This window comes from Nilaparvata lugens, chromosome 10 (genome assembly GCF_014356525.2).
Source record: "Nilaparvata lugens isolate BPH chromosome 10, ASM1435652v1, whole genome shotgun sequence".
Taxonomy (NCBI): domain Eukaryota; kingdom Metazoa; phylum Arthropoda; class Insecta; order Hemiptera; family Delphacidae; genus Nilaparvata; species Nilaparvata lugens.
The window spans coordinates 29,822,841-29,967,019 of NC_052513.1; the positions used below are offsets into that span (position 1 = coordinate 29,822,841).

At 33.1% G+C, this 144,179-nt stretch overlaps 2 protein-coding genes and 1 non-coding gene across 7 annotated transcripts in view; all 3 read left to right on the plus strand.

The window, feature by feature from the left end:
* Positions 1–14,188: 14,188 nt before the first annotated feature.
* Positions 14,189–118,721, plus strand: LOC111056323 (ras-related protein Rab-37). 5 transcript variants are annotated; one of them, XM_039437169.1, is made up of 8 exons: positions 14,210–14,336; positions 15,729–15,892; positions 21,324–21,509; positions 23,383–23,493; positions 100,213–100,321; positions 101,010–101,120; positions 108,756–108,900; positions 110,443–118,721. In XM_039437169.1, exons 2-8 carry the CDS (start codon positions 15,857–15,859, stop codon positions 110,549–110,551), a joined length of 807 nt encoding a protein of 268 aa, XP_039293103.1. In that variant the 5' UTR covers positions 14,210–14,336; positions 15,729–15,856; the 3' UTR covers positions 110,552–118,721. The 5 variants fall into 5 exon arrangements, with proteins under 5 accessions (XP_022199390.1, XP_039293103.1, XP_022199382.1 ...); XM_022343698.2 differs by lacking the exon at positions 15,729–15,892 and having other exon boundaries at positions 14,189–14,336; XM_022343690.2 differs by lacking the exons at positions 14,210–14,336; positions 15,729–15,892; positions 21,324–21,509; positions 23,383–23,493 and adding exons at positions 33,321–34,526; positions 94,643–94,935; positions 97,639–97,749.
* Positions 107,389–107,603, plus strand: LOC120353447. Its single transcript, XR_005572406.1, has one exon. It is a non-coding gene; the product is annotated as a small nucleolar RNA U3 (small nucleolar RNA).
* Positions 118,722–122,311: 3,590 nt separating the features above from the next.
* Positions 122,312–144,179, plus strand: part of LOC111056316 — a 24,429-nt gene continuing 2,561 nt past the window's right edge. The window contains exons 1-3 of the mRNA XM_022343672.2: positions 122,312–122,680; positions 142,836–142,991; positions 144,081–144,179. The exon at positions 144,081–144,179 is cut by the window's right edge and continues 840 nt beyond it. Of these exons, the coding sequence (XP_022199364.2) occupies positions 122,528–122,680; positions 142,836–142,991; positions 144,081–144,179 (408 nt within the window). The 5' untranslated portion in view covers positions 122,312–122,527. The remainder of the gene's footprint in view (positions 122,681–142,835; positions 142,992–144,080) is intronic.

A 144,179-nucleotide genomic window follows, 5' to 3' on the forward strand; every position in this document is an offset into this window, starting at 1 on the left:
TAGGCCTACTTCTCGACCGTTTGGTTCACTTAACTCTTCCAAAATGTACTGCATAAAGTAATTCTCAGTTCTACATTTAGAGAAACAAGTTTAATGAAACAAATGGAAATAATCAATAAATTAATTGCTTAATCTGAAATTATGATTATCTACAACATTATAAGTAGAACTAAGTGATTTGAAAATGAATACCAAACTGTAAATACATAAATCTCTCTCAAAAAAATGCAGGTATTTCATCCATGAATTCATTTCATCATAAATTTTAAAAGGTGGAATCACTGTCATTAAAAGCTATTATTCAGAGTTTTCCAGCAGCACTTGCTGGGTTAATTTTTGAAGTCATCTATTCATAGTTCTAATGTATGGTTATGTATAAAGTCAACATCCACTCAAGATCAAGATGGACAGTTGAGAAGAGTGTTTTAAAAACAAAATTAACATCAAATTATTGATGTAATGTTATCACATTATTAGATAATGTTACATAAATTATTTATTTATGGAAGGAATCCCAAATATTATAAATAACTCTATTCCCTGAATGATAAGTGAATACATTGTTTTTTAAGCACTCTTCTCAACTGTCCATCTTGATCTCATGTGGTTTCACGAAGTTTCGAAATATTAAGATTTCCTGTAAGCTATTAATGATTTCAAAATTCAATCAGTTTTTCTATCATTTTAGTCACATAGCCTACCATAGTTAAGTCTTCCTATTTGAATATCTACCATCAAATCGATAATAAAACATTGAAGTGGATAAACTTTTTGAAAAAATGTAAAACTGTATAAAATGACATCACCTAGCCTATATAAAGTTTAAAAAATGAGTGGAATTTTATCTTACCTAACTAGTTTATTCTAACTATGGATTCCAAAGAATTGTTCCATCCTGGTCAACAAAAAAGAATTCATATGCATTTCCTTTCGGCACATTATCTTCAATATTTTATTTGTAAATGGTACCTGAAAAAAGAAAAATAATCTTTCAACATATTCATTTTGGAGATAAAGTGAAGTTAATCATCAATGATAAGACATAGTTTGGATTTTGAATAAACTAGAAGTGAACTGGGCCTCAATAAACTATTTACATTAGATATACATACTATAAGTATACACTTACATTCGTAGCACTTAACAGAAAACACTTTTAAGTTTTATAATATAAATTAAAACAGGAGACACACGACATAGATAGATTAAAAACACTGAAAAACTTACATTACACTCTCTGCTCGGTTAAGAAAGGGGACACAGTTCCTCGAAAATTTCCGATTATAATGTAAGTTTTTCAGTGTTTTTAATCTAGCCTATCTATGTCGTGTGTCTCCTGTTTTAATTTATACTATTCACATTGATATACCTGGCATCACGCAATATATCGATCGATAGAGCATGAATAAGTTTTTCGAATACATTACTATTGTAGTTTTAAATGAGTTTGGTAGCAATGGTCAACCAGAAAAGTAGTACCTATTTTATATTTTTTCAATGGCAGTCTTTCAATATTCAATTACACTGACTCTGATCAAGTTATTACTATAACAATATATTTAATATTGTTTCCAAGTGATTTTAAATTATAAATTAAAAGAAGATAAATTCATAGATAGTTACCAAAGACAAAGTAAATGTTCTAATAGTCAGGTTAGTTTTGTTATTACATTGATAAACTATGGGTTTACAATATTTTGAGGTGCAACAAGGATAATGGAAGTTTAGGACTTGAAATGTAATGAAATACTTCTAAGTCAAATTATGATGTTATTTTCAATAAATCTGTTTGTGAAAACTACTAGGGGATGCATTATAAAAAATGTATTTTGTGATTAGGCCAACTCAATGAAAGTGTAAAAGATTGTTAGCATGAAATGCTATCTTATCATGAAATGCTAAATGTTATCTAGGTTGAATAATGTTTTGAACCTGATTATTTAATGTTAATCTAATCAATAAATCTTGAATGAGTTTAAATCTAATCAGTTGATTAGGCCTAGATTTCTCTCTTTCTTGTGATAATTCTCTACCATACACAAACTAGCTAGTCTAGGATTTACATTATTATTAAATACTAGAAATTAAACTTTAAATAAATAAACTTTTGTCAACTTCTAACTTCCTGAAAAATGAAAAAGATAGCAGTTTAGACCTAGAGACTAGGTTATTAAAGGCCTGCTAGTAGGCTACTTATAAAATTTATATCAAATAATTGTGTACGGTAGATCTAGCCTACTTTATTATGAGAAATTTAAGTGTACTTACTTGAATCCTCTATTACATCAGCAATTTTTAACCATATTCTATTTTTCAAATAGGTAATTCGTTGTGCAGGTCTGGAAAGTACAAAACTTTGAACTTTGAAAATTTCACGCCTTTCTGTTGTAAATCCATTTTCAATTCCTCTTGTAAAAATAATAAGAATAAAGAAACCAATAGAAATATTTTATACCTCAATTTTCCACTACAAATTAATTTCACAGTATAATAGTAGCAATCCGAAATCTGACAACCAATAGCAAAATAATAAATCAAAACAAACCAACCAACAAATAAAGATTGAGGTTAAAAAGAACATGGCGTCTGATCCAGAGAAAGATTTTTCTGCCGGTGTCACGTGATCAGAGCAGAAAAGTAATTCGAAGCTGTCTGTTCTCGTCGACAGAATCCCGAAATTAGTTCTTTTTCGACAAAACGGTTCAAGAGCAGTGATCGGTCGAAGAAAAATAGCATTGTGTTGATAGGCCTTATAAAGAACGGCAAAATGAACGACAGTTCGTCTCTGATTTGAACAGTTCTTTTTTTCTGCTCAACTTTCTGCCGATGGGTGAATACTCCCATAAGAACCAATGTTAATTTAAAGTGAATTCTGTCGTCTGCCCGTTACGAAAACACACCTTAACCGCGGGACCGATGGCTCAAAAGACACTATTTCTATAGTGAGGTCCACGTTATAATGGCAGTGTAGGAAGATAGGAGAAAAAGGTTGCCAGATCTCAGCCTTGCCACCCAAACAGCTGATCTGATCAAACAGTATATCTGATTAATTTAACTGTTCATTATTGTTGAAAATAGTTAATCATATTTTATTTGTGAAGAAAATATATTTTTTAAAGATGTACTAATAAATTTTCATAATTGAGATAAAATATTTTGTCAATTAGTTGAATTTATACATTGTTGATAAACAATGTGGCAACATTGCAATGCGTGATAAAGATAGCGCCATCTGCTTTGTTGAACGATAGACAAGGATAGCAGCACCATTCCAAATCACACACTGCCATTATAACGTGGACCTCACTATATCAACCTCGCCCCCTCCAACCTTTTATTGAACCCCCACACTGTGTATAATTTTATGGAATACAAAATTAGAATAAAGTTATTAATGTTTTGCAAAGGTTGGTCACTTTTCATAACTACTCAATGAATTTTTCATAAGAATTAAAATTATTATATAATTATTTTTATTAGAATACCGTAAATAATAAAGCCTAGTTCCCCCAGACGAGGCCTTGTCATTGTACCACTGCAACTTAGTTGCCCTTGCGAACACATCAAATGAGGGCATTTCGGGCCCACAATTTTTGGTAGTTTACAATCTTTGTGGTGATTTACTATCACTTAAACATAACAATATTTTTCATACATTCAGATTATCAATTTCATTTGCAATTATTTCTATTATCATTGATGCGATACGGAAACAGTATCAAAGTTATACAACAGTATCACCTATACCACCTGAATAGCGGGACCCAATAATAACGAAAATGATCTAACAAGTAACAAGATATCCTATAAGTTCCGGGCCAAGTAGTCCTAATACCGATTCTAAAACATTCACAAAAAATAATTGTTCAAACTGTTTGGCCTGGTTTTTGAGAGGGACCTCTTGTTTCGGCCGAGAAGCAGCAGCCAGCAGGTGTTGAGGACAGATGATCAGCTGCTGAAGTAGAAAAAGGGACAGAATTATTATGGATTATTGTTGAAGAGGTTGATGCTGCGCTGAAGAACGCGTGTATGTTGATGAGGAGGGGTGGTGAGAGGAGAGACTTTGGCAGCTGTTACCTTTTTGGGCTAGTCGGTATATAGAAATAGAACTGGGTATGTGAATGTATCTGGAATATACAGTAACATACACGAAAATATAAATAATATTAATCGTTGTTGATACAGTACTACATTCTATTCTGTGTAGTACAGGAATACTTTCCATTCTAATTGAAAATATTTCAAGAGTGTATTATGCATATTATAACAGTTTTTTAGCATAACTGGACTGACAGTTTTTTAGCATAATGCCCTCTGTTACGTAAATTATTTTTACAGGTCTAGTTGAGAATGGATATCACAAATACTAATCTTACCGTACTACTTCTTTTTAAATTCCTTATCTCAATATCTTGTTTTTACGGAATGAATATAATAATATATAATAATATATTATTTATAAATACATTATATTATTTTCTGGACAAAATGTAATAAATTTACAACAATAATAATAATGAAAATACAATAGACTTGTGAGAACGCGTATTACTCAAAAATATGTATTACACATGAATACTTAATATACAATATACAGTACGATTTTTCACTTTTTGTGTAGTTGAGAAGTTGATATTGTGGTAATTATTCATATTGAATGAAAAAGACTAAGAAATTGTCAAAAAACCACTGATTTATTTATAATTAGAATTATCACGGTTTCTAATTATCAGTACGATTTTTATTTCAGACAGATGACAAAATCACAGAAGGGAATATTCGAATAGATTTCAGAAAAAAACAAAGTCAAATACATTATGATAATTTACATAAATGTAAATCATACTAATGATGAAAAAAAACTAATTTAAATTCGACCTAATAGATGAAGTAATGTTACAAATTGATAAATATGTATAGAAATTATTGATCTAGCAGAGTGATTCAATCACTGAATAAATTATTGGATAAGAGACGCACTCATTGCTACTCCGTTTGGAAGGGTAACTGTTTGAGGCTAGCTGTACTGATTTCGAAATTATTACTCCACAGTAGTTCAAACCCCACCTGACTCCATTCATCTCCTATCAACACCCCTCTTTTTGTTTTGTTTCCAGTATCACCATGGAGAAATAGAGAGGGTAGTGTCTTCTTTCTTGAAATGAAACGAGAACATTCTTTATTAGGCTGAGTTAGGATATTTAAGTCCTCTTTACCTCAACCTCGAAATAATATATAAATGAACACCTAACAACCGCAAATAAGCTCTTGCTAGGAAAGGCAAAATTTCTGAAGAGGGGGGGCAAATTAAAGTTTGTATGGGTCAAGGATGGGAAAATTCTCGTACGTCAAACACAAGATTCACCAGCTAAGAGAATAGTCAAGGATGAAGATCTCGAACCTTTTGAGTAGTGCAAAAATCAAAATATTACGAACTTTACGATGGAAATCTAAATATTTTGTCTCTGTACTTTCTATTTTCTTTTATACCTATACTTAGATTTTTTGTATTCCAAGAGTGCGTACTGTCACATTATATAATCTGTAATACTTTTCTTTTTATATTACACTATTATTCTGAAACTAAGTTTTATTTATTTATTTATTTTTTTTTTAATAGTCAATTGAAGATTATTGATTCAGGGTGTAGTGGTTCTCATACGGTGGTATTATTTTTCTTTGTTTATGTTTCTTTTTTCATTCGGAATATGTTTGTTTAATTTAGACTTGGAATAATTTAAATTGTTTGAATTGAGGTTTTGGACATCATTTAATACTTATTGAGAAGTGAACTTATTTAGTTGTTTTCTGGGGTTTGCAGGCTCAAACTCGACTTTTTCAGCTAGTTTTTTTTTCTTTATTTATCTTCCTTTTTTCTTAATTTCTATTCATAAAAAAAATGCCATTTAACTTTGAAGATACAATCGATTTTGGCATCTATGATACATTTGAAGTACACGATATTGCTACTTTCAGACCTAATTATTATTTAAACAATAGTTCAGAGAATCTAGTCAACTTATTACATATGAATATAAGAAGCATTAATAAAAACTTTGATCAATTTTTATGTTATTTGAATCAATGTGAAACAAGATTTAATGTAATAGTTTTATCCGAAACATGGATAACTGAAGACTGTCAGTGTCATTTTCTAATAGAGGGATACCGAACTATTTATAAAAAGAATAAGTATACTAAGAGTGATGGTATATGTATATTCATCCACAATGACATAGATTTCGATAGAATAGAACTGGAAATAGATAATGCCAACTCTCTCTCAATCGCATTCACAATTGAAGATAAGAAATATACTCTGATATCTGTTTACCGCTCACCTTCTCTGAACATTACTCACTTTATTAACAGTTTTGACTTGCTTCTGCAAAATACCAATAATGGAAGTACATTTTTGATTGTAGGCGATATGAACTTGAATCTATTAGAAAACAGTCATCTCACTAACGAATACTTAAGCGCTGTTCATCTGAATGGATTCAAATCTTATATTAATAAACCAACAAGAGTTCAATATAATACAAAAACATGTATAGACCATATTTTTCTCAAAAATAATAATATAAATCCTGATAATATATTAGCAACTATAATCGAATCAAATATTACCGACCACTTTATCACAACCATGCATATAAATAATAGCAGAATAAAACCTGAAAGTAATGAATTGACTAATACTAGAATGAAAATCGACTATGAGAATCTTTATCGATGCTTAGAGAATGAAAGATGGGATAATATACTTGATAATAATTCAGAGAACATTGATAATTTGGTTAATAATTTTGTAAATACTCTGACGGACCACATAAGAAAAAATTCAAAAACTTTTAAAATACCACATAAAAGGAGACCCTTAAAACAATGGATTAGTCAAGGCATTATTAATTCTATTAGAAAAAGGGACAAGATGCATAGAGAGTTGAATAAGCAACCATTCAATAATGGATTAAAGGAGGAATATAAACGGTACAGAAACACTCTGAACAACGTGATAAAAAATGCAAAAATAGAATACTACAACGAAAAATTTCAATTTTATAAGGGTAATATGAAGAAGACATGGGAATGCATAAAGGAGATTACAAACAACAAAAATAGGGATTTTCAACCCAAAATTGAAGCTAATGTATTAAATAAGCACTTTGCAACAGTTGGCCAGTCTTATGCTAATAATTTGATACAGAATAATCGAATTGAGATCCCAGAGTCTACCTCCTTGAGACCTTTGAATAGCTTCTTCCTAAAACCAACCGATACTGCGGAAATAAATAAATTTATACATGAGCTGAAACCAAACTCGTCTCCGGGTGTGGATAACATTAGTGGAATATGTTTAAAAAAAATCACAAAATTCATTGTTTCCCCTCTGGAAATCATTTTTAATAGGTGTTTTTTATTAGGATATTTTCCAAAGAAATTCAAGATAGCTTTAATAAAACCAATACCTAAATCCAAGGACCTTGCCAATCCTCAAAACTATAGACCTATTAGCTTATTAACCAATTTATCAAAAATTATGGAAAAAATTATAAAAGTTAGATTGATGGACTTTCTTAGAAAAAACAATTTCATTTCGAGTAACCAGTATGGTTTTCAAGAAGGTAAATCCACCAAAGATGCTGTCTTACACTTGACAAATTTAATAAATAAAAGTTTTGATAGTAATAGAAAAACACTTGCTATATTTTTGGACTTGGCAAAGGCCTTTGATTCTATACCACATTCTATCCTTTTTCATAAGCTAGAGTGTTGTGGAATAAGAGGAACAACAAAAGATTTATTTGCAAGCTATTTGACAGATCGAATCCAAATTTTAACAATAAATGATAAAACTGACATTCAAAATATAAAAGAGTTTGGACTTCCACAAGGAACTGTTCTATCGCCGCTACTTTTTTTGATTTATGTCAATGACTTATTGAAAATTAATATTCCTAATGGTGTCACACTATCATTTGCCGATGACACTGCTCTAATCTTCTCAGGCTTAACATGGAATGAAACATTTGACTCTGCTAATCGTGGTCTTGAAATAGTTAAATCGTGGTTGAACAGCCATATTTTAACTCTAAATGCGAGTAAAACTAAATACATATCTTTTTCCCCTAACATAAGTGGTCAGCCTCCTGATGAGCTTGAGCTGATAATACACTGTCATAACAACATCACTGTTAACTGCACTTGTCCAACAATAGAAAGAGTTAAATCAATCAAATATTTAGGTGTTTCTGTGGATCAGCATATTAAATGGGACGTTCACATTCAGAACCTATGCTTCAAACTGAAATATTTAATAACAATTTTTTACAGAATTAACCAATTAAAAGACTTGAATATTTTGAGAACGATTTACTACGCTTATGCTCATTCACTTTTCCATTATAATATAGAAGTATGGGGAGCAGCGTATGACACTCATTTTAAAAAACTTTTTATAATACAAAAGCATATTATTAGAGCTGCGCTTGGAAGACCCAGACTCTATCCCAGCAGATTAATATTTGAAGAGATAGATCTACCAACGTTACGTCAAACTTATGTGACAAATTTAATTATTTTTATTAATAAAAATACACATCAATTTACCCGTCGCACAATCCCTTATAATATACGGCCAACTGTAGTAAATGCTTTCAATATTAACTTTACTTCATTAACATCTAGTAAACACCAATTTGAATATCAGAGTAATAAACTAATAAATAAAACTCGTGGCTGGAGCTCAAGGCTTCTTCTTCCAGTCACGCCAAAAACTATTGTAATTTAATGAATATTATGTTTGTAAAAATGTATTTTGTATTTGGTAATAAATTCATTTCATTTCATTTCATTTCAAATATCTTATCAAAATCACGATCATTTTTCCATTGAACTAATGAATAATTGTACTTCTCAATGAATTGACTTCTCATACAGTTAAAACATTTTATAGATTCATTATGCTGAACCTCATCTCCAATAAACAATGATTATTTGCTTCAGTTACATCATAGAGAAACGATAGCATAGATATCCCATGGTATAGGGCGTTTATGTCGCAAGTTTTACTGTTATCCCAAGCCTATAGTTCACATAGTTCTTTCCTATGCAGCTGTGTGACGCTGTTAGTCTCTCAAATTTTGCCGTTCATACACTATCACCCCAACAAAACAGTAAAAATTGACAATAATCGACAGTAATCGGCTTGAGATAACAGTAAAAGTTGCGACATAAATTCCCTATACCATGAGATATCTACTTTCGCTATTGTTTCTCCATGGTTACATGTTGGTAGTTTGATTAGCTTATCACTGTGTTTGTATCAGATACTTCTAGCAGTGAATACTTACTTATACTAAGATTGTTTTATTCTATGCTACTAGAGAGTCCTGAAAAACCAATCCAATCTCTAGGCCTCCCAAAACATTGATAATGGCCCAAAACTGGAACCACTGTTGCAAAGAGTTGGGTTGCCCAACAGGAGACCTAATTATAAGTTTTTGCTGGCGACTGCTAATAGGGATCATTTGGGGTGCCGACTGATGATCAAAGGTTGGCATTTTTTCTATCAGGATGCTGGATGGTGTTTCGAGAAAGTACAATACAGGCGAGAAGGAAGGTTGGCCAGCATAGGTATTCACCATATGCCTGCGCCGCGTATAATAATAAGGGATTGGCACGTGACTGACACATATATATGTGCATTTCACTTATTCACCGATGAATATAGGTATTTGTTATGTGCTTGTAACAAAGGTAGGCAGCTGCTAGTTGTTCTCATCTGAAGGGTTTTCGGCTATTGCATGATTCTGGCAGGAGCTAAAAAGGCAGCTGTGAACACCTGTCTTCTTCTTATTATTATTTTTCTCCTCCATTTTCTTCTTCTTCTTCTTCTTCTTCTTCCTCCTCTTCTTCTTCTTCTTCTCCTCCTCCTCCTCCTCCTCCTCCTCCTCCTCCTCTTCTTCTTCTTCTTCTTCTTCTTCTTCTTCTCTTCTTCTTCTTCTTCTTCTTCTTCTTCTTCTTCTTCTTCTTCTTCTTCTTCTTCTTCTTCTTCTTCTTCTTCTTCTTCTTCTTCTTCTTCTTCTTCTTCTTCTTCTTCTTCTTCTTCTTCTTCTTCTTCTTCTTCTTCTTCTTCTTCTTCTTCTCTCTTCACTCTTCTTATACTTCTACCTCTCAATTTTCTTATTAAAAATCGCTTATTCTAATCCTAGAATGGCAAATGATGAAGTCCATTTGAATTTCGTACCTCTGGGTTTTATGTTGATACAACACAATATGATACAATCATCATGAATTAGCATTACTCTATAAATTATTATACTGTTTTTGAGTTTCTACGGAAAAAATGAAGAATGGTTTGTTTGTTATAATGCTATTGGATTAATGAACCCGAAACCCCGAAAGTCAAACCAATTCAACTTTGTCATCAGAAAACTATAACAAAATTACAGAGAAAACGAGAATCTTGAGTTATAAAGAAAGTTGAACATTCAATAATCCAAATAAACTGTATGAGATCTGTATCCTCACAACCAAGATCGATTCACACATATAGGACTGGACTAGTGTTGGACTAAGTTCGGACTGTTCAAATTCAATTTTTCAAATTCAAATTTATTTACTTTCTTCTATAAGTGAACAAATATGTTTGAATAATGTAATAGTAATGAAAATACGGAGAAAGAATATTCTTCATATTGGCCAGTTCTAAGGAAACTCATGAGTGCAGTAGCCTACTTACTCATGTGTCTTATCTTATCTTATCTGTGTCTTGTCTTATAGTATCTGTGTTGGTTGGAATGTTAAGTGGACCTTACGTGAGGGTTGTTTGGTAGAGGGTTGGGAGGCTTGCCTCAACTGAAATGTGAAATGAAAAAGAGAGAGTGCTTGCCAACGTTCCCCATTCATCAATGCAATCTTCAATATTGACAAAATTATAATAAAAGTTTTATTTATCAATAATATAAGATGAGGTGAAGAATAAAATATTCGAAAATAAGAAAATAGGCTATTTTCAAAACTTTTTATATCTCTTAATTTTCTCTGAAATCGTCCAAATATTATACTTTTCAATTTCTGTATAAATTTGAAGTGGTATCTGGAGCTGAAGAAGAATAAAGAAGAAGAAGAAGAAGTAGAAGAAGAAGAAGAAGAAGAAGAAGAAGAAGAAGAAGAAGAAGAAGAAGAAGAAGAAGAAGAAGAAGAAGAAGAAGAAGAAGCGAGAAGAAGAAGATGAAGAAGAAAAAATGAGAAGAAGAAGATGAATGGTGGAGATGATGTAGAAGATGAAGAAAGGAAGAGGAAGTACTACTGTCAGTATTGTTTGAATAGTAAACATTTAAAAAATCTTATTTTGAAGTATTGCATTATTGAGCAAATCTCACTATAGTTCAATAGTAATAATTAGTGATAAACCGAGAAACTATGATTATAATACAAACATGGAGAAATGTCATAACACTCTTGATCCCACCCCAATTACGTCGAGGTAAACTACAACAAATTAATTTCAAACCACGGCAGTGATTACAGTACCCACTTCTTGACCCATTAGCCTAACAACCTCGTATTTTGTGGTTGCATAGCGCTGCTTCCAATCTAATTCCTGGAGCTATAAAGTGGGAGGTATTGTTATTAAACAAAGCCTCTAGTGTTTCTATTATACACTCTGCCTTTCTGGAGTGGTGCTCCACAAGAGAGAAAGAGAGGCAGTGAGAGTGAGAGTCCTTCATTTTAGTCTGGAGCCCTCTTCAAGTCATATCACATACTTCATCCGACTTTTTGAACATGAAAATTTTATTAAATTTCTCCTTACCTGTCTGATACATGTGTATCTGAGTGATTTATGTATTTTTCATGTATTCTCATCATCATTTGGAAAATTCATCGTCTGAGTGATAATGGACAAAATTAACCCTAGAATAGATTATCTATGAGAAGCATCTTACCAGTAATTTTTTGAAATCTTTTAAAAGACTGGAGGAAGAGTAATATGTATTGTATGATAAATAATGAATATTAATTCCAACAACGTTTTTTTTAAATACAATAACCTAGTTTCAGTGGTCACATCATAGCAATTATGATGCTCTCCAACTCTCACAATAGCCTATATAAACTGAGGATAAAATTGAACTTATTTTGAATAAAAATCTTTCGGCTCAAGATGAAACGTATTTTTACTTTCCTTGCCCTACTACCATAGGTGAGGAAAGTATTGCTTTCCAAAAAAATTTAAGGTACCCTAATTTCATGTTTTCTATACGTTTCAAGGTCCCCTGAGTCCAAAAACATGATTTTTGGGTGTGTGTGTGTGTGTGTGTGTGTGTGTGTGTGTGTGTGTGTGTCTGTGAACACGATAACTCCATTCCTAATTAACCGATTGACTTGAAATATTAAACTTAACGTTCTTATACCATGAGGATCCGACAATAAGAAATTCAATAAAATTCAATTGAAAACGGCGGATAATTGCTAAAAAACCATGTTTTTCACGGTTTTCTCGAAAACGGCTCTAACGATTTTCTTCAAATTTATACCATGGATAGCTATTTATAAGCCCTATCAACTGACATGAGTCTCATTTCTGGGAAAATTGCAGGAGCTCCGTAATATTCTTGAGAAGAATGGCGGATAATCACTAAAAAACCATGTTTTTCACGATTTTCTCAAAAATGACTTGACCGATTTTTTCCAAATTCATACCCTGTATAGTCATATATCAGGTCTATTAACTGGCATGAGTCTCCTCCCTGAGAAATTAACAGGGGTCCACCCCATCCTTGAGAAATTTACTTTGCAAACTCCTTCTCGTGCGTGAGGTATAGGTAGGAAGAGCAGTTTATTCAAAAGAACACATGTCGAAATTTTATTTGTAGAACAGCTGTTTTGACAAATTTTAAAAAATCCTCAAATTTCATAATTCAAACAAAGGAAAATGTACTCTGAGCATAATCACAATAGTATAATCGTAGTTTTAATAAAATTATTTAGCCGCCAATCGGCATAATGTTATTTCCCTAGATTATCCTCGTTTAAGAATGAGGCTTATAGATCAATGAGCAAGGAAAGTTGTGTGTGTACCACACCAGATTCTTATTGATTGCAAATCAGAGAATTTGAATAGGATGGTTTGTAGATGTTTTCACATCTCCTTATTTACTGAGTATAACTGAAACTACTTTCGCTTTTACACCATTGCAATCTTCATTAGTGTGGAATCTTAATCTTGATTTTTTAGCAATTTTATAACATTTTTTAAATTTCATTTTGTTATTAATATTTTTAGATGTTGACTACTCATTTCTTGATACTCCGCGCACAGGAGTATCAACATTCATATTTTAATTAGTGAGTTAGTAAGTTACAATACATTCTGGTTCATACACGAATCTACAATAAATTACAGTACAACAGCCAATTATGCAACAAATTTCACATATTATGAAAACTTATTAATTACAATGAAGATTGAATGCAACATTAGAATATTGATAATATAGTATTGTAATATAACTACATAAATCAGCGGTGTTTCAACAATGAATAAATGATAATTTCAATGAATAAATATACACCCCACTATATATTATATGTGTTGGGGTAATTATAATTCTTCTTTCTTTCAATTTTTATTTTGAATTAGTTTGTATTTCAAACTGTATTGTATGTGTTTTTGTGACAAATGAAGTTTCTATTCTATAGACGGCTTTGCCTGGAAAAGCAACCACTCCCCAAATACATAATATACATGAATCTGCTCCACATAACTTATATTGATATAAATCTGATCAGAAAATATTTGCAGTCCAGGAAAAATTCACTCGATAAATATTTGAAGCTTGAATCAACAGATTTGCCAGTTCATCGTGGGGAGTTTTGGGGACAGGTCTCTGGGGGAGTCATTCAGCAACACCCCCACTGGAAAGGGGCTGTTACACATGCGCAGAACCACTGTCAATCGTGTTCTCTCTCTGTCTCTTCTGCGCACCTTCTCTCGGACAGTTTTCTATCGCTTTCTCGTACCCTCTCACACTTTCTTCCACAATCTACATATGCTTCTCACCCACTCTTACTGACACTCTCTCTTACTGCCTCCTCAACCCACACTACCTCTCCTTGTTTCTCTCTCGCACACCACAATTGATCCTCTGACGTAGGCGTACTGAAACGAGATGGAGAGTGGTGTGAGTTTTTCCAATTTCCAGGCTGGTTTCCAGAGTGCTGTACGCACAGTATCAGTTTTAAGGTTATAAAAGGCGTTATCACTTATCAAAAACATCGATACGCGTTGGATCATGGATCGCTCTAGACTCTGCAACAACTGACAGGTTTTCATTGCACAACTTGATTGTTATCGTTTAAATGTTAGATTAATTTCAACATAAGAACTGGGTTGACTTATCAGCATAACATTCAGGAATAGTTGGAGAAAAAAGGGATGTGTGCAAATATGGTTCACTTCACTGATAAAAAGAGAACACTTTTCAGAAAGTGGGATAACATATTGAGCTTGTTTAATCCTTGTCACACTTCGGTTGTTTTAACATGTTAATGATGACATGTTTATAATCATGCATAACCAACACGTGAGAAACGATTTCATAAAAGCTCTCATTGAGCACTTGAATTTTGCTAAAGTAGAATACATTTTGCCAAATTAGAGTATGTAATATTATAGTCATACATCGATTTCGTTTTAAATTTATCATGATAACAAGTATATGACAAAAAAAGAACAGTTTCAGAAACGATGCTCCAAAATTATTATTGATAAGAGCACTTAATTTTTGCAAAATTATGGAGTACGTGCCATTTATTATAATTACATATCAATTTCGTTACAGCATTTTTACAAGCATACAAAAGGAACTATGGGATTAGATTTTTCAAAAGTCCTTATAATAGGGTACTCAGTTTTCCCAAATAGTGGAATTTTAAGTATTGAGTATCAATATGTAGGCAATTTTATTCTAACACATTGACTCCGTTATATGTTGATGATATAATATGCATGTAGGTCTAATTATTATCTTTTTTTGTTATGAGGACTGCTCTTGAATAGAAATAGAAATCTGAGTACCCTTATTTACGACATGTTTCGACCATGATGTAACTACATGTCGTAAATAAACAATAATTATTTATGTTTTCAATTACTTGATAATGGAATCATGGCCGAAACATATCGTAAATAAACAAATTTAAAAAGGGTACTTGGATTTTTATTTTTTGGTCTAATCATGTATAAACGAAAAATATAATCCCACTCATCACTGATCAAGAAATACCTTAAATTCGGTATAGGCTATTTAATTGTGTAACAAGTGATAATCCTAATCTGAACGTCTTAATATAGTAGATTGTTGACCATAATTGTAATGTAGGCTACTATTGAAATTCATTGAATTTGCAGATGCATTGAACACATTTGTTTAAAACTCAACATATATAGTGAACAATATGGAAATGTCTTCCAATAACCTTGTAACTCTGAAACCTATTCAAATTTTTTGAAGGGTTTTTATATTTCTGTAAAATTATTAACAAAATTTCTCCATTAACCACTTCAACTTTCAACACATAATAATTACCTGTACACTATACAACAATTCCAGTGTTATGCTGAATGAGTCACTCTTTTCTTTTCGCTTACTGTCACCAAAATACCAGTCAATGTTAGACTATTCGATGTTACCTTCTATGTGTGTCACATTTCGCAGCTCGGTGTGTTGATGTTTATGAATGGAGTAGTAAAACCTACTACTTAACTTACTGAATGAGCTAGTAAACTTTCTACGTGTGGTTGTATTGATCTCTTCGGTGTTTCAAATCCCCAGATTGTCAAAAAATGTTGGAGACCATTCCCAACTCTTCTTCTTTTAGTGTGAGTTGTTTTCTGTGTGTGTATGAAGCACTTCCAACCCATATGCATGATAAAATAAATGCTTGAAAATTCGATACTTGGATGGATACAGAGGTGTCCTATAGAGTGATTCACTTTCAACTGTTGGCATTCCTTGTAAATAGCTAAATACCAATGCTTCTAATTCAGCCACTGCTGCCAGTTTGAAGTGGATCACAAGTTCTATGAAGGTGTAACAAGATCGAGGAAAACAAAAAACTATTTTCCTCCTAGGAAAATAACAATCTCCCTTGTGCTCCGTCATTTTGTTTTAAAAAACCACCCAACTTGAAATTTTTGGTTGGAATTTGTTAAAATCTGTGAGGAAATTGACAGGAATGATTAAGTTGAACCCGATAATAAGTTTCTATCCGCAGTTGTAACTCAATCAAAATATTCCTACATGTTCTACATAAAATAAAGGAGTAAAACCTTTATTCAAGTAGTAATTTAGTATTTTCAAACAGGATGTACTGAGGTGATTTGAGTCCAAGGAAAAGCTTTAATCACCCAAAAGTCTATAGCCTAATATAATTAAATATTGTTTATAGGCTAATAGTACTGTACAAACTTATCTCCTTTACAAAATATATTGAAAACTATTTCGGCTTTATTAGCTGCATTCCTAATACTGAAATCACTGAGAATTTTTTTTTTTGAAAACGAAATTATCTCTACAATATACGATTTCATCTCAATTATTTATAATACAGATTCTCACCTCATATAATCAACTTTAGCCCTTCCAACTTGAAAAAAGAACATTTTGTAGAAAGTTTAGATCCAATGAAAGCTTCTTATTAAATTCATTATTGAATTATATTGCCAAATTTGACCAAACTCCAACCATTTCAACCTAAAATAATATGTTGCTCTTCTCAAAAGATACAGTGCATGTATGCATTATATTGAAAGAGTTATAACAAAATAACTTATGATTATGTATAAAAAAGTGAAAATAGTGTTTTTTTAAATTACGGTTTTTGTTTGTTTAGGCTTGTTAAACATGGGGGTGCGGAAACCACTATTTTGGGATACTCATTGGATTCAGATTTTCAAGTTCAATTTCCTTTCTCAAACAAATAGTTTGCATGATATTGTCTAGAGGGTATGGAGTCAATCAAAATGTAAATCTGTTAACCTTAGATTCTGTCAACTATGTTCCAAGAATATAATTCCACCTGCTTATCGCATGCTATATTGTGAATCGCATGCTACAATAAATAGAACACTGCAGCATTACAGACTTCATTATCTTGTTTTGCATGCTATATCTGCATCTTCCTATCAAATTCACCTTTTCATTTACCTCTGCTATCAGAATAATGGGATGAATATGTCTTTAATTGATATTTACACTTTACATCCTAGAGCTATAGACATGAGAGCTACAATACTACATATAACTTACTTATTTAAAAAAAATGTTTACTCTGTTGCATATCCATACTTTTTCACTGTTAAAATTCAACTTGAATTCAAAACCACTTTGGAGTGAAATGCACTTACTTTTGTCATCAGTCTGAGGATGACCAACAACAGGTCGAAACGATCGTCACTACAAAAGTAAGTGCATTTCACTCCAAAAGTGTTTTTTTTTTAATTCAAGTTTAAAAAAATGTTATTCAGTAAATAACATATTAATATTAATGTTATCTACCCAGTTTAGAAATTTGAATATATTTGTCATAACTAATGAATTAAAATGGATGAAAACTTGAATTGAACTATATTTGACTAAACGAATAATAAATTATATTTGACCATATAATTTTCAAATTCAACTATATAAATCAAATGAATGGAATAAAATTGATGAGAACATGAGAGTCTTGAATGATTTATAAGAGGACTCAGCCTTTAACTCAATTTCAGTAATAATTCAGGATAAAACTATTGAAAAAGATACCTTACATAATATCTAGCTTGATGCTAGATTGTGTTTTGAATCACAGTTAAAATGAATAATTAACTGATTTAACATTATAATTGAATTAAAGAAAAAATTATATAGTCTAATATTAAATGGGTAAGTAGGCTACCATACTGACCAAAATGGTCATCTATTCTGTAAGAGTATGTTATAGACGTTTAGTTTTATAACGAAATTTAACATTAATTTATATAGGTATTATGATTTTCAGTTTCTATAAGGAAGAACTGAGAATAACTAGAGATCTAGAGTATTTTATGAGAGTACGGTATTAGTCAAAAAGTGACTAATGTATTCACTATTTGAATTATTTTGAATAATTCAGTGCTTTTTGTAATGAATATAATATTGAAAAGCATAGTATAAGAAAACAATTTATTCAAAGGTGTTTAAAATGACTGGAAATGTTTTAGAAAATACTCTTTCCATGTAGATTTGTTCCATATAGAAAAACACAATAATTATGAAACTCTATTTCCCCAAACTTTATTGTAGAGTTCTTTATTGATGACTCACTGTTGATTGCTAGGAGTCTGTACATAACATCTTCTGCTATAAATTTACCACGAATGCATAATACTCCACTGTAGGAAAAATCAATTGAATCAACAACACCAAACAAACATAAGTTGTCTTTTCTAATAATGCAATTTTCAGGAATAATCGCAAGTCATGGGTTTTAAATTCTTCATTAAGTTTTTTTTCAATTTTTAAAATGTAGTTCTTATTTATAATCAACTTTTTTCTAACTATCTTATCTTCTTTTAAGCAACTTCTTTCTGTTTTCTCAATTAAGCTTATCTTAATTTTTAATATCAAGTTCTTATTTCTGAAACAGTTTTTTCTCTAAGCAACTATTTTCTGTTTTCTTTATCTAGTTTTGTTTTGCTTTTTAATTTTAAGTTCTTAATAATATTATTTCTAAATCATTTGTGTCATACTTTTTGTGTAAATGAGGTTTGTTTTGGCGTTTAGCTGTAAACCTCTTTGAGTTGTACTTTTTTCCTGTAATGTATTCTCAATGAATAAATATAAATAAATAAATATTAATTCCCCTACATATTTCTATCTCTACTATTCTATTCCTATTCTCCTATTTCCTATCTCAACCTCCAGATATTGCTATATTCATCTCTCACCATTCAGACTAGGTATTAGGTACTTTTAAAAGGTGGAATGGGTTTGAATTGAAAAATGTGATTTTTGTAGTTTCAAAAGCTTAGCAATGGCTTGATTGAATGTATCAGTGCAGAAGCGTGTTTCCATTTGTATAGAGCTTTGTTGTGTGCTTGATTGAGCTTATTCTTTCTGTCCGCTGTGTTTATAAAAAACGTAGCAAACCAGCATTAGCATGTTCAACTAATCAATATTCTCTTCACATATCAAGGCAGATCCATGTATCAGCATATAGATTATAGTGAGATCACCTCAAACTTTCAGCATTCCTTATCAAAAAATCAAAATTTTCCATTCAAACAATGCTGACAGCTAGGTTGAGCTGTTGGATGCCTTTGTTATATTGGAATGTAACATCATATCTAAACATTTTATCAGGTTTGTTTTTAAAGGATAAATTCTCTGCAATTCAATCAATTAATATTGAAGTAATAATGGCAATATCATGTTAATATTGATGTCATGTGGAGAAATCGAAATAAAATATAACATCATATCTAAACATTTTATCAGGTTTTTTTTAAAGGATAAATTCTCTGCAATTCAATTAATTAATATTGAAGTAATAATGGCAATATCATGTTAATATTGATATCATGTGGAGAAATAGAAATAAAATATAACATCATATCTAAACATTTTATCAGGTTTGTTTTTAAAGGATACATTCTCTGCAATTCAATTAATTATATTGAAGTAATAATGGCAATATCATGTTAATATTGATATCATGTGGAGAAATAGAAATAAAATATAACATCATATCTAAACATTTTATCAGGTTTGTTTTTAAAGGATACATTCTCTGCAATTCAATTAATTAATATTGAAGTAATAATGGCAATATCAGGTTAATATTGATATCATGTGGAGAAATCGAAATAAAATATAACATCATATCTAAACATTTTATCAGGTTTGTTTTTAAAGGATAAATTCTCTGCAACTCAATTAATTAATATTGAAGTAATAATGGCAATATCATGTTAATATTGATATCATGTGGAGAAATCGAAATAAAATTGTTATCTACTTATCATTTTTAATGAATAATAAGTCTGCAATTTGATATCTTCTGATGAGTGATGTTTAATTGTTTTGTGTCGGAACTTTTTCAATTAACGTTGTGTCATCTCATTATCTCTCGATTCAATCATGATATTAAGAAAAAGGAGTAGTAAACCATACTAAACTATATAAATTAAAGCGTCCATCACTAAATTATTCCAAGCAAACTAAATCTTCATTCAATACTATCCAATACATTACATGAAATGAAAATAACAATTGCACATTATGTATGAATACAATTTACTACATTCGATTGAGACTTTTCAATCCATTTGAAGAATAAAACAACATCAAGAAAACTTAAATGAAAAATGCTGAATGTTTCAAAAAATAAGAGTTTAATGAATACACTTTTCATGTGAATCGATTGTTGACTAATACTATTTCAAAATTCATCTTTTTTAGTAATGTGTGGAAATAATTGGCAATATGACTGGAAATAATAGAGAGAGAAAGATACAGAAACTATAATATTAGAGTACCTATGTAACTTATGATTCAAATCTAAATTATCAGTAACGATGCAGTGGAGAGTGAATAATGATTACCTATCACTCATTAAGACATTGATGAAAATTATAATTATAATAACTTGAATATTATTGCTGAAATAGTAGAGGATGAGAAGGTTGTAATTTGGAATATTATCATTTTATCAACCCAGATATTTATTTTAATCCATATATACAATACAGGCATAAAACATAAAATGGAACAAAGGATTGTTGACTAAACTCATTTTATATTATATGATTCATTGATTATTCATTTTTCAAATTTTGATTATTCTTTGACATTGGTGATAATTTTACCACCAATTTTCAATCATCATGATATGATTCAAAAACTAAACCCAAATAATTTAATAAAGTCTCCACTACACAAGACTATTTGTTTTATCTTACTAAAATAATATTTCCAGATAAAAAGAATATAATTTTTCAACAGAATAATCTTTCTAGCTGTAGGCTACCCTTTTCAAATAGATAACAAGAATAATTTATGACAGGAAACTTTTCTCAATCTTTTAAAATGAATAAAAGTATGGCTTTATTTATGGAATAATAATTTTTTTCAATTGAGCTTCTTGCAAATTGAAATGATAATAAAATGCATTTCCTTCATTCAATTCCTTCCATCTTCCCAATTATTTAGAAACGAGAAAAAATAATACAATTTCGTACACAACAGTTGAGCTTTTTGCGAATCAATAACAGAGTAATTGTTGCACAGGTTATGGCAACAGATGACAGCATGAGTGATGATGTATTCGAGTCACCGCAGGAAGTGAGTTCTCTACATGCTCCCAGCAACCAGACGACAGGCACCACCCCTTCGCCCACTGGCTACAGAGACTACAAGCCACCCATAGAGCTCTACAAGTCCATCGTTGAGCCTGAGGTCGAGATCGCTCATAAGGTACCGTATACTAAATTACAATCAAATACAAAACAATACAATTAGAGGTTTAAATAACACATCAGATTTGATTGCCTTACAAAAGCAATTTTTTTGTTTATATTACATTACAAACATTACTCGATTTATTATTTACACCAGCATTAAAGTAAATCTATTACAAATTAAATTTCTATCACCCTTTCTATTTTCTTTGAAACACGACTAGTTTAGGGGAAGAAATATAATTGTATTGTTTACATCACATTACAATACAAACATTAATCAATTATTTACACCAGCATTATAGGAAATCTATTACAAATTAAATTTTTATCACGTGGACTTACTAGTACCCTTTCCATTTTCTTTGAGACACGACTAGTTTAGGGGAAGAGATAATTGTATTTTTTACATTAAATTACAAACATCAATAAATTATTTACACCATTTATTTGAAGGAAATATCTATAACAAATTGAGTTCTCATAAAATAAAATTAATAGTCCCTTTTTATATTCTTTCAAACACGAATAGCTTAGAGGAATAAATATAATGAAAAGAGTACTAGTAATTCTATTAAAGACACGTTTTAAGTGGCCTTATTGAAATGAATGAAAATTAACATTATTTTACAAATCTTTATGAAAGAATTGTCACATTTCAGTGAAAAAATTGAAATAAATTGACAATTACTGTGATTTCACAAGGACTGAAGGTGAAGAAAGTAAAAAGTGAAAAAAATTACAAGAATTAATAAAATAGTAGTATAAAGAGAGTTGATAAGGAGTTCATTATTGGTTCACGAGGAGTACCTACAAATGTACGGTACAAAAGCTATTGTGAACAAGAAGAAAAAGAGTCAAGTTTAAGTTGAATAAATATACAAAACAAAAGGAGATGTGAGAAGAATTTGAAATAAAAATACTTTTGACATTAAGAGCAAACTGAGTTCAATAATTAATAAAAATTCCCACCATAGTCTATGCGGTTTATTAGTTAGGACTGAATAATTCTATGTTAGACATGTATTAAATAATCAAATAGAATGATAAAAAATAGTGTTGGCTGCATTCATGAGACTGAATAAGTTGAGATTTGAAAATAATTATCCGAAGAAACAAAATAGTATATAATACTTTATCATGAAACACTGGAATGCTGCCTAGAAATAACACGAATTTATTGAAAAATTACATAGGTACATGTTTCAATAGGTACATGTTTCAATACCTATGGTGTCATCTTCAGTATGACAATTGATAATTTACAACTTTCAATAAAATACAGTAGTCTCGATACCGTCTTTCGTTTAACCTGCAACCTGCAAGAAATTGTAGACGATATACTTCCATCACAGATAATGATGCTTGTAATGAATTTACGGGAAGAGAGATTGATTTGCTTTGATTCCATTAGGCAATTCAAAACATTTGTTACAAGTTCTTTCAAATGCAAGTTATATTGCTCAATTAGGCTATCAAAATAAAAAATATAATATATTTTGTTGAAAATAAAAATCTAGTTCCGTTTATAATAATACAAATAAATCGTTCCCGGTTGCCTAAAAACACTAGTTAGGTTATTTCAGAGGCCCTGACATTGACCTGGTGGGACCTGGAAACAACGATACCAGACCTGAACCAGTCAGGTCGTCACGCCATATATTATTATTATAAATAAGATGTTGCAACTTTTTTAATGAAAATACCGTACCAGCAACCGTAATGAAAATAATAATCACCATGGTTGAAATGAGCAGATAATGTAGTATAATATTCAATGTAATGAATTTATAATGCAGCGATCACATCCATAAATTGATTTACATCCTACCACATCTTTGAATCCGTAATACTTCTATCATCAAAAAATTTGAAATAAATTTTTGCAGACAATACTGCTTGGTGATAGTGGTGTTGGGAAAACATCTCTGTTGGTGCAGTTCAACACAGGAAAATTTCAATCAGGAAACTTTTCCGCTACCGTCGGTATCGGGTTTACGGTGAGTGGATCTACAGTTCGAATTTGCATATACATTTATTGTTTGTTTTGCTTTAGGTAGAAAAGCTGGAAATGATGAGAAGAGGAACCATAGAAAAATAAAACAATAATATAATTTGCTATGGAGTAGTTTTTGAACTAAAGTGAGATTCAGTCATTCACTTTATAATATGATGCATACCTGTCAAATTGTCTTTTTTCCGTTAGGGGTACTCTTGAATATGAATAAAAATAGAAATACTCAGCCTTTTATAAAAATAAAGGGTACTTAGCCTTTTTAAAATTAACTAAACAATTTTTATTCTATTTTATTTATTTAACCAATCCCTTGCTATGATAATGACATATAGCCAAAACAAGTTGTAAACCGTACTCAGATTTCTATTTTTATTTAGATGCATATCTAATACTGTATGAAGTGAATGAATTAATCTCACTCTAGTTCAAAAACTACACTGTTTTATTTAGTACACGATCAAGGTTTCGTGACCACACCGGTCACATTTTCAAGTTGACTGAAATGTGTAAAGTATAATGTCTTATCATAATCAATATCTATCTAAATGTAATTTCATATTACTGTATATTATTATCATTTAAATCATTATATTACTGTATATTATTGAAAAGGGTTTGTTCTACTGATGGTAGCCTAATATTACTACTACGGTACCTATTATTAGAAGTTGACATACCAGCTAAAGGAGGTACAGGGAAATAAAAATATTGTTCTATTTTGAAGCTATCGCGATAAAGATAAGATGACCACCATGACCTTATCTGTTTCAAATCAAGTATTACACATTATTTCGAATTGTATTCAATAATACCCTCTTATGATTTGAGCCATGGAGCATTCAGCAAATGCATAGGACAGTAAACGAAAAATTCTATCTTAATTAATTTGAGGGTTCAAATTCCACTCTAGAACCAGATATGCTGTGGAAATTCTGTATGTATAAAGGTAAATTAATAAGATTTGTAAGATGATATGAAATTTTCTTGAAGGTTGCTCTGAAAGAGATTTCTGGTAGTGATGGTCTCGCATTGTGGCCCAATTTATCTATAATGATCTTAATTAAGTGTCTTGGTATGTTAAAACATGCTTATGCTTGTATGAGAGCGAATAAAATGTACCGTATTTCGTTTTTTGATTGGTAAGTTCTGACAATTGCTTAATTTTTCATCGTCTCCATGAAATATCCCTGCATACATTTTTGATTCATGACGAGTGTCCTATGTATTAATGAGAATATTATAATTGGATAAATCTAATTCCTTATGAAATTAATCTGTTGATCTGCTCTAAGAATGTTATCATTCTAAAAATAAAATAAATCATTCCAGAAAATTGCAAGAAGTGGTTGATGACTCAACTTACTTTAGACCTGTATCAGATTCAATCATATACATAAGAAATACGATCCTAATAATTTCGATCAGATGTTGACAAAACTAATAAAAAAAACAGATTACAAGGTAAGTACCTAAACTTCTTAAAGAATACCAAATGTCAGAAGATTAAATTCCATCGATATAAAAATGCGAGTTTTCAAAAGAATATCTGGAGGAATATTGAGCCATTTTTCCATGTAAAACTTCAAAAAATTGAATCGCAGAAGATCAATGCTTCTGAGGCATCAATTATTGTAGAATGTGATTGAAAATGTAAGGCAAACATTTTTAATGTTACTCTGTGATTGAATTCAGAGTTCTCCTCTTTTAAACAATCACAATCACATTTTCTTCTTCAATTCATTTATTTGGAAGTAAAGGGCAGGACTTTTTTGATAAAAAATGCTCGTGTTCGTTACCCAGGAGCAAGTTTCTTGCAGTTAATTGGTGAAATGTTGTTATGTCACAAGTACCCACTTCCCAGCATAGACTAACAGTGGATGAAAAATAGAATTTCTTGTTTTGTTGTTATCTCTCATGTTACATGGACAAGAAAATAATTGGGAAAACAAACCTGATGTAACAAGCACTCTGTTTACAGTGAAGCTGGAATATTGCTTTTTGAAGGTTACCCGTTCATGGAAAATAATTAGTTTCTTATAAAGGATGTCATAGAAAGCTCTGATTTTGATTTCAAATCCTATGTTATGTTTTGGATAAATTCATTGTGTGATCTAACGCAAGTTTGCTAAAAAATGGACTTTCAGCTTTTGCTAAACTATGAGTACCTACGGTACTTATATTTGTTCACCATAAAGTTATGTTGAAGAACCGTATTAATTATTAGTATAGAACTGTAATATTAGTAGAGGCACAATAATAGGCTATTATTACCGAACTGAATATATTATGAATACTGTTCAGTTCATGTAGCTTTTAACCTAGTAAAGATCTTCAAATGATTAAGGTATCAATCAAGTTACTTTTCTGTCATGCTATGAATGAAGATAAACATTATGAGTTTTTTTGTTGGCTCAGTGATTCAGCTGATGGATTATTATTGGATATTTGGGGTGAATTTGAAGATCCTTTGTTTATTGTGGATTGTGAGAAACGTTGTTCTATTTTTCTTCTTCTTCTTCCTCTTTTCAGAATATATAAGTGATTGAATAAATAGTAGGAATTTGAAAGATTCAAAATCTATCACGAATTTGAAAAATAATTGACAATGCGTGCCAGTTGTCAAAATAGAAAGTGGTGAGCTCATTTGAACTTACAATAAGTGAGAGAATTATTAATAACGGTAATACTACTACTATACTCCTTATAATGGCATGTATTACTTTAATTGATCAATTGGCATTAGAAATGAGAGGTTTCTTTCAAGTTATTGAGATGAAATAATAGAGACAACTCTCATTTCAAGAAATTCATGAAGAATACTCCATTCCATGGGGTCAAATACATCGGTAATCTCAACAAACATTGGACAGAGCGTTGTTTCTAGAGTAGCCTAAGTACCGTGATCTAATTGTTGAGCTTTCTTAAAATTTGGTTGGAAGCAACTCATTGTAAGCTGTAAGAAACGTCATTAGTGTTTTGATTAAAATTCATTACATAACTAGTAGCTCTGTGAACAGTAGACCTCACGCAGTATTCTCATCCACAAGTACCAGATGTCAACTGTTTTAAATGTTAACAAACTCAGTTCACGTTTGAATTTGTATTTCATATGATATAATTCATCCAGTTCAGTGATGATCTTTCTATCTGATGAAAATTAATTTTTTAGAATCAAAAATATTATAATTTCTCCAGCATTATTTAGTTCATTTGTTTATTTTTATTCACCTATTAAATTAGTTTTTTCGAATGTGAGAATATTGATACTGATGGGCACGCATAATAATACCATGACTTCAAAACAAAATATTGAAACCAAAGACCTTAAAGCTGCGGTTAGACCAAATTTATTAATAAAATGTTAATAACTCAATCCTTTTAGATTATATTAGATTGAACATAACTTATCATACACATGATGAACATATGTGTTTGTCAACTCCCGTTCAATTTAATCGAATCTAAAAGGATTGAGCTATAACCATTTTGTTAATAACTTTGGTGTAAACCCAGCTTAAAGATGCATACCTCTTTAATGTCTTTGATTGAAACTATAGACCTTATACAAATACAGTAATAGACTGGCTTCTCCACACATCTGTGTAATCACTTGTCAGCTGATTTATGATGAATAATTCTATAGTCTGATTTTTACTCTAATATTGGCGTATGAAGGAGGCTCCTTTTTCCTTTTATATTATTCTTGAAATGCAAAATTTCCAAAAAACCTTGTATATACGTCGACGCGCAATTTAAAAAGGAATACCTGTCAAATTTCATGAAAATCTATTACCGCGTTTCGCCGTAAATGCGCAACATATAAATATATAAACTTATAAATATATAAACATATAAATATTTAAAAATTTAGAGAAATGCCAAACCGTCGACTTGAATCTTAGACCTCACTTCGTTCGGTCAATTATATTTATAATTTTAAATAAGTTACTTGAACTGTCTTTTAGTCTGTGATTATTATTGAATAAACCTTAGAAATTAGATTCTGATCCTGATAGGTCTCTACTGATAGTTTTTGTTCCTCTTTTTCTTCTCTTTGCAGACAAGGAGGAGAATGTTTAGCCTGTTCATTCCCACAATCAGCTTTAAATATTTTATGGTTGGGCAATGCAGTCAGTGGCTTAGCGAAGTTTTGATTCAAATAAAAATCAATGTGTAACTGCTATTTCAAATCATCCATACTTTATTGCTAACTCTGTATTTACATGTATACATTTGTATCATATAGCATCTGGCAGGGAGGAAGCGTGGCTTATCTACAACTGCAGACATGGAGGTCTGGCAGGGAAGAAGCACGTCTGTCCGAAACTGCAGAAGCATGGCTATCTGGCAGGGAGGAAGTGCGTCTGTCCAGAAGACGCAGAGGTTTGAGAAAACGTTGTCCTGAAGAGGATTGAGAAAACGTTGGGAACGCGATGGAGCCAACAAGGTTGAGAATCAAATGCTGCTATATCTGATTGTTCAAGTTTCATTGGAAATCTGAAGAATTCAAATTGTTTGTTTTATTTAGTGAAAGTGAATGTGTGACTTGAGGGAAACCCAACCAAAAGAATGGCCGAATGTAGGAGATAATTTATTTTGCAAGTTATTATCCAGTGCGGTTGAACTCTAATTCATGGTAAATACAATAACATGCGTGATTTCATTATCAGGTGTTTGAAATAGTATTCGTTGAAATCAATGTACCTAGAATTAGGTATAAGTATTCTAGGTACCTTAGTTGGAGCACAGAGGAAAGAAACACACTTTATGCTTATTCCGTGGTTGAAGTAACAAATCTGGCAAAAGTAATCATTAATTGGGCTCAAATAATAATGTTATCTTGAAGCTGCGTTTAGAACAAAGTTATTAACAAAATTTTAATAACTCAATCCTTATAGATTCTATTAGATTGAACATAACTTATCATACACATGGTGAACATGTGTGTTTGTCAACTTCTGTCCAATCTAATAGATTAACAGAATGTTGATAACTTTTAGATTCTATTCTATTATTAATATACTTACGGATTCTATTAGATTGAACATAACTTTTCATACATATGATGAACATAATTATGTGTTTGTCGTGCTCCGTTCAATCTAATAGAATCTATAAGGATTAAGTTATTAACATTTTGTAATAACCTTGGTGTAGACGCAGCTTAACGAGAATAAACAAAAGCTTATGAAGTGAATTAGGAAGTCTTATTTTGAAATATAAGATCCTACATAACCATCCTCGGTAAATTGAGAATCTAAAATTTCGGAAATATTCATGTTAATCAGTCCAGTAGTTCAGAAGTGATGATGCGTCATTCGTGAATCCCGTACCACAGAATACAGCAAATAATACTGCTGTGTTCTGTGCCCGTACTAATAAGCCAGTTCCTTCTTTTATTAAAATATAGATTATCGCCATTCCGTAAGTTGTCGGAAAAGCCTCTCTATCTTTAGTGCCATGGTGCAATGTGGTTAGCAAAAATGTTCTTCCCAAATATGTACTTTTCAGGTATGAAAAATTACCTCACATGATCTGTGAGTGATAATTTTGGTCAGTCATAATATAAATTCAACACCAGGTGCTGGAGAATCCAGGGATAATGTCCCTTCAGAATCGGAAGGAGAAGGATAAAATACATTTTCTCTGGGAGGAAAAAAGATGAAGCACTGTATGTGACTTTGTGGACAGAACGCCATTAATATGGCACATGAGTCGATGATCTGGCAAAAAGTTCAATTTATCACTTTTCCCTCCTGACAAAATACAAAAGAGGGAAAAGAGAGAATCCAGAAAAGGAGAGCTTTCGGCAACAGCTCTTCAGGAAGGAAAATTGGAACAGGGAAAATTTGACATTCTTTTTTTTCTACGGTAGAAGAGTAACAAGATTGATGCGTCTGAAATGTATTATAATCTCGATTTTAACGCCCTGAAGTGGTAGGTAACCTATATGGGATGCTTTTTCTTGGCTTTATATAGTAATATGTGCTGTTATACATAATCTTGGGCAGTGGATTCCAAGGAGGGAAACACGGGATATAGGGAACTATACAGAGTGAGTCATATGTATGGGAACCCTTCAATAAGTTGGAGACTGTAGTAGATATATAATACTGTAACTTCCAAGATATGTTATTGATCAAATACTCTACCTTTTGACGTACAACTGAATTTCAACCCCTCATAAGAGGGTGACTTAGGGGTTGTAACTCGAATATTTAAATGTAAACACCCATTGTGTGGTACATCTATTTAAAAGCCTTTTTTAGAACAAGAAAGACAACATCAATTAGAATGTTAAATGATACTTGTATCCAAGATGGCGGCTGATTGAAGTTTTAGTTTTTAGGGAAATGAGGGGTTGTAACTCAAATATTATAAAATTTATAATTTTATAGTAATGTTAACACCCATTGAGTGGTACATCACTCTCAAGGCCTTTCAGAAACAAGAAAGATGACATCAATAAAAATGCTCTATGATACTTGTTTCCAAAATGGCGGCTGATTGACGTTTTAGTTTATAAGTAAATAATTGATTAAGTTCAATCAGCCCCCATTTTGGATGAAAGTATCATAGAACATTTTCATTGATGTCATTTTTCTCGTTTTGAAAAGGCCTTTAAAAAGATGTATCACACAATGGGTGTTTACATTCAAAACATTTGAATTACATCCCCTCATTTCTTTAAAAACTAAAACTTCAATCGGCCGCCATCTTGGATACAAGTATCATTAAACATTCTAATTGATGTTGTCTTTCTTGTTCTAAAAAAGGCCTTTAAATTATTGTACCACACAATGGGTGTTTACATTTAAATATTCGAGTTACAACCCCTAAGTCACCCACTTATGAGGGGTTGAAATTCAGTTGTACGTCAAAAGGTGGAGCATTTGACCAATAACTTATCCTGGAAGTTACAGTATTATATCTACAACAGTCTCCAACTTATTCAAGGGTTCCCATACATATGTGTATAGGACTTCATGAATTTACTTGTGGTTGTGATCATTTGATGCAATAATGGCATTAGAATGAGTGCCGGTTGTATATAAAAAGTAGACTAAGGTTTATTGGCTCACACACGGCATTTGTGAATTCTACCTATTCGCTCTAGGGTTCGAACAGAACGGACAGGTCTATGTTTTACTTTCAGTTTAGGTCACGCTCGCGATCGACCTTCTATATATCTATTTATTTATTAATTTCTGGATACAATTACAGATAAACAGATTATTTGAATATAATTGGGATAGAACAAAATGCTTGGACCAAAACTATTCTACTCATAATTATTATGCTACATCTATATATATTAAGCATAATGACTTCAAAAGTTTTTATCATTGCCAGCTATCAAGTGGCATTGATCGAATCCGAAATCTACACCGCGATCCACTCGTTTTGTTCGCACCTCAAGATCAGTCCCAAATTTATTAGAAAGAGGTAGATTGATAGTTTTCAAGTTAGATTTGGAAACTATGGATTCTCTCCCAAGAAGATTGTATTGAACTACTCTGAACAGCTCGAAGAATATTTGAAACTTTCCACTTTTATTCCTCAGTCCATACAAATTGAGGTGCCCGAGAGTCCGACAATGGAAAAGAGGTATTCGATCATTTTCTTTAGTGGTTTCATTCTATTCTACAATGTTGTCAAAAAAGCTCTGTCGTCGAGGTGTTGGTCAATGGTCATCATGAGTCTTCAGACCAATATTACAACATACTAGATCATAAAATTATAGCCATTTAAAATTATTTCCCAATCAATATCCACACATTGAGCCACACTGTAGTGGGTAACTTATAAAATGAAAGACCAGAAGGAAAGACAAATCAACAAAAAAGTGTCAATATGACAATGCCTATAACAGTATTCTTCGTGAAAATAGAATAATCTTGATCTATTTTCTACTTACAACAGTTTGCTGCTATGAATATTATTCAGATTTAAATTTATTAGTCATAACATTACAAAACAAATTACTAAATTCAATGGAAATGTAGGTACACAAAATATAAATACAATAACTATCAATCAAAGGCCCGGTTGCACAACAGCCGGTTAAATTTTAACCATGATTAATTTCACGAGAGCCAATCAGAGAAGGCGTTTTTGAAAAGACGGCTTCTCTGATTGGTTTCAAGTTGGTTGATTGGTTTCTGATTGGTTTGATTGGTTACACTCTATGTACAACCGGCACATAGAGTTTCAAGTATTTCCCATGTAGAGTTTGCATGCTGCATTGATTGGAAAACTGATCATAGCTTCTACATAATAATAAATACTCGTGCAATATGAATACTATAACAACTAATATATGAATAACTCTAAATAGAAATTGATCCATTATTATGTCTCCAATTTCCCAAAATTTGTCAATTCATCCAGCTGATGTTATGAAAACCGTTGATGATGAATGATCTGTGGACAAATTTATTAACTCCTATATTATTTACTAGCCGTCAGGCTCGCCATATCTGTCTAACCAGAGGGCTCTGCCCCCTGGACCCCCGACTGCATCGTCCAAAAATGAGATCAGTGGGCTCGCTTCGCTCACCTGCATTTTTCATTTGAGCATGCTTCATTCTATCAGAAAGTCAAAGTATTGAGAAAACGCAGAAAAGCTGAGAATAACGCTAATTTTGGGCGTATCTTTGGCGTTATTTCAAACTCCTTCTAACACAACATTATTACACTCTAGCTTAGCTTCTGTACTAAATTTGAACAATTACTGTTCATTTGTTCTCGATAAATCTCAGAAAAAGCAAAAAACCGCTAATTTTGGGCGTATCTTTGGCGCTATTTCAAATTCCTTCTAACACAACATTGTTACACCCTAGCTTAGCTTCTGTACTAGATTTGAACAATTTCTGTTCATTTTTTCTCGATAAATCTCAGAAAAAGCAAAAAACCGCTAATTTTAGGCGTATCTTTGACGTTATTGCAAATTCCTTCTAACACAACATTATTACACCCTAGCTTAGCTTCTGTACTAAATTTGAACAATTTCTGTTCATTTTTTCTCGATAAATCTGAGAAAAGGAAAAAAAAAACGTTGGAAAAACGCTAATTTTGGGCGTATCTTTGACGTTATTGCAAATCCCTTCTAACACAACATTATTACACCCTACTGAGCTTCTGTACTAAATTTGAAAAATTTCTGTTCATTTGTTCTAGATAAATCTGAGAAAAAGCAAAAAAACGCTAATTTTGGGCGTATCTTTGATTTTATTGCGAATTCCTTCTAACACAACATCATTACACCCTAGCTCAGCTTTTGTATTAAATTTGAACATTTTCTGTTCATTTGTTCTCGATAAAGCTAAGAAAACGCTGGAAAATGTAGATTTTGGGCGTATCTTTGGAAATTTTTCCAAATCCGTTCTTAGTGCGCCTCTAAAGGGTCAACTGAACCAAATTCGAACGTTTTTGGTCCGGTAGATTTTTAGTTCTGCGAGTGAGTGAGTGAGGGAGTGAGTCAGTGAGTGCCATTTCGCATTTATATATAATATAGATAGCTCAGAATTGAATCATAGATGAACCATAGAGGAAATATGACATAATTTATCATCGCTATCTTATGCTATCTTTTCTCTATGATCAACGTAGATGATTCAATAATTCTAATTAAATAGCTTTGCTCTATTTTCCAAACTATCTATTCATTTTGAACCAAACTCCCCCCCCCCACCGTTAAAGAGACCCCACAGCCACCTGTTGCCAAGTGTCTTCCTTTCTACGCATGCGCACAAACACGTAATATTTGCAACGACGCGGACGCCCTTAGTTGGTTGTTGAAGCGTCGCGACGCTACATGCCTTCAAGCGTCTCTCCGACTTTCCCGAATATGATCACGCGTTTCTGGTGGATCTTTCACTGTACTTAATGTCTAAAATCGGTTGTAAAGTTGTACAACTTGTTTAATGTTTGGTTGTAAATGTCTAGTGAAATTCTTTACATCGACTTAAGTGTTAATTTTGCTAAGATGAACATTTGGAGAAAAAGTTCAACAAGGAACTAACAGTATATTCGGTCCAAACTCTATTAAAGATTGTATAGGGCAAGTAGTAATTGTTTAGGGAGATTCAGTGCATCATTTCACGTGTTTATCGTGGTTAATTTGCTAAAGTAAACATTGTTTACGGAAATTTATCACGGTGAAATCGAAGTTTTGATTATACTTTACAAAAACAAAATTTTCCACGAGAAGTGATTGTACCTTCACTAAACTTTATACTAGAAATTTGACAGGTTTCGACCCGTTTAAACTTTGTACTATCGGATTACTTTCTCGTGTGAGTTTTGTCAGTTTAAACATTTTTGGCAGGAATTTATATTTGTCATAGTGAAAGGGAAATCTTGAGTTTTGAGCTACACAATTTCATGATATTGTGGAAATATATGAAAGGACAATCTGTCAAGTAAGCTGTGTTTTGTGATCATTTTTCCAGAATGAACATTTAGTACGAAACTTATAGGAGTGAAATTGATAGTTTATCCCTTGACAATATTATAATGAAGTGAAAATGTTTGTGCTCTCTCCGTAGTGGAGGAAATATATCAAAATAGCCTAATTTAAAGAATCGTGGAAAATAATATATTTTATTACTTTTATCGAGTATATTATATTCTTCAATTTAGAATTGATATCATTGATCGTTTGGCATAAATCAATTGGAGAGTGAAAAGGCTATTACAAAATCTTTCTGGTGTGAAATCAAAAAGCTCTAGTGAGATCATTACTTGAATAGCAGTTTTTTAATAAAGTCAATTCAATAAAGTTGATTTAAAATAGTGTTGTTAAGTGAATGGGGCTTAAAAATTGATGTTCGAACAGAAATACTGAATCTGATTCAACAGTGCATCATCAATAAATTCGCTGACCAATCCACCTTGTTGTCTATCTCATTGAAGAGATTTTGGAGCAATTCTGAAAATTATCGAAGAGCATAATTTGAATAAATTTCCCCAATCATCGAATTTTGTGGCAGTAGAAATTCATCACTCATCAAGGTGAATATATCTCTTCAAATTTTTATTTCATTACAATTATTTTTCCTGTTTAATTTAGGATTGTTGATACTTCATTGATTATACATTGTGTTATTGCTGTTCAATTCCTTCAATGATCACTGAGTCGCGAGATATTGGTGCCGATTCTCGTGATATTATTGACAAAGATAAATTTTTTCTGAATCTCACATCAAATCTCAACTCAAACTGTCAGCCTTCAATGATAGTTTAGAAGGGGTCTTTGAGCAAAAAAAGCTCATAATTTTAGCAAGGGGTCTTTGAGCAAAAAAAGCTCATAATTTTAGCAAGGGATTCTCGTGATATTATTGACAAAGATGAATTGTTTCTGAATCTCACATCAAATCTCAACTCAAACTGTCAGCCTTTAATGATAGTTGAGAAGGGGTCTTTGAGCAAAAAAAGCTCATAATTTTAGCAATCTCTTTCTAGATTTAAATTGTCCTAGTAAGTTTCAATTAATAACAATTTCATATCACTGAGAATCTGGGCTTTTTACTTTCAATTATGATTCATACTGATGGAATGAGATTTACAGATTGGAAACTAGTGAGATTAAGATTGTTACAATTACATCATTCTTGATCGTATACTACATACAACTAGCAATATGATTACATGTTGACCAGAGGTCAAAAATAAAATGTTCGATTCTATTTTATTATTCCACATGTATGTAACATATAGAATCTTTTCAATCCATGCCAAATCAATCAACAACCATTAAATGATCATACAAACCAATGTTCATAAGTATATTTTCTATGATATGAGTTCTTATGAAGGCTACGGTACAGTAACTTGATGATTTTAAAATTATTACTGTAATTCGATTTATCTGGAATTAATTTATGATGATGTCCAATTCCTCTTATTGTTGATCCATACTTTGTTTCCTCATGACAGACAATCTCAATAATGAGATTCACTAGGTCTATTGTAAATTTCTGATTATTTTGAATTTAACTCTTGTGTATATTAAATCTACGTATTCTACCAACACTCTCTCAATCAATTATATTCATCTATAGAATTTTAAAATGGAGTAACTAGAACCCTTGTTTCTGGAAGTCAAATATGACATTGTAATGACCTCATTACATGATCTCAGAGAAAACAATAGAGGATACTGTGATTTATTGAAAAACTATCATCATATACTACATTAGGTATCCCTAGAAATAAAGTGAACGAGAACCCAATTTTTCAATTAATATCAAGCAGTTATATCTTTGATAGCTAATTGATGAACGTTCTCATCCCATTCTGTGATCATGCGTCGTATGATTCCATGTTGCAGAATGTCTAGACGCCACGGTTGTTAATTTTGATAGATGAGCACCTCACCAACTAAAATCTGACATTATCAAACTCCAACCGAAGCTTTATACCGTCGGTAATGTTTGATTTATGACTAATCGGCTGATCCCAGTTGTCTAACAAACTTGCTATTGAGTTATAAAACTTACTAAAGTTACAAAAGTTACTATTTGTTGAAGCAGCGTGGAACGGCTTAGCATAGTCTGGCAAAGTCCCGCGAAGTCAATACACAACTTGCTTCACATGAGAGGATTTCACGTAAAGTACAACTTGACAAGTCAGTCGTATGGCCTCCGGTAGTTAGTTACTTAGTTGCAACTTGCAACAGACAAGAGTCAACAAAGTAGAAAATTGAATTAGACCTTATTTCTTGAATATCTTAACATGACTTGAAATTTGTTAGTCTCTTGTAGTACTTATTGATATTCATTTGTGATTAAGTGGTGGGGCGTTACTGATCAAGCTTCGCTGTGTCAACAATAAAAAATCATTTCATTCTTCTATTTCTATAGTGTAGAATATTGTATAATGTAAGGTCTTCTCTTATTACGGTCTTCTTTTATATATGTTATAAATTAGAGACACAGGTTGACAATATGAAAGGAGATAAGGCGGAATGAATCGATTTATTATTCAGTTAGGGGTAAAGCTGAATAGCATTTTTCAATAGTATGAAGGTCTGGATGTAGGATTTATTTGTGTGTAAGAGAGAGAGAGAGAGAGAGAGAGAGAGAGAGAGAGAGAGAGAGAGAGAGAGAGAGAGAGAGAGAGGAGAGAGAGAGAGAGAGAGAGAGAGAGTAGAAAAATGAGAGCATAGAGCAAATAATACTTAATAAATCACCTATGAATACATTAATAGACAATATTTATTCTCTGATGAGAGTTGGTTTGATTGTGTGAAAGAGGGAAGAGAAAGAGAGGATATGGTGGAAATGACACCTTCTTATTTATGTCGTCTGCAACATATAATTCTCGCTTATGTGCGTATGGACTCCATTTTATAATGATTTACTATAAAGTTTAGTTGTTGATGATTTGAGGATTAGAAAATGAGATCGTGACTCACTGAGAATGATTGAGATAGACTGAGAAAGAGTGCGGTTGGAAGAGTGCGGGAGAGTCTATAGTGTTCGGTGAGAAAGAGATTGCTGGGGGGGGGGGGGAATATTTACCTTACCAAATAAATAATCATCTAATTCTTCCATGGACAAGCCATACAAATACAAATATCCACTCTATTATTATGAGGGGATAGAATTGAGTTTATCAGATGCTAACCAATGAAAGAGCAGCGATTTCGTTGTCATGGTGACACCCGATACGAGTTGAGTGACAGAAAATTCAGCCTATTGTGAGCTAACCCAATTGAAAAGCAGAGATTATCTTGTCGTAATGGCAATATCCAATAGGAGTTGAGTGATAGAAAGTTTGACCCATCACGAGCGAACCAATAGGAAAGCAGCGATTTTGAACAGCCAGTAACAAGGAGAATAATGTAAGAGGCATTCTATTCAGATATGGACTACAGTATTATTATTACAAGTATTATATTGAATAATATTTTTGTGATCTTCGTAACTGAAGCAGTGTTTCTTTTGCCAGTTTCTTCTCACATGACCGTATGCCAGTGATAAAGACACAAATCCTGAACTCTATGATATAATAGCTTATATAAGCTATATTATATTATAGCTCTATAAGCTTATATTCATAAGCTTACGTAAATATTTCAAGAAAATGAGGAGGGAAAATCAGTTACAGAACTCATTCATTAAACACGTATTCTTGAATTCTTGAAAAAGTATTTACTAACTTATGTAAATATTGCAATAGAATTAAAAGGATGTAACAGTTGTGGTAAGAGGGGGGAGTGTGGAGTTCTTTTCAAGAGCACAAATGAAATGAGCTCGAGCTCTCTCCAAAGCTTACAAAGACTCGGAATCCAATTAAATCTCTGTTAGGACAATTGTATTTTTATCTTTCTGTACTCTGTTGTTTACATTAAGCTTACTACGATTCAAATTTATTGTTATCTTTCACGTTTGCAAGTTCAAATTACCTTCGAACTTTATCTCGACCATAATTGAAAAAATCTTGAAAAATACAATATTTCTCTGATTCAATTTTCAAATCTTCAAGGCAAACTTACTACAGTACGTAATCCCGTAAAATATAATTTTATATCTTTAATCTTCTCCTAGACTGAAGAATCCGAAGCATAAATTCCGTTTCAATAAAGGTGATTCAGTGTATATCTCAATTGAATCTAAGGGTTTAAAATTATTATCATAACCATTTATTTGAAAAAAATATGACAAACTAGTTTCGGTTGCTGCCCCATTATCAATCCATAGTAAACTAGAAAGTTAATCATTGGATATCAGCAGAATATGAAGTGTTGATGGAAAGTGGTGTTTTTAATGTACTTTGGTTGTAGTTTGAATGCTCTTCCTACTGTGGGCGTGTCTTGACTTGACCAATAATGGACTAGCATTGATAAGTCAACCATCAGCGAACCAACTACCAATAATATGGCTCTATTCTCACGGAACATTCTGTTGCCCGATGTATAACCTTTCAGTTCAATAGAAATATTGATCGTGGTGGAGCAGGCTTAAACAGTTCCTCAATTTCTTGGTGATAAGTGGCTGTGAGAATTTGTTTTTGTTTTTTATTTAAAGTTCAAATGCTAGTATCTTCAACCAGAAAATTCCAATTCCAATTATATTTTTCCTCAGTACCTCAATTTCTTGGTGATAAGTGGCTGTGAGAATTTGTTTTTTATCTAAAGTTCAAATTCAAGTATTTTCAAACAGAAAATTCCAATTCCAATTATATTTTACTGTCAGCATATTTGTGCTAATCCAAAAGAATACGGTCTCATTCTTAAAACATATTGAAATCTGAAAGCTTTAACTCTATAATGATAAATTGACTACAAATATATGATTTATGTATCAATCGGTTACTTGATTCTTAGAATAAATTCATTTCATAAATGAATATTATTGTATTGGAAATTCATGCATGCTCATAAGTATGAAGATTACAAGACATTTCTTATTATTTGTAAGTTGTCAGTATTGACTCATGTCTCGTAGGTTATCCCATATTGTGGACGTATGAGAGTTATAATTCTTACGCCTAAAAGTTATGAAGGAATTATTCTTATACGATATAAATGGAAATTATAGGAAAGTTCCATTGTAATCCCTCTTATATTTTCTTATCGATCATTCCCAACCATGCACCATAAATCTCAGTTACCGACTTGAGATCAAAAAAGGTGATACCTGTTTAAAACTTTCTTCAAATTGAGCCTGCATTGCTTGGCTAGATTGAGGCTGCAATAGACAGGCGTAAAATAAAGCCATTCGACGGAGAACGTGACCAAACAGACGGCTCTAAGCTTTCTCATAAACTTTCATTAGTTGTTCATAACGACTGCTCCCTGTATTATTTTTGCTCCTTTTCGCTCTTTCTCCCAATCATTCCCTATCTCAACTCCTTTTAAACCATTCCATTTCTCTGCGTTTTCTTTCCTATTTTCCTGTCATTATCCATGACATTATCTATAAGAGTGTCTCTCTATTACACGTTTGAACCCTTTCTTTGATAATCTTCTTTTCTTTTTCTATAAAAGTCCAATCCTCCCATGATCTTTAAATATTTTTCCATTATAGCCACCTGGATCGTTCTCCCTGAATTTCCCATCTATTTATCGATCCTCCTTCTGCATATTTCATTTCCTTCTCTCATCATTCCATCTTTTTATTTCCTTCTCTGATATTTCCATCTTTTTCCTATGATTTTCCTCGAATCAATTCTCAATTATTTTTCATCGCTATCTGTCATTTACGCTTTCAATCCTTCCATCTTTTTACATCATTTGTTTTCCCTATAGTTTCTCTTCTCTTCTTCTTTATCGACTGTTTTTTATCCACATCCCAAACTTTCCATCTTCTTCCATCATCCATCTCACTTATCTCCCTCATCTCCCATCTCTCTTTCTCCACCAGTCCTTTCCTACTTCCATCTTTTTATCATTACATATCACTTTATGTATATTTTTACTTCTTTGGTAAATAAATGAATTCACCTCTCTTATTGTACCATAATTTTCTAACGTCTATCGCATCCTCTCTTTTTCTCTTTTACACCACTGTTTTATGAAGTATCCCCCAACATTTCACTTTTCTTGCTTATCCCATATTTACTATTTCCCAACTGTCGTTTCCTCTTTGTTTTCTCTCCATAATTTCCCACCATATAATATCATTCTTCCTTTTCATAGTTAACCACTCCTTCCTTCCCTCTTCCTACTCTTGTATACTTCTATATCTCTCTACTTCTGTCCTTTTTAATCCTTGCCTTCTTCAATCTCTCCATCTCCCATCTTTCCATCTTTTCCTAATATTCGTCCTCAAGAGCGTTCCCTTTATACTCGTGACCTTTGATGAGGGAAGGAAATTCTTATTCACTGCCAGTTGAAATGAGTTTCGCTGAACTTAGATCAGAAAACTTCCTAGACTGGCTTCCCGTTCTTGTGTGGCTTGCTTACTCAACTTTAAAAATGTCATGACGTCATCCAGTTGGCTTCTAATTATTGTTATTAATTAAATTACCTAACAAGGAGTAATAATTTAACTCGAACGAGTCCTTAAAAAATTCAATTTTGTGGTTGATGAAAGGATTCTTTACATTACGTCATCGCATAAATAATACTCCATGATCAAACGTTTCGCTCGTAGCTCTAGTTTACAAGAAAGAAAAAAAATTAGCTTTAACATTTATATTTCAATCTACATAGAATAGCCTACATTTTAATAGTAAGCTAGCGCTAAAATAACCCTAGTATTATGTCAGGGGAATTCTGTATGAACAGTATTTCTCATCTTGATATAAAAACCATTTAGACTGTTCACATAGATTGGAGAATTAGACACTTTTCGATAAATTCTGTACAACGCTGTGCACAACTGATTTCTCACTTCCAAATGATATTTCAATTCAACTTATCCATTATTAAATTGAGGCATAATAATTTGCATGATCCAACTAGAAAAGGTTTTATTCGTCCAAAAACCAGGGCTTTGATGCTGAAGGCATCATCTTCAGTCGAAGGTTGATCTTGACATTTTTCCAATTTATTATTACACTCACACAACATAGGTAAAAACCAGCATCAGTGTTTGAAACGAGATCTGTCATTCTACATAGATGTTCATCAAAATAGTACTGTTATTATTTCCATCCAAATTCCCAATTCCTCCCTTTGTTCATATTGAACCGATGAACCCTTCGTCACCACCAATGTTGATCATAATCATTATTCTGTCCGAATCTCTCATCTGGCCCTTTAGCACTAAATTTCAATGTCATCTCCCAACAGACACCGTTGCATTGATTCTCCTCATTTCCAAATAATAATTATTTACGGGTTAGGTAAGTTCAGTATAGTGAGATCCATTTTAAACTATCAGCCTTCCTTCAATAATGCTTCCCATTCAACAGTTTGAAGTGTATCTTACAATTGATGACGTCATCATTATACTGTCACAACAGGTCTGCTGGCATTGATTTCGCAATTATTCTCCGAAAATTATTTGTGAAATCTGACAACGGCCAGGTTGGGTGACCAGTTGTGACGTCATCGACACGTGACCCTTTGTCCCCGGGACACAAAATGGAGAATGTAGCCGTCTCTTGTTTGACTATGTTTTGATAATCCCCCCTGACCATCTACCAACAAAAGCGTGCTTTCTAGCCCCGGTGGGAATAGCATTGGACAATCACCCACTGTTTCTATTATGCCCGGTTACGTTGCGTTTTGGTTAAACACAAGATAAAGCAGCACAAAGCCCCGTAAGCACCATGTTAAGCTTCATAAACACCATGTAAAGCTTCGCAAAGCTTCATGAGTGGCACACAAAGCTTTGCAGCGTGCAATGCGATGAAGGATAGTACGGTTTGATACGATGTTTTGTTTTGGGAGGAATGATGGGAAGAGTCGGATTGAATAAGTTCAGAAAACAATCAGTTCATGAGTGAGTTCCCAAATTCAGATAATATGTTATTGAGTGGACTTTGAAATGATAATATCATATCCAACTTACTCTCTATATACAGTATTCTATTTACTATCTCATGAACTTATACTAAATTCTATCCTCAGGTACCTTTCTCATGGTTCTAAAAGTGTTCTCTCTAATTATTGAAAACGTTCATCATATACAAATTTGAACGAATAGGTTGGAATTAGATAAAATCAAAATAAATTATTGTATTCCTCACTACTAATTTGCAAGATTATATTCTCATTATGCTATTAATGAAGTTGAATCAATTGGTTCATTTTATCGATATTGTGTTTTTGTCATATCAAAAGTTTTAACAATATTGTGATGATAAAATAGATAACATTTTTAAAACACTTCGCATCCCACATCTTATAAATTGTTAATTCTCTTAGTCTTCTCTCTTCTCAATTTTCGTTTTTCTCTCCATACTCTACTGATATTTTGCCTTTCTCTTCTACTCCTACGCCTACTTCATTTTCTCCTCGTTCTTCTTTTTTTCTGGCTCAATTCTTCATCCTATCTTCTAATCTTCATTGTATCTCATATGTTTTTTATCTGTAATGTAGCTGCCTCTTTCAGCAAAAGATATATTACAATCTGTAAGTTATTTGACTTTTGTCAATACGACATTGTGAACGTAGAAAATATAAAATTGGAATCAGTTGCCGAATACTGAACGAAAAAGCACCTCAAATCTGTATTCTCTTGGAAACTTCGAGATTTACGGTTTCGTCCAGTTTCCGGTTAGTGGAAAAGTGTAACTTAGGGTGTTAATGAATAAGTAGAGTCCGAAGAAGCCTATTTGTGTTGGCCGTGGCCTCACAATAGAAGGAATGACTCAATGTGAGTCGCACAATAGACTCAATGTGAGGCTCTCACAATAGGGTCAATGTGAGCTGAGTATTGTTTGAGTATGTGATTCATGTGACTCGACCATGTGACAGTATTACGAAAGTTGGGAATTCATTATTGTAATCAGTATTAGGTACCTTTCTATTCACAAGTTGGTTTGCCTTAGTGGTTTTGTGATTTCTAGATTTATTGATGAAGTAGATTCATAATGACCTCATTTTGTAATAATTAGGTGAAATTTTTACTCACAGTAGTAAGAATTCCAATTCTTTTTCAAAATTATAATCCTGTGGAGCTCTAGTTTATAAATCATTCTATTCTAGTATTGAATGGGAACTACCATAAAATTTCATGAAATTCAGAACCCAATTAAGTGGTATTTCGAACTATTTATCAACAATGCATGATAATAAAGTCTAATTTCGTAGTAAGTTGGCTATATTTGACATGGATTAAGATAAATGTTTGGAGTTCTGATTCAACCAGTAAATTCAATGGAGTGAATTGAAGAGATATACGATGTGGCGCTTCAATGAGAAATTCAACTGAAAAACAGTACTTGGAGAGTATAGTATTGCATAAAAATCAATGGAGATTGCAAGTATTGAAATTCTGACTAAGCTACCACTGACCAAGAAGCCGCTAAACTGTTAAAATCTTAAAAGTTCAAAGATTTTCAATTTTATGAATTTTTTTTCATCATCAGTGCTGAGTAAAAACGTAAAAAGTTAATTAGTTGAGAAAATGATGAAAAAAGTTCAATCCATTCTCTTCTAAACCCGTGTTCAAACATCAGAACCTCCTCAGCGATATTTTAATTAATTTTTTATTCAAATCGTAAAAACTCTTCAATCAACTCAAACACAAACAGAAACTGATGAGTAAACTTTCCACGTAAAAGCTCGGTACCCAATTATATGAACATTAGAGGAAGTTTATTTATTTACACACCATTATAGCTAGAGTTTTCCAGCCGTTTTCCAAGTTTTCCCAGCAGAGAAAATTCACCGACGATCAGGGTCTATCATGTTATTGGATATGTTATGAAGGAATCCAGTGGGAATATTGGGAATTCCAGTACTGAGCCAGAGAGATTGTTGACCATTTATTAAAGCATTCTGGAAGAAATTTCCTCATCCCTAAATAATGACGTTATTGTCACAGGTCAGTGTTGTTTCCATCGGCAGAAATTCTAGAAATTCTTCATGTGAGCGTAACAGGTTTTTCGGTCTTCATCTCGTATTATTGTTTGGATGTATTTGCGCAAATAGTTGAATGAATAGCAAATTAGTATAAGTATTAGTAGCCTATAGTGTCAATAGTGTTGATGTTTTCCAATATTCAAAATTATGTTTGACTAGTAATCAAGGTAGTGATAGTTGGTAGTGTTAACGATAATTCAGAATTCAAATGTGGTTGACACAAATGTGTTAAATGTGTTAAATTTGTTAATGGTTTAACAAAATCTTATAGCTGGTCAAAACGTTTTTATGGTTTTTGAGTTTTTAAAGTTTCCTCACTTGACTACCCAGTATCTGCTGCCACCTTTTGGAAGAAACCAGAAATGAACTGTCAACCAATAAGGTGATAGTGAGGCGGAGTTTAGTTGAGACTGCCTGTGAATTAATTGGAAGTTACACACCACCCAGTAACTACTGCCACCTACAGCCAGAATTTAGAAAATGTATTCAACAATGTATGTTGACCAATCATGAGAGAGTAGACGGAGCTTGGAAATTTGTCAGAAGGCGTGGCTATATAATCTGTGTATAGGGTATACAGAAATAAAAATGAATAAAAAAATGATAAAAATATTCTATAGCTTCTTACTGACAGAATTGAGTTGGAATACAATAGATAAAAATCAATTCAATAATATGATGTACAATTCTCAATTCTTTGAATAACATAAAAAATATCAAGTGTTTCTTTTCATTCTTCATTCTTTGAATGAAACACGATTATGCAAAACTTTAAAGATATCAGATAGTTTGATGACGGACCAATATTTTCAAATTTTGAAGCACCACCAAGCACAATTCCTTAGAAGGTTCTAACAGGCCATATCTATCATTTGGTTCACAGGACACGAAGTAAACCACTTTCTTAAGTACAAGAACTCTCTTAAGTAGGCGTCTCTTTTCCGAAACACGTTCTAAAATAGGCCGACTCCATAACTCAGGCCTGCATAACACTGACAGAATCATAAATAATATCTGTACAGTTTCAAGTCCATGATAAGAGTGCACTACCCTCTTCCAAGTTAAACAGACAATTTTGCGCTCAATTTCAAAAGTCAAGTTTCAGCGTTTCCTGTATTATTACGGCTGAAGTTACTCCTTCAGTGATATTCATTTGAACTGTCAGCATTCCCCATAAATAATGTTGGTGCTTCCCGTTCAACCAATGCTGACAATGTGAAGAGAGTCTTACCATAATAGGAGAGTGAGTGAATTGCACCGTATTTTATTGCATCAATTTGAATACTCGAGAGACTAAACTTCAGGTTTTCTGTGGAGTTTAACTTTGGGTTTTCGAGAGATGACTGGTAGTCTTAAACTTGATAGAATTTTGGTGGGGAGATATCTGTTGTTATTGAGAATCATCCAAGTAAATTCATTCTAATTCCTTTCGAAATTTCATTTGTTCTATGAAAAGTAGAAATTGATAACATTTTTATTTGTTGGCGGACGTCTGTTGAAATGAGAGAAGTGAGAATTATCATTGTAAAACTCATATTTCTTTGAAATTTCTTCTGTCTATCATTCTCAACACTTCTGATTTCACATCTCTTTGGAATTTCTTCTACTTCATAAGATACAAGTTATCAGTTCGGTTTTCATTACCCACTGGGAATTTAAATTAAGAATATGGAAGTGGATTTAAACTATTGACAATCACAAATCATTATTACAATTTATAATGTGATTGGGAGAAGATAACATGCATAGCCCAAAACAAATAGCCTCTCTTCCAAATTTTGATGAATAAAAGTTGTGACGAAAAAAGAATGACGTTATTATTCCACTTTTCACTTACTGAGTAATAAGTAAATCCATCTAAACATAATTCTTAGAAGAATGGCGTTTTCGTTCATGAATAGTCTTGAGTTTTGTGTGACTATTTCGTCTTTTTAAGATGTTGTGGAATCAACTTTAAATAATAAAAATGAACGTGAGGGGATTGTATATTACGATATTATCTCTCCGTTATGTCAATTGAGTGCTATTCGTAAGTGCGAGTATTCCAACTTTCCGTTATTTGTGTTTATTATATAAAATTATCAACACATTTCAAATAATATCAACATACGAGTATATTGCCATTGAAAAGCTAGAACCTAACCTTACTCCCAAACTCCCTAACATTTCATTTAAACTTCAAAGCCCAATTGAACAGAACCTTTCAGGATCATAATCTGGAAGGTTCTGTTTATTCACTAGACAAATGGAAACTTGCAGTTCTGAGGCACTCCCTATCAATTTTATGCCTTTCCAACAAATTTCACCTACTTCAAATAATTCATTCCCCGAACACTATTTCTATAGACATTCATCCATCACATGAAACACCCACATAAATCCAAGTTTATAGTTCTAATTTGCTAATAAATTGTTCAAACGCGTCAATAAAGTGAAACAAATTCCCTATTCTTCATTGAACAAAGCTCAGGAAAATGTTCAGGTGTAATGTGCTGGAAACATTGCTCTTCCGTTCGGAAATGTTTTTCCGTGACATTCTATATTGTATTTAGTACTTGAGAAACGTTTTTATGAACCACTTTTTCAATCTTGCAGCTATCAGAACTGTACAGTACAGTTAGTTGTTTCCATTACATTAATTTTCGGTTTCATGTTGTTCCCATCATCTGATGGTTATTGTTGTTTTATTCAATTTTATACTGCTGTTGTAATGAGATTATTTAATGCTTGTTCAGGAATATGATGCTGAGGTTTTACTGAATTGAGCTTTTAAATTTAGATACGAATGTGATACTTTGAATTGTAATAGAACGTTTCAATACTTTGGAATCAGTATTCAATAAACATTGTATTCACTATTTTGGAATCACTTCGATACATTGAACAGTTATCAACTACTATACTGGACTCACACATTCCATAGATACAGTACTGAGGGGTATCCACCCCCTCAATCACAATGACGTACCCCCTATTTATCCCAAATTCTATTTAATTCAAAAGAGAACTGACCTCATTAATGAATAACTTTTAATTTCATCGAGTAATTCTACAATATTCTATTCAGCAGTCAATGGTTCCATTCCTTCCAATGAAAATTCACAATATTGGGGAAATGACACTGATGAGACACATTGATATAATAATAATTATCTCCACTAATTAATTTCATTCCCCATTTTGTAAAGTATGATAATTGATTTCATTAGCGAAAATAAAAACTCTTTTAACCAAATTAATTGGCTGTCACCAACTCGTTCAGCGTTTTCCTGACATTCTCCCTAAGTTTTTACTCATAACTTCTGTCCTTCCCTTTTTCTGTCACTCTACATGATTCTTTCTCAATATGTCTGGTCATCCTGCTCTCTTCCCTATGATTTCCTTTGATGTCTCTTCCACTATTGTCTTATGTTTTCCATCTCTCTTCAAATAAGGCTTTCCACATTTGAATCTTTATTTGTTATCTCTCTCATATTTCAATCTCATAAGGGTATGATGTATAATAATCTCATGATTGTAATAAAGAACGATATATCTAAATTGTTTTCAATTTATATTTAAAAAATTCTTCATATCAATTTATTTGTAAGAGAAGTTGCGGTACAGTGAATGATCGGATAGAAGCCACTTCTCTTATACTCTATTCTTTGAGGGTTAAGTGTAAGAGAGGGCCGACTGCGCCCTAACTTCGGCCTCCCAGGTATAAAATAAAGGCAGACATTCTATTATATTCTTCATATTACCTTTACCACTTTCTTCTTCGTTTTATAAATTGTTTTTCTCTCATCATTTATATCGCCCTTCTGTTATCCAACGTAGCTCCTCAACTCCTACCCTACTTAATACATGAAATAGATCTCAATATTGGTAAAATAGAGCCATGGAGTAAATTCATGGTTCAACAAACTTCATATTGAGAGTTTCCCTTGTTTGAGTATTGAGTCTCGTGGAATCAACATTTTTAATTGATTAATATAAATTCCCTACACGAAAACAAGGGAAATTTCATCCTATATACTAATATCCAATTTAAAAAATGACGCCTACGCTTGAACTCAAAGAAAATTTGACCTTTTATACTACTATAGTGGGTAGGTATTCATATATAGTGGACATAGTACACTTTACAGAAGCATGATAATTATATATGAAGTATATAATACATATTACAGAATATGAGCCAGTATACTACTAGTACTGTTCATTGAGTATACATACATAGTACATACAGCATACATAGTACATAGATCACAATATTCATAACACAGAGTTATGAGCAAGCTCATATCTAGTAATGAATGTGTGTCAGAGCAGTTTCCTAATCATAATTAAATAGCTCCGTACCGTGGTAGAGGATTCACCCGTCTATTGATATTGAAATTTTCGATATGAGTTTCACTAATTGGAGTACGAAGCGTACAAAGAATTTGTCAAGTACTCTCGTTTGCGAGCCGCCATTTTCATCATCAGATATTACTGCTGGGTTTCCAATCAACAAAATTAATGCCGTTCTATGTTCTATCTAGATTCTGAAATATATACTATATACATATTCTGCATCTCTACCCGAATTATCTCCATTTTAGATTCAGAAGCTCTATCTATATTGAACGTATATTCTGAAGCTCTATCTATATACTATAATAGTAATATAATATACTTGTGTTATGCATTTCTGTTACATAAATATGTATATTTGATAATGGAGTCCTCTCTTGTATAATCTGCTTCTCCATCTAAATTTATCATCATTTATCAGCATGGCATTGTCTTACTCATTTGGAAAGTTGCTGAACCTTATAATGAATTTAGGAATCGGAATAGATAGTTGAGTGTATTCGGAATGGAAATAAATCAACTGTTTTGATTGTCGTTTTTGATACTTGGAAATGCTGAATTTAGGGATTAGTAGGCGTGGGATGATAGTGAAGTTATAGAAGTAATTAGATAAGAATAAATACCGTTAATTATATCGAGTTCGAATGAGAAGGTCTAAAGATAATTTTAAAACAAGCATGGATGACACCCTTCTTTGGGAATAATAATTTGACCTACATCTTGAAATGACTTATGAATTGGACTTCTAGATGTTATCTATTCCAGTGAATATTTTCACCCGAAAACGTAAGACTCAATCTACTTGGAAATATTGTTAAAAAATTTCAAATACTCACGATATCTTTTGAATAGGAGTGGCATATTTGTATAATTTAATCACATTTCCTCGGAAATTCACGAGTACACTACAACCTTATTTATCTGCATAAGGATAGTGATAGTATGGAAATCTAGTGTTCTAAAACAATAACCCATTTAACAAGATCATTGACCTCTAACACAGATATAAATCTTGTTCGTTTCTCTGTTTGTCAAAAATGTTTATACCAATTCCAAACTAAAGCCTGATTCATAATAATTGTTTTAGTTCCAATCTTAGTGAAATGAGAACGGATGCAGGCTTAATGGCTGATATCAGTATCAACTCTAATTTTGAAACTAGTTCAGTATGAATAAACATGAATATTTAAGTGTGGCTTACAATGTAGGAGGTTTTTAACCTGTGTCTGAAACTATGAATATCATTTGTATTAGCATATCTACTCCACTAGTAGTATAGTTCAGCTGCTGAAAAAATTAGAATATTATCTTTCAATAAATGGCAGAGAATGACAAACCAATTAACAGAATAAGTTTGAATAAACAACTTATTATTATAGTAACAAAGCTATAGGACTCTCTTATTAACATTAAATTGCTAGTATAAAATAATAAAATTATACAATTATTATATAGGAGCTTTCTCTTTTCATTTTTTTTCAATTTCTTGTACTCTTTATCTGCGCTCCTTTTACTCAGTTTGTTTCCAAGTTGTATAATATATTAGGGGTGAAAGTGGCGAATTTGATGAACTGAGACCTATTATGAATTTGTCTTCTTTATTGTAAGTAGCTTACTACAGTAGTAAGTTATGCCTTGTTCAGATAAATGTGCTTTTCCTACCGATTATTGAGATGCTAATAGAAAGAACAAGATTTTGTTGTAAAACTATAATTCCATTATATTCAATTGATTTTCAAAATAAATATGATTATGCATAACCTCGTTCTTCCAAAATTTAGATTGTTCAATCCTATTCCCTTCTACAATATTGTCAAAGGTTGTAAGCCTTGCTGTTGCGAAAAACGTTTTTTGGAGTCGCAATATACTTCCAACAAAACTGTTCAGGCTATAGGATAAGCTAGTGTATGACATATTATAACGATATATGATATGGAATCCTCTCTTTCTCTCTCATGTTTATCCTTCTCTCTTTTCTCCCCTCATTCTGTTCTCACTTTTTGACTCCAATACTGTCACAAGTAATTGTCGCCTGTTTGTTTAGCATGACAGAGGGCTCTGGCTGAAATGTCAGCTTTTCGCCCCTAAGCTTCGCTGAAAAATTGAGCTCATTCTCGCACTGTAAAGTAAGATTCACTCAAATGTGGCAGTATCGGTTGATCGGGAAGCATCGATGATTTTTATAAGGAATGCTGACTATAAAGTCACAGATTTCTCTGTAGTCAGTCTAAAGTTCACCATTGTTGCAAGTGTTAACCATCACTAGTGATTGCTCATGGTGGGGTTTCGTACGAACTGTATATTTTCTGCTAACTTATATTATCTTGATGATTTATGGGATCAGCTTTTTTGAGTCTCCATAATTCACAACAAACCGAAATGGGCCTGTTGTCCCATCAATAGAGGTTCTGCAATTATTTTGCAATTATAAAACCACTCTTTAGAAAGTCACTCTTTAGAAACCACTCTTAAGATTGAAGTTGGTACCTCACTTACAATTATTCCAATCCTTTAAATACTGTATTTTGAAGCAGTTAGAAATGACTTGTGAGGAAGTAGTTATCTATAACCCAGTCACCAATGTCATGGGAAAAAGATAGCATAAGATACCTTACGCTATATCTTCTCTATACCACGGCCCTCTAGCGATAGAATTGAGAAAATTCCGATCACATTGTCAATCAATCAAAAGAGAGTAGGCGGAGCTTGAATGTTCTTATTAGAAATGTTTTAGGAAGGAGTATTCATTCATAACCTACAGTGACTGTAAATGAAAATTGGTCATGATTCTACAGTTTCTGCACCATAACCTAGTCACTACTGCCCTCAATCGGTACGATTCAGAAACTACAGTTTGCATCGCCGACCAATCAGGAGAGAGCAGGAGGAGCTTCAAGGTGTCTGTAGGCATTGCTTGTTTGTGATTGGTCCGTCGTTTCCATTCTTTTCTCAGTCAAATCATTGAGCCCATTTCCCCTACTAACTTTTGAAGAGCTTTAAAACTTCCATTGGTTTTGGCTGAGTAGTGTTTCATATGACTCAATGGGAGGATTCACAAGTACAGCACCTCAAAAGTGCTACAACTAAACAAAAAAGTTCGATAAAGTTTATTTATCTATGCTCTCATGTGTGTTCATATCATGGTTTCTTTTTTTCATGGATAATATCCTCTGTAGTGCAACTTACAAGGTATCCTCAGTTTTTCTCTACTGAACTAACTGTGCTTGGTGAAAATAAAATAAATATCCCAGGCTAGATGGGTTGGGTCCATTTCAAATAGTTGAATGATTCATAGGAAATAATAGTGGCACTGAATAATTTTATCAATTATCTTTTTGAAAGACTTTAACAACTACTTCCATGCTAGTGGCAGTACTGAATACATTATTCTTCTAGCTCAATATAATGTTACACATTGATACAAAACGAAGGTAAATGAAACTGGATATACCGTACACAATTGATTATTTGCAAGGTTAGTTGTAACAACCCTAAATAACACTAGATGGTAGACGGTAAAGTTTGTAGAAATGGATGTTGGCTAATCTCTGGTTATAACAGTCAAGTTGAGCTTGAGTAGTCCAGTAATAGCTTGAGAGCTAAGTTACTTCATCCAGGAACCCAGATATTCTCGGTAGTTGCAGATTGCAGAGTGATGATACCCTGTTTTCGTTTATACAAATTTCACATTTAATTATTCATTTGAGGTTTCCAAATTGGATCTGGAGAGAGTGAAAAATATTTATCTTTTTACACAACAGAAACATTATTAGTAGCTCAGTATAATGTCACACATTGATGCAAAACAAAGATATGAAACTGGATACACTTTGGTTACTTGGAATTACCAGTAGCAATTCTGTCTACCTTCAGAAATGATCTATAGCAATCAATCAAGTAATAGGAAATTCGTGTTTGTTTGAACTTAGATAGATTTATTGTTTTTCATAGAAAACTTTCGAGTCCTATCCATCGTCAGTTTTCATGATGTAAATAGTATTATATATTATTATAAATAATATTATGTATTGGAAAATTTCATCACCTCTGAAAATTAATTTGTTATTCATTATTCTTTTAATATTATCAGAACTGTGGAGAATAATCTCAATGAATCATTATCACAGATAAACGATAAAATAGAGGATTTTCACATTTTGAGGCTAGTCAATGGATATCGATATTGAACGCAGATCATCCCATAATGAATTATGTCATAATGTCAATCGTACTATTGCAGTCGTTTCAAATGAATTAATAAGATGATCCATCCAGCAATGAGGCTATTGACCAATCAAATAAAATTTTAACGAATGAGCGCTGAGTGAGTAGACGCTTCAGCTGTCTGTTGCAATAATTTCATTATTTCCATTCGTTTTATTACACGAGGGAACGCTTTATTAATCATTCATTTTCCAATAAATTTTCTCTGAATTTATGAGGTTCCTGACATAAAGTGGAGAATATTTTGTTGTGATGATGAGTTTTCTGTGTGAAAATACTGTATCTGAATAAAGTTATGTCTTCATAGTTGACTCTTGTTATTATTATCATATCTTCTCGAAATGCTACTTATTAATTCAACAACGTCTTATTCTAATGATCTTTATATCCATTAATTTTATTTTAACAGTTATTTCTGCTGTACAGTTACTTTGTTTATTCATTCCTAATTTTTATTGTCATCTATTGGTGAAGCCAATATAATAGAGTAATGGAGTATTGGTGTATTTAATGGAGTATGGAAGATTTTGAAATTACATAGACATTTTCATCAGCCTAAAAATGACAAGCTAATTGTAATGCAATATTTATCCAACCTGACAAATCTTATCTCAAACCATTATAAATCTTGACGATTTAAAATGGAAGTGATTTATCATGTCTTATTCTTTGATACATGGGAAGGAAGATGATACCTAAGTACAAGTGGATGAAGAAAATTTTTTATAAAATTACTATTCCACAGTTGAGTCTATCGTGAGTTTTCGAGTTTTAAATTTTTTTTAAACTTATAATTCATAATACAATTATGACATTGGAGGAAAAACTAGGCTGAGCCTGTACTGTTTCTCTCCAAAAATTTTGATAAAGTGTTAATGTTGTCCAAAAGATAAGGTTATGTAATCACACACTGCTTCATTACTTGATTTTCGGTCCAGGAATGATGATTTAAAATTTTGAATTTTTAAGGTTGATTTTATACTCTAAATGAATCACAGAATGTATCACAATAAACTCTTCAAATTCTTGATAACTCATCATTTACAATACATCACACTCTGATTCAATTCTATTTAGCTTCAGTTGCTTTCAACGAAATCTTTGATAGTTGGATTTGAGAAAAATGACTTTAGTTTATTATCTACTCTTATTTTCTTGGAAATTTTTCTTCTCTCACATCTCATTTCGCCATTGAAATGAAAATTGAAATTGAGGTAGTTCACATCACATTTCAACATTCATCAACGTTTTGATTCACAAAACATAACTGAATTTCAGAAGAGTAACACTATTCTTGATTATAGTCTCTCCTCTTCTCTCAGAAAAGACTTGAAAAATTCATAATCTATTTTCATTAATAACTCATTTTCACAGTTCCTCCTATTCTATTTATTCCACCTAACGTTTTCAAAAAACTCTCACCACCTCTCCATTCTAATCGATCCCACACCACTCTCTCCACGCATCGTTTATTTACGGATCATGTCTCAATACACATCATTTCTGTTTATTTACTTAGCACCTATTGTTTGCCCGGCTGGCGTTTAATCGATTCATATTAATGCACAGTGCTCAACGCATGTAGGCAATGTCATAATGGAAAACAACGATGAAACCAATATTTCAGTTAGCGATCGGAGCGAATATTCGAGTTACGGGGAAATGGTTATTGATATCACAAATGGGGAAAAATGGATTGGAATTATTGTTTTACTTATGGAGGAAGTTTGACGATTGGGGGAAAATCACTCACAATATCACAGATGGAGGGGAATGCCTGAAAAGCATGAAAAAATGATAAAACAACGAAAATAATGATAATAACAACGGAACAAGAATGAAATCGATCAGTCTGAATTGCTTGGTGGAGCGTGATGTTGATAATAATTTTGTCGTTTTCGGTTCGCTTACTTCTCAGCCGATTCACGATATCATCGTCGTTCGTTCGCTTGTCTCGGCCTCGGCCGCTCAATCTTGATATTTATTTATTCAGATGGATGTTTGGGCAGAAATTTAGAGTGGTATAATGGTGAAGAACGAGGAGTGGCGGTGGTGGAGTGAGATGGTAGGAGTAGGAGGAAGGAAATCTAATGGATTTGCATGTAAGAGTGAGTGAAATGGATGGAAAGTGTGGCTTGTTCAGTCGAGCCTGCTATTGAATATAGTTTGTTGTCGAGATCTCAATGGATTGGTAGGAGGTGTGAGCGAAAGTTGTAGAACTAAATTCGAAAAGAAGAATATTATTAAGAAGATGGTGTGAACGGGAAGGAAAAAAGGGATTGATTAGAAGGCATAATGATGATAATAATAATAGAAGAAGAGATGATAGAGGGGGGAAGGAAAATGACAATTTAGGAGAAAGAGGATGATTGAGGAGCAGCATGGAGTTTTCATTTCTTAATCCCACATTACCTTTACGTTTATCCGTGTACTAATCTCCTTTTTAGAGGTAGAAATTCAATAGAGGACATGATAGAAGGAGATATAATAGAGGGGTAAAGAAAAATTATTAAGGAGAAGGTATATGAATAGAAGGAGGCTATGGAGGAGACATGTAGTTTTCATTCATCAATCCCACCACTTTACCTTCCACTGTTCCATTGCTTCTTTCCATTTTTCCTTACCACTAATGTTCTTTTTAGGAGTAGAATGTGAGACTCATTCAGTTTTTCTGTAGATTCCTTCTCAACATCATCAAGCTCACATTATAACAAGAATGTGCGTGATTTTTCGAGTCTGATAACTAATCTTGTGGTCTATTTTTTATAACTCTAGGCTATTATAGTACTAGAAACGGATGCAGAATTTAACGGATGGATAAATCCGCTATTTATCCGTTAATGCATAAATGTTTTGATCATGAGAAAAGAATGATAGAGGGTATAGGTGAAGCACATTCTTCTTCATTCTCAACTTCGGTGATAAGTTCTCAATAATTGATCATTCAATAACATCTACTGTCTAAAGTGATTGATATCTAACTGACATTGCTGCAAATTTCAGCCAATCTCTCAAACAATAATCCTGCATTATTAACCGTGAACGCTCTTATACCTTCCACATAAAATACTAATATAGAATTTAGTGAAAGTCTTTTTCCTTTTTCCCCCTAATACATTACAGAATAGAATTCCAATGATATCCTTTTGAATTCTTGTCGTTCCTGTTACTATTCACTCAATACGAGGTTCATTGCGTAGCGTTTCAAAAATTCATCACAACAACAAAGAGCTAATCACTTGCTCGAGCTTTGCTGGAAAAACATGGTGGCTCAATATTACCTTCTATTATTCAATGAGTCGATCAATTCCCATACAACGTGTTGTCTTTAGCCAGTAAATTATTCAGCATATGCACTTGACAGTTGATCGATCAGTTTTTATAAAACAAATACTTTCAGAGAACAGGGGAGATCAAAGTTGCTAGCTTTGTGCTTTTAGAAAGGTGGTCTTTTCAAAGTTCAATAGTATACGTTGTACTTGGAATCCAAGTTGAAGGGTGAAAGGTTTTTCAGGGTGACAATGATTGTGAAAACAGGAATAATCAACATATTTTAACTAAATCTAAGGCACGTGAATTTTAAAGTAGAAATGTCTGATTGTAAAAAGTTTTCACCAATTTTAAAGAGAGAATAGTATGTAGGAACCTATTCCATTATAGAGTATTGTATGTAGTGATGTTCTATAATGTTGTAGTAATGTAGGAGTACTATAGTAATGATGAACTGATTCAATAATTCAACTTAAAGTTCAATCTAAATAACAATTTAGGACAAAGTTGTCCTAAATAACAGCTATTGTGTAGTTCTTTGAACTAACTAATATAGTTTCAACCAATTATGATGATAAGGAGCATGGTTATGGCGGAATAATCGAGTGAATCACCATTGGAAATGAACCAACTAAAAATATAAGAATTCGTGAAACTCATCCTGAAATTCCTCTTAGAAGATCTACTTATATCTTGATCAAATAAATTTTAAGTAAAAGTTTATTTCACATTGCAGCCATCTCATCGATCAAATAGTTTCTATGCAAGAGTTTTCTGATGGATGAGATTTGATTGGAGAGATTTAGATGATGGATTGGACGGTATACTAGAATAAGCACATTATAAGCTTTTATGTCTATTTGGTTAAGTCACGTGTATCGGATATATCCTGGAAAATAGAAATAAATAGTGATAAATCTATCTCGATGAATCTAAAATTTTTATCAAAATTAGGGAGAGGAACAGTTTTGGGTTTATCCTGTTGATTCTCTCCCATCATTAATTTGATATTGTGATTAAGGAATGTAATAAATGTAAATGTAAATGTAAATAAACCAATTCGCTATTATCTCAACCTATTTATTGAATTTCAATTTCGCATTTCAAATTTTAATCTTGGATATGAAACTTGAAGAGTAAGATTTCATGTGTTCAATCCAATCTCATCATATTTTTTGGATAATCAATTATCATAATAATAATTAACATAATCACAGCCCTATTTGGATGCTTAGGCCTAAGGAAAATTAGCTACTTTCCATGATGTAAGTTCAGAGATGGTCATGGCATAATCAATGTATGATTTACCTGATTAGATACAACCTAGGTGAGCTTAACCCATAAGTGAGTAATGCACGTCAAAGATTCTCTTTGTTTGAATATGTAGGTGTTTTCTATGTTGGATTCCACTTGATGTATATATTATAAATCCAGGTGAAAAATTGAAAAGATGGAATAAAAAGATAGCTGATCCCCGGTGATCATCAGATAAAAGGGCACTGAGTAGGTTGAGTGAGTTCCGTGGAAAAGGGATTAAAAATTCGTGCTTTCATTAAGAACATTACAGAATTCGAAGGGCTGGGATCAATCTCAATTAGGTATCTGTACCTGCTAACTCCCAGTAAAAGCCTTCATCCATTCATTGCTTCTCTTCCGTTATCTCCACAATGTTTGGATTAATTTGAAATACCTGGATTTGAATACGAAAGGGGGAAGTTCAAGAAGAAGAAGGAAAGGGAGAGAAGGAATTGTAAGGGAAGTGGGACGCTGGGGAAATGAGATTATAAGGAGGAGAAAGGTGTTAGAAGAACAGGTAGAAAGGAGAGGGAAAAGAAGTTTAGGAGAATGAGGGAGAAGGAAAATGAAGATGCATAGACCCGGGAGATGAAGTAGCAGCGGATGAAAAAATAGAAGAGAAGAGAAATATTACTATCGGTAGAAAGGGAGAAGAGAAGTGGAAAAGTTGAGGAGGAGGGTATGAAGGTGTAAGTGGAAGAGGATGAAGAAGTAAGGAAAGATTCGAGAGTTTAGTAAGGAAAAGGAAGAAGGGAAAGAATAGACTGCAGAAGAATAATTTGTAGAGAACTGGAAGAACTAAATGGGATGGGACAAGAGGTCGTGAGAAATTGGAAACGGATGCAGAGAAAAGTGAGAGAAAAAAGGAATGAAGAATGAAGAGTGAAAATGAGAACAAAGAGTTGAGTAGAAAATGAGGGAGAAGAATGAATGGGAAAGAGAAGGAATAAGGAAAGGAAGGAGAAGTAATATGGGAGGAAAATAGAAGAAACAATGAATATAAAGAGAAGGAAGAAATAAGGAAGAAGAGAGAATCAAAATTAGTGATGAAAGGGTGGAGGTTGTAGAAAATAGATCGATAAAGGAGGAGGGAATGAAAATAAGATTATCAGAAAGAGAAGGAAGGCAAAAGTGAGGTTGGAAATGAAGGAGAAGAGAAATGAGAAAACGAAAGAAGTTGAGTAAGGAAAACGCGGAGGAGCGTCATGTCATGGTGAAGAAGAAGATGGAGAAAGATGCAAGGAGACAGTGAAGCAAAAGTGAATATTGCTCATGAAATTCAGATCTCATTTAGTTAGTTGGAAATCTTGAAGACTGCCAGGTACTATTCAATAATTCAAGACCCTATTCTACAGGAAAGCTAAGTGCGAAACTTGAAATACAGTATTGATGCTTTCAGTTAGCATTATTTCAACTTGAATATTACGATAAACAACTGGGAATTCTAAAAGCAAAGTCCAATGTGCGAAGTATCTCGAGAGATTTCAAATCTGACGTCTTGAAAATTCATTCTCCCTTAAAATCTTTATAGATCTGCCATGAAAAAGTATTGTAGCGATGATTTTATTTCAAGTTCGGTAATTCAGTTTGGTTATAATTTTTGGAAAACCTTTTGTATTAGGCCTATACCCATCTAATATATTTTTATCTATCATTATGTAATTTATTTATTCACTCCACAGTACTTCATACTTTATGAAGTATGTTACTTGAGTGCTACAAGTACTAGTAGATAGATAGATAGAAAATGCCTTGATTCAATATAAATAAAAATAATAAGACTACAATCATGTTACAAAATAAACAATTAAAAATTATATAATAATTAAGATAATGATTGTGCTAAATAAAAAACATGAGACAAAAAACTTGACATAACCATAAAGGTTGTCTGCCAGAGTTGGTAGGCCTATTCTACAAAAACAAAATAAATTCGAAATTTTGTGAAAACAATTATCATTGGAAACCAAACAAAGAAAAAAAAATAAATAAAGAACCTGCTACATAAAGAACAAATACATCAATAAAGCTGAACAAAATGGAATAAAACTACTATAATGCCTCAGTAATTTTCCTTTTTATATTTAATAATTAAACTCTCTAATCATTTCATTTCTAATACTAAATGCCCTTTCCACATATCGCGCTAAGAGACTCCACTCTTTTCCATTTAACCACTCCATCATCTCTATATCATTTAATACATTCTTCCCCAGAAACATTTTACGTAACCCCACTAAAACAGGACATACTCCTAGGAAATGCTTTATGTCTTCTCTTTGCCTCAAATTACACATAGAGCAGAGCCATTGAGATTCTTCCCTCCCGCGCCCAAAATTTAAATTTAAAAGAGCTCCACGTGCCTTGAAGATGAAACCCATTGTCTTCTTATCCAAATTTAAATTCAAATAACGTTTACCTCTTTCCTTGTCCAATAGGATATAAGTATCATGAAATTGTGCCGAAGCGCACTTTGAAAACTACAAGTACTAGTGTACTATTACAGTACTAGTGTTAAATAATTACGAGTTTCAATATATAGCCAAGTTTTACTATATTTACTAAATAGCCAAGTTTTAGACTTGGCTTGATAAGCCATAACACATCAATTGAACATCATATTTAGAGCCGATATTATGTTTCAAACTAACTTATCCATATCCGTATAGCCTATGTGAAGAAAAAATATCTATGTGTATGTCTTTTTAAATTGAAGTCTCCCTTTCTATATGCTCTATACCTTTTGAACAATCTGTATCTAAAGACCGGCTACCTCACTCTATAAGCTTGCACTTCAATTATAACACATCAGAAAAGCTGTTTCCCCCTATCAGAGAAAAGTGGACACTGTATAACAATTCCTCACTAAAGGCTCTCACACTGAGCAAAGGGCTACTCACACAGAGTAAAAGAGGTCACACACGGAGCAAAGGGCTACTCACACAGAGTAAGAGAGGTCTCACATGGAGGAAAAGCAGAGTTCACATGATGTAAGGACCCTCCACACACGTGTCAATAGACACGATGTACGCTTCGTTAAACACACGATGCATGCACGAGGTTCATGCTTGCATGAATTCATGAGTGGGTAATTGGTAGTAGCCAGTGCTATATGCTAATATCGATGGTCGAAATTCATGGTTGAGGAAAAGGTAGACTACTGGGAAATGTTTGATTTTGTTGAGCTTCTGAGCATAGATTCTGCACTGTATTGCGATACATAACATCGTTGTAATATTTGAAGTACTCTTGTTAGTCGATAAGGAATCATGTCTGTTATATTAAAATATATCTTTCCTATATAAAGTCAATATTTGAAGTATTCTTGTTTGATGAAGCTTGTGGATGAAAAGTATGCACTGTTGTATTGTAATATATTATCATTGTAGTAAAGAATCGATTCCTGAAGAATCTTCCTCACTAGTTTTACAATGTAAAACACCTCACTGAGGATGTTTTATGATTGTGTGGGCACATTTATTATATTGTATTATAATTATTGCAATATAATTAATTGTAATATATAATATTGTATATAGTATATAATTGTAATGTTATTACTACGTTATAATTTTGGGTTTGAGTTCTTGTTACCTGAAATTTAAAGTTGAGAAAAAGCTATAGTTGAGGACACAGTGATGTTAAATTTCAAAATATAATTGTAGTTTATAGTCATCATCATATCATTCAGAATAATACAGTATTATCTTTAAATAGAAATAAAAATCTCAGAACCATTTTTTAAAATTATTTTATCACAACATGTTTCAACATTGATGCCATTTTCAAGTGATATGAGATTTTTATTTTCATTTCTATTCATATTACAAGTAGCCCTATACAGGAAAGAGACAGTATTATCTTTAATGAGGAAGTGTCATAGACAATAATTGTAATTGAACTGATGGTATTGCAATACGAATACATTGATGTAATTTTGTGTTGATATTTGAAGGGTTCTTGTTAATATTGGATGATGGGAAATAAGTCGGACACTTCACATTTAATATTAATTGGAAATCTCCACCTTATTCATTGAAAATCTATATATTGTGGTACAACAATATGCTCTGCATTGAATACTGAGAGTGGGGGACAAGCATCTTCGGTGCTCAACGTAATATCCCAAAGCGCCACAGTATTTAAGGTATTTGGAGTTTTTCTGTGATTTTGAGGGTGATATTTTTAAGTCGACTGTTTTATCGATGAGAAGCAATACTTTCAAAATCTACATATATCTATTTGATTAAAAATATTTTATTTAATGTAACTGATTATGGATGGGATTTTCGAACCAAGAAAAATTATGAAATAATACTGAACATGAATCAGCAGAATATATACTGTGAATGATATTATAGTATTGGCAGTCGGCTGACCCATAAGGGTTGTCACTGGCTGAGTCATTGTGGGCGGAGCATCAATAAACTGTAATTGTCTCGACCAACAGCAAACGTCTTGCAATGATCACTCTATTACCCAACCTCTAATCACAAGTCTTCATTTTTGTAGCATATATTCTACAGTTATGTTGGTAGCTATATACTTACTTCTACATGGGTTGGCCACTTCAAGCCGTTTCAGATTCATTAATATTTAATATTGTATTAACATGGTATGAATTAGAATCCTCTATTCCAGTTTAATTTGTAAATTAAATTAGATGCTAAAGGACTTGATGCGCAATAAAGGCAGGTACGAGATATTGCAAAGCATCTTACAAGGAAAAATAGAAGGCAGAAGAGCTCCAGGAAGGAGAAGAATTTCCTGGTTGGCCAACCTCAGAGGATGTTTGGAAAGACCTCTTCTTAATATTATTCCGGAGTGCAACCAACAAGTAATATTATCCAGAATGATCGCCAACCTTTGTAACGGACAGGCTCCCTGAGAAGAAGATAGAACTTAAATGATAAGAATGTTTATGGAAGGGAATAGATTGCATTTTATTTTGAAATCGCAAGGAAATTTATTCGCCTAATATCGGTTCCATGTTTCCACTTGTCTAAACAGGAAAATCTTGAGATGAGAATCGAAATTATATCGAATACGATTCGCGTCTGGCAGCTTGTCAATATAACAGCGTGTAAACTCGTGCGAGTTTTCTTCGCATTTCCGATGGATTTGATACCACAGCTCCGCTTATTTATGCTCTAGTTGGTCTGAAAGATACGTTTTACTTGCTGAAAACATGGTATAGGTATACGGTATGTGGTATTACTTGCTGAAGACATGTTATAGAGGTATACAGCTTTATTTGCTTAAATCTGTCTTGAGCTTTGGAAGAGGATCTCCTTTGCAAGAACTAATCTCGCGAATCTGGCCATTTGTTGTGAGATCGTGAGTTTCACGAAACGTGTGATTTGTTATGCGACACTGTTGAGTCCTGCTTTCTGCATTTGAAATGTCTTATCTATTTTATTCTAATCCATTGGGTTTTTCTTATTAGAAGTGAGATATGTAGTATTTCCTCTTCGATATCCACAATATATAAATAATATAGACTTATTACGTAACAGTTATTGGAATTATTACTATATTCAATCGAATAATAAGAATTGCGGTTCAATTGTTGATGTAAAGTTAGGAATTAGCCTTTTCTTTAATCATTGGAAATAAAAACGTTTGATTCTTCTCAATCATTAATAGTTTACTATCACTCATTAGAAAAATAATAATAATAATATTGAAACGTAGTATTTTTTAAAAGACGACTTCTCTGATTGGTTCTCGTGGTTCAATCACGATTGAAATTCAACCAGCTTCTGTGCAACCGGCAGACTTAGACTTTCAATTCATATTTCATTCCTTATAGGATTAATTACATTACGTTATCAAATTTTGCAGGAGTAACTTCACATTGAATTCTTAGGAACATAAGGAAGAATCTCACATTGAATTGTTGAATTCTAGATTGAGCCCTTATTGTATCTAGGAGAATTCCCTTATATTGAGCTTCAGAATACTCTCTTATTGGATTCTCAGGAGTAATCTCAAATAGAACTCTACATGTTTTCCTTATTGAATTCAAGAGTTCAACTTCGAACTTCCTTGTTGAACCGTGGAAGGGTATTTTCTCATTGAAATGTGGAGTACCCGCTTATTGAGTTGTAGAGTATTACTTCAACACTCGTGCTAAGTAGTTTGTTGAACATTAGCCACGATTCCAGGAAGCCATCAAATGTGTTGGGAGTTGGTTATTTAGTTGTTCAGTAGTTGCACGCTCCAACCTCGGATCTGTCTCGGGGAAGATTTATTAAGCTCAACCTGTAGGAATTGAAATGTTGAGGGGTTGCTTCTGTTTACCCACGTTGCAATACAAAGACAAACTAGAGGTAATTAGAAACATCGTTTGCAAAGTTGCTCACTTGAATGCGACCTACTGATCAACTTGTTTATGTACTGTGTATCTCGTTATGAAAATTTATTCAGTGTCTAATAAAACTTCGTCAGGAAAACAACATGATAGAATGCATTCTGATGGTGTATCTTCTTCATTCACTTAGTACCATGGTGCACATTGGGTAAAGCTAAATGAACTAGCAAATGATGGCGGTCAGATAAACTTATATGTTCTCCTGACCGAAAACTACACAACATCTCAAAGAATTTGGAAATATACAGTGTATATCATCTAGGCATACGAGACTTATGAGCTAAATATTGATGGCTTGAAGGAGTTCAAAAAACACTCAGGGAATTCCTAGTGTATTTCTAGGCATTCGAGACTCATGAGCTAAATATTGACGGCTTGAAGGAGTTCAAAAAAACACTAAGGGAATTCCTTATTGTATTGTGTCCGTACAGGTTAGCAGACTTCCTTGTTGAATAGTGTTTGATTGGGTTATGTTATGTGGGATCTGTTGTGTTGAAATAGGAGGGATGGTAGATATTAGATTTAACTTTGACGTGTCATATACTGCGGGATCGTTGCTCCCTTAATGCAGTTCAGTAATTGTGACGAACAAGAAAAGTAAAGTAAAGTAAAGTAAATAATTGATGTGTATCTGCCATACGCTAAATAAATAATCTAGTACCTGGGAAACTTGGTATCTGGGAAACATCTAAAAATGTATTCTGATGTATAAGTGTAAACCTATACTCAGTAATTAGTGAATCTAGCTCTATGAATTTCATTTACTAAACTACTTTTTTTATAAAATGGTATCCTATTAGTTGTCACATTATCAATTAAACTTTTCTGATTATCCTAATTTCATTAGTTATGAAAGTCTATTCAAATTTTGATTTTCAATGAACTCCACTATGATTGATCTATTGTCCGATCATAATGTACCCTTCTAATTTCCAGAGGAAATCATCAGAATTGAGCTCATTGATAGGACTATTATTTCATGACTTTGGCATTTGAAATGAACCTTCCTTGAAAATAGAAATTGCAGTCTCCACGGAATATTTTTCTGGGGCTGTCAATTAAAGCCATTATTCCCTTCTTCCTGGTTCAGATGAATGAATAGCATTGTAAGCAGCTAAGCTGGTTTCTTCTTATTCTAGTTGTTGTTTAATTAACGTAATCCATCTTGTTCGATCGGAGGCGGCAAAAGAAACGCTGCTCAAGTCGGGGTTTGCCTTCCTTTTATACTAAATGGAATGGAATAGAGGAGACTCAGTGAGCTGGTGAGAGAGGGGGAAGAAGGAAAACTTGAATTGATGGAGAGTAGCTAGCTGCTGATAGTGAATAGAAAAAAAGGATGAGGTGAAGACAAATAAGAAAAGAAGTAGAAGGAGGAGTAGGAGGAGAAGGCGATGACAAGGAGATGGAGGATATGTAAGAAGAGTGAGAGGAGGAGGAGGAGGAGGAGGAGGAGGAGGAGGAGGAGGAGGAGGAGAAGAATGAGAAGTAGGAAAAGGAGGGAGAGGAAAAGAAGGTGAGGAATAAAAAAATAAGAAAATCTCGATATTGTGGTGATGGAGAATTGTAGCTATCTGCTGATATGAATAGATGGGGAAGATAAAGGCTGGATGAGCTCTGGGAAGGCGCGAGTAGACTTGGGAGGAAAGAAGGGAGACAAAAAAAGGAGAAGGAATGAGATTGAGGAGGAAGACGTGGTGGGAAATAGAAAAGGAAGAATAATTAATAAGATACAGTTAGACTTTATCTCAGTAATAGTAAGAGCAGGAGGAAGAAGATGATGAAGAAGAAGAAGAAGAAGAAGAAGAAGAAGAAGAAGGAAAAAGACAGGACGTTAAAACAAAGAAAGAAGAACAACAACAAAATAAGTAGGAGAGAGAGAGAGAGCAGAAGGATGAATGAAAATAATAGAGACATGATGATTAGGAAAAATATAAGGGAAGTGGGAATATGTGGATTATTGGGCTATGACATGAGGAAATATGGAGAATGTGAAAAGAAATTATAATAAATACATTGACAATGTGAGCCAAGAAGAAGAAGGAAATTAGATTATGATAACAATGAAATTTGAGTGGAAGAAAGAGTAAAAAGAAGATGAGAATGTTGATAAAGTAGAAGAAGATCCAAATAAAAGTAGGACTAATGGAAAAAAGGAACAAGACAGTTTAATATTGCGGATGGATTAGATGAGAGCTGAATGGGATGAAGTGGAAACCAATGCTTGGTCCTGCGATGGGTGAAGGGGAAGGAGAGGGAAGGATGGGGATCGAGAGGGGAAATAGGGATGGATGGAAAGGGGAATCCTTTTTATTAAACAGCATTTTTGCCTCGATTCGAAGAGCCGCCAATACAGATGACCAACCATCGATTATTTGCTGTCTGATAATGAATTTTCAACAAGTTAGATTACTTTTCTCAGTATACGGTTTACTTTTACAAACGTGACGCTCCCGAAGGAAATGATTGGAAAACTCTATAATTGCACTCCTGCTGTTCTAGATACTAGAATCGAGTGTTTAAAGATATCGTCCTCATGAAATATAGCTATCGTAATTGATGACGTAATCTGTCAATTCATATTTCATACTTCTATTGTCTTATTTCTTTAGGGCTACTTTTGATATAAATGAAAATATAAATCTGCTATTCGAGACTTGAAAATGGCATTAGTAGCCGGACCATGACGTGAGAAAATAATTTAAAAAGGGTACTCAGATTTATATTTTTATTCATACTTTTATGTTGTTGAAAATTTGCCAGCTCCTGTAACATACAGTAATGAGCTTGAAATAACCTCGAAAATGAATACTATGATATCCAATTCTGATATAGGTCAACTCCTTATTCGAATAATATCGGTACTATTCATTTGAACTGTTCTTGCGCTTGGTTCCTTTGATAAGCAACGTTTTTAGCTGCAGTCATGGTTTGATTCATTCATGGATATGGAGTAAATTCATGGTATTGAATCATTTCTTTGTTAGCTGTTGCAAATGGGTTCCATGTCTTGAAGAATTCGATTAGTGTATTAACTCAAAAGGTTTTTTGGAATATTAATTGTAAGTTCTGACTTGGAAATATATGTCTGACGACAGGAAAATAAATACCAACTACAAGTGATACTGTAAGCTACTTACAACTAACAACACTGATCAGTGATGTGTTGTGAAGAATACATTGAATAGATCAATTTGCAATTCAATAAAGATTTAATCCAGAGTGACCCAATTTAATTTCATCAAAAAGTTGATGAAATCGTTTTTCTATAAATGGTTTTCATCCATAAATAACAACATTCCTCAAATTGTCTAAGAAGCTGATTCATGGCATTTCAGGCAATTCTGTCTCAGCGTCTCCAAATTCCATTATTTCCCTGTTTCAACGAATCTGATTATTCGAAGAATTTTGTTTGCAACTGAAGAATAACGACGAAATTATACTGAAATTCCTGGAGAAAGAATGACTTCTCATATTTAACAAGACACTGGAAACTAGAGGTCTGGTTTAATGAATAATGAATCTCGACTTGCGTAAAATGAGAAAGGGCGAATTTAATGGTTGTCAGTCGGGTTAACTCGTAATCCTGACATATAATATTCTTCTAGAGAACTTCGCCAGGAACTTGGCTAACAGCGCATTGTTTTGTTTTGAAATGTTTCACTCAAGATGAACCCTTTGAATGGCTTAGCTGTCTGAGTATGCAAATTTCCCTATAGTAAGCTCATTCTGATCTGTCAGCAGGGGTTGAATGAGAAACATAAATGTTATTGATCATTCATACTGACAGTACATTGTGAATCTCACCATAGCTTCAGAAATATTAGTGCATGATGATTAATTATTTTGGAGTATTTTGAATGTTTACCAGCAACACAGTAATAATGGGCTATGTGAGAGTGATGAAAACAGAGGATTTTATGCCTAATGAGATGAGAGTTGTTTTCAAGTTACAGATACGAAATATTATTGACAACACAACAAAAGCTTCTCAAAAGAGCAATAATATTGGCAGTTATTATTAAGGAGAAATCATGAGCTTTATACTAGTAGTGGATACGAGTACAGTGTATGTTTTCTCTATGGGATTATGAGATACACAGTTAGCCTACTTTATGTACAAACGTATCATGGTACATATACAATAATAAGGCCCAGTTGGATGTAGGTCGGTTACATTTAACCGTGAATATTCATGGATTAATGACGACATTCCATTGTCAACGATCATTTCTTTCGTTAGATGACGTCACTTAAACGCAATTTATTGCTTCATATTCAAAAAACTCAATACAGAGACAGAGATGGCCAAAATAGTATCCTGATATTTCAAGCGAGCTTGCTAAGAACATTCTCAATGAGGCCTAATTCTAAACCATTCATTCAATAATATGACCCAGAATGTTTTATCTCATATAAGAAAGAAGAATTCTGCCATTGCTTACAAGCCAGAAGGGAGAAGAAGTATTAGCAGACCAAGAAAAAGGTGGGAGAATGTTTGAAGGCGGAACAGGTATAGGCCTACCTGTTCCTACCCCTGTAAGAAGACGACTAAGAAAGAAGAATCTACTTCATCACAGGTATATTCAAATCAAATCAATTTATTTTTCCACATTGCATAACAAAGATATGTAAAATTACATAAATTCAATTCTTAATACAATACATTTATTAAAAAGAAAATGATATATTATTACATTAATGTTACTCTATAGATTGATGGCGTGGAATTCCCCCAAGAAGACGTCGACTGTGAAAAGGGGAGAGTTCTTGCATGAAAATAGAGTGACGTGTATATTACTTCTTCTTCTTGTGGTTCCTATCCGTTTCGGATGTTGGCAACCAGCATGGCAAGCCTAATTTTGTCCACAGCCATGCGAAAGAGTTTATTCAGCTGATGTTTTTCCCGTCCACTTTCTAAGGTTATGCAGCCAAGATACTCTTCTCCTTCCAGGACCTCTTTTTCCATCGATTTTTCCTTGGACGATTGTCTGGATTAAAGGTACCTGGAGTCGTCCCTCATGATGTGGCTCAGATATTGCAGTTTTAGGATCTTGATAGTGTTCATAATTTCCCGTTGTTTATTCATTCTTCTTAGTACCTCTTCATTAGTGACATGTTCAGTCCATGATATCCTTTGCATTCTTCGATAAAGTCGCATTTCAAAGGCTTCTATTCTCTTGGATATGTTTTTATTGAGTGTCCAAGAGCTCCATACAAGAAAACATAAAAGATGTATATTACAATTATGATAAATAAGCTATATCCGTCTACTGAGTTAACTATAATGAGATTTGGAGACAGTGATGTATACAACATGAGACTTGTATCAGTTTACAGGGATTACCATAATGCGATTTCAGTACAGTAATGTACATTTAATTACAGTAATGCATTATGTTTAATCCAGTCCATTATACAGGAAAGTGTCTTTCACATTACAATATTAGTATTACAGCATTCCGGATCAGATTGAGACTAATCATGTTCATATATTAGAACAAAAAACAAGCTAGTCCAGTTTAGTTGTTGAAAGTAAACATGAATGATATTATGATGTATGAATATGAATGCTCAAGTGCATTTGGTGATATCAATAGAATAAGAGCATTCATGATACTGAAGCCTGTGTCAGGAATCGTTAGCCTACGGGATGTGAATTCGAATGGTTATTAGGTGTGTCTAGATGTCCCTGTGAGAGGATATTTTTCACCTATTTCCAACAATATGTCCCAGCAACAAATTTCCTGGTAGCTCAGATCCGACCTGAAACTATGAGATCGCCATTATTCAATTCAATAATGATGACAATTCAATTAATTCATATTAAGATGTTCAGAATGATTCACCTGAAGGAATCACGAATAGCATTTTTCAACTTGATAATAACAGTATGATCAGTCAATAAGCAAAGAGCAAATTTCTTAAACCCTATAGCCAGTTATAAACACGTTGCTTTTTGGACGTACTTTATTTTGCTGTCCTTATAAATTCTATTAGACCAACAGATTATGTTTGTCAAGTTCTCTTCAATCTGGTAGAATTCATAAGGAATGCAAAAGCTTGAACGTCCAAAAATCGGTATGTGTGTGACTGGCTTAACGTGTAGTTATCCAATTATCTGGTAGTATCAATAGATTTATACGTGTCACATTAATAGATGTTGAGCGATAGTGGAATTCCAAATTCACGAGCTACAATTTTTCTAAATTGTAAGTTGGTTGAATCTCTAAACTTGAAGTCTCGAAATCAAATCTATAAGTTTTCAATTCTCAAAAGCTTTTGAAATTATCTAGCTCTGCATTTGAAGTCTTAGAATCTAATTTCAAGTTCAAATAGGCAATCTTGAATTGCTCATTTATAATTAATATATTCCTATTCTAAAAGTAGCCTAATAAACTGCATTCACTTCTAGAGAGAATCTAAAAGTTTCCACTTCTATCAGTATACTATCGTTTACTGGTTGAATGAAGGACTATTTAAGAAGTAGAAATCTACTTACTCCAAGCCACAAAATGCATCGCAGAAAATATTTTCCGCAGGAGAGAGATCCTACGTGGTGGGCAATGATTTATATTTTCTTTTCTCAGCGTTTTTCGCGAATTATCTTCTAGACGTGGGCCTCACGTAGATTACGTGAGAGTCCGTGAGCTGTTTTAGTAAGTGGAACTAAGACACGCTATCAGGTTACCTCCAATTTGCCGAGGACACCGGCCTCACTTCATTAGTTGGGTTATCCAGTTCTATACCACAAATCGTAAACAAAAACATCCCAGTCAACTTTATTAGTTGAATTTACTAGTTGATTTAGTTGAATATAGTTTAAATGCACTCAAAAACTTCTCTATAGTGTCCACTTGAATATTTATTCAGTTTTAATGCAGATTTGATAAAAATTGAATTATTTGCTTCGTTGAGCCTTTATTTGGGGATGGATAATAATATTGAAAAAAAGACACGAAAATTCAATTATGAGATAGCAAAGTAATTCCACGAGAAAAATTCATCACAGCGTTGAAGATAATAGAGTTAATTAAATTTTTTTCACTTCGAATTTTCTAGGAAAAATATGTCTGTATGAAACTGACAATATTATTTTTATTCTCTTAAAGCTTCTATATTTATATTCTCTCACTATCCCGTTTTATCCCTTTTTCTTTTATTATTTTCGTTTTCTCTTGCAAATATTATCATTGATTCTAGTCACTCTTCTTGACGTTTACTTCAACTCTTTCACAGAATGATTCACTGGGATTGACTTATATTCTTTTTCTCACTATTGTTCTGCCATTCTCTATCTCTCTCTCATATCCATTCTCGTTATTCTGCTTCATTTCCTCCTTCTCATTGGGTTCCCTTTACTTTTCACCTTTCTTCTCCATCTCTTCCACCTTTTCTCCTACTCCTCCATCTCTTTCATCCCCTTCTCCTCTCAGTGCTCTTCTCTTTCTCTTACTACTCCTCTCAACAATTCTTTTTCTCCCACTCTTCTACTTCCCCTTACACTCAATTCTCGCTCTCAACCTCTAGTCAGTTAGCTTTTCCATTAGAATACTCGTGAAGTCTATGAGGCATCGCATTGCCAACAGCTGAGAGTGTTTCTATCACAAAGGCCAATTCAATATAGATATATTTTCTCGACAAGACACCTTTTCTAACTTACGAATAAACATATATATATATATATATATAGATATAGGCTACAATATCAGCTCTCATGCGTTCGAAAATCCAATATAGATATATTCTCTCGACGAGATATAGCTTCTGACACATGAATAAACATATATATAGATATATGATATCAGCTCTCATATTTTCGAGTAGTCTTTTGTTCAGAGTGTGTGCTAAAAGCGTTCTCAACTTTTCCACTGAGTGAACACATATCGCGTTTCAACTAATATAACCTCTGCAAAACAGACAAGTTCTCCGTGTCAGAGAGATGAATTTCATTGAGATTTTCGAGCATCCTCAATAAATAAAGTTGGGAACAATTTAGAAATTTAATTAGATTCTTGATGAGAGTCTCTTTAGGAGTCATTGTTGATTTTACATTGAGCTAGTAACTAATATCATAAAGGAAGCATGATCCCTGTATGCTTGATAAAGCTTCATTTATGCTTATTCTTTGCTGATATTGATCGTGAAAAGTAGCATGCATTGTAGTTATTGGACCTATTACTCAAGTTTTATTAGTCTGATCAAATTTGAAAACAATGTCCCGTTTTCAGAAGCATCAAGAAAATATCAAGATGCTGTTGGATTATACTGAAAATAAAATCGTCGATATTGAAAAAACCCAATCCCGATTGCTTGATCATGAATTCACAAGAAATGTTGATTTTTGATAACAAGTTACAAGCATTGTCAATTCTATCATAACTAAAATGTTCGATTGAGAAAATGATGTCTCCAGAAAACAAGATGGCTGTGATTGGTTGTTAGTGAAGTGTATAACCCTTACTTGGAACCTCCCATTTTGGAAGGGTCAGCCAATGGGAAACAAGAAATGAACTCAAAGAAGTGGGATAGCTAATCAGTCAATAGCAGTTTCGTCAGACCATCGCTATAATTTTAGCTTCAAACTCTTTTTTCTGCTATTTCTCTATATTTAATGAAGTGAAAAAAGGAAAATCAAATAGAAACAGAAAATAGTGAAATATATCACCAGCCCTCAAATCATAATTACCATTCTGTCACAACTGAATTATTTACCGTCAAACCTTACCTATGTGGTGAATTGAATATTTATGCGGTAGGCTCAAGCATTTAAGCTATGAATTTTCGTTAACAAAATACAGAGAATAAATCATATTAGCATTATTATATCATACATTCATTCTAACTGAAATGTTATGTATCACAAATGTATTCCAATTACCAATATAGAAGCCAATAATATTAGACATGAATAAGACCAGTGCAAAGAGAATCAAGATTAATTTATAGTCTCTCTCTTTACTAGCGTCCTTTATAGTCTCTTTCACGTTCTCTGTTCCTCTCCTTCTCTCACAATCTCTCTTTTTGTTTCTTATTCTCTCTCAGCCATACTGACAAACGAAAATTCGCTTATGTTTGTGATATTAATCTTATATTCACTTCTCTAATCACAATTTCTCCCTTCCTCATTCTCTATTACTCTTCACTCTCTCGCTCTATATCTCCTATCTCTCTTCCTTCAGCTCGCACTCTCTCTTTTCCTCTGCCTCCTCTCAACATTTCTGTCTCTGAGCTCTATTTCTCTCTAGCAGGTAGCACCGACATTCGGGCATATGCACGAAATTTTCCCCCATATAAACTAAATACATTAATATATTTACGACTAGTGACATATTAATCCAAGACCCGACTCAAACGAAATGAACATTTTCCCCGCAAAGTATAATCTCTCTGTGGAGACCATCTGCCTCTTTCCAAATTGTCAATTCAGCATTTCATCAAATTACACATCTCTTGCGGCCAACGAGCGGAATATGCTATTATTTTTAATTGAATTTAGGCTTAGAGTCTTCCAGGTGGGGGAATATTTTGAAAGGATTCAAACCCTGCGTGCGTTCCACCTCACAATAGAGACTGGGATTTTTTCTGTGAATTCTGGGAAAACCTATTGACAGAGTTGTCCTCCACATCTTTCTGACGTACGAAGTTTTATAATCCCAGTCAAAAAAAATTTAGGTTGTGATTTTCATGGAGTTTTTCGATACTTGCGTCTCTTCGTGATGTGAATTTTACACAGGTTTGGAATTATGATTTCATTTTGATGTCCAAGTTCTTTTCTCTGGGAACGTGGTTGCAATCTGCTGCATTTTCTCACATGAGTTGCCACATTCTACAACTCTTATCTTATTTTTCACATGAGTTGCAACGTTCTCATTTTTTCCCCTACACATTCGAACGAACCTATAATTTCAATGTTGTAGTGAGAAGATCTTATCATTCATGTCAAGCTATGTATGCTAGGTATTTTATTTGTATCCTAGAACCAACATTTTTATAGGGATTATAAAATGATAGATATAATAGTCTGTTTTTCTTATCTGACTATATGTATTGTTTGCTCTATCCAATCCATAAATAAATAAGAATATTCTTGCATGTTTCATAAAAATTTTTCGGAAAACCTTTACTAATACTAACTAAAATCTCGTTTCCCGAACAAAACCCAATAAAAAATGTCACGACAACAAATTTTCGAAAATACGGTACTCTCTATTGTCTATCTATACAGTGCCAACTTACCAATCAATATTGGAATTTCCTAGGGTCTAGGAATTGCAAATATCATTCCAGTCTTCATTTATCATCTGGCGATTTTAATTATTAGTACTATTTTGAGCTGTGACAGTAAATGTCAGTGCAACAGTATGACATTTGTCGGCCACCCCATGGACTCAGAGCATCCTGCTCTGATCGATACCAACCCTGCGATCCAAGAATAGACTCAGTCAGTCAGTCACTTGTCCCGTGTGAAACCATATTACACCTATATACCCCAGATTTTCTATATATAATATATACTAGACATTATATACATGGGATACTGGCCATACGGCCATCTAACGTAAAATGGGTACGTCTCAATTCCGTCTCAGATCTATACTTCCATGTACTAATAAACCCCAAATATGCCACTATATACCCCAAAAATGGCACCACATACCCCCCTTATGACATATACTATAGAATATCGATGGCCTTAATGCCATCTAAAGTGAAGTGAATGACGTCACACTATCGTGTCAGAAACGAATAATCCAAGAATTTGATCTGTGATTCAAGAATAGCATCAGTCAGTGAATCGCGTCTTCGGTACAACACCTTGACTGATACCTATATACACTGGATTTCATATAATATAGCATACCAATTGAGCTCCTATCCTTACTGCCAACTGACGTGAATTGGATGACGTCACAATTCCGTGTCAAAAACGAATAAATGCTAATTTGAGATGCGAGAGACAGAGACCCTGAGGGTTGTGAATTGATTCGAAGCTATTGACCTTCTCAAGAAATGAGTAGCCTATGTGCTTTCTTGAGAAAATTGGAGTATATGATCTTTATATACTACATAAACTATAGGTATATAGTTCATTGGGAGAGAAAGGTGTGTCTATAGTGAGATTCTCTTCATATTGTCAGCACTTCTTGAGAATAACATCAATGCTTCCCATTGAATCAATGCTGGCAGTTTAGACTGAATTTCACTACGGTGTAGAAGATTCTTCTATCTTTGAACTTTCCTTCCCTGGTTTGTCATCGAGTTTCCCGATGAATTTGAAAAGTGTTTATTGTGGAGAGTAGGATATGTTTGGGAAGGTTGTGAATTTATAAGGTTGTGAGTCCGATTGACTATAAAATTGGGAAATAAGAATTATGAAAAAAAAACATCAGAACTGATGTATTGCAACAGTAGAGATGTGCCTCTATAAAGTATGAAAACATCTCAAATGTTTCACTATCCCACATTATTTCCCCACTCTCTCTTCATCATCCCTCTTGACCCTTTCTACTTTGTTTCGTTATTTTCAAGTCTACTAAACGCCCCAATATGCATGGATTGATATAGCACATGCTGGAAAGATAAAGAGATCATTATTCGTCTTCCTTCTCTCTTATCAATATTTATTTTCCTCTTCTTCTCTTTGCCTTACTAAGAAAAGTAATATTGATACAAAAAGATCAAATAAGGAAGATACAATGAGAATAGACGGAGTGAACTAAAAGAAGAATGAAGGGATAATTTTTCTCCCCATTTGCCCCTTTTTCTTCTTCCCTCTTCTCCTCGCCCTTATTTTCATCTCGACTTTAAACTGTGGATCGACATGAAATGATGAACGTTCAAAGAACGAATGCATGGAAAATGTAACACGACGAGAATAATAAAACGAACGAATAGAACCAAAGAAAAGACCACCGAATGAATAATAAAAATAATGCACGAAAATAATACCCGAATAATAAAGCTATGGAAAGACATGGAGAAAACCAAAATAGGAATGAGATGTCAGAGAAAACTGAAGAGTCATGAATCAAGATCAAAGAAGAATATGAATAAACGGAGAATGTAGCAAAACGAGAATAGAAAGTCAGGTCTTATTTCGTTGAGGAGCTCTTTATTTCTGAAGTGGAGAGCAGACAAAGGTTGACTCGACCCTCTTGAAAATCTCGCATGTCGCGAATATCTCAACCACTTACATTCAAAATTCGCTGTGCAAACGATCTTCGAAATAATTGAGGACTGTAGAGAGAGAGCTTTTCTTCTACAAAGACGAATTCATGACTATGATTTTCATTGATCAAATAAATTATTCTACCTTCTACTCATTATTCTGAATTTGATGTGTTTGTTTATATTTGTAATATTCCTTCAAACTTACTTACCAGTATTGAGCTTATATTTCCATTGACAGATAATAATTGAACATCTTCTTTCTGCATTGGTTTGAAGTATTTGTTCTAAACTACTTTCTTATCTGTGGATTAGATTTCAAAATTGTAGCAGAGACAAATAATCAACGTATATAAAACGGTCTCTCTACTCTGTGGTTATACTGGGAGTTATATATTGGTAAATGTCCGTTATACGATTTCTGATCTTCACAATCACTCATTCATTTAACATTTTTGAGGATCCACTTTTAGTTGCTTCACCATTCAATCATTCTTTACTAAATCTACTTAGGAGTTGTCACTTATCAATCTCTTGGGTGTTTTATAAAGTTTCTCAAAATAGTTTCAATAAAAAAGTGGTTGTGACGATTTTCAGTCGTTTTCAAATATATTTCAAAAAATTAAATTTCATGAATATCATTTAGTACTCCAGTACTCTAGTACTCGGTACTCCAGTGATGTTTTTCATGTACGGGGATGAATTTGAAATCTTATTTCAATTTCAATTGGGGAAACTCAGTGGTTATTAGTAATAGCAAACTCACATGTTATTGATCCAGTTACTCTAGCGTACTGAACACAAATTATTGCGAAAAATGTATCGCAGAGAACAATGTGGGTTGGTTTTTATTAACCTTGTTGAAAAATATTGCAGGAAGCCTGAGGTGATATTTGGATTTTCTAGAGATATTCTTGCTCGAAATGAATTTTATTTTCCCGTATACTTGCTGAACGAGCTACAATGGACAATATTCAAGTTGGCGGTCGAGTTTTCTGACATGACTTCATTTTTACGAGTCTCTCTTGTAATAGTACTTGTATGTTCACGAGTATTCATTATAACGAGGTTCTCATCTATGTGAGATGAAATATGTCTTATAGTGGAATATGATGTGATTTGTGTTTTTGAAACTAGAGACTGTTTGAAACTCCTGTGACTTAGAATAAAGTAGTAGTCTACATATCTATGAGTATTCCTAGAAATGAGAAATTTCCCATTTATCGATGGCATATATTTCCAAAAATACAAGTATTTACCAACAGTTTGTTGGTAGATAAACAAACTATTCAAATTCTCAATAATTATCAATGAGATTTTCCATGTCTTGTATTTTTCAAGAATTCCGTGCCTGGTAGCTAGAACAATTATTATGCTCTCTACAACTATAGATTGTTGTAACACATACAATCGCTTGATTGTAACCATAGTAAGTCAGTTCAGGCACAGAATACATAACAATAACAGTGTTCTTTACTCCGTGGCTCAGATGTTTGAACAGTTGTAGTTGCTGATATGAGCAGGTGTGCTTAATCAATTTATCAACAGTATTATCTCACAATCACGTTCGGAAATTCGTTTCTTGATACACTTCCCAATAACTTTCAACTTCAAGGCCAATAATTTCAACTCTTCCCATTCATTTTGAACTCAGCTCTTCTCAATACAATAATGATATTCCATATAAACGTTATTCAACGTTAAATGGACGTTGGACAATTATATGGACGGTATATAGACAGTAATTATATGGACAGTTATATGGACGTTATATGGACAATTGAAAATAGAATTATAGTGAAACTACTTTTCACTGTGATCACTAAGCAATTATCCATTCCCTGGTTGTATCATTTACACTGATGAAAATGTTATAAAGAATGAACATGGTAACTATAGAGTCATATTTCAACTATAGTGGGGTTATAATGGCAGCATTTGATTAACGTGTTTGCATCCTTGACTACCATTCTACAAAGCTGACAATGCTATCTTTTTCTACCTTCGAAACGTTTCCACATCTTTTTCCATTATCATCATCATCAGTATTCTGCCCAAGGGTAGGTCCATGATGTAGAAAAATATTTAATTAACAAAATATGTTATCACAATTATGAAAATTCATTAATAAATCATTGTAAAAATATTTTCATGATGAATGAAATATAATTGATCATTTCTAACGCGTAAAGAATAAACAGTTAATATTTCATCAGATATACCGCGGTATAAGCTATATTCTATAGAAAGCAGTGGTAAGGAAGAGAATCGGCAACGCTGTTCTCCTACGTTTCTCCACTACCACCATAACGTTGATTCCACTATTGAGTTTGGTCTCCGAAAATGAATTTGAAATTATGAGAGCTAACAACACAAAGAACATTCACAGTGATGTCACATTGACAACAATATCAAAGCAGGCTGGAGTTTTTAATGTGAATTAACAGTTTCCCGGGCAATATGATAGCCTACATGACACATTTTCTCCCTCACAAATATTCCATAATGTACCGTAACATTATTGGCAATGATATCATGTACATCTTTTTTCTGAAAATATCTGTTTCTCGTCGACAAAACTTATCACCATCCATGAAGTCTAATTAGATCTATCAGACTGAATATATAAGTTACAATAAATTTTCAGGTGATTAAGAAGACTTCAATGTTTCATGCCTGCTGACCTTTTTTGTACTCAGAATTATTTGAATCAACCCTATACTTTCGATGTTTGCAGTAGGAACAATGGATTACTATGAAAAATCAAACTAATATTAGTATTCGATTGAGAAGGAGAGTTTGATGTTGGAATTGAAAATTTAAGAAATTTATGTGTGATTTGATAACTCAAACATCAGAGAATATCGCTTCCTTCTTGCATCGCTCAAATCTCAAATCTTTGAGTCCCATCGTAGACTAATTAAACAGATCTGTGCCCCATTCAACAATTAAACCATACCTCAATTTTCCTACACTTTTCTCCAACATGAGTAATGTATTGATCTAGAATGTATTTTCAAATGTCTACATTGAGAATTCAATAGAGTTTCCAAGACCTTGCATGAATATTATCAATTAAATCAATAGATAAGTATCGGGGTCAATAACGAATGTTATCTGAGGTATTAATGTTGTGATTACGTCAGAACTTTTCTATTGAAGGGCTAAAAATTTAAAAAACTATAGAAATTTGAAACTAAATTAGGAAATTGAAGGAGTTTTTGGCAATAGCCTGTTTTCTCTTTTCCGATTATTGTATTGTTTGTGCTAACCTAATAAAAAAAGAAATAAAGAAGGTGACTAAATCTCAACTCAACATTAAATCCGCGTTGAGATGGAATATTGCAAGATGAAAGTTGCAGGTAAATCTTTCAAGCTTGAAACCAGCTTAGTAGGGAGAGACCGGCGGTTTGAGCAGAAAGTCATCTCCAATAATATTATTCGTCAGTTCATGATACCCCGGATTAAAGTTCATAACTCGGTTATTGAGAGATTCACGTTAAACTGTCAATATCACTCATTAATAACATAGATGCCATCCATTCAACCAATGCTGACAGTATATAGTGAAACTCACTATCTATTTGCTTTTGGCTGGGTAAGTCAATAGAACATTGCAGGTGCAGCAGTCTGTCCGTAGGCGACTCCAGCCTTAATATAATTGGCGATGTCAAAATACGGTATTACTGCTATGACCTGTGGGAGCTACCTTGATTGAAATTAGAAGTTGACAGGGAGGGAGGAGAAGAGAGAGAGAAGTTGAGTTAAAGAATAAGGAGGGAAAAGAGTACGGAAAGCAATGAAAAGGATAGTAGAAGAGTATGGAAAGCAAAGTGAGAGAGGAACACTATATAATAATAATAATAACGTATTTATTGATTGCAATAGAAATACAGGAAATGCATGAAAAATAGATAATAATAAAATATAATAAATAAATAACTTTTCATAGTCCTTCATTTTTCAGAGAGAGGAACGCTAGATATGGTTAGCACAAACAATACAATGATCGAAAAAGAAGAAAAAAACAGGCTATTTCTCAAAACTTGCTCAAATTGTCCAAGTATTATACATGGATTGTGCCCATTTAAATTTCTACACATAATCACAATCTGAAAATGTAAATTAGAATAAAACAAACAATTTCAAATTTGGATGAATTGATGGTAAAACTTTCGTAAAAACATGAAACAAACTTTTAATTCACAAAATATAGAATAAAACCACTCAAATTTATAAATAAATTTGAATATATGTATATGATATGACAATATAGGGAAGGAAAGAAGTGAAAAGAAAATTTAAACAGGAATGGAAACTGTTGAAAAGTGAAAGGAAATTAGTAGAAGAGGAAATCGCTCGAAGATTGGAAACTGAGTAAAATATGGGGAATGATGAAATATAGAGAAGAATATGGGATAGAGTATTATAGTGGTTAGGACAAGAATAATCTGATGAAGATAGAATGGAAGGAAGAAACAGTATGTAAGGTGGAAGGAGAAGTTAATAATTATAATCCGAAAGAATAGAGAAAAATAGTACAACATTAGAGAGATGAAACTTTAAAATCAAGTAAAAATAGATGAAAGTATTAAAAAGATGATAGATTAGGAAAGGGTGGAGGAAATAGAGTAGCAGTATAACCTGATACATGGTGAGAGATCGTCCTCATGAACTCAGTTTATCTCTTGAGTTTTATCTTCAAAAAATCGTCTCCTCTCTTCCTCAGCATCTCCTTTTCCTCCTTCTCCTCCTCCTCATTCCCCAACTCTCTCCTTGTTTTTTTTATTCGTCTTCTTTTGCTTCATCTTCATTCTATCCCTTCTGTTCCTCCACATTCCTTTCTTCCTCCTCATTCTGCTCCTTTTGCTACTCCTACTCCTTCTCCTCCTCCTGTTCCTCCTCCACCCCTTCCTCCAACACCTCCTCACTCCTCCTCCACCACCTCCTCCACTACCTTCTCCTCCTCTTCTCTTCTAGTTCAGGCAGGGTACCAATCTTGTAATAAGGTTCGAATTCAGCGATGGGTCCCCGTTTTATTTTAGGGACAAATGTTGCTGTCCCGGTTGTAAGATAATAACGATGAAGACCAGAGGACTAGACTGTCATCATTCCTCATACCCAACTTCAATCCTCACCATCCAAACAATGCTGACAGATTAAGGTGAATTTCACTATACACCGGGGCAACCATCTTGTTGTACCTTTCCATCAGCTTAATTAAATTGGTGGGGGGGATGCTCGGAACGGGGCAGAAAGGGGGGTTTACCTGGAGTCAAACTCCCGAATCGAGCTCGTTTAACGGGATTGAATGCCCCTTCAATGACTCTCAAATTAGCTCTTTCAAGGTCTTCTGTTCTAGACTTCAGTAATGGAGTAATTTTGTTGTAAATTTTGATAACTCATGATAGACCTCACTTTCGTGAGATTCACTTGAAAATGACAAGATTTGTTGTGTTGTGTTCCTATTTGTAAGGAATATTGACAATTTATCGTGAATATCACTGTAGTTAATTTTGTCTTAAATAACATTTACTCTTCTTGTTGGGGCTACTGATTATTGAAACATTATCAATAGTACAAATTATTTTATTGCTACACTACTTTTTTCAACTCTTCAAGAGCTATTTTCATGTGTTATCATACGAACATAGACTAGCATTAATTCAAAGTTGTTTATTTACACTTGAAAAGTTGAAACTACTGGTTTTTACAATAAAATAAAGGGTACGTTTAATAATTTTTCTTGTGTTTTGTCATACATGTATGTTCAATGAACTCTGAATTCATATACTCTATCAGAAAGACTCAGAACAAGTTGCACAAAGGCCCGTTAAATTTTAATCAAGATTAAATGCCACGAGATCCAATCAGTAAAATCTTTTAAAAAAAACCTCAATATTTAACGGGCTTTTGTGCAATGGGTGATGAAATTATTTAAATACAAGTGACTGTACAGAAAGTATATACTGACTACTGAACTGTGAATTGATATCATGGAAAAACATTTATTTATTCATTTATTAATAGACTATAATTACAAATCATATAGCTATGACTGGGAGAAAGCTACAGAGTCAGCCCTAAACTACTCTTCTACCAGATTTTATAAACAGTACCATATTTCCAAAGGGAAGATTAAATTTCAGAATTATTTTTCACAGAATATGCTATAACCACGTATGAAACAATAACAGTTCGTATTCAAGTCAAGTACTGAAGTACTGTGAAAAATGCATCTTACAGCTCCACGTGTCTGGATAACATCCAAGTCCAATTTTTTCATAGTACAATAATGCACTTATCATGATGATGGAATTGCATCGCACACTTCAAGTGAAATTGCATTCAGTGAACAGCTCAGACAATTCCATGCTGTTAGCTCTCAAAACGCCTTTCAAGCGACGAAAGTCATTCAGGCCAAAACACAGTATGACTTCTGCTTCCAGTCTGCACTCAAATAAACAGAGACATTTCGAGAAATCCCCCACTGTTACTTGTTCCACTTTGGACCACAAAGGATTCAACAGGAAGAAAATCGAAGTCGATGTTCGTGTTCTTTGATGAGCTCAAATTGTTGTTCAGATTTCTAGGGAACAGTTTACTTCAACCGGAATCTTTAATATACTGTTAACGTAGAAATACTTATTGAGTCTCATTTTGCTACTTTGAGATTGCACTCAGTTTTGTCATCGATTACAAATTCATGAGAAATTAATGACTTTTTTTTATTATACTGGAATAATAGCAATTCTCTTTAGTGAATATTTTCACAGGAAAACTGGCAATTGTGTCGTGAGAATAATTGCCACCAATTCTTAATCGAGAGACAAGTACATGGTGGACGTCTTGACCCTAATTATTTGTTTACTTTTCTCTTGAATATTTCTATTGAATTATTTTGTACTTTGTTATTAGTAGTGAGTCCTTATTCTATGAATTGAAATTGTTGAAGTGCAGATGACTCTGAGTCTGACTCTGAGACTCTACCGACTCTGAGAGTCTGAAATAATATTCTGTTCACTATCATTCCCCATCCCAGGTGAGTACCTAATGGGCTATCATTATGAACTTGACTTAGTCACTGAGTAAATATTGCCAGAAAAGTAGCAAATCTTTACTTATGACTATAATACAATTATCTTAATAACTGTAAAGCTATAATTTGACTGTAAACTTCCTCAATTATTATAATTGAGGAGACTTGAAATTTTGTCGAAAATCCACTTTCGCTCCTGGGAAATAATAAATTTTATTAAAATAAAGTGAATTTTTTGACAACATTTCAAGTCTCTTCAAATATGGAGAAGTTACACAACATCAATATTCACTCTACAAACTTAAATTTATATTGATGTTGATTGACTGGGTTTTACCATAGAGAAATAATAGCGTAAGTAGATATCCCATGATATAGGGCGTTTATGTCGCAACTTTTACTGTTATCTCAAGCCGATTACTGTCGATTTATGTCGCAACTTTTACTGTTATCTCAAGCCGATTACTATCGATTATTGTATATTTTTACTGTTTTGGCCGGGTGAGATTGTATGAACGGCACAATATGAGAGACTGCCAGCGTCACATAGCTTTATGGGAAAGAACTACGTGGACTATCGGCTTGAGATAACAGTAAAAGTTACGACATAAACACCCTATACCATGGGATATCTACTTATGCTATTGTTTCTCTATGGTTTTACCATAGAGAAACAATAGCGTGAGCTATTCATTAGGTAAAACCATAGAGAAACAATAGAGTAAGCTATTGTTTCTCTATGGTTTTACTTAATGAAAATATACCTCCCATTCTTCTAAAAGTGTAACTATTTTTTGTCTTCGAGAAAAACATGAGGGGCACTAAAAATTATATGAAAAAACTATCAAGTAGCCTTATAAAAATGAATTGAAGGTTCATGATAAATTTCATATCTGTCAAGTATATAATTTCAAGGCCCGACTTCTATCAATAAATATTATAACGGCACCTTTATGCACAATTTATATCTTTTGCAATATTAATGAAACCCACCGAACACTTCCTCCCTAATAGCGTTGTCACAGACGATAAATAATAAATTATAGAGTGGCTACTACTCATGCTACCACTAGCAGTCGCTGATGATTGAAGGGCGCCACAAAATCCATTCACCGTTTCACAGCAGTTTGATCTAATGACCTAGTTCCTGAATTTTGAATGAACAAAGTTCTATCGAGTTTATCAATCAATATTGAATGCATCACCTGCAGGTGACACTCTCCCATTGATTAATATTGACGACCTACCTCAATCATTATGAAATTAAGGGCTATTCATTTTCTGCAAATACTTTCTCATTATTCATTGATGAGTAATATCCAAAAACTAAATGTCAAACTTTTTCGTCAACCATTGATAAGTGGCTGTAACAACCGAAAGAGTGACTGTCATATCCGGGTTAAGAGCTGACGAGTGAAATACATTTTTAACCAAGATGAATTTTTAATCGGGATGAATTGCATTTGCGGAGGGTTGAGTGGTCTAAATTGCAATGTTGATCGTTAATGAATCTTGTTGAATAATTTATGTTGCATAACCTTCCCATTGTGACCTGCCACTTTTGTCATCTTGATGAAGTTTAGTTATTGAATTTTCCACCTCTGGTAAGCTATGATATAATACTGTGGCGTAATTGGATTAGCCAAACAGTGGGAGTAATAATTTGAGGAGTGAAGAGAATAAAGTTATTATAAGAGTAAGGGAGGTGAGAGAGAAAGAAAGTAGAAGGAGAGCGAGAAGACAGAACAAAAGCTGGGAGATAATGGAGAAATAAAAGGAAGATAAAAAGAGGTGGAGTGAAGAAGAGGAATGATGAAAAGTCTGCACAATCATCTTTATAACAAAAGAAATTCAGAGAGAGTGAAAATTGTAATGAAATATGTATTTGAATAGGAGTATCCACCTACTGACGTAGAGACAATATTATAATTTTGCAGAGAAATGAGAGATGAAAATAAAGGGTTGAGTGAAGTTGAGGAAAGATAAGAAAAGGAAGAAGGCAAAGACATAAATAGGTCGTAAAATTAGAATAATATTGTAAGGTTCCAATTTAAAGAGGTTCAACATGTTACATCAAAAATGAACAATATTATACTTGGTGAGGTGGAAATGAGTATGTATTATTATAAGTTTAATGTACAATTCGACATACTTACATCACAGTTTCTATTTTTAATTTACAATGATACTTACAAAATGTTTGAACAAAGACATTCTTGATTTTGTACAGAAAATTGGGAAGGAAAGGGATTCAGAGGTTGGAAGAATTATATAAACTGGAAGGAATCTAAAAGCACCTAATGGGAAACGATTTAAACTTTGGAAGCTAGTATATGTTATTAATAAGTAAAATATGTTATTCATCAATATATATGACAATTGAATGTTGATGGAGATTATGCGTGAAGAATCAATTTTTAGAAAAAAGAATACTGGAAAAACATTCCAGTGTTTTGTGAACGGGTACGTGTATTTTGCAATTAGCTGCCGTAAATTAATTATGTTCGTTCACTTTGTGATGATCTTTTTAAAAAATAATTAGCTGTAATAACAGACACATTCTGCTTCAAAAATTTCGACAGTAGAAAATCATTCTGTTGATTTTCGGATTCCAGTTTTCGAATACAAGCAAATAGAATCTCTAAAATTAGAATCTCTTCATTTATCAGAATCTCTCTGTTTCATTTATATTATCAGAGTATCTGAATCGTTTGACGAAGTATTTTATTTATTTGACAAATCATTTGACTTGTTTGTTGAAGCATTCCATTCAGTTTCTGACATATTATCAGTTTCTGATATCGTCTCTCTCTGTACATTCTAATATCATCGCAATATTCTTTGGCGAGTGTTTGAAACGAGAAAACTGGCTCGTCATTCCAAAATTGTATTCCCAATCTAATTTTTGAGCCCTTGCTTCACAATTGGAGTCGACTGTTAGGGAATAATGATTCGAAATTACGTGACTAATTTGAAACTCTAGATTCGTTATTGTTACTATTCCAATCACGTCAGATTCATTAGAAATTAGGTTACATTCTACAAAATCGTTGAACTGCCATTCCCTTGATGAATTCTTTTTCATATTCTTCAATGGGCGTGGTTTTGGAGATGAAATTTATCAAATAGCTGATGATCAGTATTCAAAATTGCTTTAAAACCGTGAATTCTATAAATTCTTCCCCAAGATAGTTTTGATCATTTAAACATGCAGATTTAAATTTTGTTCTCTTTTTAACAGTTGAGATTACAAAGAAATAGTAAATAAATAGTTTACTGAAATTTAAAGATTGTGTTGGAAATGTTGGTAAGAAACATCATGTATATAAACATTCGACCACATAAATAGAACATGATTAATGCATTTATTCATTCGGTTCTTTATAGACAATATAATATAATGATTGAAAAAGATACTAGCTCAATTTGTCACAAATTGTTATTGTGACGGAACATTTGGTAACTTACTACTTATACTAACTAGATGAATAACGGTGATATCGAAATGTCTTCAGCAAATACAAATGTTCTAATCAGCAAATCAGTAAATTCTACAACGAATACAGAATAACGATTCGAGTACAACAGAAAATATAGAATGAATAATGTAAAACAAATACTGTACTTCACAACGTTTCATCGAATGTTTGTATATACAGCTTTCAACAAAAATCTCCACGATTTTTTGAAATCCCAACACCGCTGGAGCCTAACAGTGTTATTCTGACTCAAATCCTATTTTCACGGCTCCAGTACTCATTTCAAAGCATCAAACAATACAGAAAACAAATCCGCGTAATTTAACAACAGTGATTTCACAGGACTCTTCCCAGGCTTTGAGTGGATTCACGTATTACGAAAACAACTGACTATTGAAAAGCACCCAATTTCAAATGCAAAGCTCCAGGTGTGTGGGATAGTAGCTGCAACAAAGAGCTTGTTTTTCTGTATTGACCCTTTTTTGTATGTGAGTTTTTTTTAATTTCCTTTTTGAGAGACGTCTCCAATGCAAATGGGGGCTGCAATAAGGGCCGGTCAAAGCAGTACTTGCATACATTTATTTAAACGAGTTTCCATGCATTACTAACGGCTTTTCCTCTCTCTCTCTCTCCTGTCCGGGAAATATATTTTAGAGTTGGTTTCCCCGATTTTCATCAGTCCTGGTTCCATTTGTTCGTATTGTAACTTTTACTACATCTGTTGCAGAGGAAAATTCTATAATATTGTTCTATTTGTATTCTGTGATCTGTTGTTAATTGTTGCAGTCTACAACTGTTTCTTTCTGAAACTGTTCAGCAGTAGTTTGTAACTAATTATTTCCTCATAGTTCTGCATTTTTAAGAGAATGAACAAAATTAACGGTTCCAATGTATTTTTAGAATCGATCATTAAGGCTTCAATTTTGGGAACTATGGAAGGAAAATAGTACTTGGGTATCGGAAGGGGCGGAAAATATTGCACAAACCAAATGTTAGTAGAATGGCCATTGCACAAAAATCCAAATAAATTCTATTAAGCTCAACATTCTATTTCTTTCAATTATTTATAATTATAATTTGAAGACTTCACACACTTCTTTGTTTCGACGGATATTTGCTGTATGTTCAGAGGATTTGATGGCTATTGCTTGGATTTTCTTCTGAAGTATTATATAATTTATTCAATGATTGCTTGGTTAGAAACGTGAACAAAAGTCAATTTCCGTTGCAGTTCGTAACCCATAAAAAAATGAAAGTCTCTCCCTCTTTTCTCTCCCTTGAAAATATTAAGCCTAGATTTTTATTGCCCTCAGGCATTGCCCTCAGGAGAAAATCAATCTAATGTTATTTCACTCTAAATATAATCACATGTATACTTGTAAATACACTGTGTTTCATTACTTTAATTAGGACTACACATTATCATGGTTTTTCAAATGTAACAGAAGAATAATTAGAAGTGGAGAAGGATGATCGTACATTAATTCATTTGTGAATAGTGAATCAATTCAATTAATTGAAGTACTTGAACAAATAAAGAATAATCATTCCCAAACTGTAAAAATTCTTTTCAGTTTTAATTTGTCCATTTTCCATTATCATGATTTGAAATTTCCAGTTTTCCAGCTGAAATGAATTTTCATCACATTAATGCTACGGCTATTGGCTAATAGTAGCATTTGGCTTGTAGTAGCCTATACTGCACTCACAAAATTAATTTAGGCAAAAAGCAATATTAACAATATTGTATACTACTAAATTGAATTTTGAATTGTCGAGAACTCTGAAAAAGATGATACTGTATATGAAAATTATCCTCACAAAGACGTAAATTGAATTGTCTGTTGTCACCTATTCCAATTCGGAATTTTGAGGATCATTATTTGAGATATCAATTTCAAATTCTATCTACATTCTTTTTTTTGAGTAGAGTAACTCAATAAGGGAAACTTCTTGATTGCTTCCATGATAAAAAATAATGTGGAGAAAACGAATTCATTAATTGTAATAATTGCCATGAAACATTCAAACGTACAACTCAATTCAACATAAACTAGATTGAATTATATTATCTTTCATTCATTCTTCATCATGTATAAACGATTATAGAGAAAATACATATCATTTAACATTTTCAAAACTCTGTAACTGAACACTTTCAACTATTGAGTCTTGCTAACTTTCCAGTAGAACAATTCTCTTCCACTGTCTTTGTAAGATCATGCATATTTGAGAATGCTCCGCCCATAGGCATATTTGTCTTGGCCAATAACAGCTGAGTTGATAGCTCAGTCAACAACCAATTGAGCCAACCAGCCAACTGCCCCATTTACAGTTCATATTCTGCGGTTCCATGTTTAAGATTTTAGTTTCAAATCAAATCAACTTTATTTATTCATTTAAAATACAATGAAATTTACATAAAATAAATACAAATGGTGTAACATCCGGAACTAGTTCTTGCATTCTCAATAAATACGTTGCTGTGATAGAAGCAAAGTAATTTTATTCTTCACAAGATCTACCATAATATCGCCTTCATTTCTACTAGGTACTATACAAAAAAATCATGTTTTGGACTCAGGGGACCTTGAAACTTATAGAAAACTTGAAATTGGGGTACCTTATTTTTTTTGGAAAGCAATACTTTCCTTACCTATGGTAAGGGCAAAGAAAGTAAAAAGAGAATTGCATTTTTAAAATTATCCATTCTATACTCGAGACTGAAAATTCCTATTCTTCTACAGATAAGCCAACCTCTCATAATGTATTACATATTAGGCTGGTCATACACCGATTAGTCAAGACAAGACTAGTCACGTTTAGTCACACTACTTCACATAGTTGCTTATGGAGTTATGTCTAATTGCAATGACTAATCAGTGTGTGTTGCGTCATAAGCAGCAATGTGAAGTATTGTGACTAAATGTGACTAGTCTTGTCTCTACTAATCGGTGTGTGACCAGCCTTACCTTCATATACGAGTACCTATACAAGAGAAATTATTGATGAGTTCAAATGATGTTTTTAAAGCAATTAGACCAATAATTTTGGATAAGATTGAAATGTTACATCTTTGATGAAAAAACATAGGAATAATATTAGAGAGTAGGCTAATATGGAAAACGTTCATGAATGTAGGTGTAATTGTGTTTGCAATGAGTCGATCTTCGTTATGACGGTAATACCCGGGGGGGGGGGGGCCTGAGCTAGAGCTTACTCGTGTTCCCCATGACAGATTAGTGGAAAGCCTTCAATCATCCTCCGGTATCAACATCATGGCCATGACTCATCACTTCCAAAGTCAATTATTATGCAGGTGAAGTAACACATCACTCCTGCCTACCAAATTTATGGTGTCACAGTTACTTGAATTTCAATCATGGGTTTGGATGGTCTTGAAAAAATAAAAATATTATTCTAGCATTACGGGTTCTGAAAAAATGAGGTTTAAGTTACCAGTTTTGTCAAAAAAAAAAAACGTAAAGAATCTGAAAAACTGCGAATCAAGCGTTATTTGGATTTTTTGTCACTTAAAAATACAAAATTATTTGTGATCAATCTTACGTTCTTTCTCAATATAGGTGAAGTCATTAGTTAGCTGCTATGAATAAGTAGTTGATCTCCGCTCATCAGTTTTTGTAGTAAGTTTGAAAAAGTTCCAATAGTAACTCATATTGAACCGAAAACAGATTGTTGAATCAAGTCTTTATGGAACAATTGAATTGGATAGAATTTTAATTATTGATTTGAATATGTCGAACAGAATTGAACTGTATGCCTAATTTGGGTTTTTCAAAATGTGACTTTCATTGTTATTCCCTTCGTATTTTATGTGGTAGGTACCGGTAATGTACACGGTCATCTATTTGTATAGAGCCACCATTAAATACAATTCATAAATGTGAAACCATTACCCTATTCCGGACTTTCAGAATTTTATCTAAACTTGGGAGAGAAATAATACGAGGATTTTCTTTAGTTTTTTTTCCTGGTCAGTCCTTTCTTGTAAAAATAATTATAAAATAGGCTTCTCAATTGAAATTGTATTGTTACATTACAAACTACATACTGTAGGCTACATAGAAATATTTTATTAATAGAATTTGGAAGTTTCCAATTTTCTATTTTGTCTTTAGAATAGATCCTTTTTTGGAGTATCTTTGCTCCAGATAATCAACTAAATTCAGAATAGAGAATAGCTAACAATGTGGAGTGATGCTTAATCATATTCAACTTATACTTCAATAACCTTCACACGAGAACAAACGTTTCAACATCAATAATTATTCCAAATTATATCCATCTCAATAACTAATATAGCACCATATTTCAAATTACCACTGCAAAGTGCAAACCAAGGTTCAGGAACTAACTAGAGAGTTTGAGGAAAACCTTTCATGTAGCGAATTGATAATTGCTTCCAAAACCACACTCCCAATCAATGTATGTAACCAATGGTTCTGATTATGTGGTTTCCATTAGAGACTGACTACCTCTTCTGTATTTAGAACGCTATTTCAATGTTGAGCACATGTTGCACGAATGAATAAATAGATAAAAACACTTCTTCTACACCTCAAAATGTATTATAGACCTACTTCTTGATAAATTGATTTTGTTTTAAATGGTTTATTTTTTGAATTTGAGGGAGAAATAATTGGAATAAAAACAGTAGCTCAATTTTTTCTCTAAAACGTATCTCTACGGGTTTTGGACATTTGAAGCCTAGTGAGGCTGGATCTCTCTTCTCCGACAACTTCTCTTTTCTTATTTTTTATATTCATATAGATGAATATTCTACATATTGATGAAAATTTCTAGTTCTGAACACAAAATACCATTCAAATATTACACACAGTACCACGCTAATAAAGCTATATTACTCCCAACTCAGCCCTTTAACCACCGTCGAGCTGACACTTTTATTTTATTTATTTATTGTTTTTCTCCTATCTTTAGTTTTAAAATGTATTCTTTCAAATGTATTTATTATTCATAGTTTGTAATTTATTTTATTATTGCTAGTGTTTGCCCTCTGTCTGATATTATAATAAACTCTCTTATTATTCTTTCAAATGTATTTATTATTCATAGTTTGTAATTTATTTTATTATTGCTAGTGTTTGCCCTCTGTCTGATAATTTGCGACTCCTCCCTGCACACGGACAAATCATCCAGGCAGGGAGAATTTATTCATGTAATTCATAACACTTTTATATTTTGTAAATATGTAATATTTTATGAATGAACCAATTTGAATTCTTATTTTAAATTTGATATCTCTTTCGTAATCAATGTCTTTCTCTCTCTTTCACTTCATACACTTTTATGCCACCTTTTGTATTAAAGTAGAAGAAGACAAGAGGTACACTCTAAAACCCAGTCCACAAATACGAATTCAACTTTAAGGGAGGTAGAAGTTTGTACGGAACTCCATAGGCATAGGGTACTCTGTAGCCCTGTACATAATATTAACTACAGCCATGTAATACAGATATATTCAACAGGCCTGTTAGCACTTGCACCGAATTTAACTTTGGATGAACTGAGCTACATTTGTGCCACAATGGCTGACAATAATTATTCAGAACCCCACTTGACAAAATTAGAAGCACTTTGCATGTGTGATGAGCTTTCCATCCCTTTTCCCACCCTTCTCCATCATTTTCTCTCTTTTTGTCTCCTTTCCCATCCCACTCCTCTCAAATTCTCGCTCTTTCCAACGAACAGGCAACACTGTTTGAACAGTGTCTTTGTCGCTCAACAATCTTGAAATTGCATTGGTTCACATTTTACCCTTTTATTACTATTAATTCTCTTAGCCTGAATCAAAGAGATCCAAATGTCATAAAGTCCTATATGTATGATCAACTATTTCACATGCTGACACATGTATTGCAGTTCAACATGTCTTTATTACCGATATTAGAGTCCAATTTGAAAGTAAGATTTGATAGTCTTTGATAGCCACTTACTGTACATATACTGTAGATAATCCGATTACATGTAGTCTTCACATTAAACTTATACTGTTTTTATACCCAGGATTGTGTTCAGTTGATTTTAACTGAGCTGTGTTATATTCATATCAGTTGAATCCAATAATCCGTGTTGTGTTCCTTGTGTTATATTGAACACATGTGCCAGATAATAATGCCTCCATTGAAACCGTTGGCCAGAGTTTGGCATGTCTTGTTCCTTGCTCCTTCTCAATCAATTATTGACAGTGTTGGCTTGATGAAAGGAGACTACAACTTGTTCTCTCTCTTCTCCTTCTTCTTCTTCTTCTTCTTATTCTTCATTTCCCTCTTCTTGTTCGTTCCATTTTGCTCTCATTCGTTCGGCCAAAGTAGAAGACAAACAGCGTTGTGTTGAATTTCCTTTCAACATTTACAAGTAGGCTGCAAATTGCGTTTGGGAGGCCCTATTGTAGTAAAGGGCGCATCTTTGGATCAGATCCACCCTTCTAGGGTTAAGTGTTACCTAAGGGCTTCTTCTCAAATGAAGGGTTAAAAGGATGTTTCCTTTCGCTAAAGAAAAAACGACAAACTGAAAACAACGCAACTACAAGGCTGGCAGCGTCTTTCAAACTTTTGTTTTTATTACCTTCTTTTTCTATCTGTCAATTTTTCCCTATATTTTTCTCTCTCAGGAATTATTTCCACTCAGTGTTAAAAGCTAAAGGACTCTTGATTGTAACATGGATATTGAATTGAAAAAATATCATTACTTATATGTTTGATTTAGATTTTATTTCCCTGGCTAACAAATATTTTCTTCGTGAAACTAGAAACTTCTTCTGAATACCAAATTTTGGTGAAAACCAATTTTCGGTTACCCCCCACTCTAACTCTAGGAAACGGCCGTTTTACCCTTAGACCAGTTATAGAATAGACACGCTGGGAAGTCTAGCCTTGAAGCCAACATCTACTGTCATATCACCCATCTTGACGTCACAACAGTGACGTCACGCATCGTATAGAAAACTTTCAGATTGTGTCTATTTCATTGTGTTTTTAGGTTATTTCTAGCTACGGGCAAAAACGATATCGGTTAAGTTATAATGTGTTGTGTGATATCGGCTTCATAGTTATAATGTGTTTTGAAAATAATAAGGTACGGTAGCCTACAAAACTAATTTATTGTCATGCTGCAATGAGTTCACTTAGATCATAACCAAGGATAATATTACAGTTACAACTTACAATATTATTTATGTGTATAGATTTCAACTTACGCATGAAAAGATATTCCACTTTTTTTCCTAAAAATTTCAGTGCAATTATATGCTGCGCAGGAGATTACCATTTTCATAAATAATAATTACATAAATAAATAACAATCTGCTATGAAAAACAAGCTATGTTTAACAACAATGTAAGTTAAACACCACAAACACTTACACAACAAACTCAAAAAAGTTTTCTATAATTTCTATACGATGCATGACGTCACTGTGGTGACGTCAAGATGGGTGGATTTGGCAGTAGTTGTTGGCTTCATCGACTTTCAGCATGAATATACAATGGGACGTGTCTATTCTATAACTGGTCTAAGGTTTTACCCAACTGTCGAACTCACAGGAGTGTTGATGGCAATAGGAGCACAGTGAAGTCCAGGATATAAGATTGGATGTTAAAGACGTCGTGTGATATGTGTGCATCCAAGTCCACGGCCCATTCTATCCCCACTGGAACTTTGAGAGTTTCTTAAAAGAAACTTTATCCAAAGATCTCATGGTTTTTAATAACGAAATCCAAAACAAAACTCATACAACTGAAAACATACTTATAGCATTTAGTATAATTATGTAGTTAAAATACATATCCTGATACAACGAATCTTTCCCTGTGTCCTTTTTCACATACCATGTTTCAACATTCAACTAATCTAGAGGTACATGTTTAATCAGTTTTTAAATATCAAAATTCATAATTTTTAGTTTATTCATTGGTTTTGAAGTGGAAATTGGACTTTTTGAAGTGAAAGTGAAATCTTAACCTGATTCTTTTTTTTAACTTTTATTTGTAAAAATTTGGGAGAAGACAGTTTTGGGCTATGCCTGTTGTCTTCTCCCAATCATAGTATATTTATTATTACTATGATTTGTAATTGTCAATGACATAAATAAATAAATAAAATTAAATAAATAAATAAAAATGGATGAACAACATTCGCTATTAATTTCGGTTGTGTGTGAATGCAGAAACAACATTGATCGAAAGGTGTGACAAATTAATCCAAAGGTCAATAGAGTGGATCAATGTCGTATCTCATTCAGCTCTATTCATTTTGTCCCAAGGATTTAATTTAGTACACAATAACAAAATCAACTTAAAGGTCTGTCAGAGGAAACAAAAATGGATCAACAACGCTATATCCATTTATTTCTCCCAAAAAATGGACCTATTTTTCTATTAGTATTAACTCGTCAATTACTTTGAATACCATTAGTGACCACACGCCATGGTGAGCTGACTGAGCACCTTTGGACAACTTTTCGTGATATGGAGTGACGCCACAGACAGACAGGCCCCTTCCCCATGATGACTGAGCCACAGCAGAGCTACCGAGTGGAGCGGCGTATGGTGCTCAGTAGACCCCAATGGAGTTCCACAGATTCGACCGTCTCCAGCCCCGGTTTCCGTCGTCAGGACTCTGTACCTTCGTCCCCCCCACCCCACCTACTCCACAGACCTACTGCGGCTGCGCAGAATGCCGAACCGAGTGCTGATCTGGTTTGCAAGGTAAAGTTAAAGATTCGTTAAGATTTCTTTGTGGACAAGAGTGTGTCTTAATTTACTATTTTCCAACAATTAATTGATTTGTTTCCCTCAGGTCTAGGCACAAAATAATCGATCCTATTATACCTCCTATCCAATAAAACCAATTCACCACTGTACAGGTATTTTTACCGGAAAATAAATTTCTCACAATCCCTTGAGTTTAGAATTTTGAACGGTATTTAATTTTGAATTCTAATCTCAAATCTAATGAACTATCATAATATATATTCATATAATATTTTTAAAGTTACATGTTTTTTTTAGTTTTTTGTATAGTTTCAAGGAGCAGGGGCTCCATCTTCAGCAATCCAGGAATACCTTGATATTCAATAATATGCTGAAGATGGTGCGCAGTGTCTTGAAACGCACTCGGAATCTTTAAAAATAATTCTCTTAAGTCTTCTTCTTCTTCTTCTTCTTCTTCTTCTTCTTCATCTTCTTCTTCTTCTTCTTCTTCTTCTTCTTCTTCTTCTTCTTCTTCTTCTTCTTCTTCTTCTTCTTCATCTTGCTCTTCTTTTATTTCCTCAATAACCCTTTAAACATCCCTCTTTTCCTTTATCTCGCTAGTTACTATCATACTTTGTGTATTTTCCTCCCCGATTCCAACTGTCCTCATCTAAATCACTTTCCAAACTGAAAATTAATCCTCATACATTTCTTCAATTTCCAACTATGCTCCATCACCATATTTCCAATACTCTCTCTTTATGTTTTTTTTCTCAAATTAGTCTACTTATCTTATTGATTTATCGTGCCGTATTTTTAATTCTCCTCTCAAGTTTGTAACTTATGTTCAACTCGTATCATAGAGTAATGATATTTAATACCTATATTATCCGTCTCTGTTCGTATGCAATGTCAGCTAAGGCTAACTTTTTTTCAAGTCAATTCAATCTTTATTTTCACAAAAAACAAAATACTATTCTTCAATATATATATATAATTTATAACATATATACAAAACGAAAAGGAAATAATATTTCCCACATAGACTCTAGATCTGTGGGGTAATGACTCGTCGTGCATTTTCGTAGGCCTACTTATTTTTACAATCAAATCTCGTACCAAAAAGCATGCAGTGTGAGAGCAGCCTTATGCCTAAACTTCACTGCAAAATTCACAAATGAAGACCAATTTATCGATCTTAGTCTCTTACAGTTAGTTATTATCTATTATCATTCTCTAAATAGTCCTTCTCTAGTTCTTCTATGTTTGCACAATCCTTCCATCCCCTTTACACCCACTTACATACAATGGTATTTGGTATACAAATACTGTCCCATCTTCAAATACTCCTCCTATATTATTATCAAGATATTGACTGTCCTTTACCCAATACAATCCACTCTAACCAGCCCTTAGCCTCCACTAAGTACAGTCTGCTCCAAATACGATTCAAAGCATTGAATACAATCAGTGCTACTGTCAAAAGCCATCGATAAACCACATACAGTGAGATTCCCTTTAAACTGGCAGCATTCCTTATCAATGCTCCTGACTCAATTAATACTGACAGTTTAGAGTGAATCTCTCTACAGGACAGACTATCACTAACAATGTCCAATAATCTGTCATCCCTATTCAAAGGGGTGGTGATGATATTTCAATCGATATGTAACTGGAATTCGACTGAAATCCAACTGGAATGTACTGCAACTGGAATCCACAGGCTGACCAACTCTGGGGATCAATGCTAAAGTCCACATCTCACATCATTGGGTCTGTTACTCAACAATGTTGATAGAGTGTCATCAATGTTGATAATGTGTCATCAGATGGCGGTTGAACGGTTAGTTGAATCAATGGGTTTCTGTAATGAAACTATTTGTGAAATCAAACAAGGATTACCTTAGATTTTCAATATATTTACAATAAAATAATCAATCTATCCATAGATAAGATTCAGTGCAGTCTGTGCAATCCTATAAGTGCATATTAATATTGTAAGATTGCATATTGTAATGTAAATAAATAAATATTCTATGCAGTCAATAGGATTGTCATTTTTCAAGTTCAAGGGAAATTTATGGGTTGATAATTCTTCAATAATTGACAATCACTAGTAAAAGGATTATTCTAGAATAAAGAGAACTGATGAAATTTGAGAGTGACATGAAATTTGAAACATAAGAGCTGCTGAATCTTGACCGAATCGCAATAATTGTTGGATGCAATCAAGCTTGATTTGCATTAGACTATTGAAAATTCAAGCTATTCAAACTTACATCTACTACTTAAACACATCTGTCATTTTTTTCTACTCACAAAAAATGGTATGCCATTGGAGCTGAGTGATAACAGATTAGAGTTTTCTGATTAAAGATTATGATTTCTTTCAATGATTATGTTGATCCTTCAGTTATCATTGCATTACGTTCATTGTATTTAGTGAGTGATTACAAGATTTCTCAAGCTCCAATGTCATTTTTAATCCATTTCCCAGTTTGATCTGATTCCAAATTTTTTATCTCTGGAATTTTGAATAGATGACTCTCATGAACTTTCCTTTTATTTATTATAACAGAGAATGTAAGTTGTAGCCCAAGTTTATAGTCATTGAATCTTAACTAAACTTCTATGAATAGTTTCTATAATTTCAAAAAACTTTTCATGTACTAATGAGGGGAATTTTAAATGCAACTTCACTTTTTTGAAATTCGACAGGTCATGCTTCTAGGTGATTCAGGAGTTGGAAAGACTTGTCTGCTCGTTCGATTTCGTGATAATCTTTTTCTATCTGGTAATTTTATCTCCACTGTGGGCATCGATTTTCGAGTGAGTAAATTATTATTTTTATGATAAATAATTTTATAATTATTTAAGATACATATTATATAACTTATAGCTTTTCACGTTTTAATATTTGAAAATTGTTATCAATGTCAACTGTTTCAAAAGAAGCCGACACTTTTCATAGGTAAGTGATAGTTCAATACAACATTATTCACTGTCAACAAAGAATGTAATCCATTTGGTGATGAAAAGGTGAGTAAATACCTACCTACTATTACTTTAAGTATTACCAATACCTACTATTACTCAAAGTAATAGTAGGTACCGTACTGGTAATAGTAACAAAAGATTTTGTTAAGTATAGGTAGCATGGTTTTCATGTGAAAATAATGCAATATTATGTTCATACATGCTATTAATATTAACATTATATTTTATCTATTTTCACTGTGTTATTGATTTATATGCTTATTCTTTTATTGCTCATTCACTTGAACATTGATGAATTGATTGATAATGTATAAAATGATGAATATGGTTTTTGTAATAAATTATTTCTATAAAAGTTCAAAAGTGCAATAATAACTTGTGAAAATTGTATTTTAAAAGAGAGAATGCCCTACAAGAAATCAATAGTTCACAATTTTCAACTTTTTTACTCTTTATGATATAACATTTACAGTTTATAAGAGATTATCCATTTTTGTATAGAATTTTATTTTATGAAAATTTATTGTGTTCCTATCTTGTCAAATATTAAAGCAACAAGAGTAAACCCAAGGTACCTAGAATACATGTATTCTAGGTACATTGATATAACCTTTACGATTTTCAAAAATACAACGTTCTATTCAGTTTAAAAAAATAAATACTAAACACAGTAATCGTCCAGTACTTGAAATTTGCGGGTAGCTTCGGAATCGATGTGATATATCGATAGTGAAACGAGGTATCGATACGTGGGTATTGACTACTACAGAAGTCGACTACTTCGCTTCATTATTCATTATTGATCCGTTTCCTGACGTGTGGGCGGCGGGTGATGGTGGGAGGTGGGTGGTTTTTACCTGTTGTTGTTGTTATGTTGCTTGCTTGCTTGAGCCGAGTCGGCAATCCAGAATCCAGGGTCCAGTGCTCAGTCTGCCATTATCAGTATTATCAGTGCGTCGAAGCTGACATTCTATAATCGTTATCTTCACAATACAGGCAAAGGTTTGTAGTTCAAACCATGATTTCTATTTGAAACGATAAACCTTCCGTTGAAAACAACTAGATTCATTTTTGTACTCACAGCTAGCTGCCATCTCAGTTTGTTTTCATCCCTTTCAACAGGGATTGGATTGTCAATATGGTCGTATCTTGTTATTGGTTTTTATAATATACCGGTACATATCATTTCGAGATCTATACACTGAAAATACACATATTATCAGGTTATAACAAATATATTTTTGAAAAATATAATTGATAAATGATTACTTAATACAATTTAGCTATAAACGTTTTGACAAGATAGGCATATCTGTTCATTTCCCTTGTTCACTTAGTATATAAATGAATTGATTTATATTTGATGAGGTATATTAGGTGCTTGAAATAATTTCCCCTTGTTATGCATTTGAGTTTTTGATTTCTGATTTGCATGAATTTTGGTATTTGATTTATATTTTCCAATTATTCCAAAACAATTTAAATAGGATTTAAAAAATTATACAGCGAATTTCACGACCACCCCGATGCGCAATAGATGATCCATATTGCTCTTTGAGTCGTCTGCTATTTTCAAAACCAGATGGCGTACATCAATTTTTTTCATAAATTATTTCTGTAATTCATCATTACCCAGAGAATTCTTAATTTCGGTTGAATAAGTTGAATCACAAAAAAATAAATAATGTTTCGTAGGCCTATCTTGAGGGCGAAATTGTGACTAAAGGATTACTTGCTTTGAGAATATTAATAGCGCTTTAAAATAATTCATGTTTCCTGTAAAATCATGATTTTGTGATTTACGATCTGGTTTTGAAAAAATAGAGACTACACTTTTGATAAATTAGCACCCCCTCTTACCCCTCACCTTCTCTCATCGTCATGAGGAGCAATGTATCATCAGGAGTATTCTAGGTAGTACATTGGTCATGAGCATCTGCCCTATACCTTTACTCCCCTCCCAACCATCTAATCAACAAAAATAAATTCTATGAAGTTGGCGCAGCTGCCAAGGAATCAAATTCTAAAATGCAATAGGTTTTACATTTTTTCAGTTAACATGTACCGGTATTACTCAATAATTATTACTAAGATTCTTTACTTAATTGGAATTATATTATATTTTATTTTTCAACCACATAGGCCTACATAACTAACTTTAATATTGGTGGAATCTTCATTGAAAATTCTCTAGATATTGTAGGTCTCATACTGTCGCCTATATGTGAATGTGTTTAATGTTTGATAGTCTACATAAGATTCTAATTTTCTAACAGATTTTTTTCTTTTTTACAGAATAAAGTAGTAACCGTAGATGACTCAAAAATAAAACTCCAGATTTGGGATACAGCTGGTCAAGAAAGATTCAGGAGTGTCACTCACGCTTACTACAGAGACGCTCATGGTCAGTATACCCTTGTCATTATTCCCTACTTTTATAATAATAAATTATCATTGTAAGGCCCTGTTGCACAAAAGCCTGTTGAATTTTAACCACGATTAAATGTCACAAGAAACAATTAGAAAAGCTTTATCTCGAAAATTCCTTATTCTGTGATTGATTCTCGTAGCGTTTAATCATGATTAAAATGTATATACTTTTGTGCAACATTCCCCTTACTACTTATGCATTTCGAGTATATTTTAGAAAAAATATATTCTGTAGGTTAATATTGGTAATTGGAATTGTTAAGTTAATATTGTTGTTATGGTAATAATTATAATATTGACATAAAAAACATATTTGTATTTGACTGTTGCTTGCCGTTCGAAAGTACTCCAGTCAGTAAGTGAACGGATTTTCTTATTTACTTGAAATAATTGACTGCACGTTGTGTAAAATACATCAAAAAAATGTGTTGCTATTTTTCAGTTCGGGATTGAGAAACCATCATTTTCAAAAACATTTGTAAATTTATTTTATTAGAAATATAGAGGCGGGTGTTATCAACAGTCATCATGGAGCCATCGATAGAATAACCATAGAGTCATCATAGAGCATCAGTATATATTATTTTATTATCTATGAAATTGAGTTTATAACTCATTACTGCTAGTAATTATTTTCAATTTGACAATTTTCTTATTTCTAGCGCTTCTGTTGTTGTATGATGTAAGCAGTAAGACGAGTTTTGACAACATCAGAGCTTGGCTTGGCGAGATCAAAGAGTATGCTCACGATGATGTTGTTATCATGCTTTTGGGTGAGTCAATATACACGGCTTATTTATGTACCTCATAGGTTTTTTATTATTTCCAACTGTACTGGTAACTATTGAAATATCAATGGAGCCAGGAAACCGCGAACTGCATCCACTCTGAGAAAAAGTTTGAAAAGCATGTTTGTTGGAGGAATCCAAGAGACTCAAGAAACAATTCCAAGACTTGAATCCTTAAGAGACTCACTTTTTAAAAAATGTGGACTAACAAATGTTTGCTCAAAACATTTTGGATTAAATAATAACTTGTTCAGTAGAAAATGATAAAACTGAACAAAAGATTTTACCTCAACAAAAATTGATTCCAAAATTGAATAAATTAATATTCATAGTTGTGATTTAAAACTACAGTAATCTACACTGAAAGTTATATATAGGGAATTTTGTTCAAAAAGAAAGCTATACACTGAAAGTTATATATAGGGAATTTTGTTCAAAAAGAAAGCTATACACTGAAGGTTCTATATAGGGAATTTTGTTCACTTTGAATGAAATTGAGCTGAGAATTGAGGTTCCAGTCTACTATAAACATCAGTAGTAGGCTACAGTAGGCCTATAATATTATTTTCATTGCCAGATTGTGTGAAGTTAAGACTTTCACATACAAGCCAATGTGACAACTCACCAATATTCATTGGCCAACTCTTTTGAATAGTGAGGTCCACGTCAGTAGAAAAGATATAACACATCGTTGCCGATTCTCTGCCCTGCCACTGCCTTCTGAAGAAGATAACTGATTCCAGTGTATCTTATGTAATATTACTGTTTATTCTCGTTAAAATTTAATCAATTATATTTTATTAATCAAGAAAATATATTTTTCAATAATGATTTAATAATACATATTCATAATTGAGATTATAATATATTTTGTTAATTTATCATATTTCTGTATTGTTGGAAAAACGATCTGGCAACATTGCGGAGCTAGAAAAGGATAGCGCTATTTGATTTGTGGAATGATAGACCAGGATAGCAACACCAATGTTAATGAAATTCTTCTAACGTTGACCTTACTGTAGACCTATTAACATGAGCTTGCAGCCTACAGACATGGTACTATGTACTACTTCGTGAGACTTTCCGCTTTGGCTGTCTAAAAAAAAATATTTGATCTGAATAAATACTGAAAGTTGATGATATGAGTGTCTAGAACTTGGAAAAGATATTCTCATAATTCATTACTAGTAGTTCTGTGAACAGTAGACCTCACGCAGTTTTCTCATCCACAAGTGAGTAGATATGAGTGTGTAGAACTTGGAAAAGATATTCTCATAATTCATTACTAGTAGTTCTGTGAACAGTAGACCTCACGCAGTTATTAATCTAATGTCACCAGTCCTGTTTGAAATGTAGACAATCTCAGTTCACGTTTGGATTTGTATTCATCCATTTCCGTGATAATCTTTCCATCTAATGAAAATATTCTTGAAATATTTGATAGTAATTATTTTTTTCTTTCAGTCAAAAATATTATAATTTCTCCAGCATTATTTAATTCATTTAATTATTTTTTTATTTTTAATTTTCATTTAATTATTTCTGTGGACAATATTTATCACCATGAAATTTCTATACTTATAAAATTCTTATCTCACTGACTCACTGATCACGATTTCTGGAAAACTACTGGACGGATTGCAACAAAACTTGAAATATAGCTTCCTTATAAGTCCTAGGTGCTCACTAAGAAATCTTTTGGCGATATTTTAACTCTAAGGGTGGTTTTTAAGGGTTTAAAGTTCGTCTTTTAGCATGTATATTCTTCTTATTCCAATCTCTTAATTATAATTGAAATGTCCATACCATTTATGTTAATATTGAACTAATCTAGAGAGAGTACCTCTTCGAAACAGTTGTTAACTGGTAACCAAATTAATAATATTTTGTCAGGTTGGCATTAAGTTGAGTTAACTTTGTTAGGTTGGCACCAAGTTGAAGATTAAAATGCATTTATCGCGGAAAAATTGATTGGGCACTGCTACTTCAATCAGAGCTTTTCCTGATAATAAATTATATTATTATTTATTTTCCAAATACTTGATAATGGCATTATTTTATAGCCGAAACATGTCGTGTTGAATAATTTTAAAAAGAGTAATCAGATTTATGAATATTAGAATATAAAAATATAAGAATAAATATTTTTCTTTCTATTCCTGGGAGTATAGATAATTTTTATGTTTCATAAACCAAACTTTTATGACGGGAGTTCTATAATTGATCCTATTCTATCAAGACTAATTTTGTTTGTATATCTGACAGATCGCGTGAACAGCTTAAACAATTTCGATAAAATTTTAATTATTCAGTATGATGAATGGAGGGTATTTTTAAAACTTCAGAAGAGTCCGTTGTGGAATCTGTGTGCTAAGAATGAGGAAATTCGGCCAGAATTCAACTTGACGAAAGAAAGGGGTTATTTATTAGAACGGCCAAATAGCTGTTGTTGCTTTTCCTAATGTAAAAATATCTTCTATAGAAGTAAGGCGCTTTTCCCATGAATCAATTATTAGTTGTGTTACCAAAGAAAATAGAAGGTAGCTTTCGATAAAAATATTGGAGAATATGCATAACAGTTCATTGATATTACTTGAAACTGTCAGTATACCTCATTAATAGCATCAATGCTCCCCATTCAAATAATGCTGACACATTGATGTGAATCTTACTATAATAATTTGTTTACATTAGATCAGATGGAGATAAGATGATAGCTACTCTTTCGATTTCAAAATTATGATTGCCATTTTTGCTTTTTATGCCAGCTGTTATTAGTCTCGATTTCAATTATGTTTGACATTTTCGCTTTTTATACCCGTTGTTATTATTATATGAAATAAGCTCTCATTAAATGAAATCATAATCATTGAAGTCAATTATACCAAGCTAAAAATTTCTGTTTAAATATGTGTGTTTGCGGATATGTATTTATTTCTGACGGATCTCGAAAACGCCTCTAACATTTTTTTATTAAATCAGGAATAGAGTACGTTTGCGATAAAAAAAAATATTTTGGAACAGGTCTCAACTCTGGGAAAAATCGCTGAAGCTCATTCAGAAAGGATGATTGGTCCCTCAAGTAGCAGCTGATCAAAAAAAGTTTCCATACTCTGTTGAAAATGTGAGAAGGGAAGTGTGAATAAGATTATAATAGCTGTAGTTGAGTTACCAAAGTTAGCGATCTTATTTTAAAACATTGCAGTATTCTTGGAACATCTGAAAGAATAGGTACAGAAAGTGACCGGATGATAGCAAAATAAATTTAAAATCGATCTCTCCAAACATATGGTAGTTAAATTGATGTTTATTGTGAGGTGATAGAAATGCGACTAATTTCTTCAGCTTCTGTTGTATTGGATCCTCTGTTGCTCTATGTTTCTAAGCAGCCATGGCCTTGAGAGAGCCAGTTGTCCTGTATGTTAATTCCTAATCCGGACTAAATACCACGAGAACCAATCAGAGAAGCCTTCTATTAAAAAAAACCCTGGTCTGATTAGTTCTCATGGAATTTAATCATGATTGAAATTGAACAGGCTTTTGAGCTACTGGACCTGATATTTTCATGTTTCAAAATCAGCTAAAAACTATATTCGAAAAAAAACATAATATTCCATCAGCTGGTCCTATTTCCTTTCATCCTGTAGTATTGAACGAGCAATTTCTGTTTATATGTTTATATGTTCAGATGTTTGGATGTTTAGATATTTAGATGTTTATATGTTTGTATTTCATCTAATCTCGAAAACGGCTCTAACGATTCTCACGAAATTCAGAGCATAATAGGTTAATAGTATAAAAATTCGATTGCACTAGGTCTCATCCCTGGGAAAACTCGCTGAAGGACATTGAAAGGATAATTCTTATTCATCCTTGGAAACAGCTGATAATAATTATTTCGTCTGTGAGCGAGTTCATGTGTGTGGGACTGTCAAAATTATGACTCAGCTGTTGAACTTTTGTAATCATTCGATCAGGTACTTAGAGCCGGTTGCAAAAAAGCCGGATTATTTTCAATCCTGATAAATTCCAGTAGATCCATCTTTTTGAAATGGTCTTCTCTGATTTGGTTCACGTGAAATTAATCAGGATTAAAATTCAACCAGCTTTTGTGCAACCGGGCCTTTGTGAGGGAAATTTTTGCATTCCTCTGGGAATTAATCTCAATTTACTGTGATTAGATAGAACATTTCTGTATGAACTATGAATGATATTATAATTACTTCTTTCGTAATAAATTTCTTATGCTTTCTTACTCCAGAGCGAAGCTCGATCCCCGATATTGATGTCATTACATGACACAAGACAAACCTATTGATATTTATATTGATGAATCACAAGTAAATACTGAATTCCTCAATTTAGATAGAAATTAAATTAAGTTACATGTTAATTTACATTCAAATTTCCATCCCTAAGCTTTTGGTTTCAAGCTAAGATTAAAGGAAGAAATCATAATTTATAATGGTAGTCAATAATCAAAGTGATTGAATAAACTCTATTCAGAATTATTCAAATTAACATTAAAGTGTCCACTTAAAAATTCCCACTTTAATATTTATTGTAGTAAAGTTTAGGACATGAGAAATCAGCCACATTAAATGTTAGACTAATTATTATGAATGGACTCTTATATATAAATGGACTTCCATGGAAGAAAGAATCAGTGGATTGGCTGCTTTTACACTTTTGAATGAGTGAAACGAAGAGTAAAGCTGCATTTACTCCAAAGTTATTAATAAAATGTGAACATTTGATGAGCATATGTGTTAGTCGAGTTCCGTTCAATCTAATAGGATCCATAAGGTTTAAGTTATCAACATTTTGTCAATAACTTATGTGTAAACCAGCTTAAGCGATAGGCTATGCCAGAAATTCCAGAATAAGCAAGAGATCCATGGATACCAAAGTCAACCAACTCCAAATAAACTTGATTTGGAATTCTATTTTCAATTGCATCAAGCAAAAGCAAAAATAACATGATCACTGCTAATTTGATAACTGTCAACGAGAAATATTAATTGCCAATGGATAAAGTCGAGGTCAACTCTTAAGCCCCGCCCAATATTCCACAAAATTCGCTGCAATTTGGCTACTATTCTACATAGCACTTCCAACACATCAATAATTAATTCAAATGATTAGACTCAATAATCTTCATGCTAAGCTGTGGCCTAATTTCTTCATTAATAACCGATAGAGGGCAGATCATAAGATGCTCCTAGCAAATAGTAGGTCCGTGATACAAAAATTTGAGCTTAGTCTCATCTCTGAGATAATTTGAGAGGAAAAATTGATCATCCAAGTGGCAGCTAATTGAAACAGAAATTTCCATTGTTTGTTGAAAAGAGAGGAAGAGAGAAAACTAACAGCTGTGGTTGTAACATTTAGCAATATAATTTGAAAACATTGCATGATTCAATAAAAATATTCCCTGATGTCAAGATGAAGATGAGTGCATAAGAGCAACTGGGTGACACCATAAGGCATTGCTAAGTTTTGTTTGCTTTTTAAAATACGCAGTTGAATGTATATTTCAACAGAGTTGAATGTGTTGTTCAAACTGAGGTGATAGCAACGCAACTAATCATCACACTTACTGACAACGATTTTTGGGTAACTAAGTATTATTATAGAAAAGTATTTGAATGAAACTTGAAACGGTCCTATATATAATAACATCGATTTTTGGGTAACTAAGTATTATTATAGAAAAGTATTTGAATGAAACTTGAAACGGTCCTATATATAATAACATTTTCATCAAGGGAGAGCACCTTCTCGGATACAAAATTCTATGACAGTGACGAGACTATATCAATTTATTATTCAAGTTCTATTCAGCAAGCAATTTTTGTTTGTATGATTGATCTCAAAAACGATTATAACGGCTTTGGTAGAATTCAGTTTATAAATATTTTACAAAAATAATCTGATTATTCAATTCCCGTAGCGAAGCACGGGTACCCTGCTAGTCAACTAATAAAAATCTCCTTGAGAACGGGTGACGTCATCACTTACATCGCCTATTGAAAGTACCAATACCAACTATTACTATTAATAGTAATTTTGTAGGTATTGAAAGTACTGTAGCAAGTTTGAAATTTTGATCTTTTTCGCGGTTGCATGTTTCTAATTTTACCATGCAACTACAGATAGCGCCAGGTGTCTTTTGACGCTACTTTCTAGCAACTCTCGTTTGAGTTTTGTGCGTTGGTTGGTATATATAGTTGGCCGTTGGAACGTTGAAATTGAAATCATACTTGACAGGATCTTTTCTGTAGTATGTATTTCTCATCTAAATCTCAACTTTTGAGTTCACTTTTACCACGATGAGGAACTCTTATCAAGTTCTCCTGAGCGTGAGGCAGATCTGATTGAAATCTTAAGATTTTGATGAGATCATCGATGATCGTTCAGATTAGGTTGTGATGCTTGGTCTGAGGGAGATCTTGATATCTGAGTGGTAAAAGTAAAACAAGTTAAATTAATTGCGAAACCCAAGATGTTGTTGATGTCATCTACCATAAATAAGAGTGTGGTTTTCAATGATTTTTGTGTCTTTAGACTTTATTCTTTCATACCAATTACATTGTTGTTAATCACAACATTGATTCCATAGTAACTGCGGCTTCCTGTTTCCCAGTGGGAAGGAAGCTGCATCTACTATGGAATCAATGTTGTGATTAACAACAATGTTATGGTATGAAAGGAATAAGACTAGACTTACTCTTACACACCATATATGAGTGGGGTTTTTCAATGATTCTGATTTGTGTGAGTCTAGTCTTATTCTTTCATACCACAACATTCTTTCATCCCACTGGGTTCCCAGGTTTCCCAGTGGGAAGGAAGCTGCAACAGCGGTTACTAAGTACATTTAAATAATTATCAAATTTATAGCAGTTTATAAACACATTTGAGTGAATAAATTTCGGGTTTTACAAAAAGGTTGAGAAAAGTTTCTTCTACAAAAATTTATTTTTTGAGAGTGTTGAAAATTTTTTAACTTGAAAGGTAAACCATTTTTTGGTTTCTCTCATATTACACGAAAACTATGTGTTTTACAAACATGACTGTTATTATACAAAATTGAAGCTTACTTAAATTCCTACAATAATCATACCATAACTTTTCCTATATCTTCTATATTTTTTGAGATATCCCCTCTTGAAGGTGTGGCATTTAAAAAAAACACGTTTGCCTACATTTTTCTTTTTTGTTCTTATAACTTTTTAAAAAACAATGCTAATTATGAGCTTATGGAGCATTGAATTCTCTTCAATTTTATAATTTCACATTTTTACGAATCTCCCTAGGACTATTGCAGCCGCTTTGGTGTCTCCAGTCTTGCTACAAATAAATTGACAATGGAATTTGGAGTGAATGTTTTGAACATAATTTTGACGTTGCAGCTTTTTTGGGACTAGTTGGAAGGATAACATATTATCAAAAGTCCTCATCCCTAACCCATGTGCTGAAGGGATGTGGGTGGTTTAAAAGTTGAATTTTCTAGCTTTTTACTTCTTTGCGCTTATATCTTGGGAACAACGTGTTCAACGGACACATGACTTACCATTCAAAAATGAAGTTTGATAAATTTTCTACTTTTTTGTATAGGAAACAAAGCTGACTGTCCCAGTTCTGAGCGTTTGGTAAGGAGGGAGGATGGAGAGAGACTTGCCAGAGAGTACAATGTCCCCTTCATGGAGACTTCTGCCAAAACTGGGCTAAACGTTGAACTTGCTTTTATGGCTGTGGCTAGGTGAATATAAAATTACATTAACATTAATTGGTCATATTCTTAAACGTAACTTCCTCCACCCAAAAATAATATAGATTTAAAGATTTAAAGGGGAGTTCGTTTGAGATATTCTATTGTTTCAATTTTAATAAATTTAAATTATCAATAAAAAATGGTCAAGAAGATCATTGAAATATTTTATTTCATTTATTTATTTTTTATTTTACAAAGGAGACTTTCTAGAAGTATTTTAAGCCTAGGTGATGGTGATGGGATGAATGATAATACAATGAAGTTACAGTTATGAATGAATAAAAATTATAGGTTATGCTATCCACTTGAATTGATTTGAGTCCTCTTTTCAGTCCAGAAATAAATAAACTAGAAATTTTGAATTTGATTTGATTAAAAACTTGATATAATAGAATGATTATATTCAATAAACTCTCAGAACTTGAAAATATTGAGTTATTAAGAAAAATCTTGAACCAGAAAAAAATAGGGTAGCCTTTTCACTAGAATAACTTGATTTTTTTAGTTTGTATGTGTAAGAATGGAAATATACCATACTGGAAGTTATTTTATGCTCCTTTCAAAACATTCAGGCCTGGTCTACTGAATTATTATTTATCTACAGTTTGGCTACAGTGTTGTTGTAGTGAAACAATTGGATGTTTAGGAAACAAAATAATTTTTGGCAATAAACCATTAGAGGGTATGGTTCAAAAGCTTCAAAAATCACTTTCCAATTGAATTAAAATATTGTTCATTGCCTTATTATAAGAATAAACGCATTTCTGTTTGTAGCATATGGAAGTAGCTATAGGTACTCATAAAAACATTTCTAATATAAAATATAGGCCTATCTTCCTCATCCCTATGAGAAACAAAAAAAAAATTGATTCCATAATTTGATGTCCATAGGGACATCAAATTTAGAAAAAAAAAATATTGTATTTTTATTCAATATTCCAGGAATCTCTCTGAAATTAACTCATCTGTAGCCAGAAATATCAAATCTAATGGACTTTTCTTGCCCAACAACCACAGTTGAGGAAACTATTAATAATTTCCAAAATACGATAGTGTAAACTAACGTGTATTGATAACTTTCTTATACTTTTTTGAGTAAAATAATATAGTTTCTTGTATACTTATATACTTTTATATTTCAGTTGCTTAAAATAATAAACTTTTCTGAGATAAAATTTAATATTCAATTTCTTGCCAATATAAGCAATTCTATTGCCCAGTTGAATTGACTTCAATTCAATACTTTATTTGGAGAAAGATGTGTAAAAGACAACAATTCATTGAATTGATGCTCCCAGCGTAAGTACCGAATTTACCCTAAATTACCCTATTACCCTAGTACCGAATTACTACCCTACTTTCTGGTAGTGCGCTAGCACAAATTGGTAGGTAGGCCTATTGTTATTATATCTGTGGTAGTAACCTTGTATTATCTTCAAGTTCAAGTGTTATCAATGATTGTACAATGCTATGTTAATTTATTTTTTTGCGATGAATATTATTATTCAACTGGTGTACCTGTATTTTCAGAGACTTGAAATCGCAAAAGTGTGGTAATCCAGACGACCAGAAATTCAACGTGCAAGACTACGTTAGGGAGCAGACACAGAAAGGCTCCTGTCCACCCTGCAACTCATAATATCACTCACTTTGTTCAATACATAACAGTGCTACCACTCAAAACTGCAATCGAAACATTCTAAACTGAAAATCACATACATTTATCGAGCTAGAAACGACAATTCACAATTCTGGTCAGTAAATATTACTGTAGTATGTTCTCTGCCAATTAATAGTTTTGTAGAAGACAATATTTTATTGTGTTCTAAGTGTCTTAAACGTAACATGTTACCTTTAGATGTAAACCTTGTTTTGTAAAAAAAAAATACAGGAACCAAGAAGTACCAAAAAGTACTCTCATTACTTAGGTCTACTACACTTACTAAAATACCAAGTACCAAGAGTATTGTTAGTACTAAATATCAATATTATCATACAAATACTATATCACACCCAACCTCTGAGTATTTTAAAATTTGTAATCAATGTGATGTATTAATGGCTGTATTAATTTGATGTGAGTAATCAAATGTATTATATAAATAGTATTGTAAGAATACTTTTTTCATAACTAAAAGTAATTTTCAAAGAAAAATATTTATCTTATCCTTCAACGAGCAAATTGATTAAAAGTATTAAAAATGCCACTCTTTGAAGGTTTTAGATCAAAAAGTGAAGAATATGAAAGATTAAAAAAAGAATTTCACTTGTATTCACGTAAAATCGGTTATCATGGAAAAAAATATAATGTAAGATTTTTTATTAAATATTATCGAAAAAATTCTGTTAGTTTACTTGTTCGCTTATTGGATGTGGATATGTGTGTAGACATTTATAGTAATTAGGCTATTCTTAACTTTTGATTTTTCTATTTAAAAACTCAGGAAGTGAAGGTGTAACATTTTAGTGTTAAAGCTTGAAGAACCCAATAATCTATAAACTTGAGTGTGAATAGGGAATGACATTGGGTAATACGGCAAGGCAGAACATTCAGAAGGTTTTTTTTTTAATTAATTATCGGCTATTAGTATCTAAGTGTTTTTTAATTGAAAGTGAAGGAATCTCATTGTTCTGATATTGAATTAGTTGTTTTAGATTTGAGTATAGATGTGTAATATTTATGCTTGTTGATTATTGTTGGTTTTGTAGAGCCAATCCTAAACTCAAAGACCCTGTCTGGATTTGTATACCAAAGATATAAAATATCAAGTAGATATTTTAAAAATGAAATAGATTGTATATTTTTCTGGAGATATATTAATTGGTGATTATAATAATCATCCATAGAAAATCTGAGGATTTTTTGTAGTGACTATCTCAGAAAAAAATTAGTCACCATAATTATACCTATGTTATTCAGAGGATTGCTTTCTAAACCAGTAATAGATATATTTTTGAATAGTTGTTCTTGAATTACGGTATCTTACATGATAACGTAATTTAGATTATTTTCGTTCCACTAGACAAAAGTTCATAAAAAAGCCATTGGTTTCAATCTTTTGATCAATTCAGTGAATTTATAAGCTTTATAAAATAACTGAACATCTTGTGAATTATTTAAAGGGGTTGAAAGAAGCAATTTGTGAAAAACTAGACTTCTCAACATTCAGCACAAACTATTTACAAGTTTACCTAGCTTGAAACAAGCAACAAAATGACAACTCTTTGTAATCCAGGTACTTCAAGTAACCCAGGTACTTCACAACCGTCTGTGAAAACGATCAACGATTTGCCAGAAGAACTACTCATAAACATCTTCCTTGAACTAGATATTCTAGAAATTAGCACAAATGTGATGAACGTGTGCCTGCATTGGAGACGAGTAGCCATGAGTGAAAGTGTTTGGAGGAAACTGAAGTTCGTTTGTACGAACACCATGGAATCGTTTCGGATCGGTGACTATCTGAAGAGGATGCCGTTACTCCAACGATTGCAGGTGCAGTGGAGGACCGACGTCGATGGCATTATGTCGACTGTGTGTTCGCACTGTAACCATATATTGGAGGTGGAGCTAGTTTGTTGTGGTTATCCGGATAAAGATCTGGTGGAGAAGCTAGTCCAGAAGTACCCCAGGATGACAGTTCTCAGCATGGGCAAATGTTGGCAAACTCCTGCTAAATGCTACTATGACGTCATTCGATTCAAATCGTTGCGGTCTTTGGACATATCGAACAGCCCGTATCTCAACAACGCTCTCTTGCGACGAATCTCTCTCAACTGTCCGCAATTAGAGGAGTTGAACATAGATTACGTGAAGGATATCTCCGAGAACGAGCTTATCCTTTTCTTAAGCACTAGACGTGCGTTTTTGAAGTCGTTGACAGTGTTTGGGGATATGGTCACTGATCGTTTATTGTTTGAGTTGAGTAAATGTGAGAAGCTTGAGCGCCTCCATATCTCCACCTGTTGTGAGATAACGATTGCTGGGGTAATTTCGTTGATGGGCTTGGCCTCCTTGAGGTACCTATCCCTGCGTAGAGCCACGCAGTTGGAACAAGACAAACTCGCGCAATTGTTTTACGAGAAGAAGATCTTCCAACAGCTGAAACGGTTGTACATCTCGTCGAAGCAGAAGATCGAAGCGAGGCGGTTTGGCAGGTGGTTCAATAACGAGGAGCAGGATCTGCGCAGGTACGAGGGCAGGCGGTGTGCGTGTGTGTTGTGCATGCACGGCTTCAGGATTCGCCCGTCGAACAGCTGAGATAGGGATACCGAGGACGGGCTGCACACCAACCGCGTCTGGATATTGCATGAGTATATGCGGCTAGCCAACTACCAGGGGCCGCTCTATGAGGAGGCCAGGAGGATAATGGAAGAAGAATACTAAACGCTCCAACAACCTGCACACTGGGACATGCGCAAATGGAATTGTCCACAACTCAAATGTACATGGTATTTTCGATTCCGTTTTCCCGGAACAGCTACTATTGTTCTCATGTGCTCGTTTCTTTGAGTGTCCTTGGCTTAGACTGAAAGTGAAAGCTATAGGTTGTCTTCACGGTTGATATGTAGACTTTCGATATCCTGTTTGCAAATCTTGTGTTGGAATTGTGGCGTATCTGAGATCTGTCTCCAGTATTATTGTAGATTATGGTACCCTCTTCAAACTATTTTGTGCAATATCAGTCTCAATTTTGAGCTTTAATTCATTTTCAAGTATGAGCGCTTATTAATAAATTTTTACTGAGTATACCCTGATAGTCAAGGAAGATAATACCTTTAAATATTCAAATGAGGTACTCAAGGATTCCTTGATTTTCGATTTTAAGCAGTACTTTGATCAATTTTTCATTTTCGAATTATAATGAATATCTTGTCTATAAGTTGATATGATTATGTGGAATGTAGATGAGTATTATTTCAGTTTGTGTGTAGGTGAATGATTGTGTATTTCATCTATTGTCCTCAGATATTAGTTTCATTAATCTATTGAATTCTTGTATTGACGTTGAAATTCTCTTTTGAAGCCAAACTAAAATTCAAAATATAACATGCAGCAAATAAAATTCAATCAGAATATATTAAATTAAAGCTTGAATATTTTCTGACTATTTCATTCAATTTTATAAAACGTTCATTAAAAAACATCCATTCAGTTTCTTTTTTAAAGATAATCTTATTTTATTCCATTCTGATGTGATCGATCATTGGTACTAGGTACTCTTATATTACCATATAAGTAATAATTTCTGTCTAATTCTATAATTGATTTTAGTTCTCTTTGAATCGCATCCCAAAAATTGTAATAGAATAGCATTCATTTTAATATGAATTCTTAAATTAATTCGATATTTTCAAGAAAGTCTATATATCAAGCATTATCTTAGTCTCTCAATCATATACTCAGAAATGGATAACTACCAACATAGGTAGTTTATTTCCTGCAATATTCAGACTTGGGAAGTTTTCCAGCAACTAAGTTCTCGGTCTTTACAAGTAAGTTAGTATAACTAAGTTATACAAGTTTTGTAGTTCTCCGACTTCTACAACAACATAGTGATTCAATATGACACTAAAGTAGTACAGGAAAACTAGATCCAATGGAAAAACAATTGTGTACTGTATATCTGATTCAATACTGTCTATCAGACATTGTAATTGTATTATTGTGAAATGATAGATCTTTTGCTTAATACATTTTGTGCATTGTACATGTATATCTGACTCAATACTCTTTATCGAGGCATCGCAGTATTGAAAAATAATAGATCCAAATCAGTATACTATAGTATATTGCATATCTGATCCAATTCTGTCTGTAAGACATGAAATAACATATCAAATGCATTCTGCTTACAAGCAATGTGATTTTGAGAATAATGTTGGCATCTATAGCAACTGACGTTTTTAAGGCAATATTAATATATTGAATAGATATTAGAAAAATGTCAGGACTAACGTAATATAGCCTACTCGTCTAGGAATATTGCATATCTTATGCGCTATAACTGGCTACTCAAAGGCTGCTCTGCTTTATTGATCGATGATGAGTAACGAACCTTTGGGTCTTTATTTGGATGGATGACCGACTCTGCCAATAATCAAACGATCATAATTTCGATTGTTTTGAAAGTCATGAATTTGATAGTTGGACACAAACCAACTACTCGTATAAAACTAGGATGGCTTTGCTTGTGCAGTAAATGAATGACTTATCGTAATGTCAAGTAACGAGCTCTCGGTTCTGGTCTTGGATGGATGGCCGCCACGGTGTATTGTCTAGCCTAGCTAGTTGCTTCAGAAAACTATCATTCTTGGTAAACGTTGGGTACGGTACACTAAGTTTCAAACTCTTTGGGAATGCCTAAGTTTAGGTAAACCAAGAATGAGAATGCCAATGTTTGAATATGATGTTGAGTTACGAGAGCTCAGTTTGTCGTTGTATTGGTGACCTAGGCTACCTGTTTCTTGCCAATGGTGTAGGAAAGTCTTCAAACTTGATTTATTTCAGCTACAACATAAGCCTGAATTATGGTACTCAATTCAAAGAATATTCGGGAAATACTATATGAATAATAAATCAATAAATGTTATCCACTGTAATATATTCATTGAAACTATTACAGCAGTCAGTGTAAAATATGTACCTATTGAATATTGTTCAATTAAATCTGGATGAATCCTCGATATGTCATGAGCAGTGTTCTGTGGAACATTATCATGACTGGAACATTCGAATAATTCGTAAATGTTTTTATATGTCTACTTTACACATGAATGTTACATCTGATTAAGATTACCGTATATTGATACTGTGCTAATTATGCCAATTGGCATTATCACGATTGTTCAAGTGTGCTAATTGAAATTTGTAAAGCATTAGGCATGTCTCTTTGAATTTGGTGTTTTAGATTTACAATACTTGTAAGAAATAATTGTGATTCATCTGAGAAAATACTTAACTACAGAAATGTATCAGAATGACTGCATACTTTATTGAAGATTATGATTTTTCTCATTTTTATTGTTCAGTTTATCGTTTGAGCAGCGCATTTTTCAGCAATGCTTTTCAATGAAATGCTCTGGTTGGCAGGATATGAATACCTTTGACTCTTATGGGAGTGTTGTTCACATATTTTATTGAAAAACAGGGCTTTGATTCAAAATATTATGTACATACCATATTGAATAATATTGTTTGAAGCTTATGCTTGTTTGTACATTTAGATAAGAACAGTATTATGGGCGTAATATATAATTTATAAATACATATAAAATTTTGTTTAAAATTATTTCTCGATTATACAGTAAAAATGGGTTCAGAAGTTTATAAAATTTCTGGCTGAACTCACTATACGGTACAGGAAAATCATCAAAAATATAATATCCATGAATATTCATTGAACTAAGTGTTTGGTGTATTTTCATCCTGAATATATGATAATCCTGAATGTTCCCACTATGTGCATACTGAAATGTAATACCGTATTTCCATTTGTAATGTAGCTTACCGTATCTGTCTTGTGTTAGATTAAAAATTAAAATTATCATTCCCTTAAAAATTTCTCTAGAATGATCTACAGTTTTCAATGTTTGATGTTGTAATGTGACATAAATTAAGCAGTGTTCATGTTAAATATTCATAAAATTGTAAGTGAGTATATTTTGTAATCGTCTCTTACAGTATTATTTATGCAAATAAATGAATGAATGAATAATTAAATTATTTGCCAAAAAACACAATATGCAAAAAGCTGTACAATAGAATGACTTCCTTATTTGTTGAAATGGGTAAGTTTGTACCTACTATAATGATCACTCTATCACTACTGGATCAATAAACGTTTGTGTATTTCAAGAGAAAGTAATTCTGGGTTGAATGTTGTGTTGAAATAATGATCAACATATTCCTGGATGATAATATATGAAGTCACACTTATTGTAAAGATGAATACAGTGTAAATCAAGACAAATAGGTAGATATATTGTATGAGTGAAGATTTATTAGCTAGTAGATCAACCCATTAATGTCCAATCTCGAGTAGGCCCTATAAATATTATAAGTTTCTCAAATTTTGTAAAAAGCACAATAGTCAACCAAGATTCGTGTAAGTATCTGTCGTCAGTCCTAATTTTCTTAAATATTTCCTTGGCGTATAATATTCATGAATACATTAACTATGTCTAAAATATTCATGAAGTCTACTGTGTTTGATGTTTAAATGTTAAAATCAACATAACTAAAACAGTGTACAATATTCGATGTGAGAATAAACAAATCAACATTCGTGTAATCTTGTCAAGATGAAAAGATGAAGTATTTTATGGTGAATGTAATAGCTTTCAATCGTTGTTAATATACTTGGAGTAAAAAATATTCTGTATTGATGTGAAAACAATCTATGTATTGATGTAAAAACAATCGATGTATTGGTGTAAAAACAATCTATGTATTATTGATGTGAAAACAATTTATGTATTGATGTGAAACCAATCTATGTAGGCCTATTTATGTGTACACAATCATTACATAAATCAAACTGTTTACTGCATTGTGGGTCATGTGAGAATCATTAACCATGTATGTGATCTCTCATAAATATATGATTCACTCTTCTTGATGTGACTATCTGTGTTCAAAGTGAAAACCTGTCAATATTTTCAGAGAATTTATAATGTCTAATGTGCTTGATGTTGAAATGTCATTATTGCTGTACCCTTTCAAGTTAACATTCATAGCGTCTAGTTCTGTGTGAAAGTATGTGTATAGATATATTATATTATCTTGAATCTTCCCAGAAAGTACCAACATACTAATTTTAACTCTTATAATGTGTTAAATATTATGTGACTGAAATGTTTGGATGAGTAAGTATTTATTCTCGTAATATAATGATTATTCATTTTTTCTCATTTTTAATGCCATCATCATACTATTTTATTACATTCCTTGTGTATAACCACTAAGGAAAGAGCTTTTTTTTCTTCTTTTGTCTGTGGTATAAAGTACCGGTATCAATCAAAACAACAGTTTCCATTCTGTGGTAATAAGTTGATATTTATAACATAGAGTCACAAATATGCAATTTTTTAAAACCTTTATCAGCTTTTCAATGAAATTCATGATGGTGCAAGATAGTACTTATCTAGTCAGAAGTATATTTTTAACACTATAATGTTCATCTTGTTTTCAACGTTGAATGCTCTAGACTCAACAGAATCTACATAATAACTAGTTTTGAAGAAGTCAAGTTTTTAATGGTAGAATCACGTTTAATTTGGTTAAGATAATTATTTTTGTACTGTTGTTGAATGATAGGTAGATGTGAGTAAAAACTATTTTTAAAATAACCCTTCAACATTATTAATATAGGTACTTTTGTTGAGTTTGTAACTTGCTGTCATATCTGTACAGATACTTTTTTTGTCAAGAAATTGTGTAATTGTTACTGATTTATAACTTGAATTTGTGTGATTTAAATGCAAAGAATGCATTCTTCATCTTCTTTCTTGTACAATTATTATTCTCACAATATTTATTCTAAAATCTAGCCGTCAAATTTTGAGCTCAGTATGATTCCGTTATCAACATTAATAATTTACACAAAGAACCATAAATTTATTTCAAATGAATTAATAATTATTGTATACTTAATTATTTATTAAATATTATGATAATTAATTATTGTCTTCGTATGAGGTGTTAATTATTGTATAATCTGGTAAATTTATTGTGAAACTAACCCGAAAGTTTTTGGTGTATCAGATAAATGTTTGGCATCAATTTGGAATAAAAAATATTAAAATGCCACAATTTTTTATTTCTTGTTCCTTTCTATATCCTTCATTATTCATCTATATTTTGTATACTATTTATTCATGCATAATACTTCTTATATACTGCCCTGCTGTTTATTCTTAATACTGTAGGCTACCATTCTATTGCTATAAAATACACATTTCAGCAATACCAAAATGCAAATTCTAGACCAAGTTTTCTAAAACGTATAAAATAAACAAATTAGACAAACTCAAAGTTTTCGTTGTCTCTTATTATGAATTACATTATTCATACTTTCTTATAGATGGGGCATTGAACCTTTCAAATTAATTCTTATTTTAATCATTGTTTTTTTTTTAATTACCTAATTTAATAGAATTGATTTCTAATTATTTTTTGTCAAGATTATATAAGGTAAACTTTAGTTAATGCTTTTAGTTGAAATGTTACGTCCTTATGTTTATTACATATTATATATTACGTGATGGTTCTAATAAACATTATTCAGTATTTAGATTGATGAATGTAATTTTCGTCAAATAAATAGCTGGTTTCAATATTAGCATTTTATATTAATAATATAGAATTATAGTACCCTTCAAAATTAATAAAATAATAAAAAAGAATATAAATTGTGACGTTCCAGCATACAATGTATGTAAATTCTTAGATAAAAACAATTTTCGGCAGAAATTATTGCATATCAAATAGCTATCAACTGGTGAAAAATATAAAAGTCATACAAATGCCAAAAAATGCAATTTTCTTGTCATTTGATGTCTCAAACATGTCATCCATTCCAACTGGAGAGACCATTAATATTCTGAGACAAAATTTAGAAAATGCTAATGAAGTAGATGTAAATGAAACAAATGATCTTTTGATGCTGGCAAAAACTTGCATAGATAAAAACTACTTTGAATATAATAAGATTTAAAAACAACATGAAGGTTTAGCAATGGGATCACCACTCTCAGGATATTTATCAAATTCATTCATGAATGAACTTGAAAGATCTAAAATAATGAATAATATTAACCCACTGAAACAAAATATAAGTTACAATTTGTATTCTTGTTTTATTATTTTATTAGTTTCAAAGGGTACTATAATTCTATTTTATAAATACAAGAAAGTAGCCCTGAATTCATACATTTAAAAAAAATAGCATGTTATAATCCATAACATGAACAAATTGAACAAATAGAAATTGAATATAATAGAATTTTTAATTGAATATAATTATAATAGAAAGAAAAAATGATGAATAGTCTGTCAAAATATTTATTTCTATATAATTAATCATTGCTATTTGCTAGTACCTTTCAATTTCAAGTTATCTCTATTATCATAGCCACCTATAATACTATTTAGTATGCTATTATATAATAAAGGAAAGAACTGGCTTATAAACGTACGGGATAGATAGGAAATTCACGAATTTCCTATCACGTCATCACGTCTGAACTACTCAACTGATTAATTTGAAATGTTAATGCAAATATTAGCAACTTTAGTTGTTGGTGTTTGAAAATTTATCATTAGAGTAGGTAGTCTGCAATAATTGTGTAGAATTGGTCTACTGGAGAGCTCTATTCTCTATTATTCTATTATGCTGTAGTACATTTTCATAAATTTACTCTTTCTTACACTATAAAGTGGCTTAATCTCATAATTTTTTGGAATCTAGATGAATTTCAAGTACAGTAATTTATTTTTCTTTCATTTAATTGACTTGAAACAAAAATGGTTGCAGGTTGGGGTTATATTATTGTAAGAATCAACAGATTACATTAAAATACTGTATTAGATTAGGTACTATATCTTGTTAAATAGCATCTTGGGCTATTGCCTACAGTAGGTAATGCTCTCCAGTCTTAACACTTCGACATAAAAATCGGTGAATGAATGACAAGGCCAAAGTACAGGAGGTAAGTCATATACCTTAAATATAGTCAATTATTTTGTCCTATGAATAAGGTGCACACAATTATTGATACTGGTATAAATCAGTGTCGTAGCAAGGACAGGTTTCAAACATCCCCCCATGAGTCCAAAAAAAGGCCCATCAATCCAAGATGTTTGCTGAGCGTTGGAAACTATTAAATTATTTGCAATTTGCTACAGCAATCACAATATCATTGGCAATATATTTTAAAATACCGTCTCATTGATTCATAAAACAATGACTGTGTAATAATCCAAATATCCATAACACACAACAAATATAAAAAAACAACTGTCTATATGGTAGCAGGGTATGCTGAAGAAAATTTTTTGTCAAACCACGCCCCCTCTCCTGGCTACACGCTACTGCTAAATATTCAATTTTATTTACAATATAGTATTTAATGTTTCCTTGCAAAAAAGTAGTCCTAACTTTCCTTTGTAGGTGTAACAAGAATGAAATAGCTTGGGTCTGGGTATGAGTATTATTCTCTACCTTTGAACGCCTTCTCTATATATGTTTTTAAATAATCCCTGAAGCAGAAATTGAAGGCGATTCTTTACAATACTCTCTAGTAAAGATTCTTTAGAGTCTTATGCAATGGAGTGATTTAATTTGTTATGCAGCATTAAAGTGGGTTTGCTTTAGGTAGTAGAACATTTTTTTCTCAAACATATGTTAAATGCTACATGATTTTGTTGGATTAATTTTTTTGCATTTCTCCTTTAGAAATATCAACAGGGCTGATTGTTAAATTTGCAACTCCTCACCTACTTTTTCCAGTCAATAAAAAAAACTATGGATTTGTATCTCAATATGAATAACCACTATTAGGGCCAAACCATATAAGGCGTTCTTTCAGGCGTTTTTGTACTGCCGACTCGTCCGCCAGTGCAAAAACGACTGAAAGGACGCCTCTTGTAGCTTGGCCCCTAGTTTCTTGGCATATTGCTTCAGCTATTTAATTTTTTCTACCAAGACACCTGATTTGCAACAACTATTATCAAAATATTGGTACAGTATACCACTTAAATATTTTGTCAGCAGTCTGCCCCAATGTAAGACGTTTACAAACTCTCTATGGTTGCATGGTATTGCCAAGTTAGGTGAATTTTCCACGGTCAAAATGTAAAATCTGTAAAAATGGATGATCTGTTGACAATGTCTGTTAAATGGACATCTGACTTTCTAAAGGTGCGTACAGATTTACGCGCCGCTAATATGAGCAATTCACTTTTAATCAGCTGATGCCAAGCTTTTTATATCTGTATCTTACCATTTCTGTAAAAATACAGATATAGTCAGCTGATTAAAAGTGAATTGCTCATGTTCGCGGCGCGTATATCTGTACGCACCTTTAGAAACCATTATTTCCCAACAAAATAATGGTGTTGAAGTAGCTCAATGACTTGAGTACGGTACCTAATGTACATAAATTGCTCAATTATTTCTAATATAACGCTCTTTGCTGCCATCTGTTGGCGCAAAAATATCCAGACACATTTCCTTTTTCCTTTCAAGAATCAAATTTACAATTTAATGTCCATAACATTACTCTACCGTTTCTCATGTAAATTCTCTGAAATCATAGGATTAGATGGGTATTACACCAAACAGTTCAGAAAACTCTTTCAATGTAGACGGGATTCTGAAAAATTGCTTGAACTTGAAGCGTAAAATTGAATGATACCGCCAGAGCAGATTGTCCGCCATTTGCTTTGCTAGAAAACTTGCAGCGTGCAGTCTGTAGTGTTGGTTTTCTTGATCATGATCAGTTGAGGAATGGTGGTTGTGGTTCTTGTTTCATGTCAAGGCTTGTACTGCATGAGAAGCTTTCTTGGGTTCTCATGCTGTTTTAATCGGTTTAAACTCTAACTTCGGCAATTATGAATGGTGACGTGGATGCTTATAATGTAGAGGAAATATGCCGTTTGTGTTTGAAAGCAGAAGGGACAATTCTACCGATTTTCGGCTTGGAACATTCGTCAAGAGACTGCATTCCACTTTCCAATAAGATCAAGGCTTGTGTTGCTGTCGAGGTTAGAAATTTTGTTTCTATAAGTTTTTTAATGTATCTTGACATTCTAATTATTGCTCATCATTACAATGTTTGATAACGTATTCTGAATAGAATATCTGTACGCTTCCCAAACTTAACCTCAATAATTTATGTTCTGTTGACATACGCTTCAGTTTGAAATAAATTTATATTTATATAATTATAGGTATTCAATTTCATGCTAAAATAAATGCTTATCATGCTCTTGATTATAGTTTCCTCTTGAGTACAGTATAATTATTTACCGGTATTATTTTCAATTTAAGAACTTTAATATAACTTTGAAAGTCTTATTATTTGTTTATTTTGACTATTAAAGTCGGCGACTTGATTATGAATATAATATGGTCATGTTTAGCTTTGTTAGTTATATTAATTCTTTATAGTGTCTGTTCAACAATAGTATCACATTTGAATTGATAAATAGGGGTCTATTTAAATGATAATTAGTTCATTGAAGTTTGAAAAATCTTGATGCAAGCTTACATTAACTTTGGGATTTTTATGTCAAGTTGACTAAGCTTAGTAACTTATTACGACTGATATAAAAATAAATATTATAATGTTTTCAGGTTTTCTTAAATATTATTACGGTATTGCATGATTGTACAGGTATATGTGACAGTTCACATCGAGCCCTCCTCTACCCCTGATTTATCAATTCAAAATCTATCTTCAGTTAGTTAAATTTTAAATTCAGCTTATTTATCGAAAAACTGTTTTTCATAAAGTCAACTTTTATAAGTACCGTATACTTGGAAGTGTCAATCATCATTTCGCTTCTTCATATTTTTTATACTACCTACCTAATTAATATTCAATTTCCAATAATATTTACTATCACTGTTGTTATATAGCTAAGCATGTTTGTTACCGTATCTTATAGGCAGCACAGGACAGCTTAACATTAATTATGATGACTTATTGATCGCTGAAAATCTTGAAAGCACAGTTATACTGAGAAGACCATTATTATCAGTATGGCTGGCTGATAACCATCTTCATGTTTTTACATGATAGGTAGGCCTACCTACTTGATTATGTAGACCACATGAAAAGTAGATGAATAAAGATTAATTTAGACTTTGCAGAACTCAGCATGAAGCGCATGAATCAATCGTTTCATTATTATAAAAATTTAGTTTTGGTATCTTTGACTCATAATTTATTAGTACCTATGTTTCTTTGGTTTAATAATGTATGATAATTGAATGATTCATGAGAAGTATGTGTAATAATAAGTTAACTTAGATGTGAATGCTTGTAATTTCTAGATACCGTAACTTAGTCGGTTAAAAATTTTAAATTAAGTGTTAAGATGATCTTAGGCTAGGGTGTCCAGACGTCCCGGAAAACTGGGATTGTCCCGGTTTTTCATCCGAAGTCCCGGTGTCCCAAAAAAGTTTTGGAAAGTTTAAAAGTCGTAAAATCCTTCGTCTTGAACGTGATTGGCTGATCTCCACAACCTCGACCAATTTCAATGCTTTCCAACAAGAGGAATTCAAGAACCCATTTATCACACTACCCCGAGGCATCGGGGGCTTAAATTTAGATGTAGGACGTGTGGGAGTAATAATCCTCAACAAACAAGTAGCCTACCCAAAATCCCAATTTCATCATTTTTTTTTTTGGTTTTAGGAAACCTTTGAAAGCTCTGAAATATTTAAATACTTTCTTCTTGAATACGTTATTTCTTGAAATAACTCTACTTTCTTCACTCATATCCTTGATACAGTCTGCAGCATTACTCTTATGGAGTAGCCAACAGTGTCACTGCAAGATCTCACAGAATCCAGTTAGCCTGTGAGCTAATAGTGCGAGAGAAAGAACAATGTGTTCCTATTGTTATATTGAAATAAAATTGGTCATATATGAGGCCCCCAAACTAAAGTTTGCACGGACTTTAGTAGTATTTATAGTGCCGCATGGCAATAGTGAGTAAAGTCAAGCCCACATCATATCCATGACCTGCCATCAGTTAACTTGATAGTAAAGCAATGCTGACTTGGTTAAATTGCATTTCAAACACATTTTTGATCATCAAACATTTATTAAAGCTTTTGAAATGGCTCAGAAGCACGTCAGCAGTGCTTGCAAGTGTAAAACCTTCCAAGTGAGATAGATGATGGATAATCTATTTATCTTCACAACATCAGACAGATAATGGATACTGATACTGTTGAAATTAACTGATGTTCCATAAAATTATGTTTTTGAAATGGCTTGAAACTACGTCAGCAGTGCTTGCATGTATTGTGGAGGAAAGTCTAGTTATGAAACAAAGTTGACATTATTTCACATTCAAGAGAAAATCAATTTTCAATAGAATATTTGCTGTGACTGACCAAATTTAGTCACCTAACCAAATTTACCAATTCACATCACATTACATTCAAGCACTTCTGAAATGGTTGAACTGGTGGCTTTGCTATACTTGATAAAAATAGGATTTTCATATTATTTTTTTCAAAAACATATTCTTTATAGCATCAATTTATCAAAACTACTATGATATCTCATGAAAGTGCATTTGAAGAGCATCTCTCTTGAAAGTATTCATCAAAAACAGCTCTCTTAGAAATGAAAAGGTCGATGGTGTCTGATTCAGATTTATCAATTGACATTACATTCAATCACTGCTGGTAGTTGATTTGAAATTATTTCATTCAACATAATTTATTCAAGATTTTCCATCTCTCTTGAAAGTGAAGAAAGTGTCCACTTCGTTTCGTAACCAAATTTCCCTCCCACAATACATGCAAGCACCTTTGACGTAGTTACTTGCCATTTCAGAAACATCATTTCAACATCAGCTAATTTCTAAAGTATTCAACATCTATTTTGATAGTGTTTTCCAAAAACATCTCACTTGAAAAGTGTAAAGGGCCCTTCACACCTACGGATTTGGCTCGTGGATTTGGCCTGTGTTGGCTCGTGTCCTTGAACGACTCAGAGCAAAATCACTACACACCAGTAGTAAGCAACGTGAGCCCGGCCTGCCCTACATTTCAAGGCTATCCTCTCCACCAAAATCTAAATCGTCCAATAATGGAAATAGAGGATTTTTGATTTCAGATTTGAATTCAGCGACCCCAAATTTTTTTAAAGCGTAAGAACCATTTTCGAAAATACCCGAAAACAAGGGAGCTATGACTGTTTGGGACAGGCAAAAGTTTTTAGAAGTGTTTAATCACTTGAAAGCTCAGGTCTAAACATGAAAATTTTTAAAACTTTTTTTATTTTAAACTTTGAAAAGATGAATCCAAATATGGAATCAAAAATCAGAAAACTTCTCCCACTCTTAGATACATTGTCTGAAATTCATGCCGGGACCTCGGAAATAAATACTGTAACGCCTCAACCAGCTCCCAATAAGTACGGTATAGAACTCTTTACATCTTAGGTAAGATAGTATTTTAAAATACTATGACAATTCATTGATTGAAAAAGGTTGTCATACTCAATATTATCCTGTAAAAATTCAGACAAAAAATTGTGATTCAATTTCAGCTTCCTCAATACAATTTCACACAAGTAGACAAAAATAATATAAAAATGAGATCATTTTTATTAAATAAAAAATTGAAATATGCTTATTCTATAGCTAATAAAAATTTTGTGGAAACACTGGTATTATTATTGTACAGTACTAGTACTTTTTTGCTATTGGTTCAACCAAATTCTTTATAGAAATAGAACTCTTCATTAATAACATTTAAGTGCTCACAGAGTTTTTATTTTCGACTATTTTAGAGTTCCCGCGAATTATTTTACTAATTCGAGGGCGCTGAATCCGAATCTGAAATCAACATTTTGCTATCTCGATTTTTAGGCGATTTAGATTTTTGGTAATTACACGCGCACGGCCGGGAGAGCCTACACACTCACGGATTTCTCCCGAGCCGAGCCAAGACAGGCCGAATCCGCGAGCCAAATCCGTAGGTGTGTAGGGCCCTTAACACATGCAAGCACTGCTGACGTGTTTCAGAGTTATCCCAAAAACATGATCCCTCTTGGCACGCAAGCAGTTTGGTCAATGTTTTTGGCGTGGGCTGAAACTGGGCGTAACCGCAGCTGGTTCCCCTTCAGGGATTGGAATTGCTGGCTGGAGCACAGAGCTTCGAGCAGAACATGATAAAACATTCCGGATCTGGACAATGCTCGAGCGAAGGGAATCTTTAGGAATGAAGCGAGCAGCAAGCTAGCGATGAACAGAAGAGAAAATGGCTTTGAGTTTCGAGTGAAGGCTTCTCAATGCTCTGATGATGCAGGTTGAGAAGAGAGAGATGGCGATCGACTCAGCTTGCTCGGCTGTGCTCTCCTTCTCTTCCCTTTTTGGCATTTTGTTCCGACATCATTCAGTTTTTGTCGCTCCTTCCTCTATCATCCTGTTTCTTCCAAAGTACAGTCATTCTGCTTGCAGATAGAAAGTTGTTTCTCCCTTTATTTGTGTTTTTTCGTTGCCTCTTCCATCTACACGGTAGTCAGATTGCTTTTGGCCAAAACTCTGACATTACTCCGCACTGCGAAGAAACTGTTCTCGCAGTTGTCACAAAACAAGACAATACCTGTCTTGTATTGTTTTGAGAAGGATGTATTGATTAATTCTAGATTGTTTATAATGCTCTGAAACTCCCATTGTCTATTATATTTTATAATTATTATTTAACGAAAATCCTAAATCAATGCTGCAAATCACCCCGAAGACTTCTGCTACTGCAGACATTGACAACAGGGTTAACAGCTAGATGGAAATTCGATGAGAACTACTATCCAAAAATTAGTTGCCAGCCCGGGAATCGAACCCGGTACCTCCCAATTGCTAGTCAGGAATGCTTACCCTTACACCAAACTGACAATCTCTGGATAGCAGCGCTCATTTTATACGAAGCCATAGCGGCCAACCAGTAACAGATGGAATTAAATAGAGAATGCATTTATTCAAATGCTAATTAATATATAATTATTATTTAACGAAAATCCTAAATAAATGCTGCAAATCACCCCGAAGACTTCTGCTACTGCAGACATTGACAACATTTCTATTTATTAAAATTCATTATTCTATTTTCTTTAAAAGTGAGATCCCAGAAAATGGATTCAAACTTGAATATCCTACATTCCTATGCTAGTAGAATATCATATATTGTATTTGAAATTCATGCATAGTGTACCGCCTATGCCTAACCAGTCTTGAATTTGAAGCATCCTCAATCAATGATTGTCTTGCTGTAGTGATGTATTGATATTAAGTTATCTAATTTGTAATGAATTGAGTATTTTCTAAACGTCAAATTGCAATACATTATCGAATCAAGCAATCCTTTCTACGGATTGCTGTTTTTTAAATTACTGCATTTTATAAATTTTGGTGATTGGTATGTTAATGTTATGAAAACTACTCGATAATAGGACCATGATCAAGAATAGATTAGTTTTGATTCGATTGCCATGTTTCCTTGGATATTTCAATTAAGTTAATAGGCAAGTACGGTAATCCCTTGATGTTCCTGCAAGATTCTCTTGTACTCTTTCTCAAAATAGATAACCTTCTCCTAGTCACCTTTGCAACTGTGTTACAAAAATTAAAGTTTACATCAAAATCAATAACTGTAGTGACTGATTGCACCTCTTACTTTCATTAAAATTTATTTATGTGATGCACTTTATAGGACACCACATTAGTGAGAATTTCTTTGTAGAAGAGCTTCAATATAAAACATCTTTTCTTTTCAACCCTTAACTTGGCAAGGATGCATCCTGATATTAGAAAAATTATTTCTTGCTTTTTATCTTTATAAGGCTTGAGTGAATTTTCGGAGTGATCCGTGGTCTAGTGGATAGAGTGATTGCGTAGCAGCATAGAGATCCCGGGTTCAAACCCTCTCACAACCAAAAGTTTTTTAACCAGATCACTCCTGGATGGGCTAGTTAAACTGTCGGTTCCGGCTGAAGTATGACAGTCGTAAGGACCATTGACGGCTTAAATTATATATTCAGACAGTGGGACCTTCCCGCAAGGGACTCCCCACCAACAAAAGCCATACGAATTTACTTTTTTTACCGGAAATTTCGTCCAAACTGAATCCAGGTTGGCAGCGTAATTAAAAATTCTCCTGTTGATGTCTTCCAACCCGAGCAGCCACTTCCACGTACAGTATCACGAGGCTGTATATATGTTACAGTTGAGGTTGGGAACAAAATGGAAGCTCAAAATAATATAGGAGATTTGAAAATAGCTATTAAAAGTTATGTATAACTTTAGGTATAACATAGGATACACTGCCAATTCAAGGGTAATCAATCAACGGTAGGTATAATTGAGGCTTCTTTGTTCAAAGGGTAAGAGTTGGTCAAAATTCTGTAGTTTTATCCAGAAATGATGTTTTATTAAGAATGATTGCTCAACCTTCAGTAACAAAGCAACAAATTGTTATTGAAGAGAATGCAGTATTTTTAATTTGAGAGATAATAAAGGAACGATAAGCAAGAGATAATAAAGAGCCGATAAGCAAGAGATACTAAAGGAACGATAAGCAAGAGATAATAAAGGAACGATAAGCTAGAGATAATAAAGAAACGATACTCAATATATTATCAAATGAATTTTTGTTTTCTAGGTTATAAAGCCTTCTTTTGAAGTTTTCTTGGCTGTGATTCATCAGAACGTCAAGACAAAACTTTTGTTGCAAATTTTTAAAATCGACGAAATAACTTTTGATGATATTTTACTTGGCTTGGATATCATATGATCATTGTTGTCTCACAGGAAGAGACGGTAAATTTTCTATCAAATCGGAAACTCAAAATTTGCTGATGTTGCTGTAAAATACTGAATTGTATAGTGAAATACTTTAGAATTGTATTCAATTATGATTGAATTCAACAGAGATACTGTAATTATAAATGATGTTTTTCATGATTTTGATGTTTTCTCTATTGTTTTCTTCAACCTGTGTCTATTAAAATAATGTATTTTGATCAATTATATTAATTCAACAAACTGTTTTCCATTTCATGTATGCTTTTTTTATTTCTTGAAATAAAATAATTCCACAATTGAATGTATTAGGATGACAATAGAGAAACTTATTTTAGTAGTCATGAGCGCTTAGAATAACTGTGTTAATTCATTTCACAGTTATTCGGAAGTCACCTAAAAACGTTATCATTTTAACACTGGTTATGTTTTAAAGTATAGAAATGAAGGCATTTATTTATCTATCCACAAGTCCAAGATCTGCGATGGTATCATCAGAAAGAAATATTAAACTAAAATGGCTACATTTCAATATTTGTTTGATCAAGACTTTTTTCTTATGATGATGCCCTCATGAGTCTCAGTAAAGTAGCAGTTGTACGTAGATAATGGGAGGGAGGATGAATAAAAACCTACAGTTCAAGGTGGGCTCCGAAACACTAGGAACTGATTCTAAATTGACGCGAAGGAAAGCGAGAATATAATGTCAGGTAAATTAACTTGTGTGGGTTTCAAATCACCGGGTAGTGATTTTGAAAGCACTAAACTGTGGAGGTGCTTGTTGTCAAGCGGCAACCCTTCCAAAGATAGTACCGAGTTCAAGTATTTACCTAAGCGAAAAATTGGGGTTCTGGCCCCTCTTATGAACAATAAATTGTGCACGATTTATGTTGTACTTCAAGAAAGTCCTGCTACTCATCGAAAAAGGATATCGAAACTTGACCAAATTCCTGTTTTCCTCTTCTTATCTATTCGATAATCAACCTGTTCTATTTGTGTTAATGACATTCTCTTGATAATTTAGGTTGAATAAATGGTTATTTTTCAGTTATGTATGACGTTTGATGAGTGTTGAATCACTAGTAAATGGATCAACAATAATATTCTCCAATATTGTTGATTTGATTGATCAGCATAACTAAAGCTTCTTCAATTTAGAATGCTTGATGAGACTCAACAATCAACGTTCTTCTGGCACTTTATCATCTTCTCATCTGCTGTTCAGTGTCAATAATCATCAACGTAAATTCCATGTTTATTTTTAGACTTCGACAATTGTTTCGTTTGTTCACAGACCACTTGAAAACGTACAATGACAATTGACAATAAACGACTGTTGTGAACATTGTGAAAGTTCTATTGTTCAGGTAGTGGGTCTTCAAAAGCTGTACTGAAATTTTGTCATTCTAAAATAAGTAGAATCGAGAATGCTTTATAGATAAGTATGAAGTATGAAAGCCAACCAAAATTCTGTCATGGTAGATTGTTGGAGTTGAACCAAGACTTCTTTCATGTTATTTTGGCGACTTATAATTTAGAATTTGTCAACATTTTCCGAATTAAAGATTGTCTGTCATTATCAGAGTCAGATATTTATTGAATATATATTCTAGCTCTATTGTGGAGCTTCAATTTGCCAAGTTATTGTCATTACCAAGCACGTTAGCTTAAGCTTATTGATAGATAACTGATCTTAAAAATGAATCACCTTTCCTTAAAACCAATAGAACCACATGGTATTCCATATTCCTTTGATTTCGAATACTAACTTGTATTAAACGTTTTTCAAGGTGAACTCAAAAAGATTGTTCCAAGAATTCGGTTGTTCTTTATATACTATATTAGACTGAGAATTTATCCACAATTACTGTACGATTCTCATTTGAAGAGAAGAAATGCCATTGAAGTGAATTCAGCTTTCAAGTAGCTAAAAGTAGATAACAGTTTCTAATAGGTTTACAGTATAAATGCTCACCAAAGCATTGGATAATGGCTGTTGATGTTTCTATTGGTTTGATGGGAGATTATTAGCTGAGTTATCTTTCAACAAGCTGTTGGGAACGTGTTGGGTAGTGACGTGGTAGTTTTGAAGAATTCTATTGACGATAATAATTATTGTTGGTCCGTTCAATTTGCAACGCCATTTGGCTGAGTAAAGCTTTGAGTTATATTATTTGTTATCGTACCATACAAGCTCAAGTCAATGTTGAAATGAATATGCATTACATTCTATTGGTTTTCAATAGCAAATAAATGCTTGAATCAGGTTTGCTTGATAGGAGGTTCAACAGGAAACTCAACGATTGTGGTCAAATTCAATATTAAATTGTGTTCACAAATTCACCCTATTATCTGTAAAAGATTTGCAAGTACAATTTGCAGATTTAAATTTACAATGAAGAGGGTTATTTTCAGGAATCTAGTTTAATGCTGATTCCACAGATACGTAATATCGTGCAAAGTGTCGTTTGCAACGTAGTATTGTGTAAAGAGAATTTGAGAAAGATAGCCGCAATAATATATTTTCACATTAATTTGTAGAAATTGTATTCTATCCTCTTTCGTAGCTTTTAATCTAACTACTTGATGTTTGCTTTACATAGTTCTCCTTGATCTCAAGTTTTTTTGAAGAAGCCTCGAATGTTACGAAAGAACATCCTAATAAAGTTTTGATTACAATTTGATGCTCTCTTACGGAATTTAGAAGTTCTTATCAAGCTTCAAGTTTTAGTAGCCTAGATTGTTACGGTACTTTGAACCCTTTTGAATCTTATGATAAAGTAACCGCATGTACCTATCATAATAGGCTACATACATGATATAACCGCAGACTTGCACCTGAAACTCAAACCCACTCCAGTTGTCCTGTTTCAAGATGATACACAAAAACAATTCATTAGAGTGATTAGAGAAGACCAACAGACGCAGCCGAAAACTGTACCTTTAGATATACCAAGTAGATCTATTCAAAGGTCATTAATGGATCTACGAAGTATTTACATTATTAACTTCAAGATAAGTGTATAATTCGTCTAAAAGTCCATGTATTCATGTATTACATAATTGATGCATGAGTAAATACAATTGAACCTATAATTTCATAGTTGACTAAAGTGTTTTGTATACAAAATTGTAAACAAATACAAACAAAACAAATAAAAAACGGTATTTCAAGCTCCAATGTACAGAGTACCTCTCCCTCATATATTTTTTTATTTGAGTTTGATACCCACATAGGTTAGCCATGCCCTCAGTTAGGCATGTTTGATAGTAATGACCTTGTAATATTTTTTGTTGAAGATGATGACTACCGAATGTCAAAGCTAATAGAAGAAATGATGATCAGACCTACAATTTATGTGGGTTCAAAATTATCTGGAAGTGAATTTTAATATTCTGTTTGATATGAGACCCATTACTCATTAGTTGTAATACGAAAGACACGTCCAATAAGGAAAAATTGAAGATACAACAAACATGATAAGAAACTCCTTGAAAACGTTGTGAGACATGCCTGTGATGTGTGAGTGAACAACTTTCTCTCCACTCATATCGGATGTTTCATTCCTCCATCAGCGTTCGAAAACTATTTCTGTCGTTAGGTGGCTCACATTGCTAAGGCAAAGAAGAGAGCTCTTCAAAGTTTCCGAGTCTACCTCTGTCATGAGAGACTGAAACGGAAAAGGCATTTCAGGTCATAGTCGCACGCTCAATGCTGCTGCTCTCTTTGTCAGATGCAGTGTTGCCACATTGAGTTGCCCGGCTCAAGGTAATGGCAGCCCTGATGTTATGCTCAACCTCTGTCCAGAATAAAATGGTATTGCATTTAGTTGTTAACCACACAACTCCCCATCTTTCAAACCTGTCATGGTCAGGGTTCTGCTGGCTGTCCAGAGAAACCCTCTAGATATTATTGATTTCCCTCCTTGTATTATAATGAAGAGAGCCGAACGTTATGAACAGGGTACACTTGGCCATTTTTTGGATCGATGGTCCCCGGCTGGTGCTCAATTTGATGGCTCCCAACTTTGCAGTGTTCACCACCCCCCTTTCCGCCCCACCTCACTCCCAGCCATCAAGTACCGCCCATTTCCATTGAATCCTGCTTTTCTCCCTCAGGGAAAATGTGATCATCCCTGCTTTGGCAGCTGTCTCTGCTGCCCTGAATTTTCTCTTACCTACGTTTCAACGCGTCAGTTTGCTTCAATTCTGCCCGTTCTTGGTTTTGCAATATGAGATCCAGTGTTGGCTCTTTGTTTCCCCTTCCATCTTCTGTCCCTTCTGTTCCATTTTTTCGATCCATTCTCATTCATTTTTCTAATGATTCCATTTGCTCTATTATGGAATCTCTTATGGCTCAATGTTCTAATCATTTTTTCAATCTATTTGGGATTCATTTTAGAATGAATTCTCAATCATAATTTTTCTTTTCGTGATGTTTTCTGCTTTCTCCGATCTGCATTATGTTGTCAGGATTAATTTTTTCATCGTCCACATTTTTATAATTGATCATCGACCAATCTTCCCTTCCTCAATTCTCAGACTATGCTCCATTTCATTATTCATTATGATTGATTTTCTTCATCTCTATACACACATATTGATGTTGATACTGCTTTTATAAATGTTTGTGGAAACATCTGCTTTATGACTTACATGAGTTTTGGTTCTTTTGGCAATAAATTATTGTTTTTAAAGTTATTGTTAACTCAACTTTCCTCCAAGGCCAAGGCCCTTGAGATCATCATCCTCCATTCTCCAATAATATAAATATAGCCTATTCTCATACAGTGCATTGAACTTCATTTTGCATTGCTTAGGCCTATGCTTTCCAATTTATTTTGAGTTAATCATAATCTGGTGATTCATTTAATGATTGTTTGCAATATAAATTTTAGTATAGATTTTTAGTATTTTGTTAAACTCTATCAATGTTATGGAGTTATTTAGAAACGTGGTGGGGCAAGGGACTTTTTCTGCAAATCAAATTAATATTATGCCAAGAAAAAGGTATTGAACTGAAGACATCTTATAATTGTTCCTGAGTTTATCAACCACGTACAAGTTTAGAGCCTCTGTGGGCAACATGCTCATCTTTTTGCAAACATCGTCTAGTATCCTATATCCACGCTTATCTTAACTAGTATTCAGACTTGATAGCATTCATTCGTATTTTTCTAGGATGCTATCAAAAAACGTCATTAAAAATTGGTTTACGTGTTAAGTTATCCAGTATCCATGCTTATCTTATCTAGTATTCATACTAGATTGTATTCATTCGTATTTTACTTTCCTTGCCCTATTACCATAGGTAAGGAAAGTATTTCTTTCCGAAAAAAATTAAGGTACCCCAATTTCTAAATTTCTACACGTTTCAAGGTCCCCTGAGTCCAAAAAACTGGTTTTTGGGTATTGGTTTGTGTGTGTGTGTGTGTGTGTGTGTGTGTGTGTGTTTGAGTGTATGTGCGTCTGTGTACACGATATCTCATCTCCCAATTAACGGAATTACTTGAAATTTGGAACTTAAGGTCCTTTCACTATAAGGATCCGACACGAACAATTTCGATCAAATGCAATTCAAGATGGCGGCTAAAATGGCGAAAATGTTGTCAAAAACAGGGTTTTTCGTGATTTTCTCGGAAACGGCTCCAACGATTTTGATCAAAATTCATGCCTAAAATAGTCATCGATAAGCTCTATCAACTGCCACAAGTCCCATATCTGTAAAAATTTCAGGAGCTCCGCCCCATCAATGCAGATAGATACCCAATTATCAGGCTTCAGATACAATTGAAACAAAAAAAAAATCAAGTGGAGTAGATTGAGCATGAAAATCTCTACAATTAATGTTCAGTAACATTTTCATTTCACCTAAAATTGAAAATAAGCTTTAAATTCGAGAAGATGTGATTATTCAATTGCAAATATATTATTGTTGATTCTATTAAATCATTCACTATGAAGAGGTAGCAGACCTCATGTGTGTCTCCAGCGTTATTGCCCTGTCACCAGCCACTACCTCCGTAAACTGTTTACGGAGGTAGTGCACCAGCTGGCTCAAATCTTTGAATAGTAGACTTGAGATGCGCGGGAACACTAGCGTCAGGTGATCAATTTTCATAACGGCAAGGAAAGCTGTGTGAGTGCGCTACACCAGATTTTTTCGTTTTCATTCGTATTCATTCGTATATTCAAAAATTGGTTTACATGTTATGTTGTATCACAATTTTAATTTCAAACATGGTATGATTTTTCAGTGTGCGCGAGATATTTTGAATATAGCTGAAGTGAGATTCACTCTAAACTGCCAGTCAGTATCCCTTGGAAATAACATCGATTCTTCCCGTTCATCCTATGCTGTCAGTTAAAGTGAATCTCACTATAGTAGCTGTTGTCTTATGAAATGACGGTGTGATGGAAGAATGCTCTGAAGAGATCGTTTCACAGGAAGTTGTTTCTGAATGCATTTTTCCACTTCTGTAGCTCGACAAGAAATTTATCACGTCCCCATCCTTTACCACCTAATCTTTCAAAAACTCACTAAATATTTCGATATTATTTCTTGTTGAAAATAAATAATACAGTGATTAGTATTTTCGTAATCATTAGTTCCGTATTCCATTGATACGAAATAAGTCGATTACTCTCATATATACACTAGGAATCTAAAATTTCAAGTGAAAACAGTCTGCTAGAATATAGCCAACAGATTGATTTGTCACGTCAATGTCAAAAAAAATATTCCAATGTATAGATTTCCTCGTATTAGTTTCGTGGTTTTCTTCAAGATGGTAGTTAAATTGATTTGAATTAATATTTCCTAACTTGAACGTCTAGTTTCTTTTCTTGGTTTTACAATTTTGGATTTCGGTGGAAACAAAATCAAAACTCCCTGTGATTTTCAAGGTTGAATTTGTATAATATCGAAATATTGCAGTTCTATTTCTATCTTGGATTTTGTCACCGCTTGAACCAAGAATACAACCTTATCATTTTCAAGTATTTACAACCTTCTCATTTTCAAGTATTTTAGGTTTTCTTCAACCTTTGTCAAGGTGTTGATGTATTACATTGAATTTTAATAATAGTACTGCAGAACCACTTATGTCCATTTTGTCAACACTAGAACTTCTTTGAATCAAGAAATCCAAACACTTCCAAATTAAGTAACTTCTAAATTTAGTTCAATATAAGATGGCTGCGATCGTAATGTATCAAACAAGCAGAAAGCGGTAAGAGAGTTTGGACCCTCGCATTGCTGCTACAGGCTACGTAACTTTTTCTTCACAGCAGTGTGGAGAGAAAGGGTCCTCCGTTCTCAGCCATAATCAGGCAGGCAAGATTGCCAGGCCAGAGAACTCAGTGGGAAGCCTGTGAAATGCTGCTGGGAGAAGGCGAGAACCGAGAACTGCACTGCTCTGCTGCTCAAAAGAAGCCTCGTTGCTCAACAACTGTTCAGGCATCAATGTGTTGCCCGGTATATCTATATTGTGATAGCTAGTGGCGTTGTCGACGTGGGACCGTATATCTATGTTGTGGGAGCTGGTATGGCATCATCAGGGGTCATTTTCCAACGCGCATGCACTACCATCATCCGGCTGCGCTCCCCTTTCCATCTCAAACATGGCTTCAAATCTACTCTCTTCATCTGTTGCCAGCTCGCTTGGCATCCTCTTAGCTTATAAGCGTCATGGTTCTGCGCTATTTTCATCATCATCTGTCTTTTACTTTTCGATGCCTCGTTACATCTTCTCTCCATTCCCCATTCGCAGCAAAGATCATGATCAAGTTTGTTGCCGCCATCTCTCCATTTCTCATTTGTATCAGAAAAGTTTTTTCATCAACTGTCTTTGACTTTTCGCTAATCTTTTCTCCTTCATTCCTCATTTCTATTAGTGATTATTGAGAGCTGTATTCAACAGGAGATAACAGTTGCTAGGGCTACCATTCCAGACCAGGGTTCTGACTAATTTTGTTAGGTTGGTAGCAAGTTTAGGATAATTTCCAAAAAAGATTTAATTACCAAACAAGTTATACTGCAAAGGAAGATTACGGGGTTAATATAACCAGGGTTTTGTCTATTTGTTAGGGGAAAAGTCTTTGTTCTTTTGTTGTGCTATGCCAAGGTTGGAGGATATCCTTCAGAAATTCTAGTAGGATTATGCTAGTCCTAGTGTATTGGATTTGTTTGTGGGGTAATAAGCTAAATTTAGATAACATGCACCACCATTTACATAATATTAAGAGAAGGGATCAAAAATGGTTGATTCTTCTGTTGAGTAGTTTAGGTACATGGATAGGCAATGGTCCATGGAAAGAGAATGTAAAGACAGTAAGTTACTGACAGCCAGTACTTATCGCGTAGGCCTACTATCCCTGCCTAAAGGAATACTTGCCTCTTCAGTGGCAAGTAACTAATGGTGGCCAGTGAAACCAAACCTGTTTCCTTCTACCTGCAACTCCTGGGCCAGTTGCAGTTTGGTTCACGTGGGTGGTCCAAGTACTGCCTGCCATCAACTTTCCGTATCTTCTTTCCCTGTCTATGAGCTGCTTCAGATTTTCTCTGTTATCACTATTCTAATTTTGGACATTTTATTAATTTATCAAAATTTGGGAATGGAATAGATTTGGGCCAAGCCTGTTGTTCCTTCCTAATCATATTTATATGATTTGTGATTCTGTCCACAAATAAATAAATAAATAATTAAACCATAACCAATAATTAGTACAGTGAATAAAATATTATAGGGTTCCAAGTCAACAAAGACTAAAATGTTTTTTGGGACAGATGAAGATATTCGAATATTGGCCCAAAATTTATATTCATAATACTTGATGGTGAAAATCATTCTGTCAATAGACCTAATAGAAAAGCTTATTGTGCGTTGTCGAATTTGACCACTTATTAATTGTTTGAGCATTTCATAATTTCTTGAATAGAAGAACGTTTTCTGAAGTGTAATACTGTGATAAATCAGATTCATCAACATTAGTCGCTTATGTCCAGTTGACTGTTCTTTACTGGTCGAGAGTGTTGTTCTAATATTGTTTGCATTGAATGAGTACTGTGACCTTTGAGCCAACTCTATTAGCCTCATTAGCATCCTCCTGAAGGCATGTTTGGGATAGTCAATACCACTAAAAACTATTAGACTTCCTACGTTTTTCGAGCAGTTGATATAACTAAGAAGGTATTCTCATTTGATGTTCACAATTGATCTAATAACTAGGTTTCTAATAAATTTAGTATCGAGGTTTCAAAATACATATTGTTATAGAATCTGTTTGGATTTTTTTATTGAAAAATAACCTAGGTATTTGTCAAAGAATCTTATGTTAGAATAAAGATTTTCAGATCAAACCATACAATTACACAGTATGTTAAGCACAACTTTCAGAACTGTGATGAAAACATGTCGAATAATGAGCTTTTCTTTACCTCTCAAGTTCCTCAATTCAAATATAAATATCAACAAAGCTCTCAAGAAATTCTCCTTATATTTCGTGTTGCGAAATTTAATGCAGTATTCGTTGACATGAGAGCACCAGTATGAACTGTAATGAATATATCTTTGTTAAAAACACTTCGCCAAGTTTTTGGTTTTCAAACACGCTGTGAAGGCTAAATAATATAATGAGGGGAATATGCTACTACTTGTATAGGCAGGTGAAATGAGCAGTTGCGCGATACCATGCCAGCGCGTTTTTGTGAAGGTCATTGTACTCCTCTCCACGCCCCCAATCCATCCCTTATTCAGGATTTTGGAACTGTAGGTAATATCAGAGACAAATGATTACTACTACTACTACAACAGTTCCGACAGATGATTGAACGCTATTATTTAGACTACTCTATGGTGATATCAAAGACAATCATTTTATATTAGGTCTCCTTCGATTACGAGTAGACTGGAAATAGACCTGTCTAGTCATTCAATTCATTCGTACCTACTCCGGTTCTAATGAAGCTTTTGAAATAATGCTGTTTATTGAAAGGAAAGGATAAGAAAACACATTTACTCATTCTTCACTATTTTTACTACAATAGTCTAGTCTAATTCAATGGTTTACTTTGATAGTATGATTATTGGCTTTTACGATAAAATATTATTGAGTGACTGAATTATATCTATCTGTTATTGTTATATAGGCCTATATCTGAAGTACATGTATATTCACTTTATATTTATATTACATTTACAGTATTTGATTAATTCATCAATCATATTGATGATATCGAGTTGCTCACGATATTACTTTTATAATTTTGTATTTTAAATCGTTGTTTCTCTCGTGATGGTTTCGAATGTTATAAATTGCAAGTTGTAACATCTTTCAATGTTTATAAATTGGCATTTCAAATTATTTCTTAGAGTTGTATTCTTATTGAAAAGGAATTTCGTTCTCAATTTCATCAAGGCCAATTTGATCAAAATGTGTTTCAAAAAATATTTCCGTAGTTTCCTCTCCTAGGCTTCCCTTTGAAATACGACTATTTCAATGCTGATGAGATAGTATCCATTGTGTTTCAGCAATTATATTTTGTCAGCAGAATAAGTTGTCCAGTTCAAAAGCTCTTTTGAAGCCTTTGATAAAATACGGCGACTTTTACATGCTTGTGTAAGCATACTGTATATTAGTAATTCAATAAATCCTTTGTTGTCAAATCTACTAGATTTGATCTCAATAGTATTTTTTTCTCAAATAATAATTATTGTCTTCCTGTTACTGTCAATACACACTTGACAACGTTTACCTTTATTATTTAATGATGTTGTAGAATGTTCAAACATTTTCTAAGCTCTGCACCCGAAATAATTTTGATTTATGTGACTATTCACTTGTGTTTTTTGTGCATCTTGTGTGGGATTGATGAGTGAGTTAGGGGGGGGGGAGGTTTGTAGCCTTTTCAACTTTCTTTTGGAAGAGCTTGAGAAAGTACTCGTACGTCTTCTTCAACTATTGTTCCAATCAGAGAGAAAAGAATAAGAATCTTATTCAGTTCTATTATCTCTGGTTCCAATATCCAATGTCTGGTATCAATGATTCGTGTATAAATTCAACAATATTTGTCTTTTCTCAGCTACAACACGTAGCTGAATTTGCCAAGTTTTTCCAAGATAATCCTATAGACTAACCAAATAGAACCATGTTAGTCTCACATGAGCTATTATGTAGTTGCATCGTACAGGTGTACAAATGTACAGTTGAGACGAAATACTGTCAGAGAGAAAGCTCTATGAGTGATAACGGAATGGGAGAGGTAGGTCTACACTCTACAGCATTTCTGTTGGTTGAGTGTGGTGACAAAACCACACCGCAGACAGACCTTGAGAGAGGAGTGACTCTGATAATGGCTGAGCTCTGACAAAATTACAGTAGGAGCAGCTGTTGGTTGACTTGCTTGGCTCGGCAACTCGGCAACAGTGCGTTGTTATTCAGGCAGGGCAAGCTCTCCACTCGAAGAAATGAGCACAGGCTGATAAGAGCAGCGCACCAGGCATGGGGAAATGCTGTTCTATTCTAGGCAGGGGTCTGCTGCTGCAATACTACACCCAGGCAGTCAGCTCCTACTCGATGAAAAGGAAATTGAAACGCTTCTCTTGCCACACTGTACACTCGTGTGGTGGAAGTGGTTGGTTCTGCTTCTCTGTTCAGCTCTGACGCTGCCTGCCTGTTTGGGAATTGTTGACGATCGATCGGCTGGCTTGGCTTGGCTCGCTATCGTATGGCAGCCATTTTGGATTGCCTGTCGACGGCCATGAATGATGTAGGCTATGCGTGAACTGAATGCCACACTGCTAGACCTTTAACTGCTGAGCTAACAAATCATTAGAAATCACTGGATGTTCAAGGTGACCTGTTGTGTAGGAATACACAATTTAGTTGGATTTGAGAATCCTGCAAGATGTGTATAACGTTTTGCTAAATGATTCCCTTCCGTATATTTTATTTGTATTCTGAAAACTATTTGCAGTCCTGACCCTAGATGTCAGAGGAGGCCTGTAGTGAAGTTTTTCACCAATGTTTAATTATTAACAACTTTGATTATTGATTTCTTGCAAAATAACACATATTGTATTTCTCAGCCTGGGACATGTTACATAGGAAGTCCTTGTATGGCTTCCAGGAAACTGAACAAATTTCTGATGAAATTAGTCTGTAAAACACCCGAAAACTCTATTTTCTGTGACAGATTTGCAATAACTAATTAGTGAAATATATGAAATGAAATGTCCTTCTAAAATAATTTGGTAGTCTGTTAAAACGGGAAGAGCTGACATTATCAAATGTGTAGACGCAGTTGACATGCATAGACCGGCAATGTATGGAATCGCTTCCAAAGGCAGTGGTTCGTAACTCCCTTATAGCTTTATTTCTGTAGATCCACTCATCTTTCATCATCACCATCACCATCATCATGCCACCGATTACTCATGCCCCAAGCCTGGAGCTTATTAGGGCGTCACCCCACCAAACCAAACAAGGTTTGTCAAATTTTGCATTCTACTGTCAGCCATTCCCCGCTTAAATTCTTATGAAACAAAGGTCCCTGAATATATATTTTATTTTTTGGTTCGCAATGCAGACAACTCCATGTGAATCTAGGATATTGGTTTTGGTTATGCATTGCAGATGCATTCACTTCAGATCATAGAAAATCATGGTAAATAGACCTATAATATAAGAAATTTTATTTTTATAGCCAAGATCAGCTCATTTAAATAAGCTGCCCTCTCTTGTCATCATATTGCTATGCGTTTAGTATTTCGTAATATAACAGGTTCTCAGGTCAATCTTCAGTGCTTTTTAATCGTGATTGATTCACTAATAATTCTTGTTATTCTTTTCACGAAGTTTATTCACAAGGAATTATAGAAAATGATCGTATAATTCTTATGAGTACCTATTCAAGTAGTTTGCAAAAGTTCATTTGCCTTTTGAAAATCTGTGTCAGGCATTAGTAATCTGAGTAATGGCGCATTACTCATGATGAGGTATGATGACTCATGGTGGTGCTTGCTCTGCAGGAATTTCTGTGGCGAAATTCCAAACCGCTGGAGAATTCCTATAATTTCCTGTATAGGAATCAGCTGGCCATTCAGTGTAGGATATTAGTGGAGCGTAAAAATTTGTATTGAAAGAAATCAAGGAATACTGTATTGTAATATTGCTTATTCTGTTTTTCCTATTAGCCTATACTTTATTCTGCATCATTTGTACAAACACTTGTCATTGAAATGATTGGGAGGGGACAAAAAATTGTTTTGTTATTGTTTCTCTCGATCTATTTGATGACTGTATTTCTAAATAGTATTGTTCCTTGATGATTTCTAATGATTTTTTCTTTAATTTTGTTATTTTTTGCGTGCAGGTCAATCGGAACGATGAACTGCCCAAGAAGATCTGCGTGGGCTGTGTGCATCAGGTGGACTCCTGGCATAAGTTCAAGACCGCCTGCGACACAGCTCAGACAAAACTCACCTCCTGGATTAAGACTACTGAACGCTATAAGTCAGCAACCAGTGAGGTATGGCCATAGAAGTAAATCACTATCAAAATAAAAATAATAGAAAAGTAATAGTAAATTCATTTTGCTCATCCAAAAATAGATGAAAATTAGTAATCAAACACATCATAAAAAGCTAGATGAATTGAAGTTGTCAATTCTACCATGATTACAAATCTGAGTATAGGTTTTCATGTTAATATCAACAGATTTGAAATTAGTATTCTTTTTGGAATTATAGGTAGTACCGTAATTCAAGTATTTTTTAGAGTAGCATAATAATTACTGGAATATCAACATATTTTAAATTAGTATTCTTTTTGGCATTATAGTAATTCAAGTATTTTTTTAGAATAGCATATTAATAACTGGAATTAAATCATAATTGACAGTATTTTTTTGGGAAATCTCTTAAATGCATTATGTCCTTTTACAAAATACCCAGGATATTAAATTAACAATAATTCGAATTGCATTAAATTAGTTTAATTATGAAAAATTTCATGAATTGTGCATGAGCACATCAAGTGTTGAATTGTTGACAGTAGTTTTTCTTCTCAAATATTCTCTTATTCAGTTTAAAAATATATTTGGTAATTTTAAAGTGAATATTACATAAGAAAAATGAAATCATTCTCTTAAATGGTCTCAAAAGAAGTCTCTAGAGTAAATGTAACTTCTATACCTGAAACCTTGAATAATAATAATAATAATAATAATAATAATAATTGCTCTCTCAATTGTGTCACATGTTTAACACTCAGCCTACAATAGTGAATAATTACAAACTTTATCTCAGTAATGTAGTTTATTAATCTTCCACTATACTAATCTTTACTATATTAATCTTCAGACTAATGAATAATCACTCAATATTATGTAAGAACTTAATTTATTGAAAACTTATCTCAGTAATTTAGTTTGAACGATATTAATCTTCAAGTAAATGAATGAGCACTCAATATTATGTAAGAACTTAATTTATTAAAAACATAATCTCAGTAAATTAGTTTGAACTATATTAATCTTCAAGTAAATGATTGAGCACTCAATGTTAGGTAGGAAACAAATTTATTCATGAAGATAATTTATTTGTCTTTTTCCGCACAGATAATAATCAAACAAGAACCCATCGATGACTTTGAATGCGATGACGTCATAGTCTGTGATGATGACTCCAACGACACTGCTGCTCCCCCCTCACCAGCA

Bases quoted from the DNA above. Each gene is read 5' to 3' on its own strand.
- LOC111056323 (XM_039437167.1), top strand. From the start codon at position 112,127: ATGACAACTCTTTGTAATCCAGGTACTTCAAGTAACCCAGGTACTTCA.